At 42.7% G+C, this 138,646-nt stretch overlaps 1 protein-coding gene, 1 long non-coding RNA gene, 3 other non-coding genes and 2 pseudogenes across 5 annotated transcripts; 4 read left to right on the top strand and 3 right to left on the bottom strand.

The window, feature by feature from the left end:
• Positions 1-801: 801 nt before the first annotated feature.
• LOC139035626 (ras-related protein Rab-13 pseudogene) lies at positions 802-32,881 on the bottom strand (annotated as a pseudogene).
• Positions 32,882-33,100: 219 nt separating this feature from the next.
• LOC110152714 (uncharacterized) lies at positions 33,101-51,036 on the top strand. Its single transcript, XR_002318471.2, has 3 exons — positions 33,101-39,502; positions 42,742-42,812; positions 44,510-51,036. It is a non-coding gene; the product is annotated as an uncharacterized lncRNA (long non-coding RNA).
• Positions 51,037-51,779: 743 nt separating this feature from the next.
• On the bottom strand, positions 51,780-52,438 carry LOC110152712 (translation machinery-associated protein 16 pseudogene; annotated as a pseudogene).
• An 86-nt stretch (positions 52,439-52,524) lies between these two features.
• On the top strand, positions 52,525-60,592 carry LOC110152717 (C2 calcium-dependent domain-containing protein 4A). Its single transcript, XM_020916490.2, has 2 exons — positions 52,525-59,208; positions 59,388-60,592. Exon 2 carries the CDS (start codon positions 59,428-59,430, stop codon positions 60,520-60,522), a length of 1,095 nt encoding a protein of 364 aa, XP_020772149.2. The 5' UTR covers positions 52,525-59,208; positions 59,388-59,427; the 3' UTR covers positions 60,523-60,592.
• Positions 60,593-105,473: 44,881 nt separating this feature from the next.
• LOC139035786 (small nucleolar RNA SNORA2/SNORA34 family) lies at positions 105,474-105,609 on the top strand. The gene has a single exon (XR_011488498.1). It is a non-coding gene; the product is annotated as a small nucleolar RNA SNORA2/SNORA34 family (small nucleolar RNA).
• A 9,775-nt stretch (positions 105,610-115,384) lies between these two features.
• TRNAG-CCC (transfer RNA glycine (anticodon CCC)) lies at positions 115,385-115,457 on the bottom strand. The gene has a single exon. It is a non-coding gene; the product is annotated as a tRNA-Gly (tRNA).
• An 8,693-nt stretch (positions 115,458-124,150) lies between these two features.
• LOC139035753 (U6 spliceosomal RNA) lies at positions 124,151-124,255 on the top strand. Its single transcript, XR_011488470.1, has one exon. It is a non-coding gene; the product is annotated as a U6 spliceosomal RNA (small nuclear RNA).
• The last annotated feature ends 14,391 nt before the right edge of the window (positions 124,256-138,646 follow it).

Genomic DNA, 138,646 nt, shown 5'->3' on the forward strand with positions numbered 1-138,646 from the left:
TCATGTGTTTATTATCAGACTCACACACACACACACACAAGTCAAAGCCAAGGCCTGCATGGTTCAACTTGTAAGGATACAATGAGCCACTTTCTGTTTAGACAGTTACTTATGTAGTGAGTAGAAGAATAAGCTAAAGATGCCAGCTCCCATGGTTCTTGCCTGACACAACAGAATGAATGAGACTGAGACAAAAAGGGCCAAATGACTGTGTCATGAAATAGGGGAAACCCCATCACTGAGGAGCCAATTCTAAACTCAGCTAAGAGGTTTTATATTCAGCCAACTCTTCTGATGAGGTGGGGCCTCCCAGGGAAGATTGCCTTGAGCTTCTCACAAGCCTCCCATCCTCTCCTGTTCTCCTGAGACATTACACCAAGACTCAAGATAGGCTGTGATTCAAGCCTTTGCCTGTGGGGTTGCCAGAGCATGCCAGGGTGAATCCGTTTTCCTCTATTTAATTTACTATTCATGTTATTTTTGAAATTTTTTTTTTTTTTTTTTTGGTGCAAATGGTGGCCTTTAATACTGAGAAAGACCATGCAGAGTGACAACATAGGACCAAACCTTCAGAGGGTGGTACTGAGCCAGCCTCTCTCAGGACCCTAAAGCCTGATCCCATAACAGAATAAATTAACTATTTATTTACATTTATATTTGCCCTGGAAACCCAGAGAAGGCCTGAGGCCTAGGACCATCTATCTTCCTTTCCTCCTCCCTCTCTTCCTACTTCTCACCTTCTTCCACTTTCCCAATTCTTTTCCTTTTTCTTGCCTCTCCTTCCTGCTCTATCCTGCTTCCTTTCTTTTCCTCTTTCCTTCTCTCTCCTTTTTTTTCTTCTCCATATTCTCCCCATTCTTCTACCATCTACCCATCTCTACCCCTCCAAGCCCCATTTGCTATTTCTCCCCTGCCCAGCCCCTCAGCCCTGCCTTCCTCAGATTCAATCTCCAGGCTTAGGGTGGAGAGGCAGAAAGGAGTCGTCAGCCCAAGGAGCACTTGTTGGTATTCTTCTTGTCACAAGTTTTCAGGTCAGTGCTGGGGGGCTTGTTGTTGTTTTTCAATCTCCAGCCTCCTGACTTGAGTAAGATGTCCCATGCCAGGGAACAGAAAGCCTCATCTACATTCATAATGGATTTAGCACTTGTCTCAAAAAAGCAGATTCCATGCTCCCGAGCCAACTTATCAGCCTGCTCCTTCTGCACCTTCCTCTTGGCCTCCATGTCACACTTGTTCCCCAGTAAGAGGCGCTCTACCCCAGCCGAGGCATTCTCTTTGATGCTCTTCATCCAGTTCTGAATATTCTTGAAGGATTTCTCATCTGTGATATCATATACTAGGATAATGCCCATGGCTCCACGGTAATAGGCAGTAGCTATTGTCTTGAATCGCTCTTGGCCAGCTGTGTCCCAGACTTGCAGTTTGATCTTTTTCCCCTCTATATCCACAGTGCGAATCTTGAAATCAATTCCGATGGTGGAGATGTGTTGTTGAAGTTGTCCTCTGCAAAGCGAATGATCAGACAAGTCTCGCCCACCCGAGTCCCCGATCAGCAGCAACTTGAAGAGGTAGTCGTAGGCTTTGGCCATGGCGGACACTGGGGGTGCCGGGAGAGGGGTGGGGAAGCGGAGGGCACTGGTAGGCAGGACTGGAGGGTTGGCAAAGGGAGCGGGCCAGAGTCCTGGCCAGGAAGTTTTCATTTTTGAAATTTTTAAACTTTAAAATTTTAATTTTTATTGAAGTATGTTTGATTTACTCATGTTTTCTTCGATGAAGTGTCTGTTTAAAGTTTTTGCCCACTTTAAAATTGGGTTGTCTATCTTATTGAGTTATAAAAGTCCTTTATATAATCTATATATATAAATCCTCTCTTGGATTTTATACTTTGCACATGATTTTTCCCAGTCAGTGGCTTATCTTTACATTCTTAATTGTATCTTTGGTAAAATTAAAGTTTAAAATTTTGATGAAGTCTAGTGTATAAAAATTTTCTTAGTGACAACATATCTAAGAAATCTTTGTCTAGCCAAAGTCACAAAGAATATCAACTCCATTTTCTTGTAGAATCAATAAGTTTCATAGTTACAGGTCTTATATATAGGTTTATGATACATATTGAGTTAATTTTTGTGTATAATGTGAGAAATAAGAATGAAGGAGTTCCCCCCTCCCCACAGATACCCAGCCAGTTGTGCCAGTACTGTTTGACAGTTTCCAGTTGGGCTCCAGAAAAGCTCCTTTCTGGTGAGCTATGGAGACTGAGTTGGGTTCAGAAGCAAAGGAAAGCATTCTTTGATTAAAGAATGAAGAGGTGAGAGCTCAAGCTCTGCAGTCCAGACTCTCCTGGAAAGACAGAACACCTGGCTGGTTGCTTTTTAGGGATCTTGACAGTGGGGGAGGGGGCAGGTGCCAAGTTCTCAGCTGCTTCGCACTCTCCAGATCCCAGTGCCAGGCACAGTGTCTCTGCACGCGGCCCACCGCCGGCGCCATCTTGAACTGAGGTGTCACGTGCAGCACTTCTGCCCACGCTCCTGGAGCTGAGGTGTCAGTTCGGCCATTTTGCAAGGAACTCTGTCGGGTCTGAAGTGCTGGGCACCGCAGTTGTGTGCTGGGACAGCTCATCTGATGTGTTAAGGTACAAGGCTTCTGCATACAGCACTTATAGGCAAGTAAAACTAAATTAAGCAGAAAAGAAGAGGTTAGATCTCATTGCCTAGATTCCATTTTATTCCCCTGTCCCTCCCCAAACCCCACCCCAGTGGGCTTTGCCGGTGACAGCACCACTCCTTGAAAAGATTATCCTTTTCCTGTTGAATTACCCTGAGAACGTTGTTGGAAACCCATAGCCATATATATGTGAAACTACTTCTGTGCTCTCTTATGTTCCATTGAGAGCTGTATGTTTATCTTTATGCTGATGCTACACCGTCTTTTAAAAAATATTTATTCACTGGACTACATGGGGGCTTGGTTGCAGCTCGCAGGATTTCTTATTTGCAGCAGGTGAACTCTTAGTTGTGGCATCTGGGATCTAGTTCGCTGACCAGGGACTGAACCTCAGCCCCCTGCACTGGGATCTCAGAGTCTTAGCCACTGAACCACCAAAGAAGTCCCGGTACCACAATGTCTTGATCACTGTAGCTTTATACTAAATCTTGAAATCAGGCAGGGTGAAGTTCTCTAATTTTATTGTTCATTTAAAAATGGTCATCTTAGATTCTCTGCTGCTAATATTATGCTTACTTCAAAAAAATTTTTTGGTCACTTTTTTCCTTTTTCTAAGTTCTGGATATATTGTTCTCTACAGTTTGTTAAAATTACTCTGTGAAGTCATCTGGGCCCAGGTCATTTTTGGAGGGTAGGGATTGCTCTCTGACAGTTTCCTGGAAAATCATCTGTTTCACCTACATTTGCAAATATATTTGCCTGAGTAAAGTAATCACTTTTGACTTTATTATCTTGTTTTAGGGAGGGCTTAATGTTTTTTATGTTTCTTATTTTGGGTGTCGATACCTTTCTTTTCATTGTTTAGGTTATATAATTTATTTTTCAAAGAGTTAACCTACTTTTTAAATTTAGTCATCCAAAGAACCAGCTCTTGTATTAGTTCTATCCTTTTCCTGCTTTATTTATTTATTTTTTCCATTTATTTTTATTAGTTGGAGGCTAATTACTTTACATCATTACAGTAGTTTTTGTCATACATTGAAATGAATTAGCCATGGATTTACATGTATTCCCCATCCCAGTCCCCCCTCCCACCTCCCTCTCCACCCGATCCCTCTGGTCTTCCCAGTGCACCAGGCCCGAGCACTTGTCTCATGCACCCAACCTGGGCTGGTGATCTGTTTCACCCTAGATAATATATATGTTTCAATGCTGTTCTCTTGAAACATCCCACCCTCGCCTTCTCCCAGAGTCCACAAGTCTGTTCTATAGATTTCTTAAAAAGCTGGAAATAGAACTGCCGTATGACCCAGCAATCCCACTTCTGGGCATACACAGCAAGGAAACCAGATCTGAAAGAGACACGTGCACCCCAATGTTCATCGCAGCACTGTTTGTAATAGCCAGGACATGGAAGCAACCCAGATGCCCATCAGCAGATGAATGGATGAGGAAGCTGTGGTACATATACACCATGGAATAGTACTCAGCCATTAAAAAGAATTCATTTGAATCAGTTCTAATGAGATGGATGAAACTGGAGCCCATTATACAGAGCGAAGTAAGCCAGAAAGATAAAGACCATTACAGTATACTAACACATATATATGGACTTTAGAAAGATGGTAACGATAACCCTATATGCAAAACAGAAAAAGAGACTCAGATGTATAGAACAGACTTGCTTTATTTATTATGATGCTTTCCACTTTAATCTTTATTAATAAGCTCTTCCTGTTTTCCAGATTTTTGAACTGGATGTATAATTTATAATGTTTTTTACTTAATGGATGAATTTACATATATGAATTTTATTTAGGGAAATATTTCTGCTGAATTCCATAGGTGGTGATAGTTGTTTTCATCATTATTATGTTCTGGATGGTCTACAACTTTAGAATTCATTTCTTATTGTGCACAAGAGCAAAAGGAGTTCAAATTTTTCCAGGTGATAGAATTTGAATCTCTTAATTTTTAGTTTCATTTATTCAGAGAATATTGTCTACACAATTTTCAATACAATATTTCTACTTTGGGGAGTGTATTGAGTTTTTCTTTGTGGTATGATAAATGGTCAGTTTTGTGAATATTTCAAGGGGTTTTGAAAAGGTCTCTCTTTTATTTCATTGAACAGAATATAATATACATCAGTGAAAATCTACCCATCTTTAAGTTTAAAAGCTGAGAAGATTTTTTTGTGTTTTGTGGTTATGTACTAGACTTTTGCCTCATGGATATTTAGAAACCATGAAGGTTTTATCTATTTTTCCTTTTATGTATTTTCCTTACCTGTTTCCCCTTTCATTTCTCTTCTATTTATCCAATGTGTAATAAGTAAATTCATTTTATTTTTAAAGTTGGACATTTCACTGAAAATAGTGAATGTTCTATGTTAAATCAAAAGTCATATGTTGAGTGGAATAATTTAGAATTCTTCCTTTATAAAGAGAAAGCTTATAATGAGTATCTGTTCTAAATTTACATGATTTCCTATTCCTTTTTAAGAGTAATGGACTTGCACATGTACAAAAAAGTGGCCTATTTAGGGAGATATGATTGTAATGATGATAGTAGGGTAACAACCTAACAATCCATCAGTATATTTATAGAATGACATGCAGCTCTCAAGAAATATGGAAAAAGACCTACAAATATGGAGATACAATTCTCTCAAAAAATAGTGAAAAATGGAGTGTATGTACATACAGGCATATATTGTAAAGACAAGAGAGAAGACAAGAAAGATTGTCAAGAGGTTGTTGGTGGTTGTTACTCAGAAGGACAGGTAGGAGGTACATGGGACACTTTGCTTTTTACTCTAAATTTATCCTAATTCCTTGATATTTCATGAGACCATACAATTATTAAATTTTGTTATCTTTAAAAAAAATATGTAGGCTCTCAGAAGTAGAGGATAAAGATGTTCTGTACCTCTAGTCTATGTGTAGCACGTATGACAATACTGTCGAGGAGATGTTTTCCTTTTTCCACTTGTCAAGAGGCCTTTCAATTTCTTTTCTCACACTCCCTTTCAGAAAGGTTGTGGCAAACACACCACTCCTTTTCAATTGTCCTTGGCATCTAAAAGTTATCCACCTTGATATCCTACCTTAGTGCGGGTAATGGGCAATGTTAAGATGCATCCCTACATTTTCTCCAAATAGAACTTATTTGCCAATGTCCTTTTTCCCTAAAGTTTATTTCTTGCTAAGTGAAAATGGTTAGTAATGTATACTTAACGCTAACTTGAAACTCATTACAAATGGTAATAATCCATGAATATTTTTTGCAAAGGTAAATCATGAAACAAGCTAGGTAACATATTATTACTCTTGGAAGGTACACCTGACTCTGATGCCCATGACTGCACATTTCTCAGAAGATTCTGCTTCCCTTTCCCGCCACCTGGGAGTTGGGTGCCAGCATTCCAGGCAGAAGATGAAGTACGAGAGCAGGAGCCCTGCTTTCTCCCACCCAGGCCCTGCTGCTGCTGCGTCCCTCAGACTTACCGAGCACTGAAGAGCTTGCAGGAAGGTGTCGGCGCTCCCCAGCCAGCGATCTACGGTGCCAAGTCTGAAGACGCATGAGCCAGAATGTCTTCTGGCTCAGGCACTGATTCCCTGAAGATATGTGACATCAGTCCGGGCAGCACAAACCTGCTCTGCTGAGAAGTAGCCCTGACAGTTCCATCCTGACCCTTGGAACGGGGCGCAGTCCAATGTCTGGTTTATCAGTTTCTCCGAGCTGTCCGCCTATTTCCTTTGGCTGGAAACTATCCAGGCAGCAGACTCACTGTCAGATCATTATCAGGGATGAAGTCCTAGAATCTAGAAACCTTGGGCACAAAGCCCCCTTTTTCCCTAATTCTTTTTAAATTCACAGTAGGAACCTGGATCTGCTTTCATCCTGCTTCCTAAGAGAATTATATTATTCTAGAGTTGTTGAGGGACATTCAACCCCTCATTTTACAGATGCAGTCACTGAAGTTCAGGGAGGGGAAGAGTCTTGCTCAGGATCAGGCAGCTGACAATAAAACATCACAGACTGAGTCTCTGCCTTGCCCTTCAGCTTGCAGGGCAGTGAGCACATCACAGAATTTCCCTCACAGTTTCAATTTCAAATAGTCTGTATCTCACAATCAGACAACACTGTTACATTTGCTAGAACCTTAGGCTCACTACATGCACTTCTGTGGTTAAATCAAAGGTTTAACTCTCAAATTCCAAATCTGAAACCCTTTAGATATTGGAATATCTTTGGGAGCCTGATGAAATTTATGAAACCTTTTCACCAGAAAATCCTACTCACATATACAAATATACTTTTGCATGCAATGTCAAGAGGACTACAGACCATTTAAAGTGCACCGACGTCTACAAAGTATAGGTTTGGAACACTGATTTACAAGTAGAAATTTCAATATTGGTCGAGAGGATGGAAGCACCATAATAGACAAAGGTGTGCAAATATGAGGTGGCAGCACTCAAATCATAAGTACTACAATGACAAGGAATATTATATATTTACATTCTAGAAAGATCCTTTTAACCTCCCACTACTGTGTGGTTAGTTAATAGCAGTAAACCAATTTTGTCCATGAGGAAATGGAGGATCAAAAATTTCAGGGACCATTCCACTTTGCTGAAAAATGGCAGAGTCAGAATTAAAACAGATCTTCTCCCTAGCACTGTCTTAGCTACGCTACTTGCAGATTTGTCTCAGGATCATTCTTGAACAAGTAAAGGCAAGACTTTTTATTTTTTTAAAGATGTGGATCTTTTTAGAGTTTTGTAAAAACATCCTTAGACAGCAATATCAGTTAGAGGCTTATGAAACCTCTTACAAAACCAAAGGAGTATAAGCCTGTAGCTACCCTCTGAGCATTTTCTAAGATCCTGGAGAAATTCCCAGAATAGACTGGTTGTGACTCAGGATGAGTGCTTATAACCACCAGGGCAGATTCCACAGAGGTGGTTGACCTGCAGCCTTCCTATAGCTATATTTCTCCAAGAGCTAGCCTAAACAATGATACCTAACATGCAGCTATGAGAACGTGATTGCTTTGGTTCTGAGAACTGTCATTGTTCCAACAGAAAAAAAAATATGGAGGATTTCCCCCATCCTATTCTATCCTATTTTCCCACAGGACAAATGAGAGATTAGCTTACAAGTGGAGAGAAGACAGAGCCTCTGCCAAAATCTTAGAGAAGGGGAGCAATAAAGGGCACAGAAACAAATTTTACTTATTTCATATGTGAAAAGAATTCTAAAGCAGGATAGTGGGGTGAAGTTAGAAGTCCCTGTATATGAAGTCAGGTTTCAAAAGAAGTAGCAGTGATTATTGCTGTAGTGCTTCTCACCCAACCCAGGCAAGCAGGAAAAGTTCAAGTCCCTTATAAATGTGGGTCTTACTGCTTACAATCACTGGACTTCATCACTTATAAAGCAACTCAAAGAGACACAATGGGGAGCTACATGTCTTTTTCACCTTAATATGAGTTATTCTGGCCTTATGCCAAGGGACAGCTGAAAGATTTATCAAGAAGAAGTGAGCATCCCAAGATACCATAGAATACTTGTTAGGAGAGTGAAAAATACAGAAGCCAGAACTTTACAGGAGGTGGAAAACCAAAAAAGCAACTTCCTGTATTCCATGAAGAGATCCAGGACAGTCCTCCAATAAAGATTCCATAGGAATCTAGAGATTCCCCTCCCTGCAGAGGGTGGCAGTTTCCTAAGGCAGAGAGGATGAGGACCCTGAGTGTATCCATAGTCAGAAATTTCAGAAGTAACGCCAGTCACTTCTGTCCTCAGTCAGAGAGGGCCAAAGCACAGGTTCCTGGGTATTTCAGGCCAGATTCTTGGTGACTGCACTTTCCCTTCCGTGACAGCTTGGAAAGTGAGAAGATAAAAGGGGTGTGGGGTTTTGAGTGTATTATTTTTCACATTTGCTATCTGGTCTCTTCTCTAAGGATGAATGAAAGTTGACTTTGATAGGCGGAGTGGGAGACAGAACATGAAGGCTCTGGGTACCTGAAGGAAGGCTAGAGAAAGATGGAGCATCAAAATGGGAGATGGGAAGCTTGAGAACAAGCACAAAAGTCCTCTGTGGACAAAAGTCCTCAAGATGCCCTCTACAGAGCACATGGTAAAGCTTTAAGCTTGCAGGACAAGATCTTATGTTTATAAATCAGATTATTTCAGAAATGATCACCATTAACCTCTCCCAAGAAGGGACAAAGTGTAGATCGAACCAGTCAATCCTCAAGGAAATCAGTCCTGAATATTCATTGGAGGGACTGATGGTGGAGCTGAAACTCCAACTCTTAGACCACCTGATGCGAAGAACTGACTCATTGGAAAAGACTTTGATGATGGGAAAGACTGAAGGCAGGAGGAGAAGGGGAGGACAGAGGATGAGATGGTTGGATGGCATCGCCAACTTGATGGACATGAGTTTGAGCAAGCTCCGGGAGTTGGTGATGGACAGGGAAGCCTGGTGTGCTGTAGTCCTTGGGGTCACAAAGAGTCGGACATGACTGAGAGACTGAACTTCATTGCTTAACTTAGCTCGTAGATCCCCAAGGGCCTCGGGCTATGTTCCTGATCTGCCCTTGTTTCTCCCTTGGGAAGTAGCTCAACAAAATCATATGTAGTTGGGAAGGGAGCTGAGATCATTACCTTAGTGAATTCCCTGGCCTCTTAGAAAAAATGACAACTTGGAGTTAGCTTTGCACAGGGGGAAGAAAGAGAATGAGTACCTGGGAGGTGGCAGCCAAGAAAGCAAAAAAAAAAAAAAAAAAAAAAAGAAGTGCACAACCAGTAGCTGGGAGAGCAAGAAGCAAGTGGTTATGGTTCATAACAAAGTCTAGAGCAAGTTGTGGGACAACAGGGTTTCAGACATTCCTGAAATACAGGCTGTAGTAGAGGCTGGCATGTCTCAAAGCTGGGCTGGATGAGGACACAACACAGAACATTTTTTTTTGTAAGCCAGAGCTTGCTGAAGGGGCATCGTCTACCTTTGCCCTAGACAGGGGAAATAGATGTGTGTAAGCCTGTTGTGAATCTGAGCCTCTCTTTCTTACTAATGGCTCAGAAAGGCATATAGAGGCATACGTGAAACCAAGGTGGTTTCTGAGGAGCTACAGCTGGATTAGTGGCTGGGGTGCCAAATCCCAACCTGAAGAAACGAGGAAGATCCAGGAGGAAGATCCAGGAAAATGCTTTTACTGATGCAAGCAAGAGGTGGAAAGATCAAACTGTGTACTGAATTTTAAAGCCAAATGATTCTTTTGAAAGTTTTTGCTTGTATTCTTACAGTTAGTCCTGTCTATTTTTAAAAACTTTTATTTGTTTATTTTTCGCTGAGCTGGGTCTTTATTGCTGCACCCGTGGGACTTTCTCTAGTTGAGGCAAGTGGGGGCTGCTCCCTAGTTGAGGTGTGTGGGCTTCTCTTGGCCGAGGTGGCTTCTCTTGTTGCAGAGCATGGGCTTGCTCTCCCAGAGGCATGTGGGATCTTTCTGGATCAGGGATCGAACTTGTGTTCCCTGCATTGGTAGGTAGATTCTTAACCACTGGACCACCAGGGAAGTCCAATTTTTTTTTTTTTTTTTTTGGTGTCAAAATATTTATTTTTTTTTAATAAAATGGGGAATACAGAGTGACTTGGTTTTGTGAACTCTTGTTAAAATGTTCTTACGAGGCTACATTAAACGTGTCAAGCCTGTATTATTTTTGTTTGTTTTGTTGTTGTGTAATTTTACTTGTTCATGAACTCTACGTCTGAGACACAATGGCAAGTTCACAGCATCCTCAGCTGACTTTCAACATCACATCAAAAAAAGCCTGGGGTGGCAGGAAATGTTCTCCCATACCAGCAGGCACCTGCCCTTCCCCTTGTTTTTCCGCTCCTGTGGTAAATGGGTTTTCTGGGCACAGGATTATTTTGGAAACACCTGCTAGTCCTTCAGACCTCTGGGCAGCTGCCCAAATAAACACTCTTGCTTCTTTCCCTTCCTCGTTGCAATGAGTTGTACCTGATTTCCAAATTATTCCCCCAAACCTTCCCATATGTAGAAAGAGACAGATGCTATTTAATATTTTTTTCTCTTTTCACAGGGATGTTGGATGATGTGGAGATAGAGATAAGAAGAAACAGGAACCAAGGAGAGAAGGAGCAGTTCCATGATGTGCCCCGAAGCCCAGCTGCCCCTCCCTGCACTTGCTCCAAGGATCTGAAGGGCCCGCATAGGTAGCGATCCACTCCCAGCTATACTGGAGCTCAGGCCAGACTAAGAGTACTAAGGTGCCTTCAAATACCACCAGCAGGAACAGGTAATATCAAAAGGTTGATAAGGAAGGAGTTACTGGTCTGACTGCCTAATTATACAGTTTTGTTTCTCAAAACTGCCTCCTTTAGGCACCCCCTAACCCCTGACCATTGCTGCTATCTATACTCCAAACCAAGATATAACACAAAGCTTGACTGTCTCAAAAGACTGGCTCATGTGAACACCCACTTCACATAGCCCAAGGAAGTCTCACAATAGTATCTATCCCACCCCCCCAAGATTCTTCTCACATTGGGTGAAATCAAGTATAACTGTCCACTCCACCACAAGTCCCACCCTAATTGAATATTTCTAACTCTAAGGATGAACCAGCAAGAACAAAAGTTTTTGAGCAAGGGTCTATATACAGCCTTAGGAATTTAAGGGCCTGTAAACAGGGCCCCAGATATATATATACAGATTTTCTCCTTTAGAGTACTTTCTATTACTTTGGGTGAAAACTGATTTTTTTTTTTTCATTCACCAGGTGTTCAAAAAATTTCCTTTCTTATTCCTCACTCAGGAAAGACCAGACAGTAGAATGGCCAAAAAGAGAAGGGGCCAGAGGAGAGGCAGAGCTTTGTGGACCATCCAGCAGAAGAGGACATAACCAGGAATGGGAAAGGAGGTAGCATGATTCCCTCTTCTGGTCTGTTTGTAAATAGGGAGTGAAAACAAGAGATATCCATCAACCATCCCCTACTCCAGGTTTTTATACCACAGCCCTAAAAGTCACTCTGATCCCTCTAAAGGAGATGGCAGCACCATTAAGAGATTTGACATTGCAGCTAACACCTACATCACTTGACATGCCAAGTATTATCACATATAATACTTATATTACCTGAAAGATATATTTGGGCCTCATCTGATGTCCTTCTGCCACCTCTGACACACACATGCAAAGAAGGCCATCGTGGGAAAGACTCCACCCTCTACCATACACTTATTCTCACTTTAGCCCAAGTCATCTATCAACAGAGAGATTGGGAAGGGAATCTAGCTATAATCTTGGTTTAAAAAAAAGAAGAAAAAGCTGTATTTTTTAGCCATTGTGAAGGTTATATGACTGCTTCCCAAAGGGCAACTGAGGGTTGGTTTGAATAAAGGAGGAAAGCACAGGACATGAAGGCTTTGGTTACCAAGAGGAGGTCAGATTCACTGCAAGGGAGGTGGTAAGGCCGGCAGACAAACACCCCGACCTCATTACAGTCTATAGCAGATCCTGGGGAATGCTCCAAATGCAGGCTGTTAGAGATGCCACCTGCCACGGAGAGCAGGTGACAAAGCAGAAGGGATGAGAACCCATAAGGCACCTATAAGTCAATGGTTTCAAACGCGATACTAGCCTCTCCTCTCTAGAAAAGGGGAAACTATGTAGATAGATCTGCGTAAACCCTAGGCAACATTCCTAATCCCCAGAGAATTCTCCCCTGGGAAACATGTTACTAGCAAAAATGGAGACCCAAGGATGTCTCTGACCATAAGTGCTAATTATTTGGCCTCTTATCCAAAGAGCTTAAAGGAGGTTTTGACAGGATGGTGCTGAGGACATCAAGACCCTGGGCATGAGGAGGAAGGCTATCAAGAAGATGGAAGAGGGAGATGAGAGGAGGGGTGAAGGAGAGCAAGAAAACAATCTTATTTCCTTTCTCAGAGAGATTTAGGGCAAGCCCTGGTGAAAGATTCTAACTATGCTCTAGGGCTACAGTATGATGTATCCCAGAGCAGGCATGGTAAGCATGCATAGCCCATCTGTATTTCAGAGGTTTCAAAAACGCATTTCTTCTCTTTCTGCCTGGAAGAGGGGAAATGTGTAGATCCCTGGAAGTCCAGACAACATTCATGTTGGCTATTGCACTCTCCCTTGGGCTGTACGTTGAATATCAAGACAAACTATGGGCCCTTTTCCCCTTGGTGGTGATACACCTGGTCTTTGCTGAAGGACACTTGATTTTTGGTTTTGCTAAAGGAGGAGGAGACAAAACACGAAGGTGTTTGTTGACTCAAGAGGAAGCCTTGACAAATGCTTCAGCTTTGAAAAGGGATGGGGAAAAAGTAGGGGAGGACCACACTTCACAGAAGCTCAAAAGAAAAGGACCCCTCTGTTATTTATGGCCCAAAGATACCAACAGCAAAGGGAGGGGTATGTCTGAAACCAGACAGAATGACAGCTCTTCCATAAGCCAGAGATTGAGGAGTGATATAAGCCACCTCTGTCCTAAGGCAGGGAACCGTCTTTGTCCCTGTCCCCTCCCTGCAGCAGCGTGGAGAGGAAGCAGTGGGAAAGGTTTGATTTCACTTATGGTGAGTGATGTGACCTGCCAAGGATGACTGTGAGCTTGTGTGGGCAGGAGGATATCAAGGAACTGGGTACTGCAGAGTAGCCTGCTGTGGAGAATACTGAGAGCATCAGAAGGGCAGAGGAGGAGCTGGAATATAGTGCCCAAGCTCCATAGACACCAGGGCACATCTCAGAAAAAGCTCCAAAGGTGGGCCTAAGGTGATAACCACCTATCAGTTGAGTTCTAAGGGAGAGCGGATGCAGGTCCATGGTTTGGTGTTGAAATGTCTTTCATCAAATTACAGTGATACATGAGACAAGTGCTCAGGCCTGGTGCACTGGGAAGACCCAGAGGGATCAGGTAGAGAGGGAGGTGGGAGGGGGGATCGGGATGGGGAATACATGTAAATCCGTGGCTGATTCATGTCAATGTATGACAAAAACCACTACAATAATGTAAAGTAATATAATTAGCCTCCAACTAATAAAAATAAATGAAAAAAAAATTACAGTGATGGTAGACATGTGTGTGCTTCTGTGTTGCTTAATCCCACCCTTATTAGATACTGATTCAGGGAAAGTAGAGGAAGTCTCATAATTTCTCCCACAATATATATAAGTGAGGATGTGGCAGCCATGGGCCCAGTAGTCCTAAAGTACCCAATTAACACTTTTAGCAGTGCCAGAATCTTTTTAAAGGTCTGAATCTTTAGCCACTAGCCACATCACTGGCTCCCCATCCCAGTATAGTCTCAACCAATACAGCATCTGTGGACCCAAATTTAGGGTCATTGAAATCAATTTCTGCCCAGTATACATGCAGAATGCCTTATCCCCACCAGGCCTTGCATTCAACCACAGTCCAGCTACAAGAACATTGGCATTATTCCTGCCTTTGGCAGGGTATCACATAATTCACTAGCAGGCAATTTAAGAGCAAGGACCTGGTCTTACTCATCTGATTTCCCCTGGTTTTTAAGCCTAGTGCACAGAATAGTCAGCTCTCATAAATAAATATGTATTTATTTATACATAAATATGTATAACATATGTATAAACATATGTATTTATAAATACATAAATAAATATGTATTTATTAAGGAATAAAGGAAAGAAGGGAGAGGAGGGCAGACAGAAAACATGCTTCTGGGAGAAAGGACACAACTATGTGCTCTTTCTGTCCTCTCTTGAAAGACTGTAACCCCATTCCTTTTTTCTCTCCTTCTTCTTGCCTATGTCCTTCTTTCAGTGACAAATTATTTCTTTACTTTTAATGTCACCTAATCTCTTCCTGTTTTTGCCTTGTTTTTACCCATATTTACTTTTCTCGACATTTCTGCTTTTCTCTTACTCAGGTTTTTGCATATCTCATCTGCCTATTTTTTTTCTGTTTGATCGCTTATTCTACCATCTGATAACATTTCATTTTATTAAATAGGGATGTTGCAGCCTCAGGAGAGTGAAGGGGTGAAAGAGTAGTTATAAAGCAAAAGTGTCATCTCAGAATTTGCCATATGGGTAGGACCCATTCATCCTTCTTCTCCTAGCCTGTCCCAAGGACTCAGAAATGGCCATTCAAGGCTTGTCCCACCCCCATCACCCTCTGGGCTCTGTCTGGTCGCCCTTCCGATCTACCAGTTACCATCAACAAAGGAACTAACCCTGGGAGGCACTGCCTAGCTTTCTGTCTACTGCACTACCTCAAAGAAACAAGCCCCAGGTCCTATTTCTGAGCCTGTATTCTACAATGAAGACCTATTTCTTCAAAAGCCAAAAGAAATCCTTGTTTTCTCCACAGTCTGCTTCCCCAGAAGCTGACATCTGAGAACCCCACATGCTTGTCTAGCCTTGGTACTAAGGTTTCTAGGAACTTTGTTAGACATGCACAGAGACTGTTTAGCCCTTAATTAAGGGATGAATCCCAGCTTCAGCTTTCAAGTCCAGTTTATACCCTAAGATCAGCTCCACTAATTGAAAAGAACCTTCACAGAGTAAGGGGCTTTGAATCTTAGCATCACCTGGGGAGTGTCTCCCCACAGTAGGTTCTCTCTATTTGAAGAGTAAAGTAATTTCCTTAAAGGCATTACAATTAAAAAAATTAATTTATTTATGGCTATGCTGGTTCTTCATTCCTGCATGTGGGCTTTGCATAGCTGTGGTAAGAGAGGGTTTCTCTTGTGGAGCATGGGCTCTAGGCTGCAGGGGTTTCAGTAGTTGCCACACACAGACCCAGTAGTTGTCCCTTAGTGGTAGGTGGGATCTTCCTGGACCAGAAATCGAACCCATATCCCCTGCATTGGCAGGTGAATTCTTAACCACCAGACCAAAAGGGAAGTCTGGCATTACAACTGAAAGTCCATTTTTTTTTAAAGCATTATAATACACATAAAAATGTAAGGAAAAAACAGTTGCTTCCTTTACAGAATGAGGTAGGGGAAGGCAGAGATCAGGGCTACTAATCTTGCATGGTGGAGAAAGCATGGCTTTATGTGGAGACTCAGATGGCAAGTGTTCAGATTGCAGTCAGTGAGTACCTGTGAAAGTTGGTGCATCTGATTTCTAATGACGTGGAGGCACGCACACAAGGGCATCTTTCCCTTTTTCAGAATCCTGGTGCCTGTGCCTGAGAAGAGGATCTAATTATGCAGACACAAAATAAACCATCTAGAGTCACCACCTGTCTGATAAAATTGCCCTCAACCAATGACTTCTGACCATCTTTTGGACCAAACAGAGGTTTGTGTAGTCAAGGCTATGATCTTTCCAGTAGTCAGGTATGGATGGATGTGAGAGTTGGACCATAGGATGCTTTCAAATTGTGGTTCTGGAGAAGACTCTTCAGAGTTCCTTGAACAGCAAGGAGATCAAGCCAGTCAGTCCTAAAGCCAGTCTGTAACTAAAGTAACAGACATTTCTAGGCGATAACACTCCTTAAGGTCTGATGGAAGGTCAGGGGTTGGAGTTTACTTGGCTTCTTGACAAGCTTCCTGGCAGGGGCCATCAAATATCCTAGTGATATTGTCGAGTTTTCCATTTAGCATCTGGGGGCTTCTTGTCAGGAGTTCTGGGAATGCTGACTCATTCAGCAAGGACAGGCCCAGCCCCTCTAACAGTTCACTCTTTCATTCATAAAGCTTATGTATTGGAGCACCTACAACATGCCACTCACTGAGCTTAGCAGTGGGTATTTAAGAGGACAAAGTGTAGGAGCTAATGATCATCACCGATAGACGTCCCCAGGGCTCTCTCCTGCCTGTGGCAGCTTCCAGAAGCTCTTTCTTCTTCAGTTCACAATGTCTACAGTTTCTATAGAAACTTTTCAAGTTTCTATCTTGCCTGACTGCTTCCTGCCCTGTGTTCCTGTATTTTTTTTTAAATGTGCTACACTCAGTATGTCTTCAAATTTGGAAAACCCAGCAGTGGCCACAGGACTGGAAAAGGTCTGTCTTCATCCCAGTTCCCAAGAAGGGCAGTACTAAAGAATGTTCAAACTACCAGACAATTGCACTCATTTCCCATGCTAGTAAAGTTATACTCAAAATCCTGCAAGTTAGGCTTCAGCAGTACTTGAACTGAGAATTTCCAGATGTACAAGCTGGGGTTAGAAAAGGCAGAAAAACCAGAGATCAAATTGCTAACATTTGCTGGATCATAGAGGAAGCAAGGGAATTCCAGAAAAACATCTACTTCTGTTTCATTGATGGTGCTAAAGCCTTTGGCTGTGTGAATCATAACAAACTATGGAAAACTCTTAAAGAGATGGGAATATCAGACCATCTTACCTGTCTTCTGAGAAACCTGTATGCGGGCCAAGAAGCAACAACTGACTAGTTCACAACTGAGAAAGGAGGACAACAAGGCTGTATGTATATTGTCACCCTGTTTATTTAACTTCTATGCCGAACACATCTTGCTAAATACTGGGCTGCATGAGTTACAAGCTGGAATCAAGACTGCCAGGAGAAATATCAACAATTTCAGATATGTGGATGATACCACTCTAACAGCAGAAGGTGAAAAGGAAATTAAGAGCTTCTTGTTGAGGTGAAAGAGGAGAGTGAAAAGCCAGCTTAAAACTCAACATTAAAAAAACTAAGATCCCGGCATCCAGCCCCATCACTTCATGGCAAATAGAAGGGGAAAAGGTAGAAGCAGTGACAAATTTCTGCTTTTTGGGCTCTAAAGTCACCATGGATGGTGGCTGCAGCTATGAAATTAGAAGACAATTGCTTCTTGGAAGTAAAGCCATAACAAACCTAGACAGTGTATAAAAAGCAAAGACATCACTTTGCTGACAGAGGTTTGTGTAGTCAAGGCTATGATCTTTCCAGTAGTCACGTATGGATGGATGTGAGAGTTGGACCATAGGATGCTTTCAAACTGTGGTTCTGGAGAAGACTCTTCAGAGTTCCTTGGACAGCAAGGAGATCAAGCCAGTCAGTCCTAAAGGAAATCAACTTTGAATACTCATTGCAAGGACTGATTCTGAAGCTGAAGCTCCTGCACTTTGGCCACCTAATGGGAACAATTGACTTATTGGAAAAGACCCTGATGCTGGGAAAGATTGAAGGAAGAATGAGAAGAGGGAAACAAAGGATGAGATGACTGGATGGCATCACTGATTCAATGGACATGAACTTGGGCAACCTCTGAGAGATGGTGAGGGACAGGGAGGCCTGGTGTGCTGCAGTCCATGGGGTTGCAAAGAGTCGGACATGACTTGGCAACTGAACAACAACAATAAAATATACTTAATATAAAAGTTACTGTTAGTGACATTTAGTGTATTCATAAGTATCACCACCATTTAGTTCTGGACAATTTTCACTACCCCAAAAGGAAACTCTGGTCTCTTTATATACAGTTACTCCCCATCCTCGGCTTCTTCCCCTCCCACCACCACCCAGCAGCCATGAATCTGCTTTTTGTTTCCATGGGTTTGCTTATTTTAGATATTCCTTAAAAACTGAATTATGCAACATAACTATGTGTCTGTCGTCTTTAATTTAGTATAAAGCTTTCAAGGTCCATCCATATTATAGCATTTGTCAGTGATTCATTCCTTTTAATGTCAGAATAGTATTCTATGGTATGGAATATACCACATTTTATCCTTTCATCAGTTGATGGACCTTTGGGTTGGTTTTACTTTTCAGCTACTATAAATAGTGCTCTTCATCCATGTTGCTATACATGGCATTATTTCATTCTTTTTTATGGCTGAGTAACATTCTAGTATACAGATAAATCACATCTTCTTTATCCATTCCTCTATGGACATTTAGATTGCTTCCATGTCTTGGGTTGTTTTTACTTTTTGGCTGTTTAAAGTAGTGCTGCAAATTTTTGTTTGAACACCCATTTTCAGTTTTCCTGGTATAAGCCTAGAGTGAGATTGATGAATTATATGGTAATTCTCATTTATTAAGAGATTTTCAAACTGTTTTCCACAGTGGTTGCACCATTTTGCAGTCCCACAAACAGTATATGAAGGTTCCAATCTTTCCACATCCTCACCAACACTTGTTTTCTGTTTTTAATTATAGCCATCCTAAAGGAATGTAAAGTTGTACCCTCCTGTGGTTTTTATTGCATTTCCCTAATGGCAAATTATGTTGAGCATCTTCTCATGTACTTCTTGGCAATTTGTCTATTTCCTTTGTAGAAATGACCATTCAAGTCCTTTGCCCATTTTAAACTGTGTTTTTGTCTTTTTGTTGTTGAGTTATGAGTTCTTTATATATTTTGGATAATAGACCCTTATCAGATATGAGTTTAAAATATTTTCTCCTATTCTGTAGGGTGTTTTACTCTCTTGATGGTGTCCTTTGATGCACAAATGTTTTAATTTTTTTTTTACTGAAGTATAATTGATTTACAATGCAGTGTTAGTTTTGGTATACAGCACAGTGATTCAGTTACACACACACACACACAGTTTTCCTTTATAGATTATTACGAAACATTGAGTATAGTTCCTTGTGCTGCAGTAGGCATTTATTGATTATCTGTTTTGAGTGTAGTAGTATTTATATGTTAGTCCCAACCTCCTAATTGATTCTCTCCTCTCCTTTTCCCTTTGGTAAACATAAGCTTGTTTTCTATGTGAGTCTTTGTTTTGTGAATAAGTTCGTTCGTATCTTTTTAAAAAATAGATTCCACATATAAGCAAAAATCATATGATATTTGTCCTTCTCTAGTTTTGTTGTTGTTCAGTCACTCAGTTGTGTCTGACTCTTTGTGACCCCATGGACTGTAGCACACCAGACTTCCCTGTCCTTCACCACCTCCTGGAGCTTGCTCAAACTCGTGTACATTGACGTGGTGATGCCATTCAACCATCTCGTTTTCTGTCGTCCCCTTCTCCTCCTGCCTTCAATCTGTCTGGCTTACTTCATTTAGTATGATAATCTCTAGGTCCATCCATGTTGCTGCACATGGCATTATTTCATTCTTTTTTATGGCTGAATAATATTCCACTAGGTACAGATAAATCACATCTTCTTTATCCATTCCTCTGTCAATGGATATTTAGGTAGCTTCCATATCTTGACTGTTGTGAATAGTGCTGCTATGAACATTGCAATACATGTATCTTTTCAAATTAGAGTTTTCATCTTTTTTGGATATATACCTAGGAATGGAATTGCTGGATCATATGGTAGTTTTGTTTTTAGTTCTCCAAAGAGGCTCCTTACTGTTTTCCACAGTGGTTGCACCAATTTACATTCCAACTAACAGTAGAGAAGAGTATATTTTCCTCCATATCCCCTCTGCATCCCAGCCTTTATTATTTGTAAACTTTTTGATGATGGCCATTTTGACTGAGTGAGGTAATACCTCACTATAGTTTTTATTTGTGTTGGTCTAATAATTAGATATGTTGAGGCTTTTTCTTTTTTCATGTATTTGCGGGCCATTTGTATGTCTTCTTTAGAGAAATATCTATTTTTTGTTTGGATAGTTTTTTTTGTTTTTAGAAATTATTGCTTTATTTGAGAAACTTACTTCCAAGTTACTTTTATGTGTTTTAAAAAGTCATAAGGAGCATCCAAGAAAAAAAATATAATTTCCATAGGAATAAGGACAAAAAAATGGGGTTGATGACTGTCCCAAATGATATTTCCCAAAGGAAAAAAGTGTAATATTTAACTTCTTTTTTTTTTTTTTTTGAGGCAGGGTAAGTGAACTACACACATCATAAATAGAATTTTCTTACTTTACAAGGAGGAAGGACTGTGATCCTGTTTTTGATGCATATTAAATACAAAAATCCACTGTTCTGATCAAGATGAGGGAAAAAAACATCATTCTTCAACCCTTCGGTTCTCGAGCAATGAAATCCAAAGGTCTGTTGAATCCACCTTTTCCATTCATGTATTGCCTATACTTTCTCTTCTGAGACACATTTATGGCATAGGCATTTACAGAGCCATCCACCTTTTTCCCTTTTGTGACGTCAAAGGAGGCAAACCCCATTAACTTTATCATTTCTATTTCTTCCTCTGTTTGTTTTGCCCTCTAAGTCTTATTCAGTCAGCTCACGTTCTTTGCTCTTTGGTTTCTTTCTCCTCCTCATCTCTTTTTTCTTTCAGTCGAGAAGGGGAAGCAGATGTGGATCTATGTCCTCTTGGGGACCTGGAACGCCTTCTGTGCGGGGAGCGAGAGTGGCTTCTTCCTTGATCTCTCTCCCTGGACTGGGACCTTTCTTGGCACCTGTGTTCTCTTTCCTGGGATATGGACCAGGACTGCCTATGCTCCCTCCGTGGGGAGCAACTGTGGCGGCGACCCATTTGGAGTCCTTCCAGGACTGAGAAATATCTATTTAGATCTTCTTCCTAAGATCGATTTGGTTGCTTTTTGGTATTGAACCACATGAGCTGTTTGTACATTTCATAAATTAATCACTTTTTAGTCACATCACTTGCAAATATTTTCTTCCAGTTTGTAGGCTGTCTTTTGATTTCATGGTTTTCCTTTGTTGTGCAAAAGATTTTTCTTTTTTAAAAAATATTTAATTGGCCTGTGCTGGATCTTAGTTGGAGCATGCAGACTCTTAGTTATTATTTTTGGCTGTGCTGGGTCTTCTTCATCATGATGCATGTTTGTTGTTGCACACAGACATTGTCTAGTTGCAGCAAACAAAGGCTACTCTCTAGTTCCAGTGCGAAGGCTTCTAGTTTTGGTGGCTTCCCTTGTTGTGGAGCACATGGGCTCCAGCAGTTGTGGTGCTTGGGTGCAATAGTCCAGGTGTGTGGGCTTATCTGCCCCGTGGCATGTGGGATCTTTGTTTCCAGACCAGGGATTAAATCAATGTCCCCTGCACTGGCAGGCAGATTCTTAACTCCTGGACCACCAGGGTAGTCCCAAACATATGGGATCTTTTAGTTGCGGCATGTAGAATCTTTAGTTGCAGCGTGTGAACTCTTAGTTGAGGCATGCAAACTCTTAGTTGCGATGTGTGGGACCTAGTTCCCTGACCAGAGATTGAACTGGTCCTCTGCATTGGCAGCTGGGAGTCTTTATTTAGCCACTGAACTACCAGTGAAGTCTCTGCTGTGCAAAAAATTTTAAGTTTAATTAGGTCCCATTTTCATTTTTATTTCCATTACTTTAGGAGACCAATCCAGAATGATATTGCTGTGATTTATGTAAAAGAGTGTTCTGCCTATGTTTTCCTCTGGGAGTTTTCTTATTAACTGGTCTTACATTTGTGTTTTTAATCTCTTCTGAATTTATTTTTGTGTGTGGTGTTAGAGACTTCTCATTTCATTCTATTACATGCAGCTGTCTAGTTTTCCCAGCACCACTTATTTTTTGCTTGTTTGTTTTTTGGCTGTGTGGCGCTGCTTGTAGGATCAGGGATAGAATCTGGGCCCACAGCAGTGAAAGCATGCAGTCTTAACCACTAGACTACCAGGGAATTCCCCCAGCGCCACTTATTGAAGAAACTGTCTTTTCTCCACTATATATTCTTGCCTCCTTGGTCATAGATTAATTGACCATAGTTGCATGAGTTTATTTTTGGGCTTTCTATTCTGTTCCATTGATCTTTTTTTATTTTTTCTGTGCCAGTATTATACTGTTTTGATCACTGTAGCTTTATTGTATGATCTGAAGTTGGGGAGCCTGATTCTTGCAGCTCCATTTTTCTTTCTCTAGATTGCTTTAGCTTTTCAAGGTCTTTTGTGCTTCCATACAAATTAAAAAAAATTTGTTCTAGTTCTGTGAAAAATGCCACTGGTAATTTGATATGGATTGCACTGAATCTGTAGATTACCTTGGGTAGTATAGTTATTTTTACAATGTTGATTCTTCCAGTCTAAGAATATGGTGTATCTTTCTGTTTGTGTCATCTTCAATTTCTTTTATCATTGTCTTATAGTTTTCTGGGTACAGGTCTTTTGCCTCCTTAGGTAGGTTTATTCTTAGGTATTTTATTTTTTTTAATGCAGTGGTCAATAGGATTGTTTCCTTAGTATCTCTTTCTAATCTTTTGTTGTTAGTGTATATAAATGCAGATTTCTATGTAGTAATTTTGTATCCTGCAACTGTACCAAATTCATTGGTGAGATCTAGTAGGATTTTAGTATTTTCTATGTATAGTATTCGGAGAAGGCAATGGCACTTCACTCCAGTACTCTTGCCTGGAAAATCCCATGGACAGAGGAGCCTGGTGGGCTGCAGTCCATGGGGTCGCTAAGAGTCGGACACAACTGAGCAACTTCACTTTCAATTTTCACTTTCATGTATTGAAGAAGGAAATGGCAACCCACTCCAGTGTTCTTGCCTGGAGAATCCCAGGGAAGGGGGAGCCTGGTGGGCTGCCGTTTATGGGATCGCACAGAGTCGGACATGACTGAAGCAACTTAGCAGCAGCAGCAACATATATAGTATTCTGAGCTTTCCCAAGTGTTTCAGCAGTAAAGAATCCACCTGCCAATGCAGGAGACACAGGTTTGATTCCTGGGTTGGGAAGATCCCCTGGAGAAGGAAATGGCAACCCACTCCAGTATTCTTGCTTGGATAATTTCGTGGACAAAGAAGCATGGCAGGCTACAGTCTATGAGGTCGCAAAAGAGTCGAACATGACAGTGACTAAACTACATACATAAGATTCAATTACCTGTCATCTGCAAATAATGATAGTTTTACTTCTTTTCCAATTTGGATTCCTTTCACTTCTTTTTCTCCTCTAATTGGTGTGACTAGGGTTTCCAAAACTATGTTGAATAAAAGTGCCTTGTCTTGTTCCTGGATCCTTTCACCACTGAGTATGATGTTAGCTCTGGTTTTGTCATTTATGGCTTTTATTTTGTTGAGGTAGGTTTTCCCTCTATACCTACTTCCTGGAGAGTTTTTTTTTTTTTTTTTTATCATAGATGGATGTTGAATTTTATCAAAAGCTTTTTCTGAATCTATTAAGGTGTTTATATGGGTTTTATTTTTTAATTTGATATTAAAAAAATATTTGGCTGTGCCAGGTCTTAGTTGCTACACATGGAATCTTCAGTCTTCACTGAAACATGTGAACCCTTAGTTGTAGCATGCAAACTCTTTGCTGTGGCATCAATTTGATATTTTTATTTTATTTTTAAAATTTTATTATAGTTGATTTCCAATGTTGTGGTAATTTCTGTTGTATATCAAAGTGACTCAGTAATATATGCATATATATATATATATTCTTTTTCATTATTTTTCTTTATGGTTTGTCACAGGATATTGAATACAGTTCCCTGTACTATACACAGTAGGACCTTATTGTTCTAATCTTCAGTTTGTTAATGAGGTGTATCACACTGATTGTTTTGTAGATACTGAAAAATCCTTGCACCCTTGTAATAAATCCCACTTGATCATGGTGTATAACCCTTTTAATGCATTGTTGGATTTGATTTGCAAGTATTTTTTTGCTTGTGTCTATGTTCATCATTGATATTGGCTTGTATTCTTCCTTTCTGTGTGTGGTATATCTTTGGTTTTGGGCTTCCCTGGTGGTTCAGTGGTAAAGAACCCAGCTGCCAATATAGGAGACTCAGTGCAATCCCTCGGTCAGGACCACCCCTGGAAAACGAAATGGCAACTCACTTCTGAATTCTTGCTGGGGAAATTCCATGGACAGAAAAGCCTGGCAGGTTACAATCCATGGGGTCACAAAGAGTCAGACATGGCTTAATGACTAAACAGCAAAAACAAAAAATCTTTGGTTTTGGTACCAGGCTGATGGTGGCCTCATATAATGAATTCAGAGGTGTCCTTTATTCTCAAGTTTTTTGGAATAGTTTCAGAAGAATAGGTATTAAATCTCTCTAAATGTTTGGTAAAATTCACTTGTAAAGCCATCTGGTTCTGGACTTTTGTTTGTTGGGAGTTATTAAATCACAGATTCAATTTCAGTATTTATAACTGGTCTGATCATATTTTCCATTTTTTCCCAGTTCAGTCTTAGGAGATTTTACCTTTCCAAAAATTTATGCATTTCTTCTAGGTTGTCCATTTCATTGGCATATAGTTGCTTGTAGAGATTCTTATGGTCCTTTTAGTTTTTTTTTTTTTTTTAATTTGAATCATACCTTTTCTTTTGGCCACACCCCATAGCTTGCGGAACTTCTTCAATCAGGGATCAAAACCACACCCCCTGTAGTGGAAATGCAGAGTCTTAACCACTGGACCGCCAAGGAAGTCCTCTTCTATGGCACTTTGTCTTTCTGTGGTGTTGGCTGCAACTTCTTTTTCATTTCTGATTTTATTTATTTGGACCCTTTCCCCTTGCTTCTTTATGAGTCTATGATTCTGGCTAAAAGTTTATAAATTTTGTTTATCTTTCAAAGAACCAGTTTTAGTTTCATTGATCTTCACAAAAATTTTAATTCTGATGAAGTCTAATTTATCTATTTTTTGAAAATTATTTGTGTTTTTGGTATTATATCTAAGGAACCATTGCTAAATCCAATGTCACAAAGATTTACCCCCTATATTTTCTGTTAAGAGTTTTATAGTTTTAGTTCTTATATTTAGCTCATTTTGAATTAATTTTTGCATAAACTGTGAGGTAAGATCCAACATCATTCTTTCGCATGTGGCTATCCAGTTGTTCCTGCACCATTTGTTGACAGGGCTATTCTTTCTTCATTGAATAGTCTTAGCATCCTTGTCAAAAATCAATTAACATTCAATTTATATTTCTGGAATCTTAATTCTATTTTATTGATCTGCATGTCAATCTTATTCTAGTATCACATTGTTTTATTGTAACTTTGTAGTAAATTTTGAAACAAGGAAGTAAATGTGGGTCCTCCAACTCTGTTCTTCTATTTCAAGATTTTTTTTTCTCTTTTTTTTTTTGGTCCCCTTTCCATTCCATATAAATTTTAGAATGATTTTTTTTTTCAATTTTTTCTAAAAGATCTTTGGTTTTGTTTTGTTTTTAAATCATGACTGCATGGAATCTGTGGATTGGTTTTGGTATTATCACTACCTTAACAGTTTCAAGTCTTTCAATTCATGAAAATTAGGTGTCTTGTCTTTTCATTTTAGATAACTTCTTTAATTTCTTTCAGGAATGTTTTGTAGTTTTCTTTGTATTATACACATCTTGTATCATCTTGGTTCTGTATAACCTTGGTTCCCTTCCAAGCTCAACAGCTCAGGGACAATCTTTCAGCTCCAAGGCTGGGGACCAGCTCCTTACAGAGTCTCTGGTAGCAGTTCTGTTCCACGCTCTTTCAAAAACTTTATAAACACCTCCTTGGAATGGCACTAGGAGACTGAATAAATCTATCATTACCACACCAGCTACAGTTCTCAGGCCCTCTCTGGCACTTCTTTGTGCACTGGGGCAATGGTCAGGCTCTTTGAAGAGCAAAAACCTGTAAAGGCCATAAGCCCAAACCCCAGTCCTACCCCAATCTTTGTTGGTCTAGTAGCCACACTTTCCATCACATTTTCATATGTGTTACAGGGAATAGATCCCACGAGCCACAACAAAAGAGGAATATAGTCTCTAATGAAAAACACCAGGAATGGAATTAAGCCTCTCCCATTTTTAAGAGCCTTCCTCAGTCAGAACCTTCCTTCCACAATAGTGAGATTCCAGCCAGCTTCACATCTCTCTTCAAGGAACTGACCCCCAATAAAATCCCCAGATGTCCAGCTTCCATCAGACATTTTTACAACCCTCCATTGAGCAATCAGATCCCCTTCAAAAGAGATATAAGCAAGAGCAGGTTTTGAGATTTGAAAGGTAGAGAACCAGGCAGTACTAGGCCACTGAGAGGAAGAGGGGGCTTGGATGGGTATGAAAAGACTGCCAATAGACTTCCCTTTTGAATAGCTGGCCCTCAGGCCAACCCTGAAAACAAGATCCAAACAAGATCCAAATAAGTACTAGAAGTGATGTGTACAACAGACATGCTCCCAGAGAGGCAAGACCAGAGCCCAATTGGCATAGCAGACTTTCAGGGGAGTGATGGGTCATCTCTCCATTCTAAATATCCTCCTAAATCCAAGATACCCCCTTCTTGCTCCTTGTTTATCTCCTCACTGCATCCCTGCAGTAGACCAGAAGAGCCTTGATGGGACTTTGAAAGTATATGACATCACATGGGTGCCAGCACTATCACTGGACAGAGGAATAATGGCAGCCAGCATTGATAGATGTGTAACATCTAACTACACAGAGCATTCTGCTTATACTGAACTCATCTTACCTGTCCTACATCACGCTGAGGTCAGTACTAATTATTATTTCATTCTTACTTTATAGTTGAGGAAAATGAAACACAGAGATTTCAAGTAACTGGCCCAATGTTACACAGTTGGTATAATAGCAGGACTTGAACTCTGATAGTCTAGCTATAGCCTCTGACCTCTAGTGCCTGCGTCTTTCTATGGTGACTGGGAATTTCTCTGACAAGATTTCTTTTCCAACAGTGTTTTCTTCCTTTCAATTTCCCTTCCATTTTATTCGTTTAGCAGAACACCACTTTTGGTTGCTGTAGTCCTCCTGGGACAACATTTGTCTGACTTTTCCCATTCAGTCAACCCCTTCTAACCTGGTCTTTGCTTTGCTACCTTCTCCCCAACCTCAAGGACTTGCAAACATCTTTCTCCTTTTTCCTTTGAGCTGAGAGAACTGAAGAGGAGGTCTGATTTGGCAAGAGAGACTCCTTGCAAGATCAGAGAGATCCTGTGTATGGTCAGTAGGATCTGAGCTCCAGTGTCTAAATCTGCTCCATGTTCTTGGGGGAACCTGCTCTCTCCCACCCTCCCCTCCTGCTTTTTGATCACTCAGTCTCCTCTGCTATTACTCTCCTGGCCTGTGGCTCCTCCCACCCCCATCACCCATTTCCATTTTTTCATTGCTTTATCTGTTTTTCCTGCATGTTCCCCTTCTCCTGACACATGTTCATCTCTGGAATATTTTTCCTCAGCTTACTTTTTCTGCATATGTCTTGCTGAAGTTATGTCTGTGTCTGCTTTGTGTGTGTCTATTTTTTAATGCTGATATTTTTCTTTCGGTCAGGTGAGCCCAGAGGGGAACAAGAGCTCACTAAGATTTATTTATTTTGAAAAAGATACTCCTATTCTCTTTTAACATGGTTTAAAGGCCTTGGCCACTTATGCCCTCCAACATGATGCTGTAACCATAAGCACCTTGGCTCTTCGCTCTAGCCTTTGGAGGTACCATTCCCTTTGCTAGAAACAATTTGCCACCCTGAACCCATATTCAGCCACTCCCACTCATTTTTCTAGCCTCAAACACTGCTTCCTCCAGGAGGCAATCAATGACTACCCAGGTGTCTAAGGTGGGCTTCCACCCTGTCTTTCTACTGTTAAAGCAACAGTTACGTCTACTGTACTTGCCTTTTTTCTTATATGTCTCCCCATTAGACTTAGCTCTTTGAGGGCAAAGATTTACTTCCAGACTTACTTCCTTTTAATGGAATAAAAAAAAAAGTCTCCAGTTCTTGGGCTTCCCTGGTGGCTCAGGTGGTAAAGAGTCCGCCTGCAATGCAGGAGACCTAGGTTCAATCCCTGGGTTGGGAAGATCCCCTGGAAAAGGGAATGGCTACCCAGCCCAGTATTCTGGCCTAGAGAATTCCATGGATTGTATAGTCCATGGGGTTGCAAAGAGTCGGACATGACTGACTTTCACTTCAGAAAAAAGGCTGCTTCTGACATGCTTCCCTACCAACTGTTCTCTTACCACATCATTCTCTGAAACAGTGGCTCATTTCTGCTGATCTGGGATTCTACAAGCCCAAATAGTACCTGCATCCTCCTCCACGTCTTAAGAGGCTTTGGTTCCTTGGGGGGTGTTTCTTCTGACTTCTCAAGTCAATCTCTACTTTTTTTTTTAAAAAAATTAATCATGGAAGAAAGGTTAGGTGGAGGTTTTGTGGAGTCCTTCTAGTAACCATGTCGGTGGCTCCACTTCTAGGTAGGAAACTTAGGTGAAACCAATCACATTTATCAGTAAGCCTTCCCCACTGCTCTAACAATAGTGTGCTTTTCTCTAAGGGAGGCACCATATCTTAGTTTTTTTTTTTTTTTCATATCTTAGTTTTTTCCTCCTTCTTCCAATGCCCTGAAAAAACATTTGTGGAAATGTTTCATTGACATATATACATGTATATACATGTGTATGTACATGTGTGTATATACCTACGTACAGATTATCTAGCTATAGATAGATCTTCTATATAGATGTTTCTTTCATAATATATATATGTTTATACATATATCTATACATAACTGAGAAACTGTGAATTTGGGCCATAAACTGGGTTTTGAGAGGACCCAATCAGTTCCAACACCTTTAAATCTGAGCCATGAAATTTACATATGCTCTTAAAGGAAAATGTCTTGTCCAGTAGCTGCCGCCAAAGGAAAACTACATCATCGCCAGTATCCTGCCTGTATTATCTGTTTCTTGAATGAATATTCAAACACTGGTTAGTCAATTCACATTTCTCTGCATGTTCCCCAATCCTAGAGAGGGAAATCTGAGCCATAGCAGATTTTACATGTCCTGTTGCTGGTCTCACCCTCCATCAGAGCACCCAGCAGGGTGCGCTCTACCCTGGTCTCCCTCCTGGTGGTGGCATCCTCAGCTGATCTGCTCAGAGTCACCCTCTCCACAGCAGCGCCCCACCTGAGTCCTTCCACAGACCTTTCTGTGCCCCAAGCCCAGGCATTCAGGAGCTTTCTTGAGAAACTTAGGCTACATCTCATAAAATATGCCACATCTCGTGAAATTCCTCAGTTGTCTTCCTTTATGTGATTTTCTTAGCTATTTTGGACATTTACTCTCCCACATGAATTCTAAGATCATCTTATCTGCTTTTGGAACAATAAACAATCAAATTCTTATCTTCCATCATAACAAATATTTAAAGAAATCAAGTTCTCATTGCATGGCTAGTAGTTTTTGCTTGATACACTTAGTAGCTGTATCCCTAGGTGTAAATAAGTTTGTGACATAATTTATTCAGCCTAGCTTCTTAGTGATACAATTTACGCTTTCTCGTTTATATGTTTTCATTTGACCATTCTTTAAAATTTTCAAGCCTTTTGAAAGCATTTTAAGTGTATTTCTTGTTCAACAGCATATAACGGTTTTTTTTTTAACTCAATGCATACTGTCTTTCAACAGGGAAACTCAGCCCATTTACATTTCATAATAACTATATCGTTAGTCTCCCTTTTATTCCTTTCATTCTACTTTAAGTTCACCATTTACCAAGGGTATCCCCTTCTCCTCTCTTTTTCTTTTTTTTTGCTTTCCTTATTTTTTACTTTCTCCTGGATAATTTAGAAATTCTACAGTGTTTATCCATTTTGTCATTTCCTCCCACTTTCTGACATGATCAAATGCATGTTTCTTTTCTGGGAAATAAAAAGATACAAATTTTCCTCCACTCCCTCCACAAATTCTATATATGTTGTCACAGAGAGAGGACTTTGCCCAGTCATATTTGGCTGAGGAGGGAGGGGCAGGGCAGGTAAGCAAAGTGGGCTCAGACCTGGGAACGGGACTCCAGGAGCCCCCATCCAACTCTGTCTCTATGGACAGACTAGATCTGACAGTTCCCAGTTACCAACATGCCAAAAGTCTTACTTTTAAAGCTGGAGATGTCTCTCTCAAGACTTGATGCACCCGACCTCAGACCCCTTTGGGGACTGATGTGGGAGAAGGAGATAAAGAGGCTGCTCCAGGAAGTGCGGAAGTGTGCTGAAGGGAAGCTATGGGGCCCCTCTGTCTGCAGAGCAGGTATGGAAGCTCCCCACACCAAAGCCAGCTGTGGCGCTGGGCAGCAGGAATGCTGGGGGCTTCAGCTCCGGTGCTCACAGGGAGGAGGGTAAGGCGTGTAGGGGAAGAGTGCTCCTGGGGATCACGGCTCAGGGCGGGGCCCATAAGGTAAACAAAGAGGCCCTGCTGGGGAGGCGGGACTGCAGGAAGACTGAATTCTATGACAGGGGCTTTCCTGCTATGGAGGATGTGCTTTTAACCGGGGAGGAGAGGACAGTATCCTGGGGTCTTGTGACTGAAGTGTTGCTTTTCAGGGAACATGGAAGGTCTGGGGTGGTCAGTCAGCCTCAGATTGGGAGTGGGCAGGCCCCTCCTACCCTTGGCCCTCAGCTGGGCACTGCATATTTAAGAGGTTGGTTCAGAGCCTGGGTGAGACTCTTCATTCCCCATGGGGAAGGTAGACTTTCCAGCTCTGGTCAGATTATTCCAAAGACCCAGGATCCTAGACCCCAGCACACCCTAAAAGACAGTGAGGGTCTCAGGGTCTGCAATCTCAGCTCCACTATCTAATACTGGGTTCTCATAGAGTGTTGGGCATACAGACGAGAATAAGGTGCACGCTAAAGGAGGTTGTGGCTCCTTTGGTGGTAGGGAAGCAGGAAAAAGGCTACTAATTCTCATCTAAGCATGGACAACCTGACGGGCACTGTGAAGTATGAAAATCCTGACAACAAGCACTGTCAACACTCATTTAGAGATGAAAAACCAGAGTCTCTGATTGGATGGCCTGCCCAAGGTAGCACACCTCCCCCATGTGGAAAGCCTAGATGAAAGCTGGCCCTGTCCAGTTTCAAAGCCCAAGTCCTAACCTCTAGACTCTCTCAAATTGTTTTGAATACTCTGGTAGCCATAATTCGGAATCTGGCCTTACACTTACCAGTGAATGGGGAAGCTACCCAAGGACTGAATAAATAAGATACAGGAGATCCCTTGGTGACAGGGCAGTCTGCTCCCAATTCACAAGTATACAGTGTGGGTCGTCCTCTGGTCCTTCTCTTAGGGGAAGGTATAATTAATTACTCAGGTCCCTCGGCCCCAAACCATGGTCAATCCCCACTAACCGTTTCCATACCAGTTCCTCGTCCCCTGCCCTAAGCTGCTCTTGCCTCCTCTTTCTGTTAGAACCATACTGTGTGGGGAAGGCCTGAGTATTAGAGGAAGTTCCCCGCAAGAGCAAACAGGTGTCTCTTGATCAGGTTGTCAAAGGGCTTGGTTCCCTGTTCCCACAGTCTCTTTATATCTCTTAAAAAGTCTTTTAAAATATATTTGCATTGTAGAAAACACAGATAAAAGGAAAATGGAAAGCATTCATCTCATCACTACTAAATAACCACTGTTCCCATTATAGCAAATCTCTCTCCATCTGCCCTGGGAAAGAATAGGCCTATGAAGCAAAGCTTAATTGTTGCCTTTGTGGAGGTGGGAGGTTATAAAGCCTACAGTTTTTGTAAGAAGTTGTGTTAGCTGTTTAACCCATTGTTGTTCAAAAGACTCTGCCACAATAACTTTATAATTTAGATAATATAGGTGATGTTTATTAAACCTGTTATCAACAGGTAATGCTCAATTAAAAATGGTTTTCAAAATGGTATTCTTTAAATACCTGAGTTTAATAAGCCAAGCACAAAAGACATACAGGTCGTGCTTGCCATGAGCAGAAGACTTTCGGATCTGAAGGGTAGCCAGGTAAAGGACATGTGAGTAACTGAGATCCAGGAGAGGGTGATGAAAGGACATAGAAAATGCCAAAAAGACCCAGGAGACGCCAGGAACATGGGAGTGACAGGAGCACAGATGCCTCAGATGTTTCAGAACAAGGGACTGTATGACCATCTTTGCTCAGCCAGAGCCCTCTTACCTGCAGATGAGAGCCAGAGGGCCGGCTGGGCAAAAGGGCAGGGAAGAGGCTTAAACGCCGGCCTCAGAATGGAGTAGAGCAGGGAAAAGGAGAAATGGCTTCATCTCTGGGGAGGATTAGGAGGTGAGAAAGGGGCCCATGCCCTGCCCCCATGATCCAGAATAGTCAAAGACTGTTCAACCCATCAAGTTAAAAAAACGAGACCAAAAGGGCTCAAGGAGAAGGCATACTGGTCTGCCTCCCCAGGTACAGTGTAGAGCTGCTAATCTGGCATCCAGAGGGCCCACGTGAGGTCTCGTTGCTGTGGGGGGCGATGGGCAGACAGCCACGAGAAGAGGAACAGAACTCCCAGCCTGCGACCAGCCCAGAGCGTCCATGTGACATCCCCAACGTCTCGGCGCGTGGTGTAGGGCTCGTGCCCAGAACTCCAAGGTCACAGGACTGAAAGGAGGCGGGGCTGCCCAGGAGAGTCCACGGACCGCTCACCTGGACCTCAGCCCGGTCATTGGTCAGATCCCTGCAGGGAAGCTCTGAGAAGCCTGCACCCCAGCCGCGCCCCTGCCCAGTCACCCGGGAGACTCCGGGGCGGGGCGAGGGCTGGGAAGGGCGCGAGGGGCCGGGCTGTCGTTGAAAGGCGTTGGCCGAGCCCCTCCTCAGCCTTCTTTCCGTTAAGCTCACTGCGGGCTTCAAGGTTGGCCACACGCCCTCAAGGCAGCAGCAGGCTCGCCAGTCGAGAGGCTGTGGAGGCCGGAGACTCGAAGAGCTAAACTGTTGCCCAGGCCTTGAACTGTAGCAGAGCCATATATTCTTGTGGTGACCGTGGCCTTAGGAAAAGAATTCTTCCTCTAGGATGATTGTGTTGGAGCTGCGCAAGCCTTATATAATGCAACCAGCCTATGGGGTGGCCTTGGGGGAACCGCTGGAACATTTCAAACCTTGTCCTGGGCAGGGGGTTATATGGTGGATGTTAAATTGGGTAAAATTTGTAGTTACACCCATAAATACAGAGTATGAGCTGATGACTTCTCTTTAGCTCAAGGTTGAGGAGTTTTAGCCAAGTTTTCTGATTCCAAGGGGGGAGCAGACATGCCTTCTGCTATGAGTGACTGATGGGATCATTGCCATCAGTTTAGTGAAACCTCCACCCAGATAGGGTTTCATGGACTCTGCCTCTGTACCCAGATTCCTGTCCCCACGAGACAAGCCTAGGGGTTCCCGTCATTCAGGCCATCTCTATTTTCTTTAGTTCCTTTCTTTTCCCTATCAAAGTCCTCTCCTTCTTCATCTCTTAGGATAAAATAGTTTAACCTCTCTTCCCCTTCTTACTAGATATGAGGAATTCCCCAAATGACTTTTGATGTCATTGGAGAAGTCACTTGGTTAGGGTTAGGGTTAACAGTTAAGCATGCTGTTAGGTTCAGGGGATGAGACAAAAGACTATTGCCCTCCAGTGGGTTCCCTCCCTAATGGGAGGAAGAGTTTGGTGTCTTAAGGCAGACATTCTGGCTTATAGGTTAAGCGGGATATGTGAGCTGCATTAAGGCTCTGAAGTTTGTTGATGAGGCAAAATTTGTGGTGGTCCTGCACTTGGAGTCCTGAAATGATATTAGACTGGATCTGGATGTGGGCTCACCAGAGTTGCTGGGCATTGTGGGGTTGGGGATGGGTGTTTTTCCCAGAAACCAGAACTGGGGAAGTAAAATAGATAATACCTGGGGTAGTGAGAAAGGCTGCCTTTAAGGTCCTGTGGTGGGGCTGCTCTTAGAACTTGTTTTAAAATAGGTTAAGCCAGTATAGGGACTGTTCACATCCATGGTCATAGTCATTAGAAAAGACTTAACTGCAGTCCTCAGGGACCCAAAGGAAAAGAGGATGGCACATCACTGCTGATAGTTGTTCCTGACCTAAGAGACACATGTGGGCTTAACAGCAAGACTAATTCTTCCTTTCTCCTGAATTATTATTACCCTGTCTCTGTAACTGGGCCTGGAAGATAGAATCAATATTGCAGAGAGAATGGCAGTCAAATGCAATTTTAAGGGCTGTTAAGAGTTTGGGATCCAATCCTGAGATTGAATGCCATTTAGCATTCAAGGTCTGGCAAGTGGGTGTCAGAGTAGCAGGAGTCTGGTGGAGAAGGGGACATATGATATTCGTTGGGCATTTTGTCAGTATAAATGGCATCTCCATGGTCTGCTTACATCTTCTGCCTAACAGAAAGGACCCTGGATGGATGTATGATGTCAGCCATTTTCTAAACTGGGAAAATCTTTTTTGGTAATTTGCTGTTTTGATCTCTTAGCTCTGCCCTCCATGTTTGTATCAGCAAAGTGCCTAAAGTTAACCTGTGCTGTCGTCCCCCCACTGAAAACCTGCCCTCTATGCGGTTAAACTAGACAAAGTGGGAAAGAGTGTTGGATTCTGGTGGGAACCTGGGGTTGAATTGGTAAGGATCGTAAGTCTTGTCCCTTCCTCCAGCTGTGAGATCATCTGAGGAGGCCAGACACTTTTGGAACCCAGATTAGAATGGGGAAGAGGGAGTTTGCAGAGGCATCAGCCCTGAGGGAGTTTGCATTACGAGCAGAAAACAGGGAGGGATGTGAGATGCACATCAGTGGTGCTGAGCCCTCCGAGGGCTCTGCTGCAGCCTTAGGATGCTAGCTGGGGCCTTTGCTGTCACTCAGAACAGGGCCTCAAGCTGCCTCTTTGGAGCAGTGTGCAGAAAAAGCACCAGGTATCCTCGTGTTGAATGAGGAGACATACCCCTGAAAGCATCAGTTCCTAGGTTGATGGTAACTAGAAGAGTTTTTGGGGTAACTTTGAAGAAACCAGAGAATAGGTTAGAAAATACATGAATGGAAATGTCTTGTTCTTTGTGATAAGACAAAGGCAGAGGGGAAAGAATGATTTCTATTTACTGAACCCTTGGGCCTTGCTTTTGTGGGCCTCTTCTTCTTGGCTATTGCTTCATTTTTCATCATTTTTGAGGTATTCCTCTTTTTAGGATTTTTTTTCTTCTCACTTGCTTTAGGTCTGTCAATCCTTACCATAAAGGAAAAATAAATGAGGCCATGAATGACGAAAAAACTAGAGTAAGGAGAGGAAAAATCAGGAAAATTGCAGAGAATAAAAGCATTAGGGAATTTAGGCTACAACAGCAGAGAGAGGAGAAGAACTTGGGGGGAGGGGAATTAGGAGGAAAAGTTGATTCAGGTTAGAGATTATGTGAAAGGAAAGATAGAGGAATATTGAGGAAAGGGCAAAGGCTAGGAAGAGGGGGTCAGCTAGGGCAGAAGCATAAGAAACACCCAGACAAAACAGGAAGAACTAAACCTCCTTCCCTCTGTCTCTACTTTGCTACTCTCCTCTCTCTTTTCCTTCTGTAGAGCTTGTTGGCTACAAGCCAAGTCCTGAATAGGTACTGAGGATAGAAGATGAGCAAGAGTCCTTCCCTGCTCCACAAGAGGCCATATGTAGTGGGGAGATAATGTCTAGGCTGTCTGTAGGATTGTGGGGTGAGAAGTGGGTTTCTAGGAACTCCCTTTTCCATGTATAGGTAAGGAGGGGACTAAGAAAATGAAGACTTCTGCCCCTGGAATGGATCCTGAAGTTTTCTCTTTTAATTGTTATTGGCCCAGGGTGGAAGACCAGCTGATATGTATGGTCTAAGGCTTCAGACTCTCCTCACTGCTGCTCCTTGGGTTGTATCTTGGGGAACTGTTATAGGCACCCGGCAGGGGTCTGAAGTGAGTCAGGGATAGGATGTTTCCTGTGTCTGGGTGCCACACCCACAAGGCACCGCCAGAGGGGGCGATGATCACATCTTTCCCTGAAGTACTTCTGTGAGGTTCTAGGTCGTTCAGCAGCAACGCACCTTGGGCTCTTGCTTGGCTGTCATGCTATGTGCAAAAGAGAGTAAAAAGAAGTTGTGAGAAAATTGGGAAGTACAAAGAAGGATGAAGAAGCATCTTTATCCCAAAATAACAACAACAAAAAAAATAATCATCTGAAGAACAATTTGGTATCCAATTTATGGGTTCCTAAAGTCCAGGAAGCCCAAAAAACAGAGAACAATACCTCCCCCTCCTCTTTTGTAGAAGAGACCACCAATATTTAAGGGTTGTTAAGAGTCTTTGCTGAGACTGGGGAGGGGGTGGTGGGACAGAGCAGAAAGAGCCGAGGTTCTCACCCCTTGATGGGAGAGACTTTTGGGGGGAGGTACTTTTATGAAGGTATTTAAGAGCTTCCATATCCTTGCAGGTGGGAGAGTGTACAGAAAGTTTCCAGAACGATAGCCTTCTGAGAGAGTAAAGGTTTACTACGTATCTAGCTTTTTAGTTTTATAAAGCAGACAATGAAAAGTAACTGAGTTTCGGGCAACAGGGTTGGTGGGTTTTGAGTGGATCTGGGAACTCTTTCCTTCATGGTCTGTTTTGAAGGTATTCCCTTCTGTTGAAGCAAATTGAGAGAGGGTCTCAAGGTCCCCTGGCCAGAGTCCAAAAGACCCTGAAACTAATGTACTGAGTGGATGGACACTCTAACCTATAGACACAAAGTCAGATGAAGGACATTAGCTGCACTACTGTCATTTTACCAAATATTTTGAAGAGTGTTTTGTGTACCAAAGTCCTGTAATGATGGGCAGAATGTTAAGCTGGATAGATGTCTTCACTACAAGAGCAGCACCACCATATTTTGCTATATTAACATGGGCCTTTGAAAACTTTCAAAAAATTGCCACAGTCTTTGGACAGTGTTTAGTTTTTACTGACCCAGCCCAGCAACAATGGCACGAAGTCACAAGAGATTCCCCATCTTCATTTCTTTGAGCAGATAGCCAGAGGAGGAGTTCTGGGTCATTGAGGGTGTGACCAGAGACTTTATGGAGATTCTGGAATCTCTGACTTATGAATTGATTAGGGGTTTTCTCACCTGGCTTTGCCCTACTGGAGGTGTTTCTCTGGCCATTTAGCAAGTTTCCTGACATCTTTGTCTTCCTATGACTTTTCCAAATCTTTTTCTAGCTCTCATAGCTCCCTTTTGGTATACATTATGCCTTTCCCTAAGATGTTATTGGCTGTTCTCACAACTAAGCTGTTCTTTGGGAAAAGGCCAGTATTTCCTAACTATGGAAAAAACAAAAACCTGTGTATCTTACCACTTCTGGCATCTGGTTTTGTTTTCCTTTAAATGGTGTTTAGTGTCTGGACTCCAAAGCCTGTAATTCTAATGACATTTTTCTGGTAACCCTGCCTGGGAGTAATGCTTGCAGCGTGTGGTGACCCAAGGACTAAAGAACCGATAAAACCAAGGAGGGTCTTGGAATGGAGTAACGGAGAAACCAGACCCTTATGGTCCTTCCCTCCCCCATATTGTAGCTATTAACGGATTTCAGGTCCTCCTGAGCAGTATAACCTCTGTCCCATCCTACCCCCCACAGGGAGAAGGTATTCGCCTTGCTCTTCCCCCACCCAGTATACGTGCCTCATCCTATCAGCAAGTGACCTGCAAGACCCCTGCCCACTCCTTGTACCCTGGCTATAAAAGTGGACTAAGGATCCCTGTTCAACGTCCGTTCTCTCGAGCTGCCCACAGTTCTAACAGTATCTTCCAGTCTAATAAATTATTTCCCTCTCTTTCTGTCTCAAGTCTGGACATTCTTTTCCAACCTGTGCCTGGACCATGACACAGAGTACAACTATAAATAGCACGATAGGTGCCAATCTGCAGTCTCTTATAGTCCTCTTAGACTTGACGTTCAGTTTTAAAAATAACTGCTTGTTGAAAGGGGTTGCCAATGAGTTTTCCCTGGGTAGAATCTTCATTCCAAAATGGGAAATATTATTTGTGAAACTGTTTTGAACAGGGGACAAAAAGCCTATATTCTGGTCCAGGCTGCAGACTATGAGCTCTGTGAATTTTGGCACATCTTCAGATTGCTTTGGGTTTTGGTTTCCTTATGGGTAAAATTGGGATATTATACCTACCTCACAGGGTTGTTGTGAGGATTAAATGTGCTCTATAATATGTCATACCTTATAAATATTTGCAAATTTTTGTTAGGATATAAGAGTTCTTTAAGAATATTCCCTTGCCACATAGCAGATATGCTGACATTTCTACTATCAGATTAAAGATTTTCATTGTCATGTATTGCATAGTTGTCTTTGGAACAAAATTTTATGTTTTTAGGTAAATATTTCTGGGTAGAAAAGATTCATGGCTTTCATGTTTCCTAAAGAGGGGATTCATTGACCTAAAAATGTTAAAATTCAGCACTTCAGAATTGGAAAGTTGGATTCAGTAACAGAAATTTATTGCTTCCAGAAGGTCCCTTTTAACATGTCTGCAGTAGTACTTGAAATGTTTTTTTAGATAGTCAAATTCTTAATGTGGCCTGATGACTATACAGAATATTTTGAAATCAGTGCTGAAAATCTTGGACATATTGTCATGGTAGCAATTAGATTATCCAATTGCCTACAGTGTGAGGGTAGGTGTACAACAAATTATTAACTTATATGGCCCTAGGAAAGTCACCTGACCTCATAGAGTCTGTTACCTTATTTGTGAAGTAAGAGATTTGACCTTGAATATTTTCAAGGTTGAATTCTAAGCTGAATTCTCTAGGAGAGTGAGACCAAAGTTGGACTTTGATGGAACCCTACTGAGGACGAAATGAACGAAGCTCTGTGGAAGAGGAAAGAGAGGGAGTGTCTGGGTGAGCATCCAGGAAACCAACCCTCCGTAAAAGTGGAAATGGGGACCTGCTAAGGTGAAGAGCCAGAGTAGTCTGGGCAGTCGAAGAGCTGGGGGCTACTTTAAGGATAAAAGACTTTGATGCACCAGAGGCTTAGCCTCCAACTTTCTCCATGGGACTGACTTGCCAGAACACAAGCTGTTCCTCAGCAGGAGAACACATCATCTCCCAGAACTTTCAAAACTTCTCCCAGCTTTCACAGGAGCAAGTGCCTGGAGTCTTCCCACTTTCCACGTCAGTTAGCTATTTCTAGAACCTGCTGCCCTACAGACATCTGAAGCTACAAGTAAGTCAAGGAATGGCAAGGCTGTTTGGAGTGATGAACCCCGAGACTGTACTTTTTTAAGATGCATTGGAACTCCCACTCCCACATGAGGGATTTTAAGCATAAAATATTTATATTCTTAAATTTCTTTATCAATACATAATTATTAACTAAAGTCTATAGTTTACATTCACTATAGGGTTCATTATTTGTGGGTTGTTTCTTTTTTAACTGGCTTTTGAGGCTATTTGTGCATGTAGGATGACTGTCTCATCATGTAGTAAGTGTATATTTAGCAGCCAAAGAAACTACCAAATTGTTCTTTGGATTGATGGTACCACTTTACATTCTTACTAACAGCGTATGAGTATTCTATCCTTACCAACACTTGACATTATCCTTTTAATTTTAGCGTTTGAATGGTTTTTGAGATATCTCATTGTGGTTTAAATTTTCAGTTCTCTAATGACTGGTGATGTTGAACATCTTCCGTTATTTGCCATTCACATTTTCTTTGAGGGCTTGCCTTGTGGCTCAGCTGGTAAAGAATCCAAAATCCATGCTGTTAACCACTACCTTGTTTAACCTGCCTCAGAGGCCCCACTGCTCTGCAATTACCGGGCTTGAAAATCTAGGCTTTTATCTCTGAACCTTAGTTTTCTCTTCACATACATACTTCATAGTTCATTGTGGGAATGAAATCTATTCATGTAGATCTATGCATGGTGCCTCACTAGTAAACGCAAGCAATGTGAGTTATCGACAGCATCGTCATTATTACTAAGGGCCAAATGCCCACAGATATATGTTTCCAGGTTTGCCTGCCCCTCACACTCTCCCTCACCTGTTGCCCTGCAACAGGTAGGTTTCTGACAGCTCACAGTTACTCCCAGGCTGTCTCCACCTTAGTTTTCAGGCCTCTATGTAGCTCAGTGGGCTTCCCTTGTGGTTCAGCTGGTAACGAATCTGCCTGCAATGCGGGAGAAGCCTGGGTTTGATCCCTGGGTTGGGAAGATCCCTTGAAGAAGGGAAAGGCTACCCACCCCAGTGCTCTGGCCTGGAGAATTCCATGGACCATATATATAGTTCATGGTTGTCGCAAAGAGTCAGACACGACTGAGCGACTTTCACTTTCTGTTTTCTTTGAAGTGTCTGTTCAAATCTGTTGTCCTCCTCTCCACGTATTACTGAGTTTCAAGAATTTAAAAAATCTAGATATAAACCCTTTTACAGATATAGCTGATGTTTTCTCCCAGTATGTTTCTTGTCTTTTCATTTAGCAGTGTCTTCTAAAGAGCAGAAATTTACAATTTTGGTTAAGTCTAGTTTATCAGTTTGTCTTTTATATATATACATTGTATTTTAGGAGTAGTATCTAAAAAAAACTGTAGCCTAACTAAAGATCACAAAGGTTTTATTTTGCTTTCATCTAGAAGTTTTATAGTTTTAGATTTTACATTTTGAGTTAATCTATTTTGAGTTAATTTTTGTATATGGTAAAAAAAAAAAAGTTGTGTAAAGTACTTCAAAAATACGACTCAAAGTTCACTTTTTATTGGCATATGGGGATCCAGTTGTTCCAACACCACTTACTGAGAAGATCATTTCTCTACTGCTTTGCAACTTTGTTAAAGATCACTTGTTAATATATGTGTGCTTCTGTTTCTGAACTTTCTATTGTGTTTCATTGATTAATTTGTTCATCTTTGCGCCAATATCATATTGTTTTGATTACTACTACAGTAGCTTTACAATAAGTCTTAAAATCAGATAGTATAATTGGTCTTCTGACTTCTTCAAAGTTGTTTTGAATCTCCTAGGTCTTTTGCATTTTGCATTTCCATGTGAGTTTTAGAATGAGCTTATCGTCAGTTTCTCAAAAAATGCTTTCTGGAATTTTTATGAGGGTTACTTTGAATCTATAGCTCAATTTTAAGAGAATTGCTGTCTTAATATTGAGTCTTCTGAACTATGAACTGTGGAATAGCTCCCTATGGGTCTTCTGTAATGCAGGCAGAATCTTTACCATTTGAGCTACCAGGGAAACTTATTTGTTAGATCTTCTTTAATTTCTTTCCACAATGTTTTGCAGTTTCAATTATAGATCTTGTACATCTTTTGTCAGATTTATCCTAAGTAGTTCATATTTTTCAATGCTTTTGTAAATAGTATTGTTTTCTCAATTGTTTGTTGCTGGTTTTGACAAATATAATTGATTTTTGCATATTGATCTTACATCTTACAAATTCACAAGGCAAACTTACTAGTTCTAGTAGGTTTTTTATTTTTAAGACTTCATCATGTTTTCCTGTTTTCTATGAATAAAGACAGTTTTGTTTCTTTTCCATTCTGGGTGTCTTTCCTTTTATTGCCTTATTGTACTAGTTAGAAACTCCAGTGCTAAATAGAAATGGTGAGAGGGAACATGTTTTTCTTTTTCCTGAACTTAGGAGGAATGCATTCTATTTTATACTGACAAGGTATAGTCTTGTTAAAATTATGATGATAGCTGTAGATTTTCTTAGATGTCCTTTATAAGATTAAGGAAGTTCTCTTCCATTATTGATTCACTGAGAATTTTAAGCCAAGAATGGATGTTGGATTTTGTCAAATGGCAAATGGTTATCATCCTCTGAGATGATTATGTATTGTGGTTATTTTGAAAAAATAAACTAGCTCTATTGACTAGAAAAATTAGGAGCAAAAGGTTACTTTTTTAATAGTGATACCCTTATTTTATGATTTTCTAGCAATCAGCAAACTTTTTCTGTAGTTAATGTTTCAGATAATATTTTAGGCTTTGTAAGCTACATACAATGTCACTTATTCTTTTTTTTTTTTTTTTAAACTATTCTTAGCTTATATTCTAAAATTTTAGACTGGCCACCGGAACTAAAAATAATTTTTACATTATTACAGAATTGGCTATATAGTTGTAAAAAAAAAAAAGTAACTTCAGTAGCAACAAAAATGTATATGATCACCAAACCAAAATTATCTACTGGCCCTTTGCCAAAAAAAACCTTTGCAAATCTCCTATTCTAGAATATTGTTACAGAATACTTTTCAAGGAGTATTACATTTTTACATATTGTATATGGCCTAGATTAAATTAAACCAAGAGTGGCAGCTTCTCCTATTCTTAAACTGGGAATTTTTAAGTGTGATTATTAAATATGTGGCATGAAGAAGCAACTGATAAGGTCAATTTCATTGTTAGTCTGGAAATTAATTGATGGAAACTATGCTTGATTTCTCAGACATTGAAATACCTGGCTCCCAGGTTAAGAAACAGCACTGTCTGAGACTTGCTTCTTTGGAAACAAACCAGGTATAGTCTTGATCGGCTGGGTGTTAAAATACTCACTTTAAGTGCATTTAAAACGGACACTTGCGTAGCAGTAATTATAGTCCAGGTATTGTGTTATGGGTTTTGTTCTCTGAGCATGTCTCCTGTCTACAAAATGGGGATGATAACGATGTTAATAACAGCTTCCTTGTAGAGTTGCTGAGGGGGTTGCTTGTGTTTAAGCTACTTAGCTAAGATGCTCATACAGGTGGAAACAGAATCTGGCTCTTAACTCTATATTGTGCTATTTCCCCAGTGCATTAAGTTCTCCTTTCTCTGCTTCCTCCCTTTGCCATTTGATCTTCCTCTCCAGGTCCTCTAGGTTGTCACAAAGACTGAAAAGTTCCATTGGCACTAAATAAAGTGAACTAACAAGATTTATGGTAGTTTTTAAGCAGCATTCAATTTTAATTTGCAGAACAAAACAGTGTTTTATTAATCTTTATTTCAGTCTGGACTTAATATCTGTTCAAGAATTCAAAACCTTATGAGTGAGGAAGGTCAGAATATTTTAGAAAGGGAGAAAGAGAGAGATAAGAAGAATGAAATTAAAGAAACTACGAACTAGAAAAGCTTCCACCCTTTTCTTACCTGAAAATAGAATTGAAATTTGGAGGTAGTCAAAGTACTTTCTCCCTTATTTGGTTTCATTTGGATCAATTTAACCAGTTTGTGTGTTTTTAGAGGAACCTCTCTGGGGTAACCATTGACTGCATGTTAATTATGACACTACTTTCAAAGGTCAACAAACAAAATAACCCAAATCAAAATGACATGTCATTCATTATAAACTACGTTGATTCATTCCTCATACCTTGTACATCCCCAGGGCTACTGGTTTTCTTCCTAGGGAACAGGCAAGGATGCACCTGTCTGATGGGGAGTTCCACACAGGTCCACACTACTGATTCACTCTTGTGACTGGTTTCCATCCACTGTCCTGGGCCAGGCCTGATTCAGTTCTCCCACAGGCTCATGGTTCTTGGTTTTCCCCTTTCAGCATAAGTGCATTGCTCTCTTACCAAGCCCCTAGTGGTATGGCTTCACATTTACAGCAGTTAAGTAGTATGGGTCTCTCTCTGCCTGTCAGGGGCCCAGCATTTGACCTATAAAGGAATCAGGGAAAGCTACATTATTTTCAAGCTTCAACATTTTCACTTTTTCTTGAGCTTTCAGTGAACTCATGTACTTTCCCATCTATCTAAAGCCTTTTTATTTTACCCAGATCTGTCCTTTCCCAAGTTCCTGGGTTCTGAAGTGGCACCTGTTACACTGACTATATTTAAAACTCCATCCTAATATCATCAAATATTACTCACATTCATTGTCTAAAGTAGCTTCATGTCCATCTCCCAAGAGAAGTATCTAATTCTTAAGGGACAAGGGTTCTACTGTGGAACACCATCATTTTGGTAAATCTAGAAAATACCGACAAGCAATGAGATAAAGATTGGAATTATCTGCAACCATCCAGAGTCAACTTGCTGGCAACATTTTACTGGATATCCCCACAGTGTGTGCCCTATATACATTTTTTTTTTTTTCAGAAATGGGATCATTTAGTACAATTCTGTCTACCACACTGATTTTTTCATCTTTTATATAAGTGTGCTTTAATTAACAAATTAACAAATTTGTTAACAAATTAACAAAATTAACAAATCTCCTGTGGTCCACAGGCCCCATTCCAGGAGGATTTTCATGTGGAAGGTGAATGGACACCAACCAGAGACTAGAGACGCTGAGAACAAGGACCCCCTGCGTTGCTCTGTCTCCTCAGTGAGAGGGCAAGTGTGCTTTTAAGTGTGGGATATTTGAGTTCTTTTGTGTGAGGTTTCCTTGAAACTGTGCATTTCCACTCACAAAACAAATGGTGCCATAGAATGCCTGGCACTAAGGTATAAATGACTTATTGAAACCTTCCCGACATTTGTGCTATCTTACAACATATGTACTTCAAGGCGATACTAGAGCATTGTGATAAAGTGGACTTTTGATGACATATGATCTGACAAAGCATTTATTTGTGTGAAATATCTTTCAAAGATGACACAAATTAATATTTAGTACTATATGTTTTAGATAAGGATTTCTTCATATTACTTGTATACAAAAATGTCATGTAACTTGAAGCCCTCACTTGCAAAGGGCAGCAATAAGTGTTATGTATTAGCCATTGGAGGGCCCTTCACTATTGAGACTGTACCAAGGCCCAAAGTCTTAACTCTGAGAAAATATTCAAGGGAGTGTGGGGAGCTTTTGTTTTTTAGTCCATTGGTTCATCTTGAAGATGCCTGAACTCCACTGACCCTGGGCTGGGCTGGCTGCAGTGAATTTACCACTGCTACTCTCAAAAGCTATGTTCATGGTATATAGCTTCCCATGGGGCCATTATATTTTCTCCTTTCCAATATGCCTCTATCTCAGGGATGCTGAATGTGAGTAGAGTGATAATATTATTATATTAGCTACCATCCAAAGTGGAAAGCCCAACCACCTCAGTGGATCCAGAATCTGTCTTTTTTTCAAATTGGGCACTGCGTCCTTAGAGCCTTGTTGGGTCTCTGTCATCTAGTCAAAGTGGTGACGAAGGGGATTATTCAAGCTGGTTTGTCTGCAACTAGCTTGAAACATGCACACGGTGTCATTCCAACTGTGAACCAGAAAGTATGACTCAAGACAGATGTCAGACTGTACTTCTATATAGAGAGACTTTCAGTTTTTACCAAGGCACTCCAGTCATCTCTCTTAAAAAAGACCCCCTTCACAGCACACAGAACTTTAAAAGTAGAAGGCAGAGGGACATGGCAGATTATGCTAACAGTATTTGAATAAAATATATTTAAGGGAAATGCTAATTGCAGAGAATATCTGGCATTTTAAGAGAAAAAAATTGTTCTTAAGTTGAACCAAGTTTTATCCTTTGTATTATGGAGAATGAAAAGTATCTTATAGCCCTTTAAATTTCCTTAAGCAGCAACTGTTCTTTAGTAAATCTGGGAAAGCTTCATGGATGAGGCAAGACCCTGGCCAAATTGAGAAATTTCATGTTTCCCTTGGGAAACAAATAAATTTGAATAGTCTTGTTAAAAAGCAGAGGTGTAAAGGTGATATCTCGTTGCTTATGTGGTGGACAGTTGATATGGTTCCTATGATGATTCCTGTCTGTCCCAGCACTGAAGTTGTGCCATCTTCTCAATTGATGAGAATGGATACTGCTGACAGTAATCATAGCAACAGGAATAATGTCCCACTTTTGTTTGCCGTGTGGCTGAACCTGGCTAATATCATGAATCTCGGAAGTCCCAGGTTAAATACCACTATTTACTGTAATATTTTCTGTCTTCTCCATACAAAATTGATCCTCTTTGGCTTTTCCAAAATGCTTGTTTTTGTGTGTGTGAGTGTGTTCCATTACATGTGAAAAGTTTTCTCATAAAACTTACAGAAAATGTACATAATTCCATAGCTCCAGAGGGAGTAGTTTGAGAAGCATGGTGCTAAATAATAACTGATTACAGCTCACTGAGTGCCTATCTAGTAAGGCATCAGATGGTGCTCTGTGAGGAGGAATTTCTGAAACCTGGAATAAAGGGAGATTTGGGGAGCACCACTCAGGCAGCAATCACCTTATTAGTTGTATCTTATTCTAACAAAAATTTGTTGGGGCTTCCCTGGAGGTTCAGTGATTAAGACTTCATGCTTCCAATGCAGGAGACACAGATTCGATCCCTTGTTGGGGAAACCTAAGACTTGGCATGTCACATCACAAAAAGAAAAAAAACATTTAAGTTGCTACTGACTGGGCCTTTGGAATTAGTTCCAAGCTCAAGTTACACTTTACACTCTTGTTTATTGCAGGTAGAAAAATACCTCCTAGATAGCTGAGAAGATGAAATGATAATTGAGATATATTTAGTGTTCTCTGAAATTTCTGTAAACATTACCTAATATTCTAAAAGCGTTTACCTAGGTTTGGATTGATCTGTATGAGTTACAAACTAGCTTGTGCTTTTCCTTGTTAACATAGAGTAACCACTGACTGCATCTTAATTTTGGCCACTGATCATTAAAAACCAAGAATAAATTAATCAAAGACAAAACTGCACATGTCATTAACAGTAAACCATTCTTCCTTAAAGGCACTTTTCCTAAGTTACTAATCTTCTTCCTTGGGAATAGGTCAGAATCCTTCCATCACATGCTCAGTTCAACTCAAGTCAACATCTGGCATGTAGGTGCAATGGGCAGTTCCCGTGCAGCGTCCCATGACAGGCGTGAGGGCTTTTCCCATGGGAAGATGTTAATGTCTGTCTGCAACAGCATGTCGTTTCCTTAACTTTCTCTGAGCTGATAGACTTCGGTGACATGGACTGACATACACACAGTTAAGTGGTTGGATTTAATGGCCTTGCAGCACACAGCGCTCATTGGATGTACTCTTTTGTCAGCCCAAATGAGCCGCTCTTGTGCCCCCACTTTTCGGTGGTGGTCCTAGGAAAGCCCCAGGTAAAACTGTAATGTTAGTGGGTGTCCTGTGAGACAATTGCTTTTTCAAATTGTTTATACTTTGGGGGAGTATTTCAGAGAACTCATGTTTCCTGACAAATGTCTAGACTAGAAAGAAACAGGAGAAATTATTTTTAATATTGTATATTGTTTAACACAATATATCCAAAATATTATCATCTCAAGATGTAGTATTAAAATTATTAATGGTATATTTTACATTTTTAATACTAAAGCTTTGAAATCTTGTACTTTACAGTTAAAGCACACTGAAGTTTGAACCAGCCACATTTTAAGTGCCCAAAAGTCACACGTGGCTGATGGTCAGTGTTTTGAACAGCACAAGTCTAAACCTTCTTCTTTTACTCAGACCTGTCCTTCCCTAAATTTCCTGGGCTCTGAAGTGGCCAGTATAATATACAAATTCCATTTAAAGTCCTGTTCCTAATTTCTTCCCCTGGTGATTAAACAAACCACTACTTGATTAACATAGTCATAAGGCCTGCTCTTCCCAAACTGTATCTGCCCTTCAGAGAAGAAACAGTTGTTTTGTCCTATTACAGAAGTAACATGCTTATTGGGTTGATCAGAAAATACATTTAAGCAAGAGGAGAAAAATTTGAATACGCCATAATCCCATCACTGTCCAGAGATAACTACACACCCTGTTTTAGTGGCCATTCTGAAAGGCTTCATATGTATATCTTTCCCCAGAAATGAGATCATATGGTGCACATTGTTTTCTTATATTGCCAGCCATAACTTCAGTTTAAGTGATCTCTAACATAATGGATATTATTGTGTTGTTTAGTTGTTACGTTGTGTCTGACTTTTTTTGTGACCCCATGGACAGTAGCCACCACTGTGTTCCTCTGTCCATGGGATTTCCCAGGTAAGAATACTGGAGTGCATTGCTATTTCTTTCTTCGGGGAATCTTCTCAACCTAGAGATCGAACCCATTTCTCTTTCTCGGCAGGCAGATTCCTCACTACTGAAGCCATGGATGTTATACCTCAGTTTATTTAACCAGTCTGCCCAGAGGTTATCAGAAATGAGAACTTGCTATTGACAAGAAATGAATATTATTGGATATACCTTAAAGGTGGTCCTACCGCTCAGGAAGGACACGAGTGCATTTGTGATTAAATGAGGGATGGGTGAATTGTGTTAAGTGGAGGAATCTTTAGGATTAGATATTTCTACAAACGGAGACATCAGCATGTGCAGAGTGGCCATGGTGTGTGTGTTTTGAATGTGTCACCTCTCTGGTAGTCACTCCAGAGTGAGAACAATTGAACGTAAGAACAATCACTTATGAGGCTGTGGTGTGTTGCCCAGACTACCACCCCACTTCAGTTTCTAGACACTCATTCTAGCTGCTAACAAAACACAGATAAATTCTTCTCCAGGAAGGAACTGCCTTAGTTGAGGGACTCAACCATGATGAAGGTCATGCCCACTTCCCTGGGAGACCTCTTGGCCAATGATGATCAATGAGGGCAAGAAGGATAATAATTGCCTGCCTCCTTACCTCACACTGAGATAACTCTTCAGGCCCCTCCCAGTTCCAGAGCTCTTTGTGGAATCTGCGGAGGCCTGTGTGGGGACTGCATCGCCACTTGCACCCCTCGGCCCAATCCTGCTCTCTTCGCTCCCCACAGGTGTATCTCTCAAGAGCATCTTCCAATAACGTAGTTAACATGCACATCTCTAGTTTACTCTGTTTCTCAGGGAACCCGGTCTGTGACAGACACTTAAAATTTTATTGATCTGACAAAGAGTTTATGTGTATATTTTACAGAAACAACTATTTAGTTCTAATAGTAATCGTTACAGATTTCTCCACAATACTGGTGTGTTGTGGGAAGGGAAATGTCATATTTCCCTTCTAAGTGAGATCTGGCTTGACTTTCTTCTTTCTTGAGAAGACAACTGAAAGTGTTCTCTATCCCGCCTTCTGTATGGCTCTTTCCAGGCTTCCCTGGTGGCTCAGATGGTGAAGGATCCACCCTGCAATGTGGGAGACCTAGGTTCAATCCCTGGGTTGGGAAGATCCCCTGGAGGAGGGCATGGCAGCGCACTCCAGTGTTCTTGCCTGGAGAATCCCATGGACAGAGGAGCCTGGCGGCTACAGTCCATGGGGTCACAAAGAGGCAGACACGACTGAAGCTACTTAGCATGCATGCATGGCTCTTTCCTTACCACTTGGACTGTACCAAGATCCCAGGCCTCTGGTCTGACAAAAAGCTGACAGGGAGGTGGGGAGGCCCTGCCCAGGCCTTAGCAGTCTTCTCCCCGGAGGCAGGCCAGTCCCCTTGTGGCACCCCTTGCCCTGAGCTGGCCTGGGCACTTCCATGCTCTACTCTGTACTTGTGTGGCTCCACAGCTCCCCACGTGGGGGAAAAATGCTCTACAACTTATTTCCTTCCTAGAAATTCCAGGCTTTATTCAGTCATTTCCTTATTCATGATGAGCGGATTTTATTCTTTAAACAGCAACAGTTGGTTGTGAGCCAGTTGGAAGCAGCCTCAGGAAAGTGGCAGAGCCTTAAGTGAATTGGCTAACTTTCATGTTTCCCCTGAAGAGGCAACAATTATAAATAGCTCTACCCAAGAAGCAGAAGTGTGGAAGTGACCTCCGGTTCCTGTGCTGGGAATAACGGGTGGTTCAATTTTTATGGGGATTCCTACATTTTTTCCTGTTTTAGAATCTGAAATTCCCCAGAAGTCACTGACAGATGGATCAGACATGGTATGATTCAGTCATTGTTATGGGTTGAATTGTTTCTCCCCAAAGTATTTGTGGAAGATCTAACTCCAGTACCTCAGAATGTGGCCAAATTGAGAAAAATAGCATGTTTACAGATGTAATTGGTTAAGATGAAGTCATATGGGAGTAGGGTAGACCCTTAATCCAATAAGACTTGTGTCTTTTTGAGAAGAGGTGAAACGCAGAGGCACAGACACGGGAGGGAGAATACCACGCACAGAGGCAGGCAGAGACTAAAGCGTTGCCGCTGTAAGCCAAGGAGCTCCCAGCTTCCGGCAAGTAACCAGGAGCCGGGAAGAGGCAAGGAAGGAGACTTCCTATAGGTTTCAGAGGAAGCACGGCTTGGCTGACACCTTCATTTTAGACTTCTAGCCTCCAGAATTAGGAGACAAATTTCTGTTTTCTATTTCTCAAAAGACAGCATAAAAATATGAAAAGCAAGTCACAGGGGAGATAGGTACAGTACTTAAAAGTGATCAGGAAGTAGTGTTCAGTGTGTGTATATATGTATAAGAGAAGGAAATGACACAATGATATATATATATTTTTAATTTAAAGCAATTTTATAGAAGAAAGCTGCATGATTAACTACACGCAAAATTGTTAAACCTCAATTATCAATGACAGAAATGCAAATTAGCATGATAATTTACTATTTTAAAATCACTGTATTAGAGTAAAGTAAGCCAGAAAGATAAACACCAATGCAGTATACTGATGCATATATATGGAATTTAGAAAGATGGTAACGATAACCCTATATACAAGACAGAAAAAGAGACACAGATGTATAGAACAGACTTTTGGACTGTATGGGAGAAGGCGAGGGTGGGATGATCTGAGAGAACGGCATCAAAACATGTATATTATCAAGTGTGAAACAGATCGCCAGTCCAGGTTGGATGCATGAGACAAGTGCTCGGGACTGGTGCACTGGGATGACCCAGAGGGATGGGATGGGGAGGGAGGTGGGAGGGGGGTTCAGGATGGAGAACACATGTAGATCTATGGCTGATTCATGTCAATGTATGGCAAAAACCACTACAATACTGTAAAGTAATTAGCCTCCAACTAATTAAAATAATTGGGAAAAAAAAAAAGCAGAGACATTACTTTGCCAACAGAAAAAAAATAAAAATAAAATCACTGTATTAGTATAGGGCTGCCATAACAAGGAACTACAGACCACAGGGCTTAAATAATGGAAATTTATTTCTGCACAGATCCGGAGCTGGGAGTCCAAATCCAGATGTTCTGTTGACTTCTAAGGGACTCTCTCCTTGGCTTGCAAGTGACAATCTTCTTCATATTGTCTTCCCTCTGTGCATGTCTGTTCTAATCTCTTCTTATCAGGATACCAGTCACATCAGATTATGGCCCCCTCTAATGACCTCATTTAACCTCAAATACCTTTTTATTTTATTTTTTATTTATTTATTTTTTTGCTGGTGAAGACTCTTGAGAGTCCCTTTATTATTTTTTTCCACTTGTTTTTATTAGTTGGAGGCTAATTACTTTACAATTGTAGTGGCTCTTGCCATACACTTTTAAACCAGCAATCTTGAATGGCAAAGAAGGCTAAGTGCCAAAGAATTGATGCTTTCAAATTGTGGTGTAGGAGATGACTCTTGAGAGTCCCTTGGACAACAAGGAGATCAAACCAATCAATCTTTTTTTTTTTTTGAAGTTCTCAAATTATTTATTTTCCACTCAAGCAAAGACACTTAGGCCACCGCAGTCATTTCCTCGTCTGTGTCACTTGACTCATCTTTCAGTTACAATTCCCCTAAATCTCTGTCTACAGCTGTCACAGCTTTCTTCTTACACTTCTTGGGCACCGCATCGCTAGCACAGACTTTTCTCATTTTAATGTTGGCAGTTTCTTCAGATCAAAATCCCATTCCCTAAAAGTTTTCAGATTATCTGCATTTAAAAAGTCTGGAAGCTCGTGGGCCTGGTACTGCCACCGCTCCCGCTCCAGGGTCTGCCTGATGGCCGCCTCCCGAGAGCAGTGCCTCCGGCCCTGCCTGTCCTTGAAGCTGTTCCGCAACTCAATCTGCTCCAGCTCGCTGCTGAATCGATTCAAATATCTTTCAATTAGTTCACAAGCATCTCTTTTTGAATATCCTACTTTTTTGGGATCAAGGTGATTTTGAAACCACTGCAGTTTTTCACCAATAAGGCTGAGACGCAACGCCTTTTCATTCTTCAATTTTTCCTTTTTTTCTTGTTTGTGGGCCTCTCTTGTAATTTGAGCTGCTTTTCTACTATATGGATGGATGACTTTTTTTTCTTGTCCTACACTTTTTCCCTTTGGTGCTTTAGGCATGGTGACATTCTCACGGCCCGGGCCTCCGGAACTTCGATTCCACACGCCAGCACCTGACTGCCTGCAGCAGTGGCCCGTCGCGAGGTGGGTCCCCAAACCAATCAATCTTAAAGGAAATCAACCCTGACTATTCATTGGAAGGACTGTTGCTGAAGCTGAACCTGCAGTCCTTTGGCCACCTGAGCCAACTCATTGGAAAAGACCCTGATGCTGGGCAAGATTGAAGGCAAAAGGAGAAGAGGGCAGAAGAGGATGAGATGGTTAGACAGCATCACCAACCGAATGCACGTGAATCTGAGCGAATCCAGGAGATAGTGAAGACAGGGGAGCCTGGCATGCTGCAGTCCATGGGTTTGCAAAAAGTCGGACATGACTGAGACACCGAACAACAACAACAACCTCTTTAAAAGATCTTGTCCCTAAATATAGTCACATTCTGAGCCACTACAGGTTAGGATGTCACATGTGAATTTTGGGAGGGCACAATTCAGCCCACAGCACTCACCATATTAGCAATATTTTAAAATCTGGGGCGTCCCTGGTGGCTCAGTGGTAAACAACCCAGTTGTCAGTGGAGGGACGCGGGTTCAATCCCATATATTGAGGATCCCAAATGCCGCGGAGCAACTAAGCGCCTGTGCTCTAGGTCGTTGGAACCACCACTACTGCTGAAGCGAGAGTGCCCCAGAGCCCGTGATCCACAACAAAAGAAGCCACTGCAATGAGAAGCCTGGGCACCATAACTAGAGAGTAGCCCCTGCTCACCACAACTAGAGAAAAGCCCACACAGCAACAAAGACCCAGCACAGCCAAAAATAAAATTCTTTTTTAAAAAATCTGATCATACTACATGTAGTTGAGGATGGGAGCAATAGAAAATCTTACATACTGCTGTGAGGAAAGTGATTTCACATTAAACCTGAAGGTGCAAATACACTAGAGATATACTCTAGAAAATCTTTGCACAGGTGACTGAGAAGACCGGTATACCTGAGCTCATACCAGCTGTGGAAAAACTGGAAACAATCCGAGCAGCCATCAGCAAGAGAATGAAGCACATTTACACAATGGAATGCTGTATATCAGTAAGAATGAATGAACTAGAGGTCCACATGTGCACGTACATAAATCTTACAATGTAGAGTGAAAAAAAGCAAACTGTGAAAGAATGTCTAGAATTATAATTTTTATAAAAATAATTTTTAGGGAGAAATATGTATATACATTGTTATTATTTAGTCTCTAAGTTTTCTGACTCTTTTTGACCCTATGGTCTGTAGTGCATCAGGCTCTTCTGTCCATGGGATTCTCCAGTCAAGAATACTGGAGCAGATTGCCATTTCCTTCTCCAGGGGACCTTCCAAACCCAGAGACTGAACTCAAGTCTCCTGCATTGGTAGGCAGACTCTTTACCACTGAGCTACCAGGGAAGCCCACATGTGTATAGGCAATAAAACTAATATTTAAAGAGGAGGGGAGGGACTTGCATGGCAGTCCAGTGGCTAAGATGCCTCACTCAATGCAGGGGGCCCAGGTTTGATTCCTGGTTGGGGAACTAGATCTCACATCCTGCAATGCAGATCAAAGATCTTCCTGCATGCCTGCAACTAACACCTGGCACAGCCAAATAAACAAATAAACAAAATAAAGGGGTGGGGGAGAGAGAGGCAGAGAAATGAGAGAACAATAGCCCCAAATTCAACATAGTACTTAAATCTGGGGAAGAGACAAGAATGTGGTTAAAAAGTGTTGCCTAGGGAGCTTTAACTGTTTCGAAAATAGTTTTTTTTTTTTAAGCTGGTTGGTGGGTAAACAGGTGTTCACTATATTATGCTTTAGTCTTTACATACATGAAATGCATTTTTTTTCTAAAACCTAGAAAAGAAAAATTGAAGAAAATGTGAATGGAATCTAGATACCATGGACAAAGAACAAAAATAAGTCTTCAACAGGAATGTTACTTCTGGTCAGCATTAAAGTAGTGATAGGAAAGAGAATGGAATACTTAAAAATTTGGTTGCTGTTTACAGAGAAAAGACAGATAAATCAGTGACTACCTAGGATCAAGCATTTGACTGGCCATCAAGACTAGAAGAGTTTATTTTCTAGACAGCCCATAAGGAAGTATAAGCCGCTATGCATTAATTACTGTGTTCACCAGTTTTAATAAGTCATATCAAGTACTTGATTTAATATGAAGATATCATAATCACTATCATAATTAAATATAATACATGGTTAAGATTTTAAAAGACTATTTGACTTACAGAGATTGAAATAACTTTAATGACACTGTACATAACTTGAATTAAGCAATAACTAAGAGAAGCACCACCAGAAAAAACACACAGCTACCACAGGAAAGAATATACTAACTTAGGGTGGAAATGAACAGTTAATACTACAATGAGGATCCATTGTATAGCACAGGGAACTATATTCAATATCTTGAAATAACTGTTAATGGAAAACAATTGAAAAAGAATATATATATAAGTATATATATATATGATCACTTTTCTGTATACCTGAAACTAACACAACATTATAAAACAACTATACTTTGATTGAGAAAAAATAAAGTTACCCCCAGCTCCCCATGGGAGCTTCTTTAACTGCTTTCACACCTTGTTCTTCCCATTTTGGGGTCATAGGTAGTGTCAATTGGTGACTTCACTCAGGGTTCTTAGCTAATTGCATGTCTTTTCCATTTTCACCATGTCAGGCTTTAGCTGACAATAAATTCTCTGGGTCTTTATTATGCGGATCACCGCAAATCCTATTCTGGAACCAAGGTATGGTATAAATACAGAGCATCAGTACACTTCCCGAGAAGACAAGGATTCTGTCTACAAGTGGTATAGCTAGTGATTTCCTGCTTAGGACAGTTGCATGCTTTAATCTTTTAGGTGCTGGTATCGTCAATAATGTGTGTAGTTTCAATGCAAGGTCTTGGGACAAGGCTTTCTTTTCCTTTTGTCTAACTACCTAGAGAGGAGATGGGTTCAGGAAAAGCAGCTTCGAGGGTGGCACTATAGTGAAGCAGTTTAAGCACACAGGGAATGACCTGAATTGATCTGAATCTGAGTCCCAGCGCCACTCTTACTAGATGGGAGATTTTGGATAATTGTTTACTCTCTACAAGCTGCAGTTTCTAAATCTCTACCTTCTTTACAAGGTTGTTTGGGGATTAAATAAGACCCTAGTACGTAGTGAGTATTTGGTAAACATTAATATCATTAATGGTATAGTTTCTTTAACAATTTCAGAGCCTGAATAAAAGATGATGGTGAACCTTTTGTATTTCTTTGTTGCTGTTGTTCAGTCACTCAGTTGTGTCTGACTTTTTGCGACCCCAAGGACTGCGGCATACCCTGTCCTTCACCATTTCCTGGAGTTTGCTCAAATTCATATCCGTTGAGTAGGTGATGCCATCCAACCATCTCATCCTCTGTCGTCCCTTCTGCCTTCAATCGTTGCAGCATCAGAGCCTTTTCTAATGAGTTAGTTCTTCCCATCAGGTGGCCGAAGTATAGGATCTTCAGCTTCAGCATCAGTCCTTCCAATGAATATTCAGGATTGATTTCCTTTAGGATTGACTGGTTGGATCTCCTTGTAGCCCAAGGGACTTTCAAGAGTCTTCTCCAACACCACAGTTTGAAGGCATCAGTTCTTTGGTGCTCAGTCTTTTTTTTGGTCCAGCTCTCACATCCATACATGACTACTGGAAAAACGATAGCTTTGACTATATGGACCTCTGTAGGCAAAGTAATGTCTCTTCTTTTAATATACTGTCTAGATTGGTCATAGATTTTCTTCCAAGGAGTAAGCGTCTTTTAATTTCATGGCTGCAGTCACCATCTGCAGTGATTTTGGAGCCCAAGAAAATAAAGTCTGTCACTGTTTCCATTGTTCCCCATCTATTTGCCATGAAGCAATGGGACCGGATGCCGTGATCTTTGCATTTTGAATGTTGAGTTTTAAGTCAACTTTTTAACTCTCCTCTTTTACCTTCATCAAGAAGGTCTTTAATTCCTCTTTGCTTTCTGCCTTAAGTCACAAAATAATGAAATAATGGGTGTAATCAGAGTTTCCACTGGGGGAGGGGGTTTTCACTTTCTACTATTGTGATTTAAGAATCAGGAAGGATAACAGGCCTCTAACTCTGGACTCAGCCTGTAGCTACTGGTTTAGATGAATGAATGACTGAAGTATATCCCAGTGTAAGTAATTTAATTGTCCTGTATCTTAGTTCTCTTCTGTAGAATACTGATCTATGGAAAACTAATTATTTTAGAAAACCCTCTATATAGAGCTTGTTTATAGATGTGCTTATGTTTTTCCATGAAGATGACTATACTGGTAGCATAATTTCTCAAATCTCATGTCCTGCTTTTAGTTGATTTACTCACTGACAGAAGTTCTGTGTGTTCATGTCACAAAGACCTTCAGGAGAGGGAAAGCCATTTTCACTGAGGTCTCACTGGAAGTGAGCTGGCTCCTGGGCAGGATATCATGCAAGTGTGCTATGCTTAGAGAAGGCCATTCACCCAAGAATTTGCAGACTGGCCTGAAGAATCAATAGGAAAGATCCAGTCGGAGACCTCTGGGAATTCTTCTGCTTGCAAGTTTGACTTCAGCAGGTATGGTTACTACTCCGTGGCTGCATATTGATTCACGCTTGCCCTCTCAAAAAACAGAACAACAGTGATCACTTTTAAAAGAAAGTATTAACTATTCATTTATGGAAAACATTCACTTTCCTTACCTTTAAAAATTTGGAAATAGTGGTACTTAATCCAAAACAAAGATAATGGAAACTACTTAGGAGACTGAGTTGCTTTAAGAATAAAAATTCTGGATGTTAAGTGCAATACAAAACACGCACACAATCTCTGACACATAGTGAACTCGGTGAATGAAACTGAGCTGAGTGGATGAAGGGAAGGAGAAAGGAGAGAGAAGGAAGAAATTAGCAAAATGCTAGGATTTACAATACATGGGCTGCGATTCATAATTTGACTGATGAGCCTCAGTTTCTTATATCGTAAACAGAAGCAATGTCCACCGCACTGGTTTGTTGTGAGAAAGAAATTGAACAGAGCAGAGAGAGATGTGGTTAAAAGCACATGACAGTCATAAGACCAGATCAAGCTAGATACAACACAATATAATTTATCAAATATTTACTGAGCACTTATTATTTGCCCGGCACTGTATGTCCAGGCACTGAAAGTGGAGGAGATGAATAAGACAGCCAGGCTTGTCCCTTAGAGAGGTCTGCTTTGGGATGGAGGCAGACCCAGGTTCCAGACAGTAGCCCGTCTCTTCATTTTACATATACTGATAGTAGGTCCCACAGACTCCTCTCTGGGTGTCTTACCATGGTCCTTGCCCTCAAGAAACTCCTAGTTTAGTAGAGAAGACAAACTTGTCAACCACAAATTCCACAGCAGGCTGGTGAATGCAACAGTGGTGGTACATTGAATGCCCATTAAGGGAATAAGGAGACATGGAGAACTGTAGCGAAGGAGTCGAGCAGAGGATTCTGAACAGGTTGATGTCTGGCTAAAGTAAAACAAAAGGAGTTCTTTATAGAGGGGAAAAAAAAAAAAGCAGAGAAGGGCATTTCAGATAACAGGAAGTATCACGTGCAAAAGCAAACCGACAGGAAATTGCTAGTTCCAGCTTCTGCCGTTAATTAGTTCTGTTGAACCCTTTACAGGATTTCATCAAGTCCCACTGGACTTCCAGTTTTCTCATCTTAGAAAATGAAGGTTGGGAGTGAGGTCGAGGTAGAGGCAAAGTGGATTTTTTTGTTAGATGCTTTCTAACTGGATACCTTCATGATGGAGCAGAGAGAAAAGGGCAGCTTTGAAATATCGTGTCATGTTTTGGGCTTGAGCCAAAAACTCATCATTTGTGACAATCAAGATGATAGGCAGGGACTTCCCTAGTGATTCAGTGGCTAAGATTGCATTCCCAGTGCTTGGGACCCGGGGTTCCAACCCTGATCAGGGGACTAGATCCCACATGCCGAAACCAAGACAAACAAACAAATATTTAAGTTGACAGGCAGAGCTGGTAGTCATTCAGAGATTTTTGCATACTTTAATTCACCCACTCCACCAACATATATGGCATTGACTGAGGCAGTCAATGATACTCTTTAAGAAGGCCAAGGTCTAGCAGAGGGAGACAGAAGCATAAATAAGTACACGAGTACCATGGGAACTATACTGGTCTACAGACTGCAGGCTCATGGGGGCAGTAAAACAGAAGCCCCTAGTGCGTGTAGTTCACATGCTGGGTTGGGGGTGGGGGGGACAGGATTTAGCTCCCAGCTAAAAAGAACTTCTTGCTTCCTTATCCTTCACCTTTTCCGAGAGGCCGCCAACATTTTCAGCTGCCAATTCTTCCTGGCAGGCCGACCCAGGCGTTCTCCCTCCACCGGCCTTTCGCAGGCCAGTGCGAGAGGTTCCCTGCACGCAGAGCGGATGCAGGCCCCAGGGCTGAGCAGAAGGGGGCTGGCTCTCGCCACAGCTTCGCTCCCACGCGAACCCCAGCGGCTCTGGCGAGAAGGGGCCGCCGGAAGGGCGAGCTGGCCGGCGCCTCCAGGGGTTGGACTCCTGACCAGCTGGGCGGGACTCAGGCTGCAATATAAGGGGGAGCGCCCCTGTCCCGGCTACAGTGCTGAAGCTGGAGCGTCAGCAGGCACCAGAAGGCAACTTGAAACTCACGAACCAGAGGAACTGAAAAAGACGCAGCAGGTCTGATTTCTACTTTGATTAATTAGTACCAATGAATGGAAGGCGGGTGGTTTTGTGGGCGTGCGCGAGCTCGCCGGACTGGCAGGGGATTGTTGGCGCTTGGTACCCCCGAGGGCTCTGGATAGGTGTCCAGCCACTCTCGAGAGGCCCCCAAACTCATTCGCTTCTCTCCCCCGCAGGAGCGCTTCTTCCCGCCACTCCCAGCCCCAGCCTCGGAGGATGGGGCTCCTCGGGAAACTCCGCGCCTCGGCGGCGGGCAGCGCGCCTCTGGAGCCTGCCTTCTCCAATGTGCTCACCCCGAACCGCATCCCCGAGTTCTTCATCCCGCCGCGACTGCCCACCCCCTATGCTCCCGAGTCCTCGCCCTCGGCCGCCGCGCTGCCCCGGAGGTGCGCTGCTGAGCCGGACCTTTGGCTTCGAGGAGCCGACGACGGCGCGGGGCGCACGGACTGGGACCCGCGCTCGCAGGCCGCACTCTCACTGCCGCACCTGCCCCGGGCACGCACCGCCTACGGCTTCTGCGCGCTGCTCGAGAGCCCGCACACCCGCCGCAAGGAGTCGCTCTTCCTCGGGGGCCCGGGCATCGCCGCGCTCCCGCCCGCGCCCCGTCCCCGGGCCCACACCTACGGGGGCGGCGGCGGAGACCCCCCCATGGCGCCCGGGGCGAGAGCGCCCATTGCGACCCCCAAAGCCCACGGTAGCCCCAGCCCATCCTTGGACACGCTCGCTCCGCCGCCCCGCTGCCGCCGCCTCCTACGCGCCCCGGAGGGGCTGCTGCGCCGAGCATTGCGGGCCGGGAGGAGCCGAGGCCTGACCCGCGCCCGCTCCGTCTCCAGCGGGGACGGGGAAGATGATGACGAGGACGAACGCCGCGCCAGCTCTGAGTCCCCGACGCGGGCCCCCGTCCCATCCCTTTCGCCGCATCGCGACCCGCGTCCCGAGCGCCTGGAGGCCGAGGGCACCGTAACTCTGGGCCGCGCCGGGGGCGCCCTGCGCCTGGCCGCCGAATACAATCGGGCCAGCGGGCGCCTCCGCGTCCGGTTGCTCCGTGCTGAGGGCCCGGCCGGAGGGGCCGCCGAGCCCCGCGCCCCGGTCGGCTGCCGGATCAGCTTCGTCCTGAAGCCGCGGGGCGCCGTGGTCCGGCGGAGTCGCAGGGCCGTCTTGGAGCAGGACTTGTGCTTGGACGGGCTCTCGGAGGACGAGGTGCGCCGCCTGGCCGTGCGCGTCAAGGCCGAGAACCGGGGCCGCGGACTGGAGCGGGGCCGCCTGCTGGGCCAGGGCGAGCTGCTGCTGGGCCCCCTCCTGCTCCTCTGAGGGCGCGCTCTGCCGCGGGGTCTCTCGGGCACTGATAGCCCCTTTGTACAAAATAAATGTTATTTATTTATTTTTCTAATCATGTTCTTGCTTTGTTGCCGTTTTAATTCTTAGATGTCCGGATTTGTCATCGTTTATTGGTAGGGAAGGATAAAATTATGATTCCCTCCTCTAGTCAAAACACTCAATCCTTTTTTCCAGGCTTCCCCCCCCCCCCATAAAAGATTGGCTTGCGGCTGGACGAAAGGAAGAAGAACCACACTCTATCTGCGTTGTTTTGTCACTCCTAATTTATTAATATAGCAGTACCAAACGACTTACGGGTTTTTAAAAAAAATGTGATTCCTTCAGAATCATGCCCAATGCCAAGATGCACATAGACAGCTTTCCATGTTTGGTGTGGTGTGGGTTCATGTTCTCATTCGTGCACACACACCTCAGGGTGGGAACCTTCTGTCACACGGATACCTTGGTGAGAAAAGAATTCCTTTCCCATGAAGAAAGAACAGCATCTTTTTGAAAGTGGAGTCTTCAATAATGGGTGAGGAAGAAGAAAAGAGAGGAAGCAAAGGAGTTTCCAGTGGGTGGTATGTGGGCAGTAAATACTCCTGGCCTCCCCTTCTGCCTTCTCCAGAAGGAGCCCTGGGAAATCGGGCTATTTCAGAAGGGAAGTCATTCCTATCTCTGTAAACAAGGTGATATTTGTGGCTTTATTTCTACCTAGCTATATGTATGGTGCACCGTCATTTCAGTCGTGTCTGACCCTTTGAGACCCCATGGACTGTAGCCCACCAGGTTCCTCTGTCCATGGAATTTTCCAGGAAAGAATACTGGAGTGGGTTGCCATTTCCTACTCCAGGGGATCTTGCCAGCCCAGGGATCAAGTGTGTCTTGCAGGCAGATTCTTTACTGTTGAGCCACTGTTAAAGCCCTGTATATAGTAATTAATCCTATTGGATTTCCCAGATGAGTTGAAATGTAAACTGACAGGTTTTGAAAACAGGGTTCTAAGAGGGGGTTTCTTAATCCAATTTATTTTCATTTGTTGATTCAACAAATAGACCTGAATCCACTGAAAACTGATTATACCCAAGAGGGTATGCCCTTGACTGCAGGCATCTATGGAATGATGGAGAGCAAGAGGAAGTTGGGGGTGATGTAGAGTCCAATCTTTTATCCACTGCTTGTCACTTGTCTGTACTATGGCAAATCAGTTCATCTCCTGGAAATCAGTGAAAGGGGGAGTTAATACCTACCTCACCAGGTTTTGTGGCGATATGCCTTAACATCCAAATAACCCTTAAATACATCTGAAATATGCTAGCATCCCTGGAAAGAGTTGAACTGTACTAGTGAACAGGTGCTCAATGATGTTCTATAAAATGAATTCCTTCATTTACTCTCCTTTCTTTCTAATTGTTTCTCCCTGATCCTGGAGTGGAAGCTAGCAGAATGAATGGCCACCTGAGACTGAGGATTTAGGGCAGCCTAGGTGGGGTTATAGAACTGTTCAGCATCCCCATGGTGAATTTCCCCAGAAGCAGTAGTTTGCACTCACACTTCATCAAAACGCACTTCAACATTGTTATTACCAAAATGAAGTTCAGGGTACCTTGCTTAGAATAAATAGATAAAAATCTTGGATTTTAAGCATAATTTCAAAGTTGACAAATTAGCTCTTAGAAATCAGCTTATCAAATGACTTTGAAACTGATAATATACCACAGAAGTGACAAAGCCAGAAGGTCCAAAGCCAGTGACTAGCTGGGCTCAGACAAGGGCCAAGATGTCCTGACTTCTGCAGAGGACTGACCTACCCTTTGTTTTTTCGTTCAGCAATTAGATGTTGAGTTCTTACTCTGAGTAAGAATGGTACCAAGGTCAGGGGACAAAGCTATAAACAAGACAAAGTTCCTGTTCTCCCAGTAGTTAATTTTTGTGAGGGTATCAAACCAAAGTCAAATTTTGTTATTATAGTTTGAGGTGACCATCATGAAGACAGTAAATTATGGAGGGTGATAGAGATCCTGTGGGTTGGGGAGGTGGCAAGTGGGACGTTCTCAGAGACAGAGTGGTCAGAAAAGTCTTAAGACCTGAGGAAGGAATCATCCACAAGAGAAATCTGACCTATCCAAATAACTGCATAATATGGACATGTGACTCATCAACACCTCCAAACCAGAATTCTTGATTTTCTCCTCCCAAATCTCTTCCTCCCCCGATATTTCTTATCTCACTAAATGGCACCATCTTTTCTTTCTTTCACTCAGACCAGAAACCTGGAATCAGCTTTAACTTCTCTCTCACACACACTCCACTTTTCTTAGATGTAAATGTCACCTCCTTAGAGCATCCTCCACCGGCCTTCATATTTTTAAAAAGCATAATTGTCGCTGGCACTGCTTTATTCTTCTCCATAGCACTTATCACTACTTACATTATACTATAGACTTATTAGTTTTTATTCATTTTTTTTCCACTGGAATGTATGCTTTATAAAGATAGATTTGTTTATTTATTCAGTGCTCTATTTCCAGTGCCTAGAAAAGAGTCTGACATATAGTAGATACTCAATAAGTATTGATTGAGTGTTGAATGAATAGAGGAAGAGATGGGATAAATAGAGGAGAGTAGAGGACCTAGGACCAAGAATTGAGACAATCCAACATTTGGAAATATAGAGGAGGAAATGTCAGTGTAGGGGATGGAGAAGCAGCAGCCAGTGAGGAAGGGGAGAGGCCAGGGTAGCATGGAGTCCTGGAAGGCAAGATAGGAACGTATTCCAAGAAGAAGAAGATATTCAGCTCATTTACATCCCGCTGGAAAGTCTAGAGAAATGAAAACAGAGAAATGCCTATTGACATTGGGAAGGTGAAGGTCAGTGGTGAACTTGACAGCAGAAAGTCCAAGAGAATAGTGACATTAGGAATCAAACTAGAACGGATTAAAACATGAGTGGAAGGAGAGAGTGTACAGACAAAGTTTTGTACGAGGAAAAGAGAGAAAAAGAGTTGTAGCAGGAAGAGAATAGAGTCAAAGGATAATAATTGTTTTAAAAAATTTTTTTAAGATTTTTTTCATGTGGACCATTTTTAAAGTCTTTATGGAATTTGTTACAATATTGCTTCTGTCTTATATGTTTTGGTTTTTTTGGCCTGAAGGCATGTGGGATCTTAGCTCCCTGACCAGGAATTGAACCTGCATCCCCTGCATTGGAAGATGAAGTGTTAACCACTGGACCACCAGGGAAGTCTCACATTTTGTTTTAATCTGAAATAATCCAACATGTGTTTGCAATTTCTGGGATGGAGGGAGATATTGATAATGAAGAGAAAGAAAACCGGCAATAATTATGGAAGTACAGTCTTATAAAAGCAAGAGAGGGTCCAGAACACCAGTGGTTAGAAACAGGGTAAAGAATACACATTCCTGGTGCATCTCTTGTTCCGTAGCTCCATTCTGCCATCCATGCATCATTCCATCCTGGGGCAGCTCACACTTGTAGTCTGAGGATGCCGGGACTACCCTCTGATTTCTCATCAGAGACCAGGCTGGACAGAAGGCCTTGCTTCTACATACATTCCCGTAAGACTAAGAATGAATTTCCCTGGAAAACCCCAGCGAACTTCTCCACGAGTTTTATTGGCACAAATTGGATCTGTCGCTGAGTATGAGGTCAGTGTCTACTGAGGCCCATGCTTCCTCCTTTTAGGAAATAAGACAGGAAATGATGGGGAGTATTAAAAGAAACCAAAAGCCTGATGCTGGAAAGACTTCGCTTCAAATCTCGGCTCTGCTGCCAACTAATTGTTTGATCTTGGGGCAAATGTTTAACTTCTTTGAATTGAGGTTTTTGCCTTTTCTAAAATACTGAGTGTGAAGACGTGTGTGTGTGCTCAGTTGCTCAGTCATTTCCAGCTCTTTTGCGACCCCATGGACTGTAGCCTGCCAGGCTCCTCTGTCCATGGCATTTTCCAGGCAAGAATACTGGAGTGGGTTACCATTTCCTCCTCAAGGGGATCTTCCCGACCCGGGGATCAAACCCTCATCTCCTGGATCTACTGTGTGAAGATGGCCAGGGTTAAAATAGAGAATTCCATTTCATCCCAGGAAGCTTTGCATTAACAGAGGGAGGGGCCCTTCTGTTTTCAAATATATTGTGAACACCCTTCTTTAGCGCTTGCTGATGAGTATCATTTTGCTGAATGGTTTTATGTTCACCTATGGTTCTAGTCTTAAGTCTGTACAAAGGGCAGGCTACTGGGAACCTGTCTGGGTGGCTGCACTAAGTGACATAAATACAAGAATTGCATCTTTCCATTCCACTGGTTGTGCCCTTCAGACTCCATCTGCCGTGTTCCCAAGAGAGGAACAACAGCTCCGCTGATGTGTGCTTCTCAAATCCAGCCATTACCACGAGGAGGTTTCATCGTTTGTGAACAGCAAGTCCTTGATAAATATCCCCAGTGATCAGACACTGTTTGTCTTGATATAGAAAATCCAAACTTTATTTTACTTGGCAAAAAGAACAGGATTTATTTTGCAGATTGCTAACACTTTTAAAAAAAGAAGCAGTGTCTCCTGTCTTCACCTGTCTGTCAGGAAACAGTGCCTCGTTTTTCAGAACTGCCCTCACAATGCTCAGGATCCTTCCCTCTTCCTCCTCCTGGTCACTGTGGCTAGAGCCACCCTCTTTCCTGCACTTAGGCTGCTCTGCATTGCCTCTTCACCATCATCAAACTTTTAATTTTTAATTTGAAATACTTTCAGGTTTATAGAACAGTTGCAAAAACGGTACTAAAAACTCCCGTATACCCTTCACCCACCCAAATTCTCCAAGTGATAACATTTTCCATATTTTTATCATTATCATTATTTATTTATAATCTATGTATCCATCTGTCTTTTTTTGTTTTTCCTGAAAGATTTCGGAATAAGTTGTGTACACGTGCCATTTTACCCCTCAAAGCTACTTTAAGGGCATAATATGCTGACAGCGAAAAGGCCCCTACTCACCCCTCTGTGTAGAGAACCCCTGCTCTAATTTGTTTTTGTTTTTGGCCATGTCCCACAGCATGGGGGATCATAGTTCCCAAACCAAGGATTGAACCCTCACCCCCTATATTGGAAGTCTGAGTCTTAACCACTGCACCATCAGGGAAGTTCACCTCTGACCTTTCCTGAGAACCTCTGACATCTGGACCAATGATGGGCACCAATGACAGTGCTAATAGCTCTGTTGGCAAAACTTAATTTCCCGCTTTTAAGATGAAAACATAAATAAGTATATTGATATCTTCTTCTCTGAAATGGATTATCTTTCCCCTAGCGTGCATAGAGTCCATAGAATCTAATCCTCTAGATTTTTAATTGTCAAGGAGATCAAGTACTCATTAGGAAGATGAATCTACTTATTCCATAAAAGAAATTGCTTTGATCCTTAATAGAGAAATCAGAGAATTCTAATACAAACAGAGAAATTCATAGAGAATGAGCAGAGAGTGTAAATGTTAGACTTTTTGAGGCTAGTAAATTGCCAACATCCATTGACTCATAGAAGAAAGCAAGAGAATTCCAGGAAAACATCTACTTTTGCTTTATTGACTATACTAAAGCCTTTGACTGTGTGGATCACAACAAACTGTGGAAAATTCTTAAAGAGATGGGAATATCAGACCACCTTACCTGCCCCCTGTGAAACCTGTATGCAGGTCAAGAAGCAATAGTCAGAACTAGACATGAAACAACAGACTGGTTCCAAACTAGGAAAGGAGTTAGTCAAAGCTGTGTATTGTCATCCTGCTTATTTAACTTATATGCAGAGTACATCATGAGAAACGCTGGGCTGGATGAAGCACAAGCTGGAATCAAAAATATCAATAACCTCAGATATGCAGATGACACCACTGTTATGGCAGAGAGCAAAGAGGAACTAAACAGCCTCTTTATCAAAGTGAAAGAGGCAAGTGAAAAAACTGGCTTAAAACTCAACATTCAAAAAATGAAGATCATGGCACCTGGTCCTATCACTTCATGCAAATAGATGGGGAAATAATGGAAACAGTGAGAGACTTCATTTTCTTGGGCTCCAAAATCACTGCCGATGGTGACTGCAGTCATGAAATTAAAAGACACTGATCCTTGGAAGAAAAGCTATGACAAACCTAAACAGAGTATTAAAAAGCAGAGACATTATTTTGCCAACAAAGATCCACCTAGTCAAAGCTATGGTTTTTCCAGTAGTCTCGTATGGATGTGAGAGTTGGACCATAAAGAAAGCTGAGCACCAAAGAAATGATGCTTTTGAGCTGTGGTGTTGGAGAAGACTCTTGAGAATCCCTTGGACTGCAAGGAGATCAAACCAGTCAATCCTAAAGGAAATCAATCCTGAATATCCATTGGAAGGACTGATGTCAAAACTGAAGCTCCAATACTTTGGCCACCTGATGTGAAGAACTGACTCATTGGAAAAGACCCTCGTGCTGGGAAAGACTGAAAACAGGAGAAGGGAATGGCAGAGGATGAGATGGTTGGCTGGCATCACTGACTCAATGGACATAAGGTTGAGTGAGTTCTGGGATATGGTGAAGGACAGGGAAGCCTGGTGTGCTGCAGTCCATGGGTCACAAAGAGTTGGACCCGACTGAGCGACTGAACAACAACAAAGCACAGTAAATGTCTGAGGCTTGAACCGGGTTGGCCAAAAAGTTCATTCCTATTTTTCTAAACATTGTATCAAAAAAACCAAATGAACTTTTTGGCCAACCCAATACTTGTGACTTGCCTGACAAGTGATTTCTGACCATTCTCTTCTAATGAGTACTGTGTCCCGTATTTGGATCAGTAGTGGATATTTACTGATAATTACTCCTTGTGGCAGCAGTATCTTGATTTTCTTAAGTGGCATCACTCTACGAGTTCTCTCAGTTGATATGTTTCAGGTGATTCTGCATTGTTTCAGAGGCAGGCCTGACTCCGGCCTGGCCAATGAGAGTATTTCTTATTCTTGGCCTCAATGATTGGTTTGAGGATGGAACTGTGATCCAGTGAGGCTCGCGTTTGGTTCAGTGAGATTCAAACCTAGGAGTTGTGTTGAGAAGTGAAAGTCACTCAGTCATGTTTGACTCTTTGCAACCCCACGGACTATACAGTCCATGGAATTCTCCAGGCCAGAATACTGGAGTGGGTAGCCTTTCCCTTCTCCATGAGAGAGAGAAAGAGACAGACTATTTGTGTTGAGAAAGAGACAGACTATTTGTGTTGAGAAAGAGACAGACTATTTGCTACTGAATTTGAACCTGACGAGACGCAGGCCTGGAGCTCCTGCTTGCTTCTTGCCGGTGCACTGAATGTAAGGATAAAGGCAATGTGGAGGGGAGCAGAATGATAAATGGAAAGTTAGCATCCCAGTGACATCACTTGTGTTCTGAATCTAGCTGTGGCTGTAGCTGGGTTACCCTCATCTCTCTTCAGTTGAGCTGGGTTTGAATTGGACTTTCTGTCACTGCATCAAAAAAGAGCTTTGACTGGATACACCAGAACTTGAGCTCACCTTATTTCTCATCTCCTTCCCATTATGGACACTACTTGTACCCTTGATTTCTAACTCAAGAAGTCAGTCCTGGAGTGAGGTGAAGACTAGAACATGACTCGATAATGGGGTAAGTATGCATATTTCATGTGTTGATTCGTCACTAAAAAAAACCATCTAGAAGCTTAAAGATTTGTTTGTGGGCAAGGTCAAAACATGCCCATGTCAAGATGACCGTGTCACAATGTCAGATACTTTCCAGGTAAGACTGTACCTGGCAGCAGCTCACCTGATTTGCGTGCATCACATCTTGTGGAAACAGGTCTCTGAAAAGATAATATTGGAAATTTGAAGCTTGCAAAGGGACAAAAATCTGAGAGGTGCTTTTTGTGTTGTGAAAACATTTTATATGAATAATAACAAGAGTTCTCTGCCTATCACTTCCTAGTCTGTAAAGTGCTTTCACTGGATGATTTATTGCTCTTGATCCAAGCAGCAACCCTTTAAGTCAGATGTAGATACTTTTACTGTTATTGTCAGTTGCCCTATTTTACAGATTAAGAATTGTAATAAATTACTCCTGCAAGCCCAGTGAGTAACTGAGGGAACCAGGAATCAGTCCCTGGTCTTCTGATTATTATCAACATGTCCCAGTGGAATTGTCAGCTCTTTGAATCAAGGTCCATTTCTCACACATCTTTACATGTCCCTGCCAATACCCACTGCCCACTGCACGCCCCCCACCCCCCAGCCCAGCTGTATTCCATGAGGTAGGCCTAAATGGTTCTGTGCTGGGCATTTGGGGACCAAATCAAAAAAGAACAGGATAGAGAAATGTCACATGGAGCTTCAGCCAGTTGAGCAGATGTGACAGGTCCCTCAGACCAAACCAGAGTTTTATCACCACTAAACCTTCCTTCCCTATTCTTCCTCTCACTTTCCACAACCCATATTCCAGGATGTTCTGGGTGTCAGTCACAAATTTCTAAAACTCTGTGTAAAATTTATTATAGGGGGTCCTTGTTTCTGATAATCTCAGCTTAAAAAAAAAATAAAAACAACAATCAAAATTGCCCCCTCACCCCAAAACCTGGACTTGATGTGGTATGTTAATGATAAAGAGGAAAAAAGAAGCAGAAGTAAAGTTCCTATTTTTACTTTGGTTTTGATTTACAAAATACATTAATAAATATATCACTGGGTTATATGCTTACATAATTTTAGCAGTTCACCTAGAAGCTTGGCTACAGTGTAGTTTAGATTATAAAATAATGGCTCAGAGATACTAGTCATGGGATATAAACTTTCATTTATGAGGTGAATAAATTCTGGAATCCTGTACTCCATCTGTACAGCATGGTGACTGTAGTTAATAGTAATATATTACATACTAGAACTTTGCTAAGAGAGTAGATCTCATGTTTTTCACCATACATATATACAAAGTAACTATGGGAGGTGATGGGTGTGTTAACTAGTTTGTGATAATCACTGCACAGTGCATATGTGCATCAAAACATTACCTTAAACACCTTAGATATATACAGTTTTTAATTGTCAAAAATGCATTAATTAAAATATTTTAAAAACTAATGGCTCAAAGAGACAGATTTGTCTCTAAAGGGACACTTGCTTGCCTTAATTTTATATCCATGCTTGATTATGCTATTTTTCTCCCAGGGTCAAATTGGAGTCACTCTGGATTTATTCCATGGTCACTGTAGAATCCCACAGTGAGTATTTCTGGGCTCCCTCAATGCTGCAGTGATGAGCACTCCCAACTGCTCCACAGAGGCAGTAAATCAGGAGAAAAGTCAGTCTTTGCAGAAATAGACAAAACTCAGCGAGTAATACATATCATGAATATTACTGCTGTTAGGAGTGTGTGATTGTGGTCATGATTTTCTTTATTGATAATCTTTTTTTCCAAGCTGAGTTTATAATTTAAAAAACAATTAAAACACCCCACTCAGTTTTACAGAGATCTGTCTTAGAACCTGAAAGAATGATCTTTGAGTGTAGAACTTAGTCTTGCTAAGCCTCAGCTCTATTTACACTCATGGTGACGGTTTAGTCACTAACTCATGTCCGACTCCTGTGACCCCATGGATTGTAGCCAGGCAGGCTCCTCTGTCCATGGGATTCTCCAAGCAAGGATACTGGGGTGGGTTGCCATTTTCCTTCTCCAAGAGATCTTCCTGACCCAGGAATTGAACCCTGGTCTCCTGCATTGCAGACAAGTCCTTTACTGACTGAGTTACATGAGTGAGTGAGTTGAGTGAAAGTTGCTCAGTCAGGTCTGACTCTTTGAGACCCCATGGACCATACAGTTCATGGAATTCTCCAGGCCAGAACACTGGGGTGGGTAGCCTTTCCCATCTCCAGGGGATCTTCCCAACCCAGGGATCAAACTCAGGTCTCCCACATTGCAGGCAGATTCTTTACCAGCTAAGCCACAAGGGAAGCCCACTGAGCTTACATAGTAGCCTGAAAACTAAGGTGGAGACAGCCTGGGAGTAGCTGTGAGCTGTCAGAGACCTACCTTAAGGCAGGGAAACAGGTGAGGGAGAGTGTGAGGGGCAGGCAAACCTGGAAACGTGGATCTGTGTGCATTTTGCACTTAGTAATGATGACGGTGTTGTTGATAACTCACATTGCTTGTGTTTACTAGTGAGGGACCATGCTGAGGACTCTGCATGCATAGATTTAATTCTCAGAATGAACTATAAGTAATGTATGAAGAGAAAACTAAGGCTCAGAAGTAAAAGTCTAGATTTTCAAGCCAGGTAATTGCAGAGCAGTGGGGCCTCTGAGCCAGGATAAACAAGGTAGTGGTTAAGAGCATGGATTTTGGATTTTAACCATCTCTCTTCCACTTATGAGCCATGTGGCCTTCAGAGATTTACTTTTTTACTTGTCTTTCCTTAGTGTGAAATCAAGGTGTAACACCACCTACCCTGGAGAGTTCTCAGGAGGATTAAATCAATCAATATGTTAATTATTAGCCTATTCCAGGCACCTGTCAGGTTGTTCCCTTTAGACCAAGGGTGAAATGAAAGGATGTTTACAGATGCAGAGTCACAGTGAGAACTCCTTCTTTAAAAAAAATTATTTGTTTATGTATTTGGCTGCACAAGGTCTTAGTTGTGGCACACAGGATCTTCGACCTTCGTTGCACCATGCAGAATCTTTCAGTCACAGCATGTGAACTTTCAGTTGCAGCATGTGGGATCTAGTTCTCTGACCATGGATCGAACCCGGGTCCCCTTCATTGGGAGTGTGGAATCCTAGCCACTGGACCACCAAGGAACTTGTGGGACCACCTCCTTAGCTGGAAGTCTAGAAGTTCAGCTCTCCTGGCTAACTTTGCACAGGGTGGACTTGTGTTTCGGCCCCCAGCCTTGTCCTGCTGTATCCCTCCATCCTCTGACTCTGGTACTTCTGGGCCCACTCAGCCTACTCCCAGCCTGCGGTGGAGATGCTGAGGCTGACTCTGTAGATCCTGTCAAGTCCCTGACTCTGGAGTGATCACCCGGGACTATAGGTGTCAATCACATGTGTGTGTGTGTGCCCACCTTTGGGAGAACGGAGTGTGAGAAGAGAACTTTGTGTGCTCCCCACGCTGTCTGCATCAGGACCTCAGACACTGGGTGGGGCTGGGAAGTGATGCTGGGAGAAGGGACGTTGTTTCTGGAGAAAACGCCTGAGTTAGGTGCAAGGCAGAGGTTCATCTATGGAGGGGTGTGATGAAGAGATAAAAGAATATTTACCTCTTTGGGGTGTCCTGGGCTGGGCCCCTCCTCAAAGCAAAGGGGGAAAAATCAGCAATGAGGGACTTGTGCATGAAAATGAGCTGGTCTCTAGTCTGAATCTCAGCAAGGAGAGCTTGGACTCTGTCCCATGTGGCAAAAGACAATGCTTTTGCCTCTGGAAGTGAGGTTTTCTGAGTAGGAGAAGGGCTGTGCAATCTCTTGACTCCCAGAGCAGAACCAACCTTGGTTGCAGAGGATCAGGCTTCTAAGAAGGAAGCCTGTCCCAAGATCTTTTCAAGCTGCTTGGGGCTGAAAGCCTTCTGTGGTGGGTACCTCTCGGGATGGGGCTGCTAGCTTACTGGTGAGCCTGGCAGGAAGGCCAAGCTGTGGTTGGTGAATGTAGCCCTCACCCAGAGCTGCCTAGGGGCAAAGAAAGACAAGTGAGCAAGGAAGCCAAGGGTGTTAGGACAGGAGTGGATGCTGCCAGCACTCAGGGATGTGATAAGGGGAGGGCTGATGGGTAGATATAGCAGTCTGGGGGCTGTGTCTTCCTGCAACTGCCAAGCAATGTGTGACTGGAGGAAGGGTGAGAACAGGAAGGAAGGGTGAGAACAGGAAGGAAAGGAAATTGTGATGGGGTGGGCTGATCAGGACCCTATTGAGAGGAACAATTCTTGACCCTGCTTTTGGAGGTTTTATTTGGGCAGAAGGTCACAATTTTTTAAAGTATTATTATTTATCATCTCATTCTGAGTGCAAGGCACTGTTCTAAGTGCTGGAAATTTATTCAGATATTTCATGCTCATGGTCAGGGGTCCCCAACCTCTGGGATCTAATGCCTGATGATCTGAAGTGGAGCTGATGTAACAATGACAGAAATGAAGTGCAAAGTAAATGTAACACACTTAAATCATCCCCAAACCACTGCCTCTTCCCCCCGCCCCCAGTGTCCATGGAAAAAAAACTGTTTTCCATGAGACTGGTCCCTGGTGCAAAAAAGTTGGAGACTGCTGCTCATGGCGTTATTGTTCCTACTTTGCAAACGAGCAGAATGAGTGACAGTGGAATCTAGTATCTTGCCCAAGGTCACGTGATTAGGAAGGGGTAGAGCTTGGATTTGAACCCAGGCAGGTGGCAGGAGAGGTCAAGCTTTTAACCCTAACTCCTCTCTTTGGAAGACACTAGACATGAGCTAAGGAGCCTGCTGCAGGTAGGGACATTGGGTTGGCAAAGGAGGGAGAATTTGAAAACAAACTTCACCCCTCTCCCAACCTTTTTACAGGAACTGACCTTAAAAAGGGCTTCCCTGGTGAAACATCTACCTGCTAATGCCAGGAGACCTGAGCAAATTAAACCCCAAACTGTTTAATCAGTTCTGTTCTTTGTGTTTTCACTCACTGTAATGTGGTCATGGTTACAATGTCATTTTTGTTCCCAGGAACAAAATTCCTGAAAGAGAAAGGATCAGGTGAGAAAAAGAGGAGCGTGTGAGAGCAGAGAGGTTTCCTGATACCCTGAGCTCACTCCAAAGTGCATTAGTCTGGACTGAGTTTTCCTTGCCGATGGGCCACCATTGGTTTTCCCTCTTCTAAAGAGGAGACCATGATTATGGAACGTAGAGAAGGCTTGGGCTTCACTGTTAGCTGAGACAGTAAAGAATCCACCTGTAATACGGAATACCTGGATTTGATTCCTGGGTCGGGAAGATCCCTGGAGAAAGGAATGGCAACCCACACCAGTATTCTTGCCTGGGAAATCCCATGGACAGAGGAGCCTGGTGGGCTACAGTCATGGGATTGCAAAGAGTCAGACATGACTGAATGACCAAGCACAGACACAACCTTAAAAAGTAAATCCTGTGGAAATAAGGCTTAGAGAGAATGTCCACATATACTTTACCCTGGGATATTAATACTATAACTATCCCGGAAGCAAATATATATCTACCTTTCAGAAAGTTTTTCTAAAAATGGATATCTTAAGGACACTTAAAAAAACAAAAAAGGTGGATGGCATCACCAACTCAATGGACACGGGTGGACTCCGGGAGTTGGTGATGGACAGGGAGGCCTGGCGTGCTGTGGTTCATGGGGTTGCAAAGAGTCAGACACAACTGAGTGACTGAACTGAACTGAGATACATTCTTTGAAAGGGGGCAAATAAAAATAATTAGTAAAATAACTAATGCACAGAAAAGGCTAAAAAACTTAAAGAGATGTGAATAGAACATTTGATGTAGGTTTGGGTCCAGGTACATCACGTGACAAGAAACCCCAAACAGTTTAATCAGTTCTGTTCTTTGTGTTTCCATTCACTGTAACGTGGTCATGGTTACAATGTCATTTTTGTTCCTAGGAATAGAAATCCAGAAAGGGAAAGGACCAGGTGAGGAAAAGAGAGGGTGAGAGCAGAGAGATTTCCTGATACCCTGAGCTCACTCCAAAGTGCGTTAGTCTGGACTGAGTTTTCCTTTGCCGAAGGGCCCCCATGGGTTCATCCTCTTCTAAAGAGGAGAGTGTGATTATGAAAACTTAGAGAAGGCTTGGGCTTCACTGGTAACTCAGATGGTAAACGATAGCCTGCAATGCAGGAGACCCAGCTTCGAGCCTTGGATTGGGAAGATCCCTGGAGAAGGGAATGGCAACCCACTCCAGTATTCTTGCCTGGAGAAGTCCATGGACAGAGGAGCCTGGTGGGCTACAGTGCATGGGGTCACAAAGAGTCAGACACAACTGAACGACTTTCAGTTCACTTCAGAGAAGGTTTACGAAGCATTTCCTCTGGGCTGCCTTCAAGGAACTTATAATCTTGTGGAAGAGAAGGCATGTCTACAAGACAAGACAAAGTGAACGAGTCCAATAGGGGCAGAAGCTGGGATGCTGAAAAGGGCTGATTAGCTCCAAGGCCCCCTCCTGGGCAGGGCTGATCTGTGCTCTTCCTTCTGCTTTCTCTCTTGTGGCTTCCTGAGTGGGAACACAGCACCCAGGACTGATTCTGATGGAGATTAACTCAGTTCCCAAGGTACTTTCCTAGCACACAGTGGAAGGCACCATGAAGGGAGGGGACACAGGTGGAGAGTTTGATTTTCACGGAGCCTCACCCAGAGCATGGGGAGGCATGGACTGGTGGAACAGCCTGGGATAACCTGCCTGTACCTGGGAGGCTGGGTCCAGGGCCAAGACAGAGGATGCAGGGACAGAGGACATCTTGTTGGAAGGCTGGCTTCCTGGGGGCTGGAGAGGGCTTGCTCAGTTTCTAGGTATGAGGAACAAAGGAGGAGGGCATAGTGAGGATTTGGGTAGGGGGTAAGGACTATGGCAGTATCTATACCTACACACTATGCCTACACACACCAGGCTTCCCTGGTGTCTCATTTGGTAAAGAACTGCGTGCAATGCGGGAAACCTGGGTTTGATCCCTGGGTTGGGAAGTTCCCCTGGAGGAGGGCAGGGCAACCCACTCCAATATTCTTGCCTGGAGAATTCCCATGGACAGAGGAACCTGGAGGGCTACAGTCCATGGGGTTTCAGTGAGTCAGACACAACTAAGCAACTAAGCACAGCACAGCACGTGCCCATACAACAGTTGCGCTGGGTCAGCTTCCTTACCTCCTCCCCCACCTCCTCAAGATCTGTTCCCAGAAGCTTATATGGGACCTGAACATTTGCAAAATGAGTTCTATTTTTACGCCTTCCTTCCTAAGATGTTTTACCGTTTCTGTTTGGTCCTCAATTGTCAGTTTCCACAAACTTCAGATTTAACAGATGTTCTGTTTCATCCTCTCCTCTTCAAGCCAAACTTCTCCCTAATTCTTCCAGCTCACATGTACACACTCTTAAATAAAAAGGAATGGTTTTGTTTAAAGGAGTACTCCAAGAATTCCTACTTAAAATTTTGCTTTTCTTTCTATGCATTCCCCTACTATTTGTGCAGAGGCAGAGTGATGTCAGACCATCTGAGTTCCACTAAGGCTCAGCCACATAATACCTCAGGTAATTTACCTAGTGATCTTAGGTAATTTACTAAACTTGTATCAGCCTCAAGTTTATTACTGAGAATAGCAGTATTCATCCAATTTAGGATTGTACTAAGAATTAGAGAGAATACATGCAAAGACCTGGCACATGACAAGCACTTGGTAATGGATAACTATTTATATTGTTGTAAAAGAGGTCATTTCAGTGCTTTTAATACTTTGACAAATAAGCCACAGCATGCACAGTCCTGGGAATTTGTAACTCTGACACCGTGAGAATTGCTGAGCAGCTTTGAGGTGTGTCCTGTTTCAGGGAAAGTTTAATATTTCATGGGTTGTTTGGAGGAAAGGATTAAAATAAGCTGTTTTCACTGTGAAATGTGCGTACGTGCTTGCTAAGTTGCTTCAGTTGTTTCCCATTCTTTGCAACCCTATGAACTGTAGCCCTCCAGGCTCCTCCGTCCTTGGGATTCTCCAGGAAAGAATACTGGAGTGGGTTGCCATGCCTTCTGCCAGGGTATCCTCCCGACCTAGGGATTGAACCCTCATCTCTTATGTCTCCTGCATTGGCAGGTAGGTTCTTTACCACTAGCACCACAGGGGAAACCTGCTTATTGTCTACCTTGAAACATTAGACTCTTAACTTCCATGAGATCAGGATTTTTGTTTTGTCTCGATTATTACTAGATCCCCAATACCTAGAATAGTACTTGGCACATAGTGGGCACTCGATCAATATTATCTGATAAATACATGTCAGATTATTTCCAGTAAACTGTTTAGGAAAACAAGAAGACATGTCTATGTTTCGTATGTCTGTGTGTTTATTTATATATTTTCTTTTTAGATCTCTGACAACATTGGTCATCACTTTATTCTTTTATAGTTTTATTTATCTATTCATTTTTGGCTGTGCTGGGTCTTTGTCGCTGCAGAGGCTTTTCTCTCATTTTGGTGAGCAGGGCTATGCTCTAATTTCAGCAGGGAGGCTTCTTGTTGTGATGCCTTCTCTTGTTGCAGAGCACGGGCTTCAGTAGTTGTGGCACTTGGGCTCAGAAGCTGCAGCTCCCAGGCTCCATAGCAGCTTCCAGCACAGCCTCCGTACTTGTGATGCATGGCTTAGTTGCTCCTCTGCATGAGGGATCCTCCCGGACCAGGGATCAGACCAGCGTTCCGGACCAGACTCGTGTCTCCTGTGTTGGCAGGCAGACTCTCCACCACTGAGCCACCAGGGAAGCCCTGGTCATCACTTTTTTTTTTTTTTTCAAAGTAAGGAAAATTATAAATGCTTTTTATTAATGAACTTGCCACAAAGAGATTTTGGGTGAGTTAGTCAGAGGCAAAAGTGGTCTCAGGTGAAGATTTTCTAGTGGGTAAACATACATGGCTATTTGGTGGGATAGAGAGAGGGGTTTTTTGTCTATTTTTAGCCCATTACGTCTGCAGCCTCAGCCAGTGCCTGCACAACTGTGTTCAGTGGAAAGTCTCTTTGTGCCGAATCCAAAGCTTCAGAAGAAGCAATTAAATGTTCCTGAGCAGTAAAGATGGAAAAGTGGAAAAGCAACTTTCTTCTTACAGATCATTTGAATAAAACTTGGTATCAAAGATGACTGAAGAGAAACTTTCCCAATGATGCTGTGGGTGTGAACATTTTCATAGAGATTTTGCCTAAAAGCAGTTTGGCACACTAGCTGCCAAACCTGGCCCAGATGTTTCATCACTTTTTAAATGCTACTAGATGAATGTCTTGTCGTGGGGCCTGTGTGGGAGGACGGCAGTGGCTGAGGGAAGAAGGCCAAGCTGTGGAGTTGGGGTAAGCTCGCGTTGTGTGAGAAGGCCCCAGAAAGCATATAGAATTCCCCAGGGTACCCCAAGAGGCGCTCAGCAGTGACTGAGAGCCAGCTGGTCCACCCAGAAAGGCCTGGTGTCAGAACCAAGAAGTAGAGTGTGTGGGCCCATTTGAGCAGAGGCCATGATGAGACGTGAACGTCTATAGTGAGACCAGTTCATAGGAATGATGACCAGCTGAGGAGCAGGAACCACCACTCAGCACAGCCAGGCGCCTCTGACAGTGGTTCTCTGCACATTCACCTCCTGCTGAAAGGAGGAATGAAAGGTAGAGAAAGGTGGGAAATCTTGAACTGATGGAGTTTAGACTCTGAATTCACCATGTTTAAATATGGGAATTATGGAGTTACTTTAAATCCAATAGACACATACATGCATGATGCAGGAATCCCTCCAGACAAAAAGCTTTCATGATATCTAAAGTCAAGTGTTTAAAATTATGCGATTTCAAAAAATAACATGGGTAACAAAACCTCAAAACATGGGCTCTCTAAAATCCTTGCAAATTGGTTTGGCCTGGCAGGTGTCAGGGTCAAAGTTAACCTGATAAGTAAATTGTTTATTGGAAATGCAGCTGCTTGTGGGAATTATAACTTGTTTGAACTTTGGTCTAAGTTGACAGTTTCTAGAGAAACAGGTGGCTGAGGTGGAAAAACTAGGATAGGGTTACACAAGCCAGAGTCTGGCTTCACTCTTTCTCTTTTTTTAATTGAAGTATAGTTGATTTACAATATTGTGTTAGTTTCAGCAAAGTGATTCAGCTATTACTTTGTGATATATATATATATATATTCAGATTATTTCCCATTATAGGTTATTTCAAAATATTGAATATAGTTTCCTGTGCTAATTCCCTATGCTATACAATAAAACTTTGTTGCTTATTAATTTTATGTATAGTAGTTTGTATCTGTTAAACCCATACTCTTAATTTATCCCTCCCCTCTCCCTTTCCCCTTTGGTACCTATGTTTATTTTCATGTCTGTGAGTCTGTTTCTGTTTTGTATATAGGTTCATTTGTACTATATTTTAGATTCCACATATAAGTGATATATTTATCTTTCTGTGACTTAATTTGTATGATAGTCTCTATGATAGTCTCATGTGGCTGCAAATGGCATTATTTCATTACTTTTTAATGGCTGAGCAATATTCCATTGTATATATGTATCACGTCTTTTTTATCCGTTCATCCGTCAATAGACATTAGGCTGCCTTCATGTCTTGGCTGTTGTAAATAGCACTGCAATGAATGTTGGGGGGCATGTATCCTTTTGAACCATGGTTTTCTCTGCATATATACCTAGGAATGGGATTGCTGCATCCTATGGCGGTTGTATTTTAGTTTTCTAAGGAACTTCCACGCTATTTTCCATAGTGACTGCGCCAGTTTAAATTCCCACCAACAGTGTAGGAGGGCTCCTTTCTCTCCACACCCCCTCCAGCATTTATTGCTTGCAGACTCTTGGTGACTGGCTTTACTTTCAGTGGGATGCTATGACTTTGAGGGCAATACCCTGCAGTGGCCACGGTTGCTATGATGCTCATGTGGGTGACGTGAGACCCGGGGGGCTTGATAGCTACTGTGTCTTACCCGTTTGTCACTCTTGCTTTTCCACAAGAGCCCCACAAGATTCGTTGTTTAGCTGTAGACAGAACATATGGACTGGGAATCTGGGTTGGGGGGGCACTCAGGAAGTCATGAGGACAAGTGGATGGCATGAATAGGAGGCTGGGAATGGAGGAAACTTCCAGGCCTTTGAGTAGAATGGGAAATACACAAGAAATGAAGGCTGAGTGAGAACTGAGTGAGGTGTTCCAAAAGAGGACTGGTTGACACCAACAGTTATCAAATCTGGAGCTAAATTAGTTGCTAAGAAGACTTGGTGCTAAACACAATGTATCTGATTACACCTTTTTGCATTGGATCACGGTAGGGCCCGGGAACAGGGAACAAGAATGACCCAGCTGGTGCAAATTCTCCAGCTTTGGCCAGGAAACAAGCTGGGTCCAAGAGTCTGTCCCAGCATCTGCAGCCTTGAATCACAGTATAACAGTGTGATAAGAGTCCCATAGGCCTGTGTCCTGTCGTCCCAACTAGACCAGAAGGCAGGGACCACACTGCACACTTCTTTGCATTAAGCACATCATTCACCTTCTCGTTGATATTCAGTGAATGTATGCTCTGGATTGATGGGTCTTTGTTCCTTTAAGTCACAAAAAAAGACTGAAAAATCATCTCCTAGGTAGTCTGGCTATGTTCAAAGAAGTTGTTTTCCTGGTTTCCTGCATGGAAAATGATGAGAGAATAATCATGGAGCTGGAAGCAGAGTCTAGGAAGCCTCTCTGGAGGAGGAGAAGTTTATGAGGCAGGGTGGCTCGTGGTCAAGTCAGGGTCAAGAGGGACACTCTGGAGATGCTCTCACTTTTCCCTGCCACAGACTCCCACGGCCGCATTCCTCTGGAAGATGGAGCTAAAGGCATCGCTGGGCTCCAGGCTCCGCCCCATATCTCAAGGCCCCAACAGTTACAGTCTTGCATGTATGCCTTTCATTTTAGGTTTTGCTCACCAAATACTTCCATGTCCTCTGTCTCCCAGAATCCTCATGTTCGAGGACTCTCCCCTTCCTTGGAACATCTGAATCCTACCAATCTGTGTGCATAGAGCAGGGTTCAGGTGTCCTTGATTCCCTATGATTGGCCCTGTAGCCTTGGGCTTGGTGTGAGTCAGAGATGATGGGGGAGAAGGAAAGATTCTCTCTTCAGGCCCAGGAAGGCCAGAGAATTTGGTGCTGGCCTCTGCTCTGAAGCTTCTTGAAGGGACCAGAGCCAGAAATTTCAGAGCAGGGTCAGGGAAGTCAAGAGAAGTTGATGGGGACCGAAGTGCTGGAGGCAAAAGGAATCAGGGATTGGATGTTGGTTTTAGGGAGAGCCTGAGGTCAGACTAAAATTAGGATGAGGGTTGGGAAGGAGGATGGAGTTGGTCAGGTGGGGTGGCTTGATTCAAAGGCAAAAAGTCCAAAGAGACACTGAAGCTCTGACAAGATCATGGTTGATTTTTGAAATAGCTCTGTCCTTGGAAAGTAGAAACAAACTATATGAAAGTTCCAGTGGAGAATATAAAGGAATTGTTTAGATTTATACCTGCATCAATTCTTTTATTGTTTGTAACTATCATGTTATTGTCATGATAATGCCTGCTTATGCCCAGTGTAGTAATATGGAAAGAGTCCTAGTCAGGTTTCTGGGGTCTAGTCTCTTCAATAGAAAGCCACTTATCTCTCTGAGCCTCAGTCTTCTTATCTGTAAAATGGGACAGTAATAATACTGTCAATGTGCTGACAGAATTGGAAGTAATTAAGGTTATTTCTTAAGAAGCCCAATGGCCAATACCATTATAAGAGAAAGAGTTTTAATTATTTACTATCCCAGTTATGGAAAGATGTGGATTTGGAGAGGTTGTTATGTGTGGAGAGTGTGGACAAAATACTAGCATTTTAAATTTATTTCACATGTTATTTGGTTTTTCTCTTTTGTACCAGATGAATAGGGGCCTCTGAGACCAAATTTTAAAAGGTAAAGAAAGACATCAGTGAAATTTTGATATCCTGTAAGCAGAGCCCAGTCTCCTGATAAGATATTTACATTTCCACTAGATATTAATGGACATGTGTTTTAACAGAAAAAAAAAAGAAGGCTTTTTCAGGTCTTGATAACAGTCTACATGAACCATATTTCTTAGCCAGCCATATTTTTGCTTGCCCAGAGGAACAAGGTCTCTATTGCTGTTGGTTAGTATTGATTTTTTGCTATGTTGATAATCCTGTTACAATTTCACCTCTTTTAATATTTTGTAAACAGTATCTTAATGGTATATTTCAAGCAAGAAGATTTCAAGAATTCTGATGACATTGCTGTGCAACCAGTGTTTACAATGTGTACCTGTATCAAAATGAGGATTTGTGATGGAATATGAGGTTCAAGGGCTTAATGATAAATTGTCAAAATGCTAGAGACAATGAAAGAAATTGTCTGTTGGGCTTCCCTGGTAGCTCAGTGGTAAAGAATCCACCTGCCAATGCAGGAGACACTGGTTCAATCCCTGATCCGGGAAGATCTCACATGCCTCGGAGCAGCTAAGCCCATGTGCCGCGATTACTGAGGCTGTGCCCTAGAGCCTGTGCTTCACAAAAGAAACCGCTGCAATGAGAAGCCTGCACACGGCAACTACAGAGTAACCCCTGTTCACAACTAGAAAAAAGCCCAAGCAATGAGAACCCAGCACAGCCAAAATATTCTTTTTAAAAGAATTTTTTTGTTCTTAAAGAGCTGGCTTAACTCTAATGAGAAACAATTTTAATGTGAAACTAGGGGAAGATCTGATTAAAAACACAAGGAATGATAGTCAAAATTTGAAGATTTAAGAGAGTAAGAGTGAAAATAATGCCCAACAGAAAAGCTTACAAAATGGGATCAGAAGTCTCAAGGTCCTCAGTTGTAAATAATATGCCTTTGTCTGTACTGTTTTATCAAAAGTAACTTATGGAAATTATTTTAATTTGAATACTGTGCAAACCTTTCAGAAAGTTAGGAAACAAAGAGGATATATCAACCACAATTCTACCACTTTATCACAATAGCTAGAATATTTTCATATTTCCTTCCCTATTTGCTAACTTTTCAAAATTATGGTTGTGCACTTCCTACAGTGTTGTACATTTCCACATTTTACAGTCTTCATAGTTATGGTTTTCATAGGCATGTTTTGCTTGTTTTGTTTCTTTCACTGATTTCTTTTCCTTGTCTTACAATATATTCAGGTTTCTTTTAATTGAAATATAGTTGATTTACAATGTTGTGTTAGTTTCTATGTATACAGCAAAGTGATTTAGTTATACAAATATATTCTTTTTCTTATTGTTTTCCATTATGGTTTATTACAGGATATTAAATATAGCTCCCTGTGCTAGCCTCAGATTTCTTTATCATAAAAAAGTATTCCTCATCTCTTTATTTTAAATAGAAAAATTCAATATATATATTGCCAAGTGGAAAAAAGTCAAGCTCAGGAAAAAAATGTGTATGGAATGCTCCTTGCTCCTTAGAAGTAAGACATCCACTTTGATTATAGCCAGTATAGAATTTCGAGACTCCTCTAGATAGGAAGGGTTATAATTCTACCAACAGCAAAGGTTTTGTACTCTGTTTAGCAATTCTTGGGCAGCTTTCTCTTTCCCCTACAATCCTTATCTTTCCCATTTGCTTCTTAATTTAATGTTATTTCCATATTCTATATGGGGAGCCAAACCTATAAAGTCACTGCCTCAACTTTATGATTCAACCTCTGTTAGGTACCCATTGTTAAAAAGATAAACTGAAGCATATTAAAAACTTTAAGAGTTTATTTGAACAAAGATCAATTTCAGTTGGGCGGTGCCAGAGTGCAAGTGGTTAGGAGCCCTCTGTGGACAGGAACTTAGGGGGAGAATTTTATAGAGGAAAGGAAGAAGCAAGGTAATGAAATTATTGATGGGCTCTAACTGCAAGCTTCGGTGGCTGTTTGTGATTGGTTGTCCTTGTGTTTCGATTTTGTAACCTTGAGACATTCACAGGCATAAAGTGTGGCTGTCATGGCATTAGAGCCACCTCAGTCTGAAGATCTCCCTGTTTAATTAGTTTAACACCATTTAGAGGACCCCAGGAAGGTTTGATATAAACCCCTTAGACCTGAGGCAGGACTTAGCCTTAATACTGTGGATTTACAAACAAATTTGCTTCCAGACTGCAGTCATTGCCCTGCCTTAGAGTCCTTTTAAGCCTCAGAATTAATCTCTACAAGCATCTAGGGCATGAGAATATTTTACACTTTAATTTTGTATCCTATTAGTATATGTACTTGGGGGCTTCCCAGGTAGTGCTAGTGGTAAAGAACACGGCTGCCAATGCGAGATGTAAGAGACGTGGGCCCAACCCCTGGGTTGGGGAGATCCCCTGGAGGAGGGCAAGGCAACCCACTCCAGTATTCTTGCCTGGAGGATCCCATGGACAGAGGAGCCTGGTGGGCTACAGTCCATGGGGTCTCAAAGAGTCGGGCATGACTGAAACGACTAAACATGCACACAGCACACATACCTAGGTCAATATTTCTTGAAAAGCAGATATGAGCCAAGTATTTTAATGAGATCCCCCACCACTTAGATTAATTATCATCAGTATTTGATAAAATCAACCAGGTGATTGCTTCTCTTTACTGAATTATTTTCCCAATTTCAGAACCTACTCTTTTAGAACATCCAAAGCCCTCACTTTCTCCCACTTTCCTCTCTTTTTAGCAATGTATATTTCAGCACTTGGAACACTGCCCAGTACATAATAGGGATTTAACAAATTTATTAAGTGAGTGAATGTAAAGTATGAATTCTTATGAAGTACTTATTGAGATGCTATGCAGTGTTTCACATCAGACCTTTAAATCCTATAATCTTGCAGAGTAGGTATTATTATCCCCATTTACAGAGGGAAAAAGAAAGATTCAGAGAATACAGTGATTTTTTTTTTTAAGGTCACTTGTCCACTTGTGGTAGGTTGGATAATGGTCCCCCGGAGATATCCATATCCCAGTTCCCAGAACCTATGGATACATTGGGTTTCCCTGGTGACTCAGATAGTAAATGCGGGAGACCTGGGTTCAGTCTCTGAGTTGGGAAGGTCCCCTGGAGGAGGGCAACCAATCCACTTCAGTATTCTTGCCTGGAGAATCCCGAGGAGAGAGGACAGAGGACAGAGGAGCCTGGCAGCCTACAGTCCATGGGGTTGCAAAGAGTCGAACATGACTGAGCGACTAAGCAAACATGAAGACATTACCTTACCTGGTAAAGGAGACTTTGCAGAAGTATTACGTGAAGCATATTGAAATGGGAAGATTACCCTGGATTATTAGGAGAGGAGTGGTCAATGAATCACAAGGGTCCTTGAAGAGGGAGGCAGAAGAGTCAGCTAGATGGAAGGCAACATAATGATGGAAGCTGAGGGAGAACTAGAACCCATGATGTGATTTGAGACTATGAGCCAAGGAACGTGGGCAGCCTCTAGAAGCGGTGAAGGGTAAGCAAACAGATCCTCCTCTGGAACCTGCAGAAGGAACACAGGCTTGATTTTGGCTTGTAAAACCCACTTTGAACTTCTAATGTTCAGAACGGTAGGATTATACATTTGTGATGTTTTAATACACTGTGTTTGCAGTCCTATGTTACAGCACATGTAGGAAGCTAGTACACTGCTCTAACTGGTCATCAAGGGGGCAGGACTCATAACAGCAATATTACAGAGACCTCATCTTTTCTCACCCCACTCCTGCTGTGGGGCTGGTTCTTTGGCCTGAGATGAAATCTCATGCTGGTGCCATAACTTCTCCTATGTAATAAAAGTCCCCAGTCACCTTAGCCCTTTAAATCATCTCCAATAATAACTAAAATGTCAATTACAGTGTAATTTTGTAATTTTTAGCTGTTCTGGGTCTTTGTTGCTTGGTTTTTCTCTAGCTGTGGAGAGTGGGGGCTACTCTCTATTGTAGTGCACAGTTTCTCATTGCGGTGGCTTCTCTGGTGTAGAACAGGCTATAGGACTTGCGGGCTTCAGTAGTTGCCGCACGTGGGCTCAGGACTTGTGGTTCCTGGACTCTAGAGAACAGGCTAGTAGTTGTGGTGCATGGGCTTAGTTGCTCCACAGCATGTGTGATCTTCCCAGACAAGGGGTCAAACCTGCGTCTCCTGCATTTGCAGGTGGATTCTTAACCACTGAGCCTCTAGGGAAACCCTATGTAATTTCATTTTTAAAACACAAACCCTAAACTTTAAACATGAATCTTCTCTGTCTCCCCAGCCAGGACCTCTGGTGGGAGCAACCCTGCCTTGGACACTGGCTCTCCTGACATCACTGCTTCTTTCCACATCAGACTTGCTCTAAATTCAGATGACTCCAAAGTTGCAGTGGTGAGAGGAAGGAAAGGAAGAGACAGGAAGGGTCTTATTTGACCAGCCTGGGTCTGATTTCAGTTTCGTCTGACCTGGCAAATGTCTAAGGATGCTTTTCTCTTTGGTGGTTTTCTTGGAGATCAAGAAAGAAAGATGAATTTCTTTCTTCCAGACTGAAAATCCTTTCCCTGCCATTCCCTTGTTGGTGGTAAATGTGTATCGTCTGGCTGGTCATTTAGTAACTCCTCCCTCTACCCCTCTGAGGCTCAGTGCAACCTTGGCCCTTGTTCTTCCAAGGCAGACCCCTGGGGTGGAACCCCAAGGTCTTCAGGCAAGGTCTTTCTACTGGGGCTCCCATCTGGACCTGAGCAGCACATCCTTGGACCTCCAGGAGTGCACTAACACCATAACAGCATCCCCTTCTACTGCCCCAGGCTGCACCTGCCACGTCTCCTCTTGGTCTGTTTCACTGACAAATGCAGTCCTCTGAGCAAACATCATGGCTCTCCCGCCCCCTCCTTCCCATCCACATCACACACACACATCTTTCTCTTTGGCATGAGGGCTGGGATTCACAGCACCCTGGCAGTTCTCTAAAGAGATACTCCAATCTCCAGGTTCTCTCTAGCTCTCTGACTGAACTCACAGCGCCCTGGCAGTTCTCCAAAGAGATGCTCCAATCTTCAAGTTCTCTCCAGCTCTCTGACTGTTAACTTTTGGGGTTTGTAAGTGGTAGCAAGAGTTCCAGCTACCTGGAAATTTGAAAGCAAAATTGACACTTTGCCCTGCTGCCATTTTAAGTAATGTGTACATCATTTTTTCACAACCAAGGAGGACAAAAAAGTCAAATCAGGTTGCAATAGGAGATTAAAATAAATAGATCACTATGTCTGGTTCTCCTTCCCTAAATAAACGAAGCCTTGACCTTGTCCAGTAATGATAGGTTTCTAGCCGCTGTAACTGCTTCCTCAGGTGTAGAGCTGTCATTTGATTCTTACCTGACTAGAACAAAAACTTTACCCTGCTGACATCTGACCACAAGTTACGACTTTGAGGTTATAACAATCACATGCTGCTTTTCTACCACAACAGCTAATTGAAATTAGGTGGCTTTTTTCTAATATTGAGTGTTTTCCCTCTTTACATATCTCTATGGATTTTATTTTAATTTTTGCCAACCTGTCCTTCTGAAGACAGATTCTCTTGAATCCGTTTTAAAGTAAACAACTTTCCTGGGCTTCCCCAGTAGCTCAGCTGTTAAAGAATCCACCTCCAATGCAGGAGACCCCGGTTTGATTTCTGGGTCAGGAAGATCCCCTAGAGAAGGGAATAGCTGCCCACTCCAGTGTTATGGCCTGAAGAATTCCGTGGACAGAGGAACCTGGCAGGCTACAGTCCATGGGATCGCAAAGATTCGGACATGAAACTTCTTTTCTTTCCTAAATGCTTTTGTCTCTGAATCTTCTTTTCTCAAATCCACATGGTCTGTCCATGCAGCCTACACAGTGGGCACCTATCATCTTGGACATTGTCTCGTGTCAGCCAGAATTGAGGCTGACATCACTCCACGGTCACATCTCGACCCACGAGTCGGGTACGAGACTGGGAGTCATAACTGGGCATCGTGGAGTAAAAGCTCCCGAGCTTCTCTACTCACTCTAGCTGTGTTTAGACTTTCACCTCTCCTGGAGCTGGACAAAGGGAGGTGTTGTCATCAATGCATCCATTTCCCTTAGGTGACCTAAGAGCATCATTGCACACACACCTTTGCTCTTAGAGCTGTGGGCTGGAGGCAGCAGGGCGCCTTCAGGATGATGTACAGTAAGAGGAGGCCAGAGGGAACCCTCCCCTGGTGGCAGGGTCACCCACTGGTGACTTCATTAATGTGGGTACCATGCTCTTTTCCAGGCCAAGGCTGTCACACACTCCCCTCTAACCATTTCCCATCAGCACTGCCATCTTTCAGGCTGGGCGTCTCCCCTGTGCTCTCCAACATGTCTCCTGTTGAATTTCCTGTCTCACTACTGGCTGTGTCCCTGGAGACCCACCACTCGGCACCCAGTCCTGATGCCGCTGCTGCTGCTGGCTGTGTCTCCACCCACCTCCATCAGACTGGCTGTGTCTCCACCCGGCTCCATCAGACTCCCTGACCTAAGGGTCTGTGAGCCGGCTAGTCACTAGCAGCATTAGCATTAGCATAATAGCCTGAGCAAGGTGACCAAAGTGACACCTTACCTGTCCTCATGCCTCTCATTCTCGTTACCTTTTTTTTTTTTAAGGTGCTTTTAAGATCAATGGTGTGCTGAGCCCTGTGGAGACCTGAGTACTCACAGCTTGGTGAGGGGGGCAGACTTGCAACAGATGACTGCCGTCAGTGTGATAAAATATTGTCAAGTTCATTTGTAAAAATTGATGGTGATCTTAGGGTGGTCTCCTACCCAGATGAAGGCACTCTGCTCAGTTCTTTGGCTCATTCAATGTGAGGTTCTTAAAGTGGAACAGGTACCATGATGGTTATGACTGTATATGTATGTATGTGCGCACACTCACCACCCATCTCCTGGGGCTTCTCAAAGCATTCCATCTTCTCTGTGATGCCAAGGATAGGGTCACACCCACAGGATTTAGGCAGAATCATAAGCCTATGTCCCATCTCGACCAGGTGGCCTGGGGAAAGCCATTTAAATAGTCTGAGTTTCAGTTTCCTCATCCTTGAAACCAAAATTGGATCTTGTCTTGCGGGGCTGTTGTGAGGATCAAGAGTTAATGTATATGACAAATGGAACACACAGGACTTGCAGTGACTCCAGCCAAGTTTGGGGGTGTTTGTTTAGAGTAGGCTGCAGGCTGGCTCCCGGGGCTGGACTTGTAAATGCCTCGGGCTCTCGGAGAGCTGGGAAGAGCCCCGCTGTGCCTGCCATGGTGTCTCCTCCCACACTCTGTGTCCTGTACACACCTGGGCAGAACCTACCTGCTTTGCTGCTCAAGTTGCCAGGAATGTTGGCTGCTGCTGGGAAACCTAAATGAAGAAGAAGGGGCAGCGTGCCAGGGAAAATAGGAAGTTGGCACATTTGAACAATAATGGGGATTTTTTTTTGGTTGGGAGATAAGGGTGTTTTTGTTAGTTTAAGAGAGGCAGGGGGCTCATAGCAGTTATCTGAACAGAATTTGTTTGTGATGGGTCCAGGCTGCAGAGACGGCAGGTGCTGGCACTAGGCGAAACTGAAGTGTTTTGAACCCAGAGGAAAATCCCGAAGGCTCCTGATTATTGCTATAGTGCTAAAGTCTGCAGAATGGACCAATACTCGGGCCAGCTTAGAGCCTTGGCGGAGGTCACAGAGATGTTGCCAAGACCCTGGGACTGGGTGTTGGGCTTGTGCTAAGATAAAACCAGGAGCTAGGGGGAGCCCAGAGAGTGTCAGGGCTGAGGCCTCTCCTCTCTCTGGTCTGCAGTGAACAAGATGCAATACCTACTCAGGGGACCAGGGAAGAATTTCTCATGACCCCAAGGGTGAATTCCTAGACGCAGGCTCTGTAACCCTGTGCTGCCTAGTTCTGCAGGCCAGGGTCCAATCCCTCTGTGAGCTGATGCAGTCTAGCCCTCCCTCAACCTCACATCAGCCTTCTTGGCTACATGCCCTTCACTCTTTGAAATTACCTGATCTTCACGTGCCCTTCTGTCTCCCCGTAACTTTGCCCCTGCTCGACATCCCCTCTCCCCCAGCCCAAACCCGTTGCCTTTCTTATTTGTGACCCGGGGATGGGGCGGGGGATACAGGGTCTTCTCAGTACTTTCAGGTGGAGCTGATATTCCTTCTTGGGTTTCCTGGGGCTTTTCCTGGGTACAAACCTGCTTAATAACCTTTGCTGCAACCCACATCTAGGCATCTGTCTCCCCTGGTGAGGCTGAAGGCAGACCCTGTGTCCCCTTGGTTTTTCTTATATCTCCAATAAATTAAATCTCTGATGTGCTGATGTGCTCAATTGCTCAGTCATGGCCAACTCTTTGTGACCCCATGTACTGTAGCCTGCCAGGCTCCTATGTCCATGGGACTTTCCAGGCAAGAATGCTGGGGTGGGTTGCCATTCCTTCTCCAGGGAAATCTGATAAATTAAATAAATTAAATTCTTGACACATTAAACCTCTGAAGTATCCCGAAGCTCCAATACTTTGGCCACCTGATGTGAAGAGCCAACTCATTGGAAAAGCCCCTGATGCTGGGAAAGATTGAGGGCAAGAGAAGGGGGCAGCAGAGGATGAGATGGTTGGATGGCATCACTAACTCAATGGACATGAGTTTGAGTGAACTCTGGGAGATAGTGAAAGACAGGGAAGCCTAGTGAACTGCAGTTCATGGGTTGCAAACAGCTGGACACAACTTAGTGACTGAACAACAATAACAAGAATCCTGATAAACAGTGAGACATACGGATAGACTTTTATCTTTTTTTCTATATGGCTAGCCAATTCTCCCCAAAACTGGAAATTCACAAGTCCAGTTCATCCTAATTGATTTGTCATACCCCTCTACTCATTCAATTCAGTCAGTTCAGTCACTCAGTCGTGTCCAACTCTTTGCAACCCCATGAACCGCACCCAGGCCTGCCTGTCCATCACCAACACCTGGAGTCCACCCAAACCCATGTTCATTGAGTCGGTGATGCCATCCAACCATCTCATCCTCTGTCATCTCCTTCTCCTCCTGCCTTCAATATTTCCCAGCATCAGGGTCTTTTCAAATGAGTCAGCTCTTTGCCTCAGGTGGCCAAAGTATTGGAGTTTCAGCTTCAACATCAGTCCTTCCAATGAACAACCAGGACTGATCTCCTTTAGGATGGACTTGTTGGATCTCCTTGCAGTCCAAGGGACTCTCAAGAGTCTTCTCCAACACCACAGTTCAAAAGCATCAATTCTTCTGTGCTCAGTTTTCTTTATAGTCCAACTCTCACATCCATACCTGACCACTGGAAAAAATACAGCTTTGATGAGATGGATCTTTGTTGGTAAAGTAACGTCTCTGCTTTTTAATATGCTGTCTAGGTTGGTCATAACTTTCCTTCCAAGGTGTAAGCGTCTTTTAATTTCATGGCTGCAGTCACCATCTGCAGTGATTTGGGAGCCCAGAAAAATAAAGTCAGCCACTGTTTCCACTGTTTCCCCATTTATTTGCCATGAAGTGATGGGACTGGATGCCATGATCTTAGTTTTCTGAATGTTGAGCTTTAAGCCAACTTTTTCACTCTCCTCTTTCGCTTTCATCAAGAGGCTCTTTAGTTCTTCACTTTCTGCCGTAATGGTGGTGTCATCCACATAGCTGAGGTTATTGATATTTCTCCCAGCAATCTTGATTCCAGCTTGTGCTTCCTTCAGCCTAGCATTTCTCATGATGTACTCTGCATGTAAGTTAAATAAGCAGAGTGACAATATACAGCCTTGACGTACTCTTTTACCTATTTGGTGTTATAAAAAGATATTTAATTAGCAAACTGATTCTACTATCTATGTGGAGGAGAAAATGCGTAGACTAGTTTTCCGGTCCCAAGCATTTTTGCCAATAAAGAACATCAAAGGAGGACTTACTAAATATCAACATGAAATGAAAAATTACAGCATGTGAAAACCATATGATACTGATATTGCCCAAGAACTAGAGATCAAAGAACCTAAAAACAAACAAAAACAACCCTGCATAGTTGAAAATTAGGTTCTTGAGGAAGGTAATATTTTAAATATTTGAGAGAAGGCTGGGTAACATTTATATAGGAAATTTCTTCCTGATTTTTTTTTTTTTTTTTGTGTGTGTGTGTGTACATGAACTTGGGGAAACTTTGGGAGATAGTGAGGGACAGGGAGGTCTGGGGTGCTGCAGTCCATGGGGTTGCAAAACGTTGGACACAGCCTAGTGACTGAACAACAACAACAACACATATAACAGTAGAGTCAGAGGCAATTTGGGGCTTTTGTATTTGGTCCAGAGACTGACTGGTTTAAGGTATCATATATTGAGACCCCTTTTAGAGGGTCAGTAGAATAAATTAGAAGTATCTTAGGCTTACAATATAAACAATTTTTTGATGATGATACATGATGTAAGAGTGGACACAGAACTATGATTGATTGACCAGAAGGGAGTAGAGAATGAGCTTGCTGGGCGTATCTGGTAGTAATCACAGTTACACCCTGATAAGCTCTTGACAAAACAACTGCTTACCTTGGCAATGACCAGCTCTCTACCTGTGCTAAGTGCTCAGGGGAGCACTGCCCATCCCAGGAACTCCAGACACAAGTGCTCTGTGTCCCCTGGAAAGAAGGAGCTACTCCTTACCTTTATTTTATGCTTAAATTTATTTATTTATTTGGCTGTGCCAGACCTTAGTTGAAGCACGTGGAATCTTTCACGTTCATGGTGGCATGTGGGATCTTTTTTAGTTGTGTCAGGTGAACTCTTTGTTGCAGCATGTGGGATCTAGTTCTTGGACCAGGGATCAAACCGTGGCCTCTTGCTTTGGAAGAGCAGAGTCTTAGCCACAGGGCTACCAGGGAAGTCCCTACCCCTTAGCTTTAGGGGACCTGCCATTGGTCTGGCTGGGAACACAGCTGGATGAGTATAACTGTACAGGTACCTTCTCACTTCCCTATTCCTACTCCTAGCTCTCCGGGTCAAGGGCAGGAGAAGGCAGCCATAAAATACATTTGAGTTTTATTGAAACTCTTCCTGTAAATGTGTGCTCTTTATACTAGGTCTAACCCACAGAAACAAAAGCTAGACACACTAGAGTGAAACTGAAAAAGATAGAGGATACAGAGAAAACCTTCAAAGGAGTAGGTGGGAGGAGAGGAAGGAAAGAGGCCAATGATAACTGGGGAAAGGCTTAGGAAAGAGATTTTTTACTTGTTTCCTTGGTGTTTGTTTCTGAAGATGAGAGTGGTTTGAGGCTATTTATGCTGAGGGGAGGAAACTGTTTTTTAAAAGGCTTAGGATAGGGGAGTTCTGACAAAATATGGTCCACTGGAGAAGGGAATGGCAAACCACTTCAGTATTCTTGCCTTGAGAACCCCATGAACAGTGTGAAAAGGCAAAAAGATAGGACCCTGAAAGATGAACTGCCCAATCAGTAGGTACCCAATATACTACTGGAGATCAGTGGAGAAATAACTCCAGAAAGAATGAAGAGATGGAGCCAAAGCAAAAACAACACCCAGCTGCGGATGTGACTGGTGATGGAAGTAAAGTCCGATGTTGTAAAGAGCAATATAGCATAGGAATGTGGAATGTTAGGTCCATGAATCAAGGCAAATTGGAAGTGGTCAAACAGGAGATGGCAAGAGTGAGCATCAACATTTTAGGAATCAGTGAACTAAAATGGACTGAAATGGGTGAATTTAACTCAGATGACCATTATATCTACTACTATGAGCAAGAATCCCTTAGAAGAAAGGGAGTAGACATCATAGTCAACAAAAGAGTCTGAAATGCAGTACTTGGGTGCAATTTCAAAAATGACAGAATGATCTCTGTTTGTTTCCAAGGCAAACCATTCAATATTACAGTAATCCAAGTCTATGCCCCGACCAGTAATGCTGAAGAAGCTGAAGTTGAATGGTTCTATGAAGACCTACAAGACCTCTTAGAACTAACATCCAAAAGAGATGTCCTTTTCATTATAGGGGACTGGAATGCAAAAGTAGGAAGTCAAGAAACACCTGGAGTAACAGGCACTTTTGGCCTTGGCGTACAGAATGAAGCAGGGCAAAGGCTAATAGAGTTTTGCCAAGAGAACACACTGGTCGTAGCAAACACCCTCTTCCAACAACACAAGAGAAGACTCTACACATGGACATCACCAGATGGTCAACACCGAAATCAGACTGATTATATTCTTTGCAGCCAAAGATGGAGACGCTGTATACAGTCAGCAAAAACAAGACCTGGAGCTGACTGTGGCTCAGATCATGAACTCCTTATTGCCAAATTCAGACTTAAATTGAAGAATGTAAGGAAAACCACTAGACCATTTAGGTATGACCTAAATCAAACCCCTTATGATTATACAATGGAAGTGAAAAATAGATTCAAGGGATTATATGTGATAGATAGAGTGCCTGAAAAACTATGGATGGAGGTTTGTGACATTGTACAGGAGACAGGGATCAAGACCATCTCCAAGAAAAAGAAATGCAGAAAAGCAAAATGGCTGTCTGAGGAGGCCTTACAAATAGCTGTGAAAAGAAGAGAAGCAAAAAGCAAAGGAGAAAAGGAAAGATAAACCCATTTGAATGCAGAGTTCCAAAGAATAGCAAGGAGAGATAAGAAAGCCTTCCTCAGTGATCAGTGCAAAGACATAGAGGAAAACAACAGAATGGGAAAGACTAGAGATCTCTTCAAGAAAATTCGAGATACCAAGGGAATATTTCATGCAAGAATGGGCTCAATAAAGGACAGAAATGGTATGGACCTAACAGAAGCAGATGTTAAGAAGAGGTGGCAAGAATACACAGAACTATACAAAAAACAACTTCATGACCCAGATAATCATGATGGTGTGATCACTCACCTAGAGCCAGACATCCTGAAATGTGAAGTCAAGTGGGCCTTAGGAAGCATCACTACAAACAAAGCTAGCGGAAGTGATGGAATTCCAGTTGAGCTATTTCAAATCCTAAAAGATGATGCTGTGAAAGTGCTGCACTCAATACGCCAGCAAATTTGGAAAACTCAGCAGTGGCCACAGGACTGGAAAATGTCAGTTTTCATTACAATCTCAAAGAAAGGCAATGCCAAAGAATGCTCAAACTACTGCACAATTGCACTCATCTCACACACTAGTAAAGTAATGCTCAAAATTCTCCAAGCCAGGCTTTAGCAATACGTGAACCGTGAACTTCCAGATGTTCAAGCTGGTTTTAAAAAAGGCAGAGGAACCAGAGATCAAATTGCCAACATCTGTTGGATCATCAAAAAAGAAAGTTCCAGAAAAACATCTATTTCTGCTTTATTGACTATGCCAAAACCGTTGACTGTGTGGATCACGACAAACTGTGGAAAGTTCTGAGAAAGATGGGAATACCAGACCACCTGACCTGCCTCTTGAGAAATCTGTATGTAGGTTAGGAAGCAACAGTGAGAACTGGACATGGAACAACAGACTGGTTTAAAATAGGGGAAGGAGTATGTCAAGGCTGTATATTGTCACCCTGCTTATTTAACTTATATGCAGAGTACATCATGGGAAATGCTAGGCTAGATGAAGCACACACTGGAATCAAGATTGCTGGGAGAAATATCAATAACCTCAGCTATGCAGATGACACCACCCTTATGGCAGAATATGAAGAAGAACTAAAGAGGCTCTTCATGAAAGTGACAGAGGAGAGTGAAAAAGTTGGCTTAAAGCTCAACATTCAAAAAATTAAGGTCATGGCATCTGGTCCCATCACTTCATGGCAAATAGATGGGGAAACAGTGGAAGCAGCGGTTGAGTTTATTTTTTTGGGCTCCAAAATCACTGTAGATGGTGACTGCAGCCGTGAAATTAAAACACACTTACTCCTTGGAAGGAAAGTTATGACCAACCTAGATAGCATATTAAAAAGCAGAGACGTTACTTTACCAACAAAGGTCCATCTCATCAAGGCTATATTTTTTCCAGTAGTCAGGTATGGATGTGAGAGTTGGACTATAAAGAAAACTGAGCACAGAAGAATTGATGCTTTTGAACTGTGGTGTTGGAGAAGACTCTTGAGAGTCCCTTGGACTGCAAGGAGATCCAACAAGTCCATCCTAAAGGAGATCAGTCCTGGTTGTTCATTGGAAGGACTGATGCTGAAGCTGTAACTCCAATACTTTGGCCACCTAATGTGAAGAGCTGACTCTTTTGAAAAGACCCTGATGCTGGGAAAGATTGAAGGCAGGAGGAGAAGGGGATGACAGAGGATGAGATGGTTAGATGGCATCAGCAACTCAATGGAGATGAGTTTGAACAGATTCTGGGAGTTGGTGATGGACAGGGAGCCTGGTGTGCTGTGGTCCATGGGGTCGTGAAGAGTCGGACACGACTGAGCGACTGAACTGAACTAAACTGAAGATAGGGGAGAAAATTGTCTCCAGAATCTCATCAATGGTCACAGCTTCAGTGACCACGTAAGCTGTCATTCCTAGTCCTCTCCTTTAAAATTCCTATTCTCAACTACCTACCTGACTTTAGCCTTATCTGTAATATCATAATTTCTTAAATGAAAAATCCATTCATGTCATTAATGAATAATTGGAAATTAATTTAAAACCCCCAATTCAGGAGGGAGGCAAGTTGTTTTAAAGAATGAGGTCCAATATATTAAGTTAACCTTAAAAATACACTTCAATATACTTGTTTCACTTGCATGCTTCATGCTTCATGGAGCCCATCAGGCTCCTCTGTCTATGGAATTTCCCAGGCGAGAATACCGGAGTGGTTGCCATTTCCTATTCCAAGGGATCTTCCTGACCCAGGGATCAAACCCATGTCGCCTGTGTCTCCTGTATTGGCAGACAGATTCTTTATTACTGTGTCACCTGGGAAGCCCCTAACTTAGGTGCAGACAAATACTGTTTGATTCCACTTATACAAGATACCTAGAATAGTCAGATTCATGGAATCAGAAAGTACATTGGTAGGTTTTGAGTCTGGAGGGTGGGAGTGGGGTGGGGAGGGGAAATGGGGAGTTAGTGTTTAATGGGAACAGAGTTTCAGATTAGGAAGGTGAAAAATCCAGGAGATGGATAACGGTGTACAACAGTGTGAATGTACTTAGTGCTGCTGAACTGTACAGTTAAAGATGATTCAGATAGAATGTTTTATATTATGGAACATTTACCACTATAAAAAACCATTGAAAAAAAAGGATGAGGTCCAGGGCATAGGTGACATAAAGTTTAGACTTGGATAGAAAGGAGTGAATGTAGTAATAACAAATAAAAACAGGAGAAAGTTTTCAAAATACAACAAAAGATAGCATCTTTCTCTAGGAAGTGGTACACACATCCTTTCACACACTGGGTACCAGTGGTTTAGCGTTTTCCTAAACTTGGACAGGTTGGGGGAGGGTGCTTCTCAGGTTTCAATGAAAGGAAATGTGACCAGGTCCCCCATGACATCTGTTGGTTCACTGAATTTGAGGGGACTGTTCCTTTATACCCATCCTGGTAACTCATTGTGCTAAATGTGTGAATCCTCTTCTGAGCTTAGCCAAGAGAAGCTGCTGACAGGTGAGGCTTGCCTTGATGGATTGACTGACAGGGTCGTAATGTATGGGTGGGTCTACTTGGGCTAGAGGACTAGGAACAAAGTGAGCAAATTAGAATGAAGATCAGCTGCTGAGCATCAGGAAGTGTGGAACAGAGAAAGGCTGAGGATAGTATGTCAAGGAAGCTGTTGAAAGATTTGCCGATGAGCATCAAGACCCCGTCATGGGTCAGGAAGATCCCCGGAGAAGGAAATGCAACCCAACTCTAGTATTCTTGCTAGGAGGCCCTAAGAACAGAGGAGCTGGGTAGGCTAGAGTCCATGGAGTTGCAAAGCGTCAGACATGACTGAGTGTCTGAGAACACACATCCAGGCCCCAGATGAAGTTCGTAACCTTCTCTCCAGGTAGAAAGGTGAGATAAGGAGTGATTTCCTGTTTTATTTTACCTAAAATATCACAACTTCTTTTACTCACTAGTGCTACTGCAAAATGATTGCATGAATGTGAAAGTTGCTCAGTCATGAAACCCCATGGCCTGTAGCCCACCAGGCTCCTCTGTCCATGGAATTCTCCAGGCCAGAATACTGGAGTGGGTAGCCATTCCCTTCTCCAGAGGGTCTTCCCAACCTGGGGATCGAACCCAGTTCTCCTGCATTGGGAGCAGATTCTTTACCATCTGAGCTAATGGTGAAGCCTTGCAAATGGTTATGGGTCTGAATTTTTTCAAGGACTAATGGATTTCAAACAGCTTGCCTATAATATCAGTGATTCAGGAGCAGTCAATATTTGTACAGCCTTGTGTTACTTGAGGTTGCAAATGATTACCTGTCAGTAAAATACAAGCAGTTTCCTAATCTCTGAACAGGCTTACTGTATTTTTTCCTATTGACGACTTTTAGTCTTTTGTTGAGAAAGAAGCTAAAGTAGAAAGGCCATCTCAACATAGTGATCAAGAACAGTCTCTGGAGAGAGGCTCTCGGTGTGTGAATCCTGATTTCGGTATTATGGCCCTGTGATTTTCCAAGCTGCTCAATTTCTTTGGGTCTGTTTCCTCATTCTACATAATGTGAATAATAGTAGAATGGGCCCCCTAGCATTGTCATGGGACTATAATGACATAATCTAGGCAAAGTGCCTTGCGCAGTACCAGGATCCAGTAAACACTGAATGCATCCTGATTGTATATAACATGTGTGTTAGGAATGTTAAAAAATCCTGGGTAGTCTGCAAATGACTTAAAAATAAATCAGAAGTTTAGAGCTTAAAAGAGATGCTTGAGATCATTTCTGTGAAGATGGTAAATACCTAGTCTATTTTCCACCACAGCAGTTAATCACTGAAATTCTGATAATCCTGAAATTCTTTCTCACAGAACTCAGGAGTCTGAGTCCTCCAACAAGTTATCTTATGTGATCATTACCAACGGACTGGTGTAGATCCTTGATATGAAACCCATTTGCTACTCTTAGTTGTGGAAGTGACCTTCCTAGTGTGACCCAGGTGATTAGGATCAGAGCTTGGACAAAAACAGTCTCTTGTTGCATTGTTGACTGTATCCATCACTGTATGTTTTATAGCCTTATAGAATACAAAAAGAGGATCTAAAAAATAAATGCTCTTGGAAGGAAAAGGGTAGCTGGAAGTAAATTCGGGCGCTGAAGAAAATGAGAAATGGGAAGTTATTATTGTCTACACTTGAACTCTTTTCAATATTGTCCATTGGTCATGGTTTGGATGATGGAAAAATTTAAGGTGACTGCAGAAATCCACTGCAGAAATACATTCCACACCATTCCAAAAAACTTTGTTTACTAATTCAACAAACATTATATTTGGTAGAAATGAGATTGTATGGAGGAAGAGATTCCTCTCTACCCTGGGGCAGAGAGAAAGAGAAAGAATTCCTACAAGAAAGACATAGACAAAACTGGGTGCATCAGTAATTTCATTTCAGTAAAGACATGTTCAGGGTACCATGGGGAACAAGTGGTCAATTCTACACAGGGAACGGAAATCAGAAAGACTGCTTGACCTGAATCTTCAAGGAAAAAGTAAACCTTGTCAACTAAAGAAAATAGTCACAACCTAAAAGTTGCGAGTTCGTGTTTTAACTATTGAGAGTTTTTAGGACTTCAAGCCCAAGAGATAGTGTCTCAAGTGACGATGAGAGAACTTTTCTGAGGAGGTGGTGGTGGTGGGAGGTGGGAGAAATCAGGCTATATAGAAGTTTGCAACAAGAGGCACGTAGTCTGAACATCAAAAGATTATTGTAAATCCATGGCTAATTCATTTCAATGTATAACAAAAACTACTGTAATGATGTAAAGTAATTAGCCTCCAACTAATAAAAATAAATGGAAAAAAAAAAGATTATTGTTAATTAAGGAAAACCAGATATCTTAGACTTAAGGAATTTAGCACTTTTCTATGTATGGGAAGAGTTTGGGCTTACTGAAATCATTCCTTTCATATGCATCTCAGCTATCTGGGGCCAGTATCCTGGGTCTCATTGCTTGTGGTAGGGAGTGGAGGCAACTTGATGGTTGCCAGAGAGCAGGCATTGTTCTTCCTATGCACCCTCCAGGCTCAGAAATTCATATTTGGAGGGCAGGAAAAATTGATAGCTGTGACATCTTTGTTTATTCATATGGCAGAAAATAATCTATTTCTCACCTCAACAACTCAGAGATTCTGAAAAATGTTAGTAACCACACTGGCAGGCTAGAAGTTGCATTTTGGGGGTGATGAGACATACGTGGACTTAAATTTACTGTTATAAATTGCTAATAGTCATATGGGCTTCCCAGGTGGCACTAGTGATAAAGAACCTGCCTGCAAATGCAGGAGACATAAGAGACATAGGTTGGATCCCTGGGTTGGGAAGATTCCCCTGGAGGAGGGCATGGCAACCCACTCCAGTATCCTTGCCTGGAGAATCCCCATGGACAGAGGAGCTTGGCAGACTGCAGTCCGTGGTATCACAGAGTCAGACATGACTAAAGCAACTTAGCATGAATAATCATATGGTTTTGTTAAGGGGAGGCCACAGTGAATGTGGCTGCCTGCCATAAGACTAATGTCACAAAGCAGTGTTTGCCACGACCACATCTCAGGAACAGATTGCTTTGCATATTTACCTGAGGGCTAAATACACTTCCTAGTCTACCAGCCTCTCCTTGTGTGTCTGAACAGTGAATGTCAAGGAGTTCGCTGACACTGGGAACCCTGTAGGTTCAAATCTATGTGAACTCTGCAGGCTCAAACCTGCAAGACCGAACTGATGCTTTACCCTGTTTGACGTCATAGTCTTAAAGTCAAATTTGCTTACCCTCATTCTTTCATTGTTAAACACACTCTGCTTATTGTTCTGCTGTTTCCTTAAGGAAAAAAGATAAAGAGGCTCTAAAATTCTAGGCTATAAAAAAACTCATGGTGGCTGCAAACCTGCCATCCAGATGCCCTTGGGCAACTGGTGGACAATGAAACCTAGGGTCAAGCAAGTCACTCAACCTGTTAAGGCTAAAGTTGGTGGACTGACTTCTAAAAGTGTTTTTCCACTTTCTTTGCCAGGGATAAGAGGAAATGCACTCAGAGAGGTCAAGAAAATCAAGTTTGCCTGGAGCTTTGCGGCTAATTAAAGGCTCTGTTCCAATGTGGACCATGGCAAAATATCATTGACCCAAATCCTGTGCTGAATGAACACCAATAAGGGATGCTGACCCAGTTTCTTTCCATATGGCCTTTATTTTCTCTTTTTATGTTTGGATTTAAGTTACTACGGATGCCAAGAAACAAAGGTTTCTTTGGGTCAAAGACTTGGTGTGAATTGTGCAATTACTCCTCTAGGAGCCACTGAAACGAAATTTGAGGCTGAGCCTGAGATGCCCTTGGATTATATCAAATGTAGACTGGACTCTTACAGAGGAAATTTGGTTAAAACAAATGTCAATATATTTTACCCAGTGGTATTAATAGCTCTTAATGCTTCAGGCCACCATGGAGTCAGGAGTAAGATTGGAATTAGAAGAAATGGCGCGCTGCAGGGAACAGTATGGTTGGGGGTGGGGGGGGACAAGAGTGAATGGAGATGCATGGGTACTGTGGGCAAGATAATAGTCTAGAGCCCCTTCAAAGATCGTTTGATGTTATGTTGGAGGAGTGCTCTGCCTGGAAGGAAGAGAAATGAGGTAAGTCTGTCGCCACCAAGAGCCTCTCCTTGCTGGTCTGATCTACTCAGCTCTGGATCCAAATTTGTAGACTCCTAACAGAAGGCAAGATGATTGAATAGCATCACTGACTCAATGGACATGAGTGAGCACACTCCAGGAGATGGTGAAGGCTAGGGAAGCCTGGTGCGTTGCAGTCCATGGGGGTCGCAGAGTCAGACATCACTTTGTGACTGAACAGTAACTCAGCAAAGCACAAGTCTGAAGGCAGCCAAGGTATTTACTCCCCTTTACTGCCCCAGAGCACACCTCTTGGGGATCTAGATGCTGCACCAATATATAACAGCATACAGTACCATGTTGCAGTAGCTATGATGTTCTCCGAATTTCTGCATTTCCGGTGGGTCTTCCGTGCCCTATATAGAGGGCTGCTCTAGGGGAATGACCGGCCAGTGATCCCTGCTGGAGAAAACAAGTAGTGCTGGGAAGAAAACCCAGGATGCCTGCTCTGAGCCCCACACTGGCAGAGCTGCCAGAGAGGGGGTTCTTTGAGTGGTCCTTTGTCCAGCTGAGCATGAGTGGGCAGGACTGAAAGCTAAGTCCTGAGAATAGAAGAGCAGCCTGGAGGCTGAAGCAGCCAACTCTGGCTACAGGGCTGGGCTCACCAAACAATGGTCCGGTTGTGCTAAATCTTAAAACATGATAAAAATATAATTTTAAAAGAAATGTTGAGTCTCAGTATTCGGAGCTTCTCATATTAGTGGCAAACGTTTCTGTGTTCAGTTTTGGCCTCTGACCTCATGCCAGTTTTCTATTTTCATGAATCTCCTCTCTTTACTTAAAACATATTCATACAGCATCTTATTGTTCATGTACAGTTCTAGGCACGGAGGTAGGACTAGCTCTCTGTTCTCTTGGATACTATGTTTTACTGGAGAAACAGACAGAAACAAAGACATAAGTATATACTACATAAATACATGCTATATGAGATGGTTGGATGACATCACCAACTCGATGGACCTGAGTTTGAGCAAGCTTTGGGGGTTGCTGATGGACAGGGAAGCTTGGCGTGCTACAGTCCATGGGGTTGCAAAGAGTCGGACATGACTGAGTGACTGAGCTGAACTGAACTGATATATATTACATCGTATCACATCATACCATACCATATCACATCACACCTACATATTTTTTTGATGTGAACCATTTTTAAAGTCTTTGTTGAATTTTTTACAATATTGTTTCTGTTTTATGTTTGCTGTTTTGGCCACGAAGCATGTGGGATCCTAGCTCCCTGATCAGGGATTGAACCTATATCCCCTGCATTGGAAGGTGAAGTCTTAACCACTGGACCACGAGGCATACATTCCCTCATACATACATTTTTTTTTAAAGTGATGCTGAGTCTCCTCCCTAAGGGAGGAGAGAAGGTGGGGTCAGAGAGGTGTCTCTTACATATTACACCTTCTCTGGCTTAGAGCATGAATTCCCTTCTGTGGATGAAAATCTGGACTGGGAAATAAGTTTTCCCTTCAATATGAGTAACACAGGAGGCAGGAAATGTGGGTGAGTTCCTCGAGCAATACTTCTTGCCCTGGGCAAGGGGGGGCTGCTGTGTTCCTAATCCTTGAGACTGGCCTGACGGATGCTGGAGAATCCATCTGTTGAGCACGGCTGGTTGGCAGAGAACCATGCCAGCAGTCAGGGTCAGCTCAGACTCCTCCTATCCCACTCTGACAGCTTATTTATCTTATTCACCTGGATATCAGCTGTAGCAAAGTGGAGGGTGGGGGCTCTGCCATTAGAGGTGACATTATGCTGGACACAGAGCCATCCTGATGTTTAATGAAAAGACAATGACCCTGGCCTTACTCTGAGCCAGACAGACTTCATCTCTGGTGACCTGCCTGGTGATGACTGGGGGATTTGGGGACTCTGATTTATCAGGGGGCTGGAAAGAGAAGGTGAGGGGTCAAGCAAGTCTAGGTGGTGTTGTCACACAGTAAAGGGCATGGAGAGTGACAGCGAGTGGGTGTGCAGTTACATTCTGGGATGAGAAAAATGATTTAGAATTAGAGAGGGGTGATGGCGCCACAAGTTTAAGGATATACTAAATACCACTGAATTGTGCCCTTTTATTGGGTGAATTTTATGGTATATGAACTTTATCTTTTCTTACACTTATTTTTAAAGTTTTACTGGAGTATAGTTGATTTATAAGGTTGCATTAGTCTCAGGTGTACAGCAAAGTGATTCAGTTACATATATAATGTGCTGCTGCTGCTGCTAAGTCACTTCAATTGTGTCTGACTCTGTGCAACCCCATAGACGGCAGCCCACCAGGATCCCCCATCCCTGGGATCCTCCAGGCAGGAACACTGGAGTGGGTTGCCATTTCCTTCTCCAAGGCATGAAAGTGAAAAGGGAAAGTGAAGTCGCTCAGTCGTGTCCGACTCCTAGCGACCCCATGGACTGCAGCCCACCAGGCTCCTCTGTCCATGGGATTTTCCAGGCAAGAGTACTGGAGTGGGACATATAATGTGAAGTGGTAATTAACACAAATAACTTCAAATTCAGCAGAAACAGGGGAGGAGACTTGATTTCCTGACCTCAACTCTTAATATTCTTCCCATCTCACCACAGCCACCTCTTAATTATGTTATTATGTTACCTTATTTTTCATCAAAGGAAAACATCATAAATTCAAAACCATCTGACCAGTTCTGCTTCAGGGTGCCCAGGGACTTGTGGTTCCAATTTTGTTTATAAGCGAAGTCATTTAATCCCAGCTCAGGCAAAAATAAAAGCAGTGTACTAACAGGAAGTCACGGCCCACACCTGTACACAACAGCACAAACATGAATTACCATAAGAACAGCACGTTTCTGAATCACTGGTGTGATGAGTAAGTGAGAAGAAGCCAAACAAGGTCACGGTATTGCTGAAGGCCCGAGCTGAGTTGTGTCTCCCAAACTGTTGAATTCTAGAGAGGCCTAGGCAAGGGGGGCTGCTGTGTTCCTAATCCCTGAGACTGGCCTGACGGATGCTGGAGAATCCATCTGTTGAGCACAGCTGGTTGGCAGAGAACCATGCCAGCAGTCAGGGTCAGCTCAGTCTGTCCCTGCAATTAAAATCGGGTGGTGGGTGGGGGGGAGGTCTGCAATTAAAATCAGTAACCCCATATCCTAAACCCAAAATGACAGCGTCACCTTGATAGGAGAGAGAAAGGAAGCACATTGTGCAGAAGATGGAAGCTTTGGGGGGAGAAATTAGTCTTCCCCTTGCTTCCTATAACCACAGTAACACCTTGAATCCAGTGGAGGTGGGAAGCCTTACAACCATCAGCCCTTGACTTACTGGGAAGATCAGCAAAGAACTCTCCTGCTTAGGCCACTTCTACCTGTAAGATCTAAGGATGTCACATGGCCTTCCTGAGCCTCAGTTTCTTCATCTGTATAGTGGGCATAGTAACAGTTCATCCCTGGTAAGGTCGATAGAAGGGTTAAATGGGATACTGCCTGTGTACCCTGCCTGCATACAACTAAGATGTTAAAAATATGGTAGCTCTTCTTGGCCAGGAGGTAGTCAGGGAGGTGCTGTGGTCTGATTTAACAGACAGAAGAGCTGCAGCCAGAAAGAGTGATTCATGGCCTTCCAGAGACAGAGCTGAATAAACTCTTGTTTCATGGCCTAGCCTAACTGCCAATGTTATCTTAAAGATAACATACGAAAGAATTAAGAGAGGCAAAACAGAACATGGAGCCTCACAGAGTCACTCCCCAGAGAACTCATGTTGCAAACTGTCTCCTGCCTTCACTTTATGTGTGTGTGTGTGTGTGTGTGTGTGTGTGTGTGTGTGTCTGTATCGATTCTTAGTTGCAGCATGTGGGAGCTTGGTTGTGGCATATGGGATCTTGGTTGCTGCATGTGGAATCTTTAGTTGTGGCATGAGGGATCTAGTTCTCTGACGGGGGATTGATCCCGGACCCCTTGCGTTGGGAGTCCTAGCTCCTGGACCACCAGGAAAGTCCCCTGCCTTGTCTTTTGAAATCACATGTCAGATCATGACACAAGTCATGTTAATTCTCCTTTCCTTTCAGGAGAAATTCTGGGCTTGCTGCTGGGACGTTTCAGGCCCTTCAGACAAGGGCCCAATTCTGCTGCCCAGACTTCCCTCCTGATCCTTCTTCCCTCAGTCTGTTCTTGGTGCGTCTGTGCCATGTGGGTCACCCTCCATGCCTTAGCACAGGTCAGAGCCTCTGTCCAGAACACCCTTTCATCTCCCACTCAACCTTGAAGGTCTATTTCAATTGCTGCTGCCCCAAGAAGCTTCTTCACTCACTGGGCTTCACTTCACTATGGTTTAACACATGGGTGACTCCTTACGCCCAAGGACTCGGTGTCTGAAACCCCGTGGATGGGACGGGATGAGATGAGATGAGATGAGAGAATCTTACAGTTAAATATCTTAAAGCCTTGGGTCCTGAAGCAAGGCTCACAGTTTGCTGAAGCTGTTGGTTTCAAGAAGGAGTCGAGAGAAGTCTCTATCTTTGGTCTGTTGGCCTTTCAGAACTTAGGAAATGTAATAGTCAATTCATTAGAAAGAAACATCTCAGTCATTGATGATACATATGGACTAACACTTACAGTTGATTAATACTAGAATTCCAAAATGGAGAGGTCTCTGATTTAACTTGTTCATTAGAATTATAATACTGTTAAATCTAATTACTACCCCCCAAAGTTCCTGTGGATCTAAAACTAGTGGGATATTCTGAACTGTGAGCACTGTCTGAGTATTATCCTTTTGTATGGTCAGAGTCCTGACTTGTATATTTTAGACTTCATTCACATTAGAAACTTATATTTACTATTGAGCTGTAAAACATTTTGAGTTTTATACTGGATTGTGAAAGTGCATCCTTATTGCACTTTTGAGACAATCGAGACACTAATTGAGAAATTGGAACAGTATTGTCTCAATTGACACAATTGTCTCAGCTTGGACACTAACTGAGAAAGTTACTTACTTTCATAGTAAATGCACTTCTTAAATATTATGATCTTCATTATATCAAAGGCATAAATCTTGCCAGATTTCATTTCCCTGGCAAGATATACAAATATTTGGATAGTAAAATGTATCTTTTTAATACAAACAAAGGAAATTTTTCTTGCTCTTTAGAAAGGAAAACTAATTTTTTTCTATTTTGTTTATTATATATTTAACCAATTTAAATAAATAACTTAAGGCTTTAAGTGAAACATAGAATTGGAGACACTGAGGTCACAGATCCACCAAAAACCCTTATTTTAATTTTTATGCTTAACTAACTAAAATAACAGGAACTATACCACTACTAAACCATTGGTAATATTTTTATACAAATTAAGTAATAATTCCTTAGAAATATTTCAGAATCTTCCTCCCTTGCAGTTTAAATGAGAGGCTTGGGTGTACATTTATATGCATGCCTAAAGGTATTTTGTTTTCCTTGTCTGATTTTATGACTTGAACCTGGTGGTTCTTGTTATCAGCTCCCACCTTGTCCCCAAAGAAACCCACTTAAATGCAGGCCTTAACTCTCCTCCTTCTCACAAATGGGGGATGTGGTTAAAATACCAGGGTTTACATTCCTTGTCTTATTTAAGTTTTTAAAATTTGATTTATTTATTATTTTTGGTTGCACTGGGTCTCTGTCACTGCATGCAGGTTTTCACGGGTTGTGGCGAGCAGGGCCTCCTCTCTATTTGTGGTGTGCAGGCTTCTCAATGTGGTGGCTTCTCTTCTTGAGAAGCACAGGCTCTAGGGTGTGCGGGCTTCAGTTGCTGTGCGTACTGGCTTAGTTGCCCCATGGCATGTGGAATCTTCCCAGAGCAGGGATTGAACCCGTGTCCTGTGCAATGGCTGACAGATTCTTAACCACTGACCACCAGAGAACACCTTGTCATTTTTAATCTCTCCCCAGGATGCATTGTAAATACCTTTACTCCTAACTGCTATATGGACTATAATTCTTTTTTTCTCTCTGACCCTTCCCTCCACCTCAATTATGTTAGATGTCACCACAAAGAAGTGACTTCTGCTAATCTGGGTGCTGAGGAGGTGTGTAAAGAAACAGCGCATGCAAATACCAAAACTTGGGAAAAGAAGAATGTATCAATAGGATGTAATTACTTATCTTATTTGGGGAACAAGATACAGATTTCCTAACAAAAGTTCATCCGGTGGGTGAATGAATGAATAAGTTTGTAAAGATAGAAACAGGATGAATAAAGGGCAGGGTGAACTTAGGTTTGAAGAACAAGAATAATGACTGCTTTTTTTTGGTTCAGGGCAGGAAGAACTATAAAGGCGTGAGCCTGTTTGGGGTAGATGATATCATGTTTAAAGTGACAAATAGAAAATGCACCTGTTTTTTAACTTTGCCCTGCTATCAAGGTTAATGATCGACACCATGCAAAACATGGGGACCAGGAAATGGAAGCCCAAGATAGGGGAAGGAATGGGGGAAAAAAAAAAAAACACCTGTTTTGAATAAGTTCATATCCTGGTTCAGTCAAATTGCAGGTAAATGGACTAGAATGCCTGTCAGTCACCTCTGAGGAATTATGAAAAACAGGAAGGTATGGAAAGGCTGAAGATAAGAAAACACTGCTCTAGACCGAGCCGTCCCAGGCCAGGCCCCCCACCCCCAGGCCTCTGGCTTCAGCCTTCCAGCCTCAGCTCCCTAGTAAGTGCCTTCTGTGACCCCCTTCACACCCCAGGCCCCAAGGACCCAGACCTGGGGTGGCAGCTGCCTCCCTTCTGGTGAAAGTCTTGCCACCGCCCAGCTCTCAGGCATGCTGGCCAGGTATGGCTGGGCTCCTGCAGGCCTCTGCCCACCGTGGGCCCAGCATCCCCCAATCCCCCAAGGCCTGTGGGGCTCCCAAGTGCTGCCTGCCTCCCCCAGGGAGCTTCTCCGCCCCCCCCCCCGTGTTGGCCTGGGACACTGCCTGGGCAGCCATGCTGACCAAGGCAGCCAGCCGGTGCCATCTGCTCCTGTTCCATCAGCCCCAGGCCCTGGCAGCTCCCCGCTGACCCCCACTTCCTCCCCCACCTCCACCCTCTGATTGAGCTCTGCATGTTCCACTAACCCATGTAGGTGGTCGGGGGAGGCGCCCAGCTTTGACTGCTTTGGAGGGCAGAACACTAAGCTGACCATGGTGGGCCTGCCATGCTCGCCCCAATAAAAGCAATTCCAACTTCAAGAAAAAGATAGAAAAGAAAGAAAGAAAACACTGCCCTAATTGTCAAAAAAGGAAAGGAGGCAGAATCAGGACTTAACCCAGCAGCCCAGGGTTAATACTTCATCTATTATTGCAGGGGGGTTGGATTAAATCCTGGGTCAGGGAGCCGAGAGCCTACATACCTTTTGGCCAAAAAACCAAAACATAAAACAAAAGCAATATTGTAATAAATAAAGACTTCTTTTAAAAAAGGAAAGAAGGTGGAATCTAGAAACTCTCTAGGGAATTGTTAAGTGAATGTTTTGTGAATTCTTAGTCAAGCAAGTAGAAATTCACCTGGAGCCAGCAGTGGCTCACTGTAAATCACACTCAGATCTTTTATTTCCCCTCCCAATGGGACTACTGGTCGATCAGATTGGGGGTATGTATGTAGCAGATATGGTATATCTGGACTGTAAAGAGCCATTAAAGTTATAAAATGAAGAAATGCTGATTGAGTTAGGAGAGAGATTAATCTGTGACTTTTTAAAAGACAGAATCTAAACCATTATTGATTGAAGGATGGGTGAGAGACTGGAAGAAAGCTTCTAAATACATTCTGAAAAGCTTTGATCTTTAACAGTCATGTTCAGGGTTCGTATCAGTGACTCAGACTCACACTATATGTCTTAATCAAATTTGAGATTTATAGAAAGACAAATGATAGTGAATTTGATGTAATTCTACAATTAGGGCCCAAAATAATTTCAGCAAGGTGGAACAGCTGCCTGATGTCATCAAGGTGAAATGTCATGGATGGAAATGTACAGTCTTGCACTGATTGATGAGTACAGGAGACAATGGTATGAGAGAACAGTATGTCTGGCTATCAGAAAACTGAATTTAAACCCAAGAATCTTGTTGGAAGCATTTGTATCCAATAACCAGAAAATCATTAATGATGTTAAAAGAATGAGTATGGTATTTGGATGAAAAACAGTCTTTCATTTGCAGAGCAGACAATGTCTGGAGCACAGAGTTCAGTTTTGGGTGCTCAGGTTAAAAGGGACTTTGATACAGAGGAGGACATCCCAGAACAGACACTGGAATGTCCTAGAGCCCTGACAACACCCTACATGCTTGCGTCCTAGGACACGTCAGTCGTGTCCAACTCTTTGCAACTCTGTGGACTGTAGCCCACCAGGCACCTCTGTCCATGGGATTCTCCAGGCAAGAATACTGGAGAGGATTGCCATGCCCTTCCCCAGGGGATCTTTCTGACCCAGGAATCAAACCAGCAGGGGATTATTGAAGGTCCTGGGAATGCTCAGCTTCTAAAGGAGAAGATCTGGGGCTCCCCTGGTGGTCCAGTGGTTAAGGCTCCGTGCTCCCAAGGCAGGGGGCCTAGGTTTGATCCCTGATCAGGGAACCAGCTCCCACATGCCACTACTAAGACCCTGCCCAACTAAATAAATTTTTAAAAAAAGACTGCTTTTGCTTAACAAAATGAAATAAAGGAGAAGACCTATGGGAAAATGAAGAGTGGTTTTCATAAATCTGGGTAAGAAGATCAGGCCTAGAGATGCATGAGAACATCGGTGTGGTCTTTCTGATGATGAGGGCTGTCTGGCAGTGGAAAGAGGTGGTTCGCTCCCTGTCACTGGAGCTATCAGAGCAATCAGGTTGAAGGACCCCTTGCAGTGATTTCCTGGACTGAATAAGCATTGTTGCACTCAGTGGCCTCTAGGGGGCGCCAGGGCCAGGCCCTGTGGGAAGGGCGGACTTGCGGGGTTCCAGGACCTCTTCTCGCTGCACGTTCTGTCCTCCAGCCCACTGTGGGATTGCCCTTGAGTGCCCATGAATTTCAGGGCAGGCTGTTCTGACAGTTTTGGTCACTGTGTATTTCTTGTCCCTGTAGCTGTCTTCTTTGACCATTAGGACACCAGTGGAGTCTGGACCAGAGCAAAAGTGAGTGGGAGCAGGAGGTCATGGGACAGCTGGGGCCACCACATGGGCAGAGTGAGTGGGGTGCACAGGTGGTGTGTTGGCCTAAGGGACCGGTATGGGGCAGCCATCGGCAGGGGTGACGGCTGACCACGCGCTGACAGAGCCTGATCTGTGTTAACGTGTGAGGATGATGGTAATGGAAAGAATGAGACAGGAGGGAATTGCGAGGTAATTACTCCTTGACAGCCTGATAAGGAAAATGAGATAATCCCCAGCAGTGGGGACAGCGATGAGTGCTCATGAGCTTTAAAGGCAGAGAGCCTCAGGGTTGAATCTTGGCACTGCCACTAGTCAACTGTGTGTCCATGGGCAGGTCACTTAACCCCTTGAGCCTCTCTTTCCTCTCCAGTCTGAAGGGCACAGTATACCAGCTCTCCTGCTGTCAGAAAGAATAGTGGATTCTCAGGCCTGATGGAAATCATGTGCCTGGCATGGAGGGAGTCTTTTGGTCTTGTTTTGTTTTCTGACCTTGTCCTACAGCATGTGGAATCTTAGTTCCCCAACCAGGGATCAAACCTGTGCCCCTTGCAAGGAAGCATGGAGTCCTAACCACTGGGCCACCAGGGAAGTCCACAGAGGGAATCTTTTTTTTTTTTCTTTTTCATTTATTTATATTAGTTGGAGGCTAATCACTTTACAATACTGTAGTGGTTTTTGCCATACATTGATATGAATCAGCCATGGATTTACATGTGTTCCCCATCCCGATCCCCCCTCCCGCCTCCCTCCTCATCCCATCCCTCTGGGTATCCTAGTGCACCAGCCCTGAGCACTTGTCTCATGCATCAAACCTGGACTGGAGATCTGTTTCACAATTGATAACATACATGTTTCAATGTATTCTCTCAGATCATTCCACCCTCGCCTTCTCCCACAGAGTCCAAAAATCTGTTCTATACATCTGTGTCTCTTTTTCTGTCTTGCATATAGGGTTATCGTTACCATCTTTCTAAAGCCCATATATATGTGTTAGTATACTGTATTGGTGTTTTTCTTTCTGGCTTACTTCACTCTGTATAATGGGCTCCAGTTTCATCCACCTCATTAGAGCTGATTCAAATGTATTCTTTTTAATATTCCATTGTGTATATGTACCACAGCTTTCTTATCCATTCATCTGCTGATGGGCATCTAGGTTACTTCCATGTCCTGGCTATTATAAACAGTGCTGCGATGAGCATTGGGGTACATGTGTCTCTTTCAGATCTGGTTTCCTCGGTGTGTATGCCCAGGAGTGGGATTGCTGGGTCATATGGCAGTTCTATTTCCAGTTTTTTAAGGAATCTCCACACTGTTCTCCATAGTGGCTGTACTAATTTGCATTCCCACCAACAGTGTAAGAGGGTTCCCTTTTCTCCACACCCTCTCCAGCATTTATTGCTTGTAGACTTTTGGATAGCAGCCATTCTGATTGGCATGAAATGGTACATCATTGTGGTTTTGATTTGTATTTCTCTAATAATGAGTGATGTTGAGCATCTTTTCATGTGTTTGTTAGCCATCTGTATGTCTTCTTTGGAGAAATGTCTGTTTAGTTCTTTGGCCCATTTTTTGACTGGGTCGTTTATTTTCTGGAATTGAGCTGCAGGAATTGCTTGTATATTTTTGAGATTAATTCTTTGTTGCTTCCTTTGCTATTATTTTCTCCCAATCTGAGGGCTGTCTTTTCACCTTGCTTATAGTCTCCTTTGTTGTGCAAAAGCTTTTAAGTTTAATTAGGTCCCATTTGTTTATTTTTGCTTTTATTTCCAATATTCTGGGAGGTGGGTCATAGAGGATCTTGATATGATTTATGTCGCAGAGTGTTTTGCCTATGTTCTCCTCTAAGAGTTTTATAGTTTCTGGTCTTACATTTATATCTTTAATCCATTTTGAGTTTATTTTTGTGTATGGTGTTAGGAAGTGTTCTAGTTTCATTCTTTTACAAGTGGTTGACCAGTTTTCCCAGCACCACTTGTTAAAGAGGTTGTCTTTTCTCCGTTGTATTTTCTTGCCTCCTTTGTTGAAGATAAGGTGTCCATAGGTATGTGGATTTATCTCTGGGCTTTCTATTTTGTTCCATTGATCTATATTTCTGTCTTTGTGCCAGTACCATACTGTCTTGATGACTGTGGCTTTGTAGTAGAGCCTGAAGTCAGGCAGGTTGATTCCTCCAGTTCCATTCTTCTTAAGCTTGCTTTGGCTATTTGAGGTTTTTTGTATTTCCATACAAATTGTGAAATTATTTGTTCTAGTTCTATGAAAAATACCATTGGTAGCTTGATAGGGATTGCATTGAATCTGTAGATTGCTTTGGGTAGTATAGTCATTTTCACAATATTGATTCTTCCAATCCATGAACACGGTATATTTCTCCATCTATTTGTGTCCTCTTTGATTTCTTTCATCAGTGTTTTATAGTTTTCTACATACAGGTCTTTTGTTTCTTTAGATAGATATATTCCTGAGTATTTTAGTCTTTTCATTGCAATGGTGAATGGTATTGTTTCCTTAATTTCTCTTTCTGTTTTCTCATTGTTAGTGTATAGGGATGCAAGGGATTTCTGTGTGTTAACTTTATATCCTGCAACTTTACTATATTCATTGATTAGCTCTAGTAATTTTCTGGTAGAGTCTTTAGGGTTTTCTATGTAGAGGACTGTGTCATCTGCAAGCAGTGAGAGTTTTACTTCTTCTTTTCCTATCTGGATTCCTTTTATTTCTTTTTCTACTCTGATTGCTGTGGCCAAAACTCCCAAAACTATGTTGAATAGTAGCGGTGAGAGTGGGCACCCTTGTCTTGTTCCTGACTTTAAGGGAAATGCTTTCAATTTTTCACCATTGAGGATAATGTTTGCTGTGGGTTTGTCATATATAGCTTTTATTATGTTGAGGTATGTTCCTTCTATTCCTGCTTTCTGGAGAGTTTTTATCATAAATGGATGTTGAATTTTTTCAAAGGTTTTTTCTGCATCTATTGAGATAATCATATGGTTTTTATCTTTCAATTTGTTAATGTGGTTTATTACATTGATTGATTTGTGGATATTAAAGAATCCTTGCATTCCACAGAGGGAATCTTGAAAGGAATTTCATCTGGGCTCTTCTTCCTTCCCTGGCTTCTATGTTCTCCTTTTATCTTTTTCATTTATTTTCTCAACTGTGATAGACTGGCCAAATCCAGTGCCCTATTTCTAAGCAGGGTTGGGGCAACACTCTGATAGGAAAACCTGACAAGGATGGTGGGTGGGTCCAGGGTTGACAGCTCCATGGCTGGCAGATCAAGACCACTAGTTGTCCTTCCAGGGCCATTAATTTAATAGAATATGTCCTTGTGCAAGAGATGAAATATCATCTTCAGCAAAATGGTGGTTGTACCTAACAAGCGCCCTACCCCTCAGGGAAACTGCCTGGAGCTCCAGGGGTGTTAGTTCAAATGAGACTGGTCTGTGTTTCCTATTCACATGGGCTTCCCAGGTGGCACAGTGGTAAAGAATTCGCTTGCCAATACATGAGATACAAGTTTGATCCCTGGAGTAAGAAAGGTCCCCTGGAGTAGGAAATGGCAACCCACTCTGGTATTCTTGCCTGGAGAATTCCATGGACAGAGGAACCTGGTGGGCTACAGTTCGTGGAGTCACAAAGATTTGAGCGCGACTGAGTGACTGAACATGCACATATTCACATGGCAATCATGCTTAGACACTAACCATCTTCCTTGTGGCAGCAACCATTTAGGCCAAATTTATTGCCCTTCCATATCCTCTGTCTTCTCAGACTGTCTCCGTATTCCTTGCCCAGTGGACAGCGGGGCAACTACTCTGCTTTCCTCCACTCATGAACATTCTCTGTTTATATTGAGTTGGCCAAAAGGTTTGCTACATAAGATGTTATGGAATACCCAAACAAATCTTTAGGCCAACTCAATATTTTTAGGAGTATCTTGGAAAAAATACACCCATGTTTTGAAGAAACAAAACCTTAAATCCAAATGGATGCATGGGAGTCAACCTTCGCAGTGTGAGAAAACACATCACCACAGCACTGGTATGTGCTACAATTAATGATGGAGAGCTTGCTTTCCAGCCTATACAAGCCTTATGTCTTCCATTTTCGGGGCACTCATAGGGCAAGACTACTTATACATTAAGTTATAAAACTGCCCCCTGCAAATTGAGGAGGGTGTGGCAAGCTCATTAGAAACAATGGAGAAAAGCAAAGAGAGAAGCTAACTAGATTCTAGGCACTTTGCAGGTTTCTGGGGACCAGAGCATAGTCACTCTAGCCCTGGGGAGCAGTAGTTAGCCTGACCCTGAGTGTCTGATGGTGAGCCTGGGTCCTGGTTGAGAGCAGGCCTTGAAGTGCTGGTGGGTGGATATGATATAGGTATATCATGTGCCACTGTTTGACCACCTTCTCTACAAGTCACAGATTTGACTATTGGCACGTCAGTTGTTAGATGGTTTTTATTGTTTTTTAACACACATTTCTCCAATGATTTTTTTTTTCTCTTAGAGAATGGATTTTGAAGAGAAAAAAATTGGGGGCAGAGATGTATAGGATACAAACTATTGATTAAAGGCAAATGTAAGCTGTCTTGCTAACTGCTTTATAACTACAACAAACTAGTACAGAGAATGCCCTGTACAAGACAACACAATAAAATTTCAAAGATTGAGCCATTCTCTTAGGCAAAACTGAAGATTGCGGTCTTGGGTATTTGGAATTTAGCCTGCAGTCCTTGTGTTCTGATGGATCACAGGGTGTGTGGGGCACAGTCCATGCTCTGAACCAGATTTGAACAGAAGAATGGTCACTTGGCACAGGTAGAAGTAGATGAAGTGTTGGTTTCTTGTGTAATTACAGGTGTTCCTCCCCATGATGCAGTGTCAGGTGGGGCTGGACTTACTGTCAGACTCCTTGACATCATACTTCTTCTAACCTGGCAACAGAAGCTCAGTTACCCTCCTACCCACATGTCTCCTTAAATTGTTAAAAATATATCTCTTTCGAGAACTCTAGCTTTCCCATGTATGTCCTATCTCCTCACTAGCTTAGCTTCCTGAGAGAAACCTCACTTTCCTTCCAACACAGTTTCTGTTTGTTTGGGTTTTTTTTAATTTTTATTTATTTGGCTGTATTTGGGTCTTATTTATGGCATGCAGAATTTTTAGTTGCAAATGTAGGATCTAGTTCCCTGACCAGGGATCAAACCTAGGTCCCCTGCATTGGGAATGCAGAGTCTTAGCCACTGGACCACCAAGGAAGTCCATATAGTCCCTGCTTTTTGCTGGGCTAGTTGGAGAAGATTTCTGTTCTTTTTGCCTAAAGGAAGGGGAGTCTGAACAAAGAGGATGGTGCACAGTTGCTTCCTGAGCCTGGGGCAGCAAAAAGACGCCTGTAGGTAGGAGGGGGGAAATTGACTTCACTGAAGCAGCACTAGAAAACCCTTTGAAATAGCTGAGGTGTGGACAGAGGTAGAATGTGTTATTTCCAAGTTTGATCATCATTCCTTTGTTCCATGATTAGAAAATGTGGATTGACCTTTTAACCACAGGGTTCCATAACTATCATTGGAAATGCTTTTCATCTTATTTTCCTGTTTACCACATCTCAGCTCAGCAGAGAGAAAACAGCCCATCGATGACATTCATATTAACGTGGGTCAAAGAGACATGTGAGTAATGTTTGGCTCTAGGAAAGAATGTACAATAATGATGAGAGAGATGTGAGTAAATTATTCTGACAGTGACTCAGTCATTCCGCTGCCCCACATGAATCATTTGTAGAGGCCAAACAAGTATTAATACAGAGATGTGTCCCAAACACAGGGACAGATTTGACATTCTGTAATAGCTCTCTTTGTCATTGATGGTCCAAAACAGATGAGTTTTGGAACATGTAATTTTATTGCTGAAATCAATCAAGGCTGGCCAGGGCTTAGAATAGCTGTTGCAACTGTCTGGCAGATGGAGAGATTGTTGCCTCAGGCCTCCTGGGCTTGCCCTTCTGTTGGCCCAGACTCAAACCTGGTCCCCAACCCTCTATCTTCAGCCCCAGCCCACAGATGCCGAATCCCTTCCCCATATTCACTGAAGGTCACAGCTCAGACTCAGCGTCACCACACCTTGGGGTGATGTAGCTTGGCCTCTCTTTCAGAAAGTAAACCAAACCAAACAAACCATTATTTTTTCCATGCTCCACAGTACAGTCTGAGTCATAAAGGCCACCAGTCATTTTGAGAATTTTCTCCCTCCTCTGGGAAAGGATTTCAGGCTTGGCTATGTGCTGACATCTGTCACTGCCGTTACTGTGGGGCACTAGGAACCTCCTGGAAATCTGGTGTCTTGTTAAGAGCACTGACCAAGGAGGCTGAAGTTAAAGGCTCTCATTGTAGTGGTGCCTCGAATGGGCTGTGTGAGCCAGGCAGAACCCCACATTTCTCTGGGCCTTATTCCTCCAACTATATTGGGCTCAATTTGGGCAGGGATCGGGGTCCCGCAGAGATGCTTCAGTTCAGTTCAGTTCAGTCGCTCAGTCGTGTCCGATTCTTTGTGACCCCATGAACCACAGCACACCAGGCCTCCCTGTCCATCACCAACTCCCGGAGTTTATTGTGATCCACACAGTCAAAGGTTTTGACATAGTCAATAAAGCAGAGATAGATGTTTTTCTGGAACTCTCTTGCTTTTTCAATGATTCAAGGTCTCTGCAAACTCTTGAATCAAATTTCATTAAAAAATGAAAGCAGCTTTCAGTCAGTCAGTTCAGTCGCTCAGTCGTGTCTGACTCTTTGCAACCCCATGAATCGCAGCACGCCAGGCCTCCCTGTCCATCACCAACTCCCGGAGTTTACTCAAACTCATGTCCATCAAGTTGGTGATGCCATCCAGCCATCTCATCCTCTGTCGTCCCCTTCTTCTCCTGCCCCCAATCCCACCCAGCATCAGGGTCTTTTCTAATGAGTCAACTCTTCACATGAGGTGGCCAAAGTACTGGAGTTTCAGCTTCAGCATCAGTCCTTCCAATGAATACCCAGGACTGATCTCCTTTAGGATGGACTGGTTGGATCTCCTTATAGTCCAAGGGACTCTCAAGAGTCTTCTCCAACACCATAGTTCAAAAGCATCCATTTTTCGGTGCTCAGCTTTCTTCACAGTCCAACTCACATCCATACATGACCACTGGAAAATCCATAGCCTTGACTAGATGGACCTTTGTTGGCAAAGTAATGTCTCTGCTTTTTATTTTTTTTGTCTCTGCTTTTTAATATGCTATCTAGGTTGGTCATAACTTTCCTTCGAAGGAGTAAGTGTCTTTTAATTTCATGGCTACAATCACCACCTGCAGTGATTTTGGAGTCCAAAAAATAAAGTCTGACACTGTTTCCACTGTTTCCCTGTCTATTTCCCATAAAGTGAAAGTGGCTTTAAACAAGAGTAAACGACGGTAAGAGTAATCAAACAGATCCAGTGTAATTTTAACCATAGGAGATATGAGCATATGAATATATATTTACATGTGAACTTTTTCTGTAGCCCTGGGAAAAATCTTGTTGAAACATCTCAGCTGTGCATATATTGAAATCTCTTGTAGATGTGTATTGATCTGGAAGCTTGCCACTCCTTGCTGGTCTTGTGTGAAGGTCAAGGCTATGCATGTGTCTTAGCACAGCCACGTGGACCTTACTGGATTGAAGGCTGGGCCAAGTACAGATGTATCATTACAGAGTTATTCTCACCTAGGTGATAACTTGATAACTAGTGAATTACTAACATGTTACAACATGAAAATATTATGTTATAGATAATAAGCAATGATTGTCCATTCTGGGTGCTGATGGATATATATATATATATGCACATGGATATATACATATACATATATATATCTTCAAGTTTTCAGTTCAAATCAGTTGCTCAGTCGTGTCCAGCTCTTTGCGACCCTATGGACTGCAGCATGCCAGGCTTCCCTGTCCATCACCAACACCCGGAGTTTACTCAAACTCATGTCCATCGAACCAGTGATGCCATCCAACCATCTCATCCTCTGTTGTCCCCTCCTACTCCTGCCTTTAATCTTTCCCAGCATTAGGGTTTTTCCAATAAGTCAGTTCTTCACATCAGGTGGCCAAAGTATTGAAGCTTCAGCATCAGCATCAGTCCTTCCAATGAATATTCAGGACTGATTTCCTTTAGAATTGACTGGTTTGATCTCCTTGCAGTCCAGGGACTCTCAGAAGTCTTCTTAAGGGTCTATTGAACACCACAGTTCAAAAGCATCAATTCTTTGCACTCAGTTTTATTTATGGTGCAACTCTCACATCCATACATGACTACTGGAAATACCATAGCTTTGACTAGATGGACCTATACAAGCTTTAGGGATGTTTTTCTCAAAGTGTCTCCCAAGATTGACAGAAGAGCTGTTAAAAGACTGGGACCATTAACAACATGCAGCTCAGTTTCCTAGATCCTGAACAATTCAAACAAGTTATTGAAGATGATAGAAAATGTAACTGTCATCTAATGTCCTAATTTCAACACAATCTTCTTGTTCATACATTTTTGGGTTATAATGAGCAGAGGTTATACAATTGCACTGAAAATTTTTATATTGATGAAATAGGATATGTTCCTGTTTTATAAATATCAGGATCCAGGGTAAGATTTAGCTTGATAGAAGAGAGATAGTTTCTACTAGAAATGTCTGCACTCTCCTGGGGGGATGATCCTTCCTAGCTTACACTGCCCTTCCAACCAAGGCCACCCCGTAAGAGGAGGACACCTATCTGATGTGACTGAGGCCACCAGAAAGGCCCTTGCTATTGATGTGGTTTTCTTTACCAAGCCTCTTTTTCCCCTGGTGAGGCTGAATAGTTATCATAGCACGCTTCTGGATGGAATGTTCAGAGAAGTAGAAATTCACATAAGGTGGCAAAGATTGACGTCAGAGCCTTTCCAGAGAGTGGGTTTTAGCTTTTGTGGCAGCTCCCAGGTACATAAAGGGGGTAGAGTAGGGAATTTAAAGGAAAATGGAAGCTGGAGTTTTTGGATTTCCTCAATGGTTTTGACAAGAGAATTTTTGTTCTAACTCTAGAGAAAATAATTTGCTGATGATTGGGGTGGGAAGGCTCAGTATTTATAACATACCAACTATGAGCTCATAGTCATAGCAGACATTCTTACCTTCAATGTCTTAATCCTCACAACGACTTTGCAGGGTAGTTACTATTACTTCCAAAGAACAGGTAAGGAAATTGAGATGCCTGGTAAAAGGCAAGACAGGATTGAAAAGCCTGGTCTTTCCTTCACATTCCACATCAGGGTAGAGGATCCAGCCTGTAGCCCTTTTTCCCTTCGCTGGAACTAGGAGGGGAATGTGCTTCCATGACATTGGAGGTTTGTGAGTGCAGCCAAGATGATAGCCACCAGATGAAGCTGGAGGCTGCACTGTGGGAATGAGCATGTTGGCACTCGGGTTTGCCCTTTGCAGGGAATCTCACAGCAGTCTGAGTTGAGTCATTTCTCCTGGTTTTAGCTGGAAGATGTGCAGATGAAGCTCCTAGCAAGGAAGAACTGAGGGGGAAAACAGGATGAATGAGAACCTCTGAGCCTATCCTCATGGAACTTTATATTTGTTACTGATTGACAATAGTCATAACAAGTCCTTCTTGCCTCCAGCTGATTCTAGTTACTGATTTAACCAGGGCATTGTAATGTGGCTGCAATTCTGTGCACGAGGCTTTTGAAGCTGTTAATTTTGTCTGCTGGCTTGGAGCTCTGGTGGGCAGAGGCTGTCCCATTCAGCACCCTCCCCACCCCAGCACCTGGCACACCAACTCTCAAGGACAGTGACCCCCTGCAGAGATGCGCCCAGAAAAATGCACTGGAAAACAAAATTTCTATGAGTAATTTTGATGTCAGACAATCAGGGCTGAGACTCACCTAGTACCTAATAGGTGGTTAATTTATTTTTCTTGAGCAATTTAGTAAATGAAGACTGAATGTCACAGTGACCATGGAAATGCACCATAGATCTCCTGCCAGCAGTGGGATAATTAACTGAGGGCCCCAGCTGTGGCCCCTTTGAATCCACCACAGTGTTTGCACAAGGCCATGTGTCCTGTGGGCTGGCTTCCAGCCAAGAACAGAACATGGTGAGGATACTCAAGGTGTCCCATTGCTGTGAGACACATGGTTCCTCTGCTGGGCTACTGGCTTGAGGACACCCTTCTTGCCTGTTACGGAGTGAATTGCATTCCCCCAAAGTTCCTATGTTGTAGTCCTAATCCTAGTACCTCAGAATATGACTTTTAAGAGGTAATTAAGTTAAAATAGGGGCTCCCCAGGTGGCTCAGTGATAAATAATCAGCCTGCCAATGCAGAAGATGTGGGTTTTATCTCTCGGTTTGGAAGATCCCCTGGAGAAGGAAGTGGCAACCCACTCCAATATTCTTGCCTGGGAAATCTCATGGATAGAGGATCCTGGTGGGCTACAGTCCATGGGGTCAAAAGAGTCAGACATGACCTTGTGACTAAACAAAAACAAGTTAAAATGAGGTCATGATGGTGGACCTTAATCCAATATGACTGGTTTCCTTATCAGAAGGGGAGATTAGGGGGATTTCCCTGGTGGCGCAGTGGCTAAGACTCTATTTTCCCAATACAGGGGGCCTAGGTTCGATCCCTGGTCAGGGAACTAGATCCCACATGACACAGATAAAACATCCTGCATGTGCACCTAAGATCCGTTGCAAACAAACAAACAAATAAATCCTAAAACACAAGAAGAGGATGTTATGATATAGACCTATACAAAGGGAAAATGAAATACAGACACAGGGAGAGGACAGGTGTCTACAAGTCAAGAGGAAAGCCCTTGGAATAAAACCAATCCTGCTAACACCTTGATCTCAGAAATGTAGCCTCCAGAACTATAGGAAAGTTTCCATTCTTTAGGCCACACAGTCCATGGTCCTTTGTTGTGGCAGCCCTCGGAAACTGATTTCAGTGGATCCGAAATGTTCTTAGAGCACCTACAGTCTGAGGCCTTTCCTCCCCCGCCCTCCAGCGTCTCATAAGTGACAGACCTGCTTCGGGGCCTGGATCTTTCTCCCACCTCCCCTGGCTCCCGCTGTGCTTTTGCCTCACAGATATTTCCTCAGTAAATCTCCTGTATGTCTAGGCCCCTCTTGGCATCCGCTTCTCAAAGGAACTGAGTAATCACAAATCTGATATGTAACATATTCCTGAGATTATTTTTAGACTTAAAAAAAATAATTATTTATTTTTGACTGTGCTGGGTCTTCTTGCTGAGCAGACTTTTCTGTAGTTGCAGCGAGCAGGGGCTACTCTCTAGTTACGGCGCTGGGCTTCTCACTGCGGTGGCTTTTCTTGTGGCAGAGTATGGGCTCTAGAGCATGCAGGCTTCAGTAGTTACAGCACATGGGCTCAGTCGTTGTGGCTCCTGGGTTTTAGAGCACAGGCTCAGTACTTGTGGCACACGGGCTTAGTTGCTCTGCAGCATGTGGGATCTTCCTGGATCAGGCTTCAAACCCGTGTCTCCTGCCTTGACAGTTGGATTCTTTACCACTGAGCCACCAGGGAAGTCCCTAAATTTTTATTTTTTATTTATTTTATTTTTTTCTGAGTTTATTTATTTTTTTCCTAAATTTTTAAAATATTAATTTTTATTTATTTGTTTGGCTGCACCGAGTCTTAGTTGCAGTTTCTTCAGTCTTCTATGCAGCATTCAGGGTCTTTAGTTACTGCACATGACCCCTCTGTTCCAACATGTGGCATCTAGTTCCCTGACCAGGTATTGACCCTGAGCCCCCTGCTATTGGGAGTGCTGAGTCTTAGCCACTGGATCACCAGGGAAGTCCTGAGATTATTTTAAAATAACTTCTAATAGTGACAGATTTTTTGGGAAAAAAATATATATCTATATATTTTACACACCAGTCTCCCTTGCCAGTATAGACAGCTTTTTAATGCTCTGACCATGTTTTCTGCCATGATCCTCTGGGGAATACAGCTGTCTTGGGGCTGCCTACTTCTGCTTGGGAAGGGAAGGGAGGGAAGTGACCCCCATCTCGTAAGACTATAGCTGCCAGAGCTGGAAAGGACCTCAGAGATGATAACTCAATTTCTGCCCCTTACCTCCATTTGGAGAGCCTGAGAACCCACATGGTTAAGTGTCCTGATGACTCACCAGGGTCACAGAGCTGACAAATGGCTCTTATTGACATTTCCAAGAATGTGTTTTTTAGAAGTAAATAGATACTGTTATTTAAAATGACATGTTTGGATCACCTATGAGTTACTAGTCACTTCTACTGATTACCTGTGGTCCTGTTGATGAAATTCTGGTTCTCTAGTCTCACATGCAGTCAGAAGGAAGGATGCACTTTTCCCTTTCACCAATACCTGGGGCTGTTTCTAGGTACAAGCTTCTGACAGCATGCAATGGGGTTGATTTTTTATGAGCTGTCAGAAAACATAAAGCCTAGCTCAGTAAGTGAAGCCCACAGTGCACCCACATCAAATAACAAGGCCTGCCTTGGGCTGGAAGCAAGCTGGATAGGGTCTGCCTGCCTCTTCCTCCATCTGTCCCCAGCAGATCTCATGTGGCATTGCCAGCAAGCTGGCTGAGCCTGCCCTTGTCAGCTTGGGGTTGAGGAGGGTGAGTGTGCAGCTAGAGATATAGGGCAGAGGCTCTGCTTGAATCCAAGGCCTCCCACCATTCTTCTTTCTTCAAAATCAAGTGAATGGCTTGTGCTATTAATATGGGAGTGACTGAAAGTCGCTCAGTCACGTCCAACTCTTTGCAACCCTATGGACTATACAGTTCATGGAATTCTCCAGGCCAGAATACTGGAGTGGGTAGCCTTTCCTTTCTCCAGGGGATCTTCCCAACCCAGATCTCCTGCACTGCAGGCAGATTCTTTACTAGATGAGCTACAAGAGAAGCCCAACAATACTGGAGTGAGTAGCCTATCGCTTCTCCAGCCGATCTTCCTGACCCAGGAATCAAACTAGGCTCTCCTGTATTGCAGGCAGATTCTTTACCAACTGAGCTATCAGGGAAGCCCAAGTTGCTCAGTCATGTCTGACTCTTTGTGACCCTATGGACTGTGTCCATGGAATTCTCCAGGCCAGAATACTGGAGAGGGTAGCCTTTCCCTTCTCCAGGGGATCTTCTCAACCCAGGGATTGAACCCAGCTCTCCTGTACTGCAGGTGGATTCCTTACCAGCTGAGCAACAAGGGATGATCCTAATCGTTAGGGAAATGGAGCATCCTCTGCTTTCCCACACCTCTCTGAATCAGGAGGCCAATTTAGGGCTGACTTACAGCCTGGTGGCTCAGACGGTAAGGAGTCTACCTGCAAGAAGAGACCCAGGTTTGATCCCTGGGATAGGGAAAATCCCATGGACAAGGGAATCTTCTCCAACCCACTCCATTATTCTTGCCTGGGGAATTCCATTAATAGAGGAGCCTGGTGTCCATGGGGTCATAAAGAGTCAGACACAACTGAGCGACTAACACTGGAACAGGTATAGGATAAGAAGGGCTTCCCTGGTGACTCAGTGGTAAAGAACCTGTCTGGCAGTGGAGGAGACATGAGCTCGATCCCTGGGTTGGGAAGATCCTTTGAAGAAGGAAATGGCAACACACTCCAGTATTCTGGCCTGGGAAATCCTATGGACAGAGGAGCCTAGCAGGCTACAGTCCATGGGGTCACAGTCAGATGTGACTTAGCATCTGAGCACGCACGCAAATAGGATAAGAACATCTCACAATTCCTGAGTTCCAAGAAGCCCTAGGACCCAGAAAGTTTCTCCTAGAACATGGAAAATTTCTCAGGCAGTGGTGAGGCAGAGCCTAACTCCCCAAGGAGGTAGCCTCGCTGCTGTTAAAAAAGTTACTTATTAATAAAAACAAAATGCAGGCAGGTGCTCACTTTGGCAGCACATATAGTAAGATTGGAACGATACAGAGAAGACTAGCCTGGCCCCTGAAAGGATGACATGCAAATTCCTGAAGTGTTTCATATATTTTTTTTAAAAAGCAGCCAGCCTGCATGCTATAGTTTTCTGGTTCAGTTTTTTTTTAAAGTGCATTAAAATATTATTTAACTTGCTGAGTTTTTGGTGCCCTCTTAAATTTCACACCCAAGGCAAGTCTCAGCTTTAAGATACCTACTGCTTTCTGTACAGCATCTCCTCCTCTTTGGTTCCAGGACATCCAGTTTCTTTGGAAAATTACCCCTCTGTCTGTTCTTACTTACCTGGTTTGGATGGGATTGACCCCACCCCTAATCCAGGATTGGGCTGTGATTGACTTAAACCAGTCAATATATCCGTTTCTCATAGGCTGGTTGGTTCAAAGGGAAGGCAGTTAAGCTTGTCCAGGGACTTCCCTGGGTAAGTTTGATCCCTGATTGGGGAACTAAGATGCTGCATGCCACAGGGCCAAAAATATATACATATATATATTTTTAATATTAAAAAAAGACTTACCCAAGAGGAGTGACCTTGGAAATTAAGCTGGGAATGCAGAGCCACAGATACCTTCTCCTCCTTAGGTTTACAGTATAAGGACTTCTGGTCAGAGATTGCTGGGAAAGGAGCTCCCCTGGTGGCTCAGATGATAAAAAATCTGCCTGCAATGCGGGAGACCAGAGTTTGACCCCTGGGTTGGGAAGATCCTGTGGAGAAGGAAATGGCTACCCCACTCCAGTAGCAACCTGATGGATTACAGTCCATGGGGTCAAAAAGAGTCAAACACAACTGAGTAATTACCACTGAAAGTAACCTTGAAGCTCTGGGCCACTCTCTGGGTCCTTCTAAAAGGATGAATCCAGGGATAAATACAGGTTCTGTGAGGTCTGCAGCTTATACAGTTTTGGTGATCTATTTAAGAAAATGAACAATAATTACAAATGCACAAGTACCTATGTGAATATTTAATTTGAATGAGAAAAGAAGACAAATGACAAGCTAGAGAGACTTGACAAATACCACAAACATAACAAAATCCTGATAAACAGCATGACATTATTATGAATGAATATTTGACACACCTTGAAAGTACCTTTGTGAAGTTTTAGACTGCATAATATTTGATCCCCCTTTATATTACATTAATTTAATAATAACAATTTTATAGAGAGGAAAAATAGGTACTCTTCCCTTTAGTATGAATTGTTTAGATATTTTACTATTGATGACTTAGAAAAGTTTGTTTCAGCATTATAACTCATTAATGGTAGTGTCATGGAAAGTTTCTAGGATTGCTGTTAAATATGGAAAGCTTAAGCTTCACTAGCTTCATGGTAGACCTACCTCTTTTTTAAAATTTTATTTACTTATTTAGCTGCTCTGGGTCTTAGTTGCAGCACTCAGGATATTTGCTGCAGCATGCAAACTCTTAGTTGCAGCATGTGGGATCTAGTTCAATTTCCTGACTAAAGATTGAACCCAGGCCCCCTGCTTTGGGAGCACAGACTGTTAGCTGCTGGAGCAAGAGGGAGGTTCCTAGACCTACCTCTTACCTTACTCTTTTCCCCAACACGAACTACTTATTAGATGATGTCTTCCTGCCTCTTAAGATCTCTGTAAGACTTAGATCAAATTTCTATTTCAGGCTTTGTTAAAAAGTAAAGTGCCGTTCCCAAGACTTCTACAGTTTCTGAGTAGGGTCTTATATACTCATGGTAGTGATTTTAGGGTGGTCCAACATCTATTCTCCCTGTTTCTAGTAACAGGATTTTGGGTATTTCTCTTTTTCCTTCTGCCTTAGTCTACATGGTGAAATGGGTTGTTGTTGTGTAGTTACTAAGTCATGTCCAACTCTTCTTCCATCCTATAGACTGTCGCCTGCCAGGCCCCTCTGTCCATGGGACTTTCCAGGTTCAGGGTACCTGTCCTATATATAAAGCCTTCTGGCCACCACCTTTGGTTCTGGAATGGGCATGAGGCTCAGTCAGAATTTATGATATTTAGTGAGTCTTTTGTTGAAACTATTGGGAAAGAGATGTTTGCTGCAGATGATCAGTCCTGGGTGTTCACTGGAAGGACTGATGCTGATGCTGAAACTCTAATACTTTGACCACCTCATGCGGAGAGTTGACTCACTGGAAAAGACCCTGATGCTGGGAGGGATTGGGGAGCAGGAGAAGGGGACGACAGAGGATGAGATGGCTGGATGGCATCACCGACTCGATGGACATGAGTTTGAGTAAACTCTGGGAGTTGGTGATGGACAGGGAGGCCTGGTGTGCTGTGATTCACGGGGTCACAAAGAGTCGGACATGACTGAGCGACTGAACTGAACTGAAGGAAGTTTTAGGTTAAAGTATTAAAAGTGTCCAAATAACTGCAGTACTGTGTGAACTAGTTTGGAGAAAAGAAGAAAGCTGGGCTAAATTTAGCCTTTTTTGCTCCTTTGTAATATTTGGGAAAATATTACAATCAAACATGTTCCTTTGTTAGACTGATGGATGTCATGGTTACTACCAAAAGGAAGAAGACACCAAAAAGGGAACTGAGGAGAATGAGCAAAAGACTGAATTTGATTCTCTTAAGTAGAGGAAGACATCCAGATTCTTAAAAGTTAAGAATAAATAATGAGCCCAGCCAAGGGCAGGACAAACTAATCTCTTTATGGCCAAAAAGGTTCATAAACCTTAACCCAGTGACCTAGTTATTTCGAGTAACATTTAGTGTATAGAGTGTTTGAGTTGGGAGAACCCTTCTTAAAAGGCAGGGCTTAGAAATATTAGGATTTCAAATATTAAAATAAAAAATAAAGTTCATACTCAGTGGGAGCTTGGCTTGTTATTTTTTATTAATCTTGTTTCTCAAAGCTCCAATGACACCAGGACCCCATATATAGATAGATAGATAGAAAGAACCCTTGACAGAATTAGTCATTCACCCATTTGATCTCCCATGCAACTTGACTCATTCCGATCATGAGAGCCCTTTTTTTAGTCTATGTCAATGTGTTTATGGATCTCTCTCTTCCGCTAGACTTCAAGCTCCTTCAAAAGCTCTTGCTTATATTGCATTTTCCCCAACAATGCCTGGCCAGATTTGGAGTCTCAGTTCTTTCCCTGGCTGACTAAATATCCTTGGACAAATTATTTTAACCTTTATGAAAGGTCTCATCACATGCCTCATGCAGAATATATGCTCTTCCCTCTGAGTGAATGAGGCTGAGGGAAAAAAAATGATGATTCCCAGGAAACCATTAAGAATATGTGTGATAAGAATCCATGACTTTTGCACGCTTCGCCCAAGCATCTTACTTGCAAATCTTTCTTCAGCTAAGAGAAAGCCATTGATGGAACTCATTTCCCAAATCCAGGTTTTTCATGTTTGACAGGGGAACTGTAACCCATAGCAACTCCTCGCCATGGTGGATAGGATGCTATACCAAAGGAACCATGTGGCTGGGCTTTATGCACAGCTGATTAAATATTTGAGCAACTCATTTTATAATGTGACTTCACTAAGTGCATACTTATCACACCAAATCTATTGGCAATTAGAGGGCTCAGAATCTCCTTGAATGCAAAGGCACATCCTTCACTGCTTAAAATAGAAAAATCACTAACCCTCTCCTGATGGATACAAATAGAGATGTTGGGACATATGCCATTTTTTAATGACTCAACCTGAGACAAGTCCCTGTCAATGGGACTTCTCTGAGGTTGCCCAAATGTTACCTGACAAGCAGCTGTAAAGCATGATTTAGAACTTGTATTCTGGTGGTAAAACCGAGTGAGTGTGTAGCTAAGGTTGGGATTTACATTCATGTTAAGCTCCTGGCAAGCAATAACTGCCTTTTGAGTTGTCCATAGCTGCTTCACTTCCTCTGACGTCAATGAATTAGGCAGACTTCCTTCTAAACACATTAAAAAAATAAAAGAATCTAATGAGTTAGAATTTTCCATTCACTTGAAGCATACTGAGTCATGACCAGAATTTTTTTTTTTTAGTAAATGGAATAGAATCCTGTAGAATAGAAAACCTCAGCATCTTTCACAATTGTAAGAGTTGGAGTGTTCTATGTATGTCTTAGTTTCATGCATGAAATGTATTATTATATAAATGTGTTACTTATGGTGGGTCATAAGAAAAAAATTGAAAGCTACTGGATTTGAGAATACAGGATCTTTGTTTCCCAACCAAGGATCAAACCTAGACCCCTTGCAGTGGAAGCATGGAGTCTTCACCTCTGGACCATCAGGGAAGTCCCAGGACCCTTGTTTTTAAGATGACTTTACCATCACCATGGATGACTTTACCATCTTTATTTGTTTTCATTTATTACTACAAATCTTTCAATGAAAATTAAATACTGTCACAGTCATTTTGGTAATAACATCCACTATTTGTTGGATACCCACTACATTCCTGACACTGTGGAAGTTGCTTCCCATAACTTATTTGCAAGCTAAGTTTTAATATTCCTATTGCAGCACTTAAGAATCTAAGGTTTAAAGCTGATCATTGGGGACTTCTCTGGTGGTCCAGTGGCTAAGACTCTGCACTCCCAATGCAGGAGCCCAGGTTTGATCCCTGGTCAGGGTCCTAGACCCCCTATGCCGTAGCTATGATTTCTCATGCTAGAAACAAAGATGGGAGATCCAGCATGCTGCAGCTAAGACCAGGTACAGCCAGCCAAATAGGTGATTTTCAAAAATTAAAAAAAATAAAGCTGTTCATTTGGTGTGCCTACCATCATGCCAACTGCAAATATCTCACTTTAGGAGTCACCTTTTCCTTATGCACAGCATTTTAATGCAAAAATGATAAAAGGATAAAGTGCTCTAAAAATCTATTAATTTGGGTTTAGAAGAGATTTGAACTCTTTGGACATGGTTGTTGGAGAATTTGCCTTTCACACACAAAAATCTGGGATAATACTGGGCAAGATAGAGGCAAAAAAATGGATAGCCAACTGCCCACGCTTCCCTGAAACTGACTCAGATGATCTAAGGAAGATAAAAATAGAAGACACTGGGCATCAACTCTGAAGCCAGAGAAAGTATCCTCTATATGACCAGCTTGGAGGAATTGATGTCACATGTAATCACTCAAGACTGAATCACAGCTCTGTTTACTGAGAAAGTAGTACTAAGTCATGGAAAATCCTAGTAGCCTCCCCAGTCCCTGGCTCAGATATCCTTAATTTGGAGGGTTGATAAACTGCCATCTCTACCTCTAATCCGGAAAAGGCAATGGCAGCCCACTCCAGTACTCTTGCCTGGAAAATCCCATGGACGGAGGAGCCTGGTAGGCTGCAGTCCATGCAGTCTCAAAGAGTCGGACATGACTGAGCGACTTCACTTTCACTTTTCCCTTTCATGCATTGGAGAAGGAAATGGCAACCCACTCCCATGTTCTTGCCTGGAGAATCCCAGGGACGTGGAGCCTGGTGGGCTGCCGTCTATGGGGTCGCACAGAGTCGGACACGACTGAAGCGACTTAGCAGCAGCAGCAGCAGCTTCGAATCTCCTCTCCTCCTCCTCCTCCCAGATCTTCATTCAGTGCTTGCCAACATGAGCAAAGAGATCTCAGGGTGGGTTTGCCTCTCCTGGGCTTTCTTGCTCTTAAAACACTTCCTTCTATTGGCTCCCTGCTTTCCCAACTCCTGGGCAATGTATTCCTTGCCTTAAAGATCGATGACTTTAAGTACTCAGCGTCATTTCTGTTTTCCAGGTTAGACCCTGACGGAGTCACCATTCTCTGAATCCCGGTAATATTCAGCTGGAATGCTTTGCCACGTGTCTGCGTACATATGTGTTCAGTTGCTCAGTCATATCTAACTCTTTGAAACCCTGTGGACTGCAGTCCACCAACTCTCCTGTCCACTGAATTTTCCTGACAAGAATACTGGAGTGGGTTGCCACTTCCTCCTACTCTGGGGATCTTGACCCCGGGATCGAACCTGAGTATCCTGCGTCTACTGCATTGGCAGGAAGCTTCTTTACCAGTGAGTCGGCTACATGTTTACCCGAAGGTAAGTATGGCCAAGTGAGTGGGTAAATAATAAAGTGTCTGAGAAATTACCTACATGCAGGTGAGATGGAGAATGTGGGCTCTGGATCGCAGGTGACCTAGCTATAAAGCAGTACCATGACTGTTCCCCAGGTCTGAAACTTTGAAGGTTGACTCCCATCACCTCCTGGAGCACAGAACTAGCAGACCTTGCTAAACAGGGGAAGGAAGGAAGGAAGGAAGTGCTCCCCTACCACCTCCACTGCCATATACTTAATTCCTGTCTAATGACTGTACAGCAAATAAAGGCCTTGCCTGGTTGTAAAAAGGACAAAGATCCAAGATACTCAGGGGTTTCCAGCTAAAGTATATTCTTCACCTGGCCTTGGCAGTTTGTATCTTTAGATTTTATAGCAAATAAAATGGATCCTGAGATAAAACTCATAAATAATAAAAACCTACCTATACTTATAACTGTATTTTTATTTTTTTTGACGGCACCATGTGGCATGTGGGATTTTGATTCCCAGACCAGGAATCGAGCCCGCACTCCCTGTGCTGGAAGCACAGGGAGTCTTAACTACTGGACCACCCCAGGTAAGTCCATAACTTTATAAAAGTAATATGATACCACAACTATGTGTGCGTGCTAAGTCATTTCAGTCGTGTCTGACTCTTTGTGACCCTATGGACTGTAGCCCACTAGGCTCCTCTGACGATGGGATTCTCCAGGCAAGAATACTGGAGTGGGTTGCCATTTCCTTCTCCAGGGGATCTTCCCAACCCAGGGATCAAATCCTCATCTCTTATGTCTCCTGCCTTGGCAGGTGGGTTCTTTACCTTTAGCACCACCTGGGAAGCCCACCACAACTATGATGGAGAAATAAAAGAAATGTAACAATGATAAAATTTATTTCAACATTTAAATGGTAAGGAAACACTTCACTAAAAGACAGTGAATTGATCAGATGGTTGTATGTATGCCTAATAAATGAGTCAGGCTTTAATAGATTAAAACAGATAAGATTTCATCCAAAATACAAGATATAAGGGAGAATAAAAGAGCAATAGAAGCTGGGGAAGTCATTGCAGGAGGAACTAGTATGAGGATACATATTAGCAGACCAGAGTCATTTATCTGTGATAAGAGAAAGTGGGAAGTAACCTTAGTTGAAGTAGGGATAACATGCCAAGATAAACTACATACTAACATAGTGCAGAAAAAGAGGAAGTATGACATCATCTCCCTAGCGGGCTCAGACTTATTTATCAATATAGTATCAGTCGTTGGTTTTGTTATGAGATTAACTGAGACGGAACTGGGTTTTATGGAAAACGTCCTATTTTTAAATTCTGCCACATGTTGAGTTTTTTTTAATTCCATCTCTAGTACATGAGAACAGCTTTGGGGACCGTAAACTTCAGTAGGTGATGAAGGGTAAAAGATAGACTGGAAGAAGAACTGTCACTCAGGAGTGGACACTGAAGGTTATTAGTAGAGTAAGATGGAGAAGAACCCAGGCAATACTAAGTGTTTAATTGCAATACTAGGTTTCTTATCACTTCTAAAAATTTATAAATAGGTGATAGCAAAATTGTGAATATTAAGAAAAAGTTTTAAGGAAATTCATGATGTTTATATATAAACATATGTTAACATATAGCCATATTTTAATACAGAGTAGGAAATGGCAACCCACTCCAGTAATCTTGCCTGGGTAATCCCAGGGACAGAGGAGCCTGGCAGACTACAGTCCATGGGGACACAACCAAGCGACTGATCATATTTTAATAATATTTGGATCTAAATCTGTTTAAGAATCTGCTGAAGGGAGTCTCAAATGTGTTTAGCTACATTTTTACATGAGATAGTTATAAATACAGACTAAGACAGGTGTGTGCAGTACCAAACCAGCAAGTAGAGTGATTCTCCACAGTGATGAACAACTTTTGATATATTTCTGAACAAAACAAATTACTGATTTCCATAGTATTTATACTCATGAAAAAAAAAATCGGTTTCTGTTAAGGCAAATCCAAACTGACTTCAAGTTACAGGTAAAAATAGAGGTAGGTTTTGTGCATGCTTAGTTGTTCAGTCATGTCTGACTTTTGCGACTCCATGGACCAGGCTCCTTTGTCCATGGGATTTTTCAGGCAAGAATACTAGAGTGGGTAGCCATTTCCTCCTCCCAGGTTGGGAGATCCTGAGATCTTCCCAACCTAGGAATCGAACCCACGTCTCCTGTGTCTCCTGCATTGCAGGTGACACCTGAGCCACCTAGGAAACCCCAGGCTCATATAATGATAAAGAGGTTTTTCCACCATGTGGATACCTGCTGGAACATTTAATAGTCATGCCAGACTTGGAAAAATTCTTCCTTATCTGAAACTATCAAATTGCAGGCCGCTTAGGATTCCCAGTATATCCACCACAGGTGGACAGTGTTCCTATGTCACTGTGCTGGCCAAAATCCCTTCTTCAAATTACCAAAATACCTCCTGAGATATGCTATCATCCCATTAAGAACCACTGCTTAAGTTATGAAATGAGCTTATCTGACTCTTCCCCAGCTGTTCTAGTCTCCCCTCCCCACTCCAATGCGGGGGTGACCACAGGGGCTGAGCTGAGGCCTGTTGTCCAGTGAACAGCTGAAGTGGCTTTCCTGGGACAGGACCCAGCTGCTGTGTGTGGTACTGCACACAGGGCGAGCAGCGCGTAGTCCACCAACTGGAATGTGAGCCAGGGAGAGGAAGAAGGAGAGCTTTCTATCACATACCCCACCAGAGGATACGTCTTGACTCCTAAACTTTTACCATGAACATAACAACAGCTTATTCAGCAAGATTCCTCTTGCTGCTCCTGCCACTTCCAGTGATCGGAAGATTCAAGATCTCTGGTGGGTTGAATGCTGATTCATCAGTTCCTCTGTCCAGGCCCTTGCTAGCCCATGTGATGGTGATGGTGATGCCATCCCATAAAGTACTAAAAGACACCCTCAAGACGCTTCAGTAGGAAAATGCCATAATATGCTGATTTTGTTGTAATAAAAATCCACAGATCTGTACGGTCTACAGCGTGAATGTCCCCCTCCCCCACCCTCAGTACTCAGCCAGCTCAAACCTTTGGGCAGCCCTGGAGTTTTCAGTCTGTATGAATCAGGCCATGGCTCCCTCCTGGTCACTGCTGATTGTAATCATTCTGACTCTGAATTAACTCAGCAAACGCCTATTAATCTCCTACTACATGTAAGGCTCTGTGTCAGCAATGAGAGGGAAACATCAAAGGGATTATTAAGATAGGGCCTCTTGAGGGACTCATAATTTAAGTTTGTGAAAAGAAAGTGTGCTGCGTATTTCCCTGGCTGCTGCTTTTGGATTAGTAACTTGAGGTAGATAACTTGCTGAAGTTTATTGCAGATGGTTTTCCAATAGGAATTCAACTGGTCTCCTACCAATATAATAGTAATTGTATGAGATATGAGGACTGGGAGAAAGAATCAATACCTTAGACATTTTAAAAATTGGGGCATACATGACTTTCTCCCATATAAACATAATTGCTTTGGAATCTGCATCTTGCTGGAAACTGTAACCTCTTGCCTCATAAGAGATTCAGTTTTATCTTGAGGCCAGTTGGAAGAGTCACTTTTTAGAGTCTGCTGAGCAGTTTTTTCTAGTGATTTCTGGTGAGCTGCTTTTATTTTTCAGCTGAAAACGCACATTGGATGTGACCTTCCCAGGGAAAAACTGCAAGCTAAAAAATTATATGCCTTTAATTAGCTCTTTGACATAAATACAAAAATCATATTTTCCTTTAGGAGCACTTCAGTTCTGCTCTCATGATTAAAGTGCACTAATAGAGTCAAAGGACCACTCAGCAAGTTATAAGAGCTCAAGGACTAGAACAGTACTGACTTGTTCACATTCCAGGGTCTAAATGATGTCATTTAAATTGGTGAAAAAAATACCATAACTTCAAGAAAAATGTATTGAATAAGGCAATACAAATTTGACAAAAGATACAAGAGATGTATTTCAAATAACTTGCACATCATTATCATTTGCCCAAGATCATCAAAAAGAGAAATTGAAATTTTCTGTAAATGTGCTACCATAGCATTACATACGATGAAATGGGGGCAAGGTTTTTTGAAGCATATTCTTTGCAAGTCTTGTTTTTGACAACTTGCATTACTAGCAGAATAGCTTCTCTCTTCCCAAATAAAAACTCTTTAAGGAACTCTGGAGGAAAAGAAAATTTAACAAGTTATCACAACTTAGAATTAAAAGTGCTTCCCAGGTGGCTCAGTGGTAAAGAATCTGCCCGCCAATGCAGAAGATGCAGGTTAGACCCCTGGGCTGGGAAGATCCCCTGGAGAAGAAAATGGCAACCCACTCCAGTATTCTTTCCTGGGAAATCCCATGGACAGAGGAGTCTGGCAGGCTACAGTCCGTGGGGTTGCAAAGAGTTGGCCATGACTTAGCAACTAAACAACAAAAAAGCAGAATAAAAATGAAGTTATAAAATTATCAGTGATATGATTCACATTTTAAAGTTTGTTTTGTATTGACAGAATACCTCCTTTACTTTTTGTTGCTGGTGGCTTCAAATTTCCAAGTTGATAAACATAGTAATTTTTCCTTCAGAAGAAATAATAGTATTTGGTTATTAATAAAGTTATGTTCCCATGTGTAGCAAAGTAAGCCTATTTTTATGTACTAGGGGTGGGTATTGGAGGACAAACATCTGTTGTTTTTGCCTGGCATCCCTGTGCTCTCTGTCCTGGGATAGCACCCCTTCCTTGGAGTAACTGGCCCTCCATCACTCCATGAGGTTTTGGTCCCACTGCCAACAGTGGTACCCTTCCTTGGCTATGGTGATTGGCCCAGGGAGCATCCTATGACTAGGCTATGCCAGTCAGAGGCTTCCCTGGGAATGGTATTGCTCTTGTTTCCTCTGAGGTTATTAGGTTAGTTTAATATATGCTGAAGATGTTGGCAGCCGTGGCCTCCACTCATGATTTTCTCCACTCCATGGAAGAAACCTAATCACTGTAGAACTGGAGATGGAGTGAGAGACAGAGAGGACCATAGATGGGTTGCTGTGGTTAAGTATCTTTTGATGATCCAAGTTCCCATCCTGCTTGATAATACCCTGTGCACCCTTATTGCCAGCATATAGCGATCATTAGCTCAACCTTGTTCCCAACTGTAAACAATAATAGTAATAGGAGTAACAGTGAATACTTACTGAGCTTGTTTGTTTAAGCTGTCCTAAGTCCTGTAGTCCCAGTGTCTTATTTGGTTCTTACAACCACTTCAGAATTATTATCAGTACAGTTCAGTCACTCAGTCGTGTCCGACTCTTTGCGACCCCATGAATCGCAGCACGCCAGGCCTCCCTGTCCATCACCAACTCCCGGAGTTTACTCAAACTCATGCCCATCGAGTTGGTGATGCCATCCAGCCATCTCATCCTCTGTCCCCTTCTCCTCCTGCCCCCAATCCCTCCAAGCATCAGGGTCTTTTCCACTGAGTCAACTCTTTGCATGAGGTGGCCAAAGTACTGGAGTTTCAGCATCAGCATCAGTCCTTCCAAAGAACACCCAGGACTTATCTCCTTCAGGATGGACTGGTTGGATCTCCTTGCAGTCCAAGGGACTCTCAAGAGTCTTCTCCAACACCACAGTTCAAAAGCATCAATTTTTTGGCACTCAGCTTTCTTCACAGTCCAACTCTCATATCCTCACATGACCACTGGAAAATCCATAGCCTTGACCAGATGGACCTTTGTTGGCAAAGTAATGTCTCTGCTTTTTAATAGGCTATCTAGGTTGGTTATAACTTTCCTTCCAAGGAGGAAGCGTCTTTTAATTTCATGGCTGCAGTCACCATCTGCAGTGATTTTGGAGCCCAAAAAAATAAAGTCTGACACTGTTTCCACTGTCTCCCCATCTATTTCCCATTAGGTGATGGGACCAGATGCCATGATCTTAGTTTTCTGAATGTTAAGCTTTAAGCCAACTTTTTCACTCTCCTCTTTCACTTTCATCAAGAGGCTTTTCAGTTCCTCTTCACTCTCTGCCATAAGGGTGGTGTCATCTGCATATCTGAGGTTATTGATATTTCTCCCAGCAATCTTGATTCCAGCTTGTGCTTCTTCCAGCCCAGCATTTCTCATGATGTACTCTGCACATAAGTTAAATAAGCAGGGTGACAATATGCAGCCTTGACGTATTCCTTTTCCTATTTGGAACCAGTCTGTTGTTCCATGTGCAGTGCTAACTGTTGCTTCCTGACCTGCATACAGGTTTCTCAAGAGGCAGGTCAGGTGGTCTGGTATTCCCACCTCCTTCAGAATTTTCCACAGTTTATTGTGATCCACACAGTCAAAGGCTTTGGCGTAGTCAATAAAGCAGAAATAGATGTTTTTCTGGAACTCTCTTGCTTTTTCGATGATCCAGCGGATATTGGCAATTTGATCTCTGGTTCCTCTGCCTTTTCTAAAACCAGCTTGAACATCTGGAAGTTCTCAGTTCACGTATTGCTGAAGCCTGGCTTGGAGAATTTTGAGCATTACTTTACTAGCGTGTGAGATGAGCGCAATTTTGTGGTAGTTTGAGCCTTCTTTGGGATTGCCTTTTTTAGGGATTGGAATGAAAATGGACCTTTTCCAGTCCTGTGGCCACTGTTGAGTTTTCCAAATTTGCATATTGAGTGCAGCACTTTCACAGCATCATCTTTTAGGATTTGAAATAGTTCAACTGGAATTCTATCACATCCACTAGTTTTGTTCATAGTGATGCTTTCTAAGGCCCACTTGACTTCACATTCCAGGATGTCTGGTTCTAGGTGAGTGATCACACCATTGTGATTAACTGGGTCATGAAGATCTTTTTTATACAGTTCTTCTGTGTATTCTCTTCTTAATATCTCTGCTTCTGTTAGGTCCATACCATTTCTGTCCTTTATTGAGCCCATCTTTGCATGAAATGTTCCCTTGGTATCTCTAATTTTCTTGAAGAGATCTCTAGTCTTTTCCATTCTGTTGTTTTCTACTATTTCTTTGCATTGATCACTGAGGAAGTCTTTCTTATCTCTCCTGGCTATTCTTTGGAATTCTGCATTCAAATGGGAATATCTTTCCTTTTCTCCTTTGCTTTTTGCTTCTCTTCTTTTCACAGCTATTTGTAAGGCCTCCTCAGACAACCATTTTGCCTTTTTGCATTTCTTTTCCATGGGGATGGTCTTGATCCCTGTCTCCTGTACAATTCACTAACCTCTACCCATAGTTCATCAGGCTCTCTGTCTATCAGATCTAGTCCCTTAAATCTATTTCTCACTTCCACCGTATAGTCATAAGGGATTTGATTTAGGTCATACCTGAATGGTCTAGTGGTTATCCCTACTCTCTTCAGTTTAAGTCTGAATTTGGCAATAAGGAGTTCATGATCTGAGCCACAGTCAGCTCCAGGTCTTGTTTTTGCTGACTGTATAGCACTTCTCCATCTTTGGCTGCAAAGAATATAATCAATCTGATTTCAGTGTTGGCCACCTGGTGATGTCCATGTGTAGACATGTGTTATTGTGTTGTTGGAAGAGGGTGTTTGCTATGACCAGTGCGTTTTCTTGGCAAAACTCTATTAGCCTTTGCCTTGCTTCATTCCATACTCCAAGGCCAAATTTGCCTGTTACTCCAGGTGTTTCTTGACTTCTTACTTTTGCATTCCAGTCCCCTATAATGAAAAGGACATCTTTTTTGGATGTTAGTTCTAAAAGGTCTTGTAGGTCTTCATAGAACTGTTCAACTTCGGCTTCTTCAGCATTACTGGTTGGGGCATAGGCTTGGATTACCGTGATATTGAATGGTTTGCCTTGGAAATGAACAGAGATCATTCTGTCAACTAGCCAACTTGATCACAGGGCCACAGTCTTGTATAACTCAATGAATCTAAGTCATGCTGTGTGGGGCCTCTAAGACGGTCAGGTCATGGTGGAGAGCTCTGACAGAATGTGGTCCACTGGAGAAGGGAATGGCAAACCACTTCAGTATTCTTGCCTTGAGAACCCCATGAACAGTATGAGAAGGTAAAATGATAGGATACTGAAAGAGAAACTCCCCAGGTCGGTAGATGCCCAATATGCTACTGGAGATCAGTGGAGAAATAAATCACTCCAGAAAGAATGAAGGGATGGAGCCAAAGCAAAAACAATACCCAGTTGTGGATGGGACTGGTGATAGAAGCAAGGTCCGATGCTATAAAGAGCAATATTGCATAGGAACCTGGAATGTTAGTTCCATGAATCAGGCAAATTGAAAGTGGTCAAACAGGAGATGGCAAGAGTGAATGTCAACATTCTAGGAATCAGCTAACTAAAATGGACTGGAATGGGTGAGTTTAACTCAGATGACCATTATATCTACTACTTTGGGCA

Source organism: Odocoileus virginianus, chromosome 6 (assembly GCF_023699985.2).
Source record: "Odocoileus virginianus isolate 20LAN1187 ecotype Illinois chromosome 6, Ovbor_1.2, whole genome shotgun sequence".
NCBI classification, from domain to species: domain Eukaryota; kingdom Metazoa; phylum Chordata; class Mammalia; order Artiodactyla; family Cervidae; genus Odocoileus; species Odocoileus virginianus.

Coding starts and splice junctions, on each gene's coding strand:
- LOC110152717 (XM_020916490.2), top strand. CDS start 59,428: ATGGGGCTCCTCGGGAAACTCCGCGCCTCGGCGGCGGGCAGCGCGCCT.